The sequence below is a fragment of the Phoenix dactylifera genome, unplaced genomic scaffold, assembly GCF_009389715.1.
Source record: "Phoenix dactylifera cultivar Barhee BC4 unplaced genomic scaffold, palm_55x_up_171113_PBpolish2nd_filt_p 000092F, whole genome shotgun sequence".
Lineage (NCBI taxonomy): Eukaryota > Viridiplantae > Streptophyta > Magnoliopsida > Arecales > Arecaceae > Phoenix > Phoenix dactylifera.
In genome coordinates, this window is record NW_024067680.1 from 856,350 (window position 1) to 968,697 (window position 112,348).

Below are 112,348 nucleotides of genomic sequence, written 5' to 3' on the forward strand. Positions count from 1 at the left end.
CTAATCCCAAATCCGACGGAGCCACTCGCAGAGTCAGAAGATTAATTAATCAAAGAAGGAAAGGGGAGGCCAAGGGAACCGAATTTCTGAACTGTTGCTTAGAATAAAAGTAATAGTGATTATAAATATTTTCGCTTTTTTACTGCATGCTATATAGAAGAGAAAAGATAATGGTTATTATGTCATGTTATTTGATGTTTAATATTCTATTATAATACCAATAAAAGTTGCTTTACAGAAAAGATTGTAACAAGAAAATATTGCTCCATATTTTCTGCTGGGGGTTTTAGATCGATGGCTACAAAATTAAGGTTTAGACAATTAGAAAATTTTATGCTCCTGCAATTCCTAAGATATGCTAAGATTCAGAAGTGTTTAACCTTGGCAAGTTAGAGAGAATTTCAACTCTCTCAGAGTAATTGGAGAGTAATCAATGGAAAGAGTTTTTCCAATTATTTTTTATATAATAATTAGCTAAAATGATCTTGATGATAAATTTCCTTGTTAGAATTTTAGAAATGAATTTTCAGTACTTTGCTCTAATTGCTGAAAATATATAGAATATGGGCTAAGTAGTTCTAATAAATATTGGTTTCTCCTGGCTAAAAAAGCCAAATATAACTTCTAGTGAGGAATTTAATAAAAGTAACCATAATATAAATGCTTTTCACCATCAGTTTCAAATTGACAGCCCTCCACAGCAAGTAATATATCAGAACATGGAAAATGGGCAAAAAAGATCTTGGGCCATCCATAAAATTATAACGAACATGTTCCAACTCGAGAAGGTAGAGAAACCTTATTAGCTGAGGTGAGCTATGTCTATATCCTCTGGAAATTTGAACGTCTCTGCAGCGCCAAACTTCCTCCTCTCCCCTTCCCACTCATCTTCAGAGTCTTCGCAGCTATCTTCATCATCATGATGGCTGCTCGCTGATGAAGGTGTTGAAGGGTCATGGATACTTTTGGATCTGCAGTGGTTAGTTGCAAGCATTTTAACCTGACCAAGATGGGAGATCTCCACAACAACAGTGTCATCATCCATGGGAAGAGGCTGCTTCCAGGGCTCCCCATCAATTCTCATGTATGTGTGGTCTGCTGCGCCCTTGTGGAACTCGAAGCGAATTCGATGTGCCTACAAGCAGAAACAATGGACTCAAGTTGTGCATGAATTTTTTGTCGAGTAATGCATGAGTTTGACCAGAATATCCTCTAGTGGAAGTTCTCATTGTTCTGTAACAGCATTAAAAAAGATGCACAATTTATAAATTTCAATAACTAGTTGTCATGGATCATTATTTCTGATGGAATAGAGAGCAGATCATTACTGATACAGCAATTTGCTCGGATAAGAGTGGAAGGTGAATAATGATACAGATAACATGGTTAGTTGAAACAGGAGATTAACATACCTGTGCAAGACGAGTTCCATGTCCATTGGGAGCAAGCAAAACAAGCCCATGCCAAGCATCTCGAAAGCCAACAACCTCAAGAAGGCCATCATCGACATATGGTGCAGTCAGATCCCTCTATAGAAGACCACAATCAAAGTTTCAAGGGATGTATTTGATAAAATTTTGTCCCACAGAACCGTCTGATTATAATGAGGGAGGTGTAAGAATGGTAAAGCAAACTCACATCTCGTGTTTTCCTCTGATTTGGAGTTCCCCAAGGATTTAATCCTCCAGAAAAGCTTGGTAAGTTAAGACAAACTATCGATCTGATGCTGCAAAAAATTAAGCAGTTTACTTAGTTGGATGACCCTTTAATGTTGTGAAATAATCTGCGACCGAACATGATTACAAACAAGCAGTATATCTTGAGGAGTATATCAATGTGGTGCATAGAGTCTACAGCCGCTTTTCAATCATCCTCCCATCTCAAAACTACAGACATGGCTGGTCTTAAGAAACACCTAAAAGCCTAAAAGTCAACCAAATTAAGCCTGTATTAAAAGGAGGTCCTATTCTTTGGAAGTGCTTCCAGCAACAAGAATTTGGTAGTCTCACAAATTTTTTCAGGCAATCACATATCCATTAAAAAAAAAAAATCAACATAGCAGCACAAAACAAAATTAATATACAAGGAGGTTGTGTGAGAGTATGTTGTTAGGTGAAAGAAAGGGGAAAAAAATATACACATTAAAATCTAGCTATTATATAATTAAACCACTTGGAGTAGGGCATGCAAAACTGGCCACCAATAAGTATCCACAAGGTATATGCTTTTTATCTTCTTCTGGAGGATCCTGCTAAGAGAAAGAGGGGAGCGGCACTGATAGAGAGATAGAGAGAGACTCCCCCTTTCTCTGCATTCCCACTCTATCCACAAATTTATTAAATGATTATACCAGCTGAAGCATACATGGTTGTAACTTGGAAATGAATGAAGAAAAATGTTGCGCCATCAGTTTACCTGTGCGGAATATGGAGTTCTTCCCACTGGCCCGGTCTTTTCATGAGCTTCACCTTTGCAAGCTGAGCTATGTTCCTGCATAAACATTAAAATTAAAACTGAAAAGACCGATGCATGTTATCAGTGGTATTGGATTCTAGTAAAGTTTAGGCTGGAGATTTAAGCATGAAACAGCAGAACTGCCAAGTCCCTACTGTATGGGTAAGATTCTGTTAGTCCTTTCTCGTCATCCTCCATGCAAGGCCAGATGTTTATGTTGAGGACAGAAGTTTCATTCTAATAAATTAAGCATGCAAGGATAATAGAAGTATTTCAAATATTTTTTCACCAAAAAAAAAAATAAAGCCAGTATAAAGGTGAAGAAATTTGCTCAGATATAATATCTAAACCAGCATAAATCATGTGTTTAAAGAATTAGTTGTATAAAAATATGTTTCTTGAGTGTATGTTAAAGCTGGAAATAAAGCCAATAAGAAGACTGCGCTCATTCATGTTCAAGTGTAGCCCTGGATCCTTCAAAAAGGGAAACTTTAGCATGTTCTCAGTGGTAATTGAAATTGCTTATTATAGTTTAGATTGCAGGAATATAAACTTATAATTTCCTAACCATCATGAACTTCATTGGGCTGAGTTAACAATGTCAGAAAATGATGACTACTCTTTCAGTTAGTACACATTATATAAACCAGAAACAAATATTTTACCTTGAAGAAGGATGAAAGAGAGAAGCACAAAACCATCCTTGTGTACATCCAAGCTTCGCATAGGTACTCTGCACTATGATAATTATGTTTATTAACATTTCCTCAAAAAAGCTTGGCTTTGCATGATAGAACGCACATCATTTAAAATGCAGTTAATAATTTCACACTAATGCACTGGTACCACACAAATTTATCTGCATCAGTCAACAATGAAGTTTATTCAAAATATTGTAGAATTTTGACAAGTTTACCAAAAGCAATAAATGCATGAGTACCTATACTTAATGGTTATATGGCGGAAAGAAAAAAGAATAGCATTTTGTGGACCTCCACAAGAGCTTGCAGCAAGACAAATTCATTTTCATACTAGGCTAAATTAAAGAATGGGAAAACAATTTCTCCTTGGAAGAATATTCATCTTGTTGTATGTGTACTACAACAGCACATAACAACAAATAACAAGAGAGAATCTTCTTATTTCTGAACCAACATGAAGAAAATATGACCTGATTAACTAACTGGTTCTTGAACTTTTCCGGGTGCTGCTTCCTCTCAGAGTGAAATGCATATGATACTTGAGCATCCATTCCTGTAACAACAGGAAATTTATCATGCACATAACCATGTTGCTCAAAATTTTAGTTAAAATAATCATCAAACGACATACCTGACTGGCATATGTTTTGTCCCTACTCACAGATTTAGTAAAAGAGAAAATAAAACACTGCATAATATAAGAATAAGAAACATAACATCTCAGTTTATTGAACAATATACCATTTCTGTTTTCAAGTTCAATCATGCTAAGCTTGTATTTCAACAAGCAAGCATATTTTCCAGAGCAGCAATGCTTCAAACATTCTTCATATTGTGCTTATATTGCTAACAACTCTAGAGTTCTAAAGTGCTTACTGGCGGGTCACCAACTTGACCTTTACAACTTGCGGAGACAACTAGTTGTTGCACATCAAGGTGAATATATGATATCTACCCAAAATAGCCATTACCTAAAAGCTGCTTGCTACCACTTCATTCAGATTCGCCCTACAGTAAGCTTTTAAAATGAAGTGAACCAAAATGGTGACATTTTAAACTTAAAGGTGAAGATGAGGAAGCAAGAATACATGTTGTCCATTCTATAGAAGCATCGGCAGATAAGCTCAAAGCAAGATGGCTATATATACAAAAAGAATTAGTCACTAGACTCCTTTATGTGAAGAGATAATATGGGCACCATGAGACCTCACTCTGCCACATTTTGACATAGCACTAGGACATCGAGGGTGTTGATTTAGTATTTCTTCCCGTCAGTATTCTCTTTTATTATTTTTTTTCTTTCTTTTACATGCACATCTCTGAAATCATGACTAAGCAAGTTGACCTAGATCATCGAGAATCTCATAGACGAACAAGCAAAAATCCCAAAAGACAATTAAATAATGTGAATAAAAAATAAAACTAAAAAAAACTAGCATTAAAGGTAAACGAAAGTTGATAAAGATGATTGTTACAAATTATTTTAATAAGATAATATCAGGATTTGGAACTTGTGAATAAGGCTATTTAAATAAAATGTTCTGATATTCCCTTGCAATGAGACTATATTTCTTACCCATACTAAAGTAGTTCCAAAATCCCCCACGGAACGTGTCATAACCTTCCTGAGAAGAGGTAAACAAGAACAAAGAACTTAAATTATTTATTAAAAAGAAACAGAATAAGAACTGATGGTATTGGAACCAAAAGTTTAAAATTCAAAAAGGGAATTACATATCACCAAGTGTGAGATAGTATGAATAATCAATAGAAAGAGTAAAAAAGGTCAAAATCTATAGTTAACCATGTAAGCAAGCTGTCACCACTGCTTGTCCATCAGCATAATCCAATAATTATACAAGTCACATGGTAATTAGTGTTTTGGCTGATTAATACTTTTCAACACAATAAAGTAGTTTATAAAATTGTTCAGACAAGCATAAAAGCAGAAGAGATTTCCTTACCACATTAAGCGAGTCTGAGCTAGAGACACGGTGAAATGCATGCAGAGCATGTGGAAGCTCTAGAGGAGCAATTGGATCACAGGAACCATCCTTGGGAGCTCGCATCCTCATGATAATATGCCAGCTGAGGTCAAAAAACATAAGCAATTAAATCAAACATTGTGCTTCAGATATCTATATGGCATGCAGGAATATTCCTCCATTCTTGCAAACATTATTATCAGATTACGAAAAAGTCAACTGTAAAATGGAGAAAGCAATTATATCAAAAAAGGAAAAAAGAAAGTAACCAACTCATAATGAACAAAAAAGCTAAAATAGGTAGACTATGATAGAATTCCAATAGATATAGTAATTGACCAAATGTTTATCATGGTATGCTGCATCTAAGCAGTGGAAGCACCTTCCATCAAGGCACCAATAAACTAAATATTACCGTGGACATTTGACCATATATATTTCAGCTTTGGGTCAAGAATGGAATAGCATGTACACAGTGTTAGAAAAATGTCAACTATGTAGTATATTTTACATATAAATAATAGCATCATATGTTGCAAAATTACACAAACCATAAATACAGGAAAAATCCACCATGTTATAAGTAAAAAAATGGTTTCTTAAGAGCATTGGCATTAATATATCAGGTAAGATCTGATCTAGGTCCGTCATAAATAGTAACTCATACTTAAATGTTTGGATTTGAAATTGGAGTCAAGATCTGAAATGGCAGGATTTTTCATCATGCCAGGTCGGCTTAGGCATGGCTTCATGAAAACCTGGATGTGTATTGGAACTCTAAGGGGTTCTGGATTTTCATCCTGGCACTGAATCAACTGATGTAGTTTAAGGTTCGGGTAGAGGGTCTGTACCTTCATCGTGGATTTGCAGCAGACTGTTGTGTTTTTCCTCGATACAAAAAGATGCTATAACAACGGAGCTAGAAAAAAAATTGGAGAAGCTATGCACTCACAAAAATCTAAATTACGTGAATAGAATATCACCGATGACAGACAAGCAGATAATATAAGATAATTGACGAATCATGGATTGCAACTATAAGTGCTGAATTTTAGATCCCAGCAACATCACTAGTTTAACAAAGTCGATATAAGTCATATAAAAAGTAACATTAATACCTACAGAGGAATAAAGGTGAGACACTATTTCATTCAAAGCAAATAAAAGTCCTAAAACTAAGAATAATGCGATTAGAACATGCTACCTATCAATTTGCATTTCTCTTGCTTTCATCACTTGCTCAAGAAAATATTCTACAGATTGACGATCCGTACCAGGGTTCTTCTTTCCCTGCAGTGGTAGTTGAATGCATGACATAGAATAAATTGCTTGATATGAATCAAGGAATCATTGGTATCCTGAGATAAGTCGAGCAATATAACCTGGAGGCTCCAAATTAATATTTATATTGATTAAAAACTATCAAAATAAGCCTTACTGGTTTGCATACATACAGATACACAAACACATTCAATCACTAAAAATATGTTTGTGAAGCACTAAACATGAAGTAATTTAGTAAGATTTTTCATCTCTTACTGAATTTGTATTTCTCCAGATATTTCACTAATCTAAAGAATATAGTAAATGACAGAAAAATATTATATAGTCACTTTTGCTTGTATCCTGATGAAGGATCTTGGCTTTTGACATAGAAGCATGTGCATAAAAGTTGAATGTTGTCCTCTGAAGATTGAATCAGAAGAGGCAAATCTCTGATTCCAGGATCGCCCCAAGGCCCAAAATGCCAGTCTTCGTAAGCAGTGAGAAAATGTACTAATTACAGAATAATATTTGGATCCCCAAACAAGAAAGTTACGTGGCCTACCCAACCAAATGAAAAGGGAAGGTTGTTCCCTGTTCCCAAGGGCACTGTAGCAATAGGAGGTGGCTGAGCAAGTTTAAGGTCACAAACAACTCCAAGCAGCCAGCTTGCTGTGCCATCACCACCTGCAACCTAATGAAATAATTGCATGTCTAAGATAAAACATTGGAGTTCCTTCAAAAAAAAAAGGAAAAAAGAAGAAGAAAAACATGTAGTTGATAAAATCTGTAAACAATTGTATGCTCTACTAATTCTGGAAAATGAAGCTGTAAGGAGCACCAGCTAAAAAAGATCTCCTTAGCACCATTTCAGAGTCTTTCACTTACAATTAGTCTCAATCTCCTCTCAATGTCAGCGGCAAGAATATCTTCATTGGACTTAAGTTTTTCAAAGTTGCAGTAAAGTCTGTGAAGCACCTTATCGGGAGCCTCCTCTCCTAAATCAAAAACCTTAAATAAAAAATATAAATGATAAATTAATGCAGTGACCATAACAAATCATATTCACCATAACAGTTGGCGGATTATGATCATGAACAGCACATATCTGTGCAATCTCCTTTCTCTCAGGGATCAAGAAGTACCTGAAAACTATTGAGAAGCTCACGATACGTTTTAAGTAAATCACCTCCAAGCTGGCCACCACTTTTTGAGTTAATGAACACTATTACAGGACAAGTGGGAGTATAACTAACTTCCTCGCGCTCTGCATCAGGTACTAGTATGTAATCTGGGATATAGAAGTTCTTCAATGGCTGCTTCATCTCAGAAGAGCAGTCATCCATCCCTGAAATGAACCTACAGCAATTGCATTATAACATGGATGAGGAATTGTGATTTAATTCATGAATGTGTGGGAGCTGTCAGTGGCAGAGTTGCATGGATATGGATATAAGAATTGGATTTGGAAATGTATCCAAGTGTCTACTTGGCAAGAGGGAGAAAGAGAGATACAGGGATATGTGAGATAACATATGAATTTGACTAAATTATATATTTATATCTTTAAACATTACCTATTTTAACATTAAAGAAGTTCAAAGATATTGTTTATTAAGATCTTTCAAAATACATGTTTGCCATTCAAACTTTTCAATTAAATTAATGACTTTTAAAAAAATAATTTCGCAAAGTTGTTTCAATACCTGTATCCTTAGCAAACCTCAAAAAAAAAAAAAAAACTCATTCCTAATATCAAATTAGAGGATCAAACTCATTGTTGAAGGAGTTCGAATCAAACATTGTTGCAACAGTTCAACTCTCTTCCAATTTTTAAAAGTGGCTAACAAAGAACTTCATGTCATATATATCTGGTATCCAATACATATCAACTTGGATATGTATCCGACATAGATTTTAGAACTGAATGCATGTGTCCAGGTAACACTGATCAGTGGCATGCGATAAGTGCATAAGCAATGTATAAATTTAAGCTATGCAAATAATAAATGATATACTCAAAATCTAACAATAGCTTACAGAACCAAAGTACTTGTTAAAACAATGGATCTGTGAATAAGTAACCTTTTCCCAATTGTTAACGGGTTGACCAATCTGAAGGCAATGAGTTATGGTTATTGTAGAGTTTAGGAAACGATCTCATGTGTATTATAATCTTTTTTCATGGCTGATGAAAGGTATATTTAAGATTGTAATACACAATGCCCATAGTAGTTAAAGCCTAAGACCTGATGCAGAACTGCAGCAATAACACCTCTGAAGATAAATGAAAGAGTCCACCCACTAAACGTCCTCTTTGTCCTCACCAAGGAATATGCTAAATGTTGCAAAAGCTGTCAACACCCAACGCCATCTCCCCAATTTAGTTGGCCGAGCATAGAACAGGGTCAAGAGTATGTTATCAGATCTTTCTTTCTTTTACATACATTTCAATTCTTATTAAGAAAAGTATGCCAAGAGAGTTCAACACCAAAACCGAACAATTCTGAACCTAAGAGAGTAAATAATAATTCTTATATAATACCGATATGTTCGAGACGTTAGAGAAATTTCCCCATTCTCCAAAGATGGTAGCAGAATTCAGTTGAGAGAGAGAGAGAGAGAGAGAGAGCAGAGAAATGAAAATTGCATTCAATTCAGATACATATTTTGAATACCAGTAATCCAAATAAGACGCATCTTATCATCGAGATGTAATCAGATCACGTTAAGAGTTTTCAGAAGTCAAAAATTGAATGCCATATTGCATTACACAAGGCTTCAAACTCCATACAAACATAAAACTTTTTGAAACATGTCTATCAGCTCAAACACAAGTCATATTTTATAGAATAAGCAGGTTGTAGATGGAATCAATTAAGATAGATCGAGCATAGCTACCAACCACTCGAAAGCTACAAACTTTCAACTGAACGTGCATTCAGTAAATAAGTCATATTTGAGACGAATCACACTTCTCAAGGATCTAATGACGACGCGACGACCTGAAGATAGATCACCATTATAACCACAGGTCATCATACTCCACAATAGACTTTATCAACGACGCACATTCCCACTCTCTCTACTGTCCATTAATCAATTCAAATAACAAAAGAAATCAAAATGGCACCAGCAAACTCAGCTGGATTTCAAGTTCCAATGGAGATCTCACACCATCAAAAGAATCTAAAAAACAACATCTCATGCCTTCTAAAAAAAAATCAACTTTTTGGAAGAAAATTGAGCGGAATAACCCTAAGATTCTTGCATGGATTGAGAAATCAAAAAATAAATTCCATTGAATTCGGATCCGAGAGGCTCACCAGAGAAGCAATCCGCGGTGAATCGGACAGATCTGAGGAGAAGGTCGGGGTGCTTCTCCCGGTTTGAATCCAAGACCCGATCCGGAAGCCGAAGTGGGAGAAATTTTGACCGTTCGGGCATTTAATTGCTGGATTGGGGACAAAACAGGAATTGTGAATTTCTACGGAGGAGAAGAAGATTCAATGCTCGTTTCTCATCTTCCAGAAGCGCACGTATGCGTACGCGTTGAGTGCGCGGACAAGATGTATTTGACTGTAGATTTAAACGGTGGATATGACGTCCGCATAGCAATTATTATGATATTCCCCTTTTCTCGGCATTCAGGTATAACATCCTCCACGCGGGACTCGTTTTTACCATATAGAAAAATCAAAGTGCACAGCCAACGCGACTTAAAAAGGTGACCCTGATGGAATTATCCTACGTGGCATATCTTTTGGCCTTAGGGATTGAGTTTAGATGGTTGTCCCGGTTCGGATATCCATGAGCTTCCCGATGCGCTGAGGTCCGTGGGTCAAGCCTTCTCATTCGTTTTCAGATTATACCTTTCAGTGTGAATGGCCGTCTTCTTTCAACATGATTGCAACTCTCACTCATCCATCTATTCAGATCTTAAAGTTGCTATTTTCAATTCAATAGTTGACAAAAAAAAAAAAAAAAACACCATTTTGAAAAATACAACCCGAGCCCAATAGGCGCATGTCCCATTTGGTGCTTACACAATGAGCTCTCGATGAGCTAAAGTTTTTTTTTTTTTTTTTGGGGAGGGGGGGATACTAGAGCTAATTAGCAAAAAAATAATAATAATAATTTTTTGGATAAAATCATCAATCATCTATTAGTAATATCATCTTATTTTGGGGCTAACGCTACGTTGCACGTTAATGAGTAGTTCTTTTGCCACATGGAATAAGAGGATACGTGCAACATATGACGTTGGTCGTTATGGATAGAAAGTTTGTTGTTTTTTTCAATTGTCCGATTTGTTCATCTGGTTTTTTTGTGTGTGTGTGTGTCCGTGCAAGTCCACTTTTGCCACGGTCATGGACTTCTTTTGGCAGGATACATCGATGGTGGAGTTGGTTGTTGTGGACCTGTGGTGGATATTTATTGGTGGGTCCCATACGTTACGCTCCTCCCCCTCCCAAATTATCGAGACCAAAGTTGGGTAGGTAGAGAATGAATGTATAATTTTGAATATTTCTAAATGGTTTTACCAAGGTTTTCGTAAATGTATTGGGGTTGGGTATTAACTAGTATAATTATTTTATTACTCTGGACGGTATAAATTGATATAGGCCAAGATATCAACTGATAAAATATCACTGTACTGGTTGAGACTGTAAAATTTACTTTTAACTATTTAAATATTTTTTACTAGATTTTTTTATATATATATATTTGCTTAGTTTTCTTGGCAAATAATGAAGCCATCGAAAAACTAGCAAACCTAGCTAGATTTCAGGCTCCATTGGAGATCTTGATCAATCGTAAGAAATCGGAAATGATTGTCTTGTGGCCTAATTTCATAAAACTCTAAAATTTTAACTTTCTTTTTTCGAGAGAAAACTGAATGGAATTTTTGCACGCATTAGGTACTCTACAATATTATTCAGTTAAAATCGGATCAAGATCTTGCCAAAGAGCCAACCGGAAATTTTTGACCTAGCTCACCAATTTGAATTGCAATTGACTTGAGATAAGCAGGTTCAACTTTGGCAAATATTATTCATAAAACAAGTTATAAACTCAATCATGCATGCATAAATCATCCGTAGAACATAGTTCTTGGTGTTTAGTATAAACAAAATCATAAATCATTTATTATTGATTAAATCATTTTTCTCAGACTAAATTCTAAAGTCACTATTATACCTGTGATAGGGTTGTAATTGACAAACACTTATCCATTGGTAGGGTCGTATGCCAACTACTATTACCTGCTAGCAGGGTCATATGCCAATAACTATTATCCATTGGCAAGGTTATATGTCAACTACTATTATCCGCTGGCATGATCGTATGTCAACTATTATTACCCACTATTAGGGTCGTATGAAACTGGATGTCGATTAATCCCACTTTCAGGGGCGATACAAAGCTATTTGAGAGTTCTGTTGTCATAGACAATGAGACATTTTTTCTTAAGTTGTATTTTCTTGAATTATACATGATTAAAACACTAAATGGCTTTATAAAGTTCATAGCCCATAAATAAGTATTTAATAGTAGAATAACCATGAAATTATTCTTTTCAAAAACAAAAATACAATTTTATAAATATGGAACTCATTGTTCACAAATAGTGCTTAACGGTAAAACAATCATGGATCCATTAATTCACCATAAATCATGAGTTTCATAATATTGTATGCTTGATTTTTAATTTAAAAAAAATATGATATCATCAATATTTAACACTATTTTCATATTTTCATAATACGAGAAAATAAGTATAAATTTGAAAATTAAACATAAGGCATTAAACTTCACTAGGTGATTTAGTTAACTCTATTAAAAATATTAAAAGTGAGATTAATTTTTATTTGAATTAAAATAAATAAGAAATGAGATAGTTGGTCGGTGGCAGTATTCGGCAGTTTCGGATGGATCAGGTCTGAGTGATTCGATCTTTAAACCATAAGGCATGACTTGATCGGGGCCAAGTTTAATCAACATGGCTCATTAATGAAGGTTTCAGAGACATTCAACATATGCCATTGTTTCTTCGAAGGAATTCATAAAGCACGGCTTTCACTGTTCGTTTGTTAGGCGCATAATTTTGGTAGTGTCAGCTAAAAAGTTCTCGCCTCACTGCAAAAAAAAGAGGATATAGCAACAGCCACGACTGCTGGTGAAAGCACTGAAAACTGATGGAAAAACCCTTCTCAACGATTGCACTGGCTGCTACTGCGCTGCCGCCAAAAGTGCCATTGCTGTTTTTAATCCCGACAGATTATTATCATTTGTTCGTTGCATGGTGATCGGAAGGTTGGCTGGTTAATTAGTTGGGTCATCGGTTAGGTAGAAGGTTGCTATTTGGGCCTACGGGCCAATTAGTGGATGGCTTTCATTACTTATGATTGAGACCACCTCATCGTGCTAGAAGAAGGGGAGCACCAATCTAACGAACAACTTTGGAGTATAGAAGACTAGCTGCAGCACAAGGAGGATCGGATTGAATCGACTTGATCAAGTGGGGATCTGTCTAGCATTTTCGCATGGTCCATATCCTCTTACACAATTTTGTAGATACATTGTAATTTGATGTCATGAGCTTCTTTATGTCAGTTTTGCAGGGGCGTTTTCTATATGTCCTTCCATTAACGAGCCAACAAAGTTTAATAATGCTTTTCGATATTTTGGAACCCTAGGGTCGCATTTCAGGATGCTCTGTTAGGTATTATCAGGAAGGTGGACAGGAACAATCCAGTAGACCAATTTCCTTGCGGATTCTTGTGGTGTCCATTATTGCCTCCCCTATTTCACAAGTCATTTTGTAATTATAGTCTGAGTGATGGTTATATAGGCTTGTAATCATCTGGTTTCGTTAACAAAAACTTTATTTTTATAGTTCCATAACTTCTATTGTCTTGCCTTTGCCTTATATGCAATTCCAATTATGTCGCTGGCTCCTTGATGCAGGAGCAAGGCGCCCAATCCTTAGGGCGTGCGCATGAAGTTGGGTTTGATTTTTGGTTCGTTTTGTTAATTGAGTCCTTAATTAAGTTGTAGTTTGCTGAATTGAGTCTTTTAATTGAGTCCATATAATTGATTGCCAAGTGGCATCAAGGGGTCCACATCAAGTAGTGTGAAAAGAGGACTTGGTCCACTCCTACTTTAATTAGGAGTCTTACTTGGTCCCTTGGTCAAATCCTACTCTGGTTGGAAGTCCTTTAGCCCTTAGTATTTAAGTTTAGTTATAAGTCTTAATCTGAGTTTTGTCATAAATTAATTTTCTATTTTGTTCCAACGTCCCATCTATTTAAAGGATGGACGTTGAAGAATAAAAGCAGAACTAATTTGGTTTTCAATTGCTCTTGCGATCTAGAGGCGAAAGGCTTCTTTTTCCTCCTTTGGTAAGACTCCAAGATTCCTTTCTTCCTCAGCGAAATGCCGAAAAATTCTTGAGTTTAGAATAGAGGTCAGACTCTTTTATTCAGCCCATAGTTATTTTGTTCTTCACGCAATAGCCCTAATCTTTTGATGCCCTAATCATCACAAACTCCTTTAGGTTTCAGATCTAAATCGCAGGCCTAATCCCTTTCTTTCACGTCCTAGCCCATATTAACTTAGGATCCAAACAATTTCAGCCATCATCCACCAAAAATCCAACAACCTTCCCACCCCAACTGCGTCACTTCTTTGTACAAATGACATAGGAGCACCATGCTGGATTAACGTTGCGAAAGGTCAAACCCGTGACAAATAAATAAATATGTATCTATATATGCATATGTACATGTGTATATATATATATATATATATATATATATATAGAGAGAGAGAGAGAGAGAGAGAGAGAGAGAGAGAATATATATAAAAGTTATATATTTAATATATTTATATACATGAAATACTCAAACCATACAAGACTTGGACTGGCTGGCATCAGCCTCGCCTAATTCTGAGTTTATCAAATCGAAACCCAAACTCCATTTAAATAGTGGCCCCACCCATTTACAACACAGGCTGGTTCGAGTGGACCGTTAGCAGGCCTGGCCCAAAAATGCATCACTGTCGGTCCAGTGCTCTGCTCCGAATGCCTCTAATGCCCTTTCGAAGCTCATTCCCTTGAACGGGGGAGGGAGATACCCTTCCCCTCTCTCCTCTTCCAACGGCTACTTAACTGCCAATGGCGGCTCCTTCTTCCTCGCTGTCATGAGCCCCGACTTCCCCGCCCTCATCTCCCGATGCACCCACCCCAGGCAGCTCCACCAAATCCAAGCCCACCTCACCGCCGCCGGCCTCCTTGTCTCTAGCGTCTTCCTCCACAACACCCTTATCCGCGCCCACGCCCGCACCCCCTTCCCCCACTCCTCTCTCGCCCTTTACGCCCAGCTCCTCCGCTCAGGCCTCCTCCCCGACACCCACACCTTCCCCTTCCTCCTCAAAGCCTGCTCTCTCATCCCTGCCCGCCCCCAGGGCCTCTCCGCCCACGCCCACGCCCTCAAGCTCGGCCTTGACTCCCACCTCTTCGTCAACAATGCCCTCATCCACTTCTACTCTGTCGTTGGAGCCATCGCCGATGCCCGCCGCTTGTTGGATCATGCTCGAGACGTCGACGTGGTTTCTTACAATTCGATGATAAGTGGGTATGTGAGAACTGGTGATCTAGGACGCGCCAGAAGGCTGTTTGATGGAACACCTGCAAGAAATGTGGTGACTTGGAGTGCGATGATCTCCGGTTACGCCCAAGGTGGGTGTTCGAAGGAGGCGCTGGGGCTCTTTTCGCGGATGCAAGCTGAAGGGTTTAAGCCTGATGACACGACTCTGGTTAGCGTGCTCGCTGCTTGTGCCCATCTGGGGGCGTTGGAGCAGGGGAAGTGGGTCCATGGCTATTTGAGGAGCAACGGGATTAAGATTAGTGTGTTCCTGGGTACTTCTTTGATCGATATGTATGCAAAGTGTGGGAAGGTGGAGTTGGGTTTGGAGGTGTTCAATGGGATGCAGGAGAAGAATTTGTTGGCTTGGACTACAATTATCACAGGTCTTGCGATGCATGGTCGGGGTTTGAAGGCACTGAAACTCTTCTCAGAGATGGAGAAGTGTGGTGTTGTGCCTGATGACATTGCATTCATAGGTGCACTATGTGCTTGCATGCATGCAGGACTGGTTAATGAAGGCTGCAAGATCTTTGATTCGATGAGCAGGCACTACGGTATTAGGCCAAAGATTGAGCATTATGGGTGTATGGTGGACCTCTTGGCACGTAACGGGTTACTCCATGAAGCTAGACATTTCGTGGAGAGTATGCCCATGGAACCCGATGCTCTAATCTGGGGAGCTCTGATGGCAGGGTGTAGGTTTCATAGAAGTGTGGAACTGGCTGAACATGTTGTAAAGCACTTGATTCAATTAGAGCCAGATAGTAGTGGGGTTTATGTTCTCTTGGCGAACATTTATGCTGCTTCAGGGAGGCATGATGATGCTAGGAAGGTGAGGTTCTTGATGAAGAAGAAGGGAGTACAGAAAACCCCAGGGTGCAGTTTAATTGAGATTGGAGGAACAGTTCACCAGTTCTTGGTAGGTGATACAACTCATCCCCAGATTAAAGATATCTTGATGAAGTGGGAAGAGATTGAGAATCGGTTAAGACTGGAGGGATATGTCCCAGACAAGAAAGAAGTGCTGCTTGACATAGATGAAGAGGACAAGGAAGATGCACTTGCTCGTCATAGCGAGAAGTTGGCAATTGCTTTTGGTTTGATTAGCACAGTGGATGGGATGGCAATTCGTGTACTAAAGAACCTTAGAGTGTGTGGCGATTGCCATCATGTCATTAAACTTATATCTAAAGTTTATGATAGAGAAATAGTTGTCAGAGATCGAACTCGTTTCCATCTTTTCAAAGGGGGTAGTTGCTCTTGTAAAGATTATTGGTGAAGATAGTGTTTTCATTGGGAAAAGTATGGTCATTTATTCCTTCCAACTCTGTTTATTGAGATTGTCTGACTTTAGTTGAAGTGGTATCAAGAGAGATTCTGATTTTTTTCCCTTTATGATAATGGAATGTCAGATATAAGATGGGAAAAATAGTTCCAGTGCATCTCCTCATTTCCCGGAGAAGGAGCAGAAAGGGTGGGACTTCTGCTGAAAGAAAAGCAATTGAATATGACTCCAGTGTAAAGTTAAGATAATGAATATGAACATCGCTCAATTGGTAAATTATCAGATTCAGAGATAAAAGAAAGATGGGAGATGCTGAGTTGCTAGGAAGCTTGCGAGCATGTAACTCTACTAGAAAAGATCATGCTGCTTGGGATATATATGAACTTGCCTTTGGCAAGATTGTCATCAATGTGCTTGCAAACCTTGTATGGCAAATGAGCTTGCTCGAAAAGGTTGATGATTATAAAATTGTTGCAGCAATTAAATGGAAAAAAGAATTCCATATTTATCTCAATTTGTGGTCCAGTGGAGGTTTTTAGGATATGAATGCAACAGGCTTGGGCATATATCCAGTTGTTTTCAGTTAAGTATCCAACCACATAATGAATTATTGCTTGACATAGACAACTAGAAGCAAAATGTGGTTGGATATTGCTTTGAGAAGACAACTGCTTTTGGATTAGTTAGTACAAAGGTCAGGACAACCAAGGCTTTTGAAGTCTAAAGTGATCGCTATTATGACATTACTGTAAGATCTTATGACTGAGAAATCATTCGTAGATGTTGGATGTTTTCCTCATCTTTTATGGTGAGTAGCTCCTAACTCATGGATATTTGTTGGGAAGATGACTTCCTCAAGAATTTCTGAATTCAATGTGCGAAATATAATTATGAGCCACTCCTTATTGTTTTCGTGAATATTATATGACAAAATGCATTGGACCAAATCTCATTGACGGGAAAGCCAGGCAAGGTGCCTTGTCTCAGTGAAGATTTGATCAAGGGACTAAATAATCCCTGGTTCACAGCATAATATAAGAACAATGAACATTCACAAGTCTTTAAGAAGTCAGCATTTCATTCTCTGGTGCAACTGAATAATGAAATGGTACAGGTCATAAGAAGCTATTGTTCTTCCCAATTATGTAAAGAGCTGGCATTGCAAGAACTTGGCATCTGCTTTTCAATAGGCCAACTTGCATGTAGCCACAATAACTTGTGTTGCTAAAGTCTTGTACAAGGATCTATTGTTTCATCATTAACATCAGAAAGCTTGACATCAAGGTATCATTTGTAGAAATTGGATGCATTTCCATCATTTTCTTCAGAGAATTTGATCTGAAAATATATAGTATTAAATTGGTGTTGGCATAGCATTTTTAGCACATCATAGCATTACAAAAATTTTACTAATTCAAATTCCATAGTTTATGGAATACAGGCCCTTTCGGAGTGATTTGAAGTGTTGCAGATTTTCTATCAATAAAATGAAGCTTACCTATCAAAACGTGATTTTTATTCATATTGGTCAGACTGAGACAAGGATGGTATAATTTACCTGTAAAATTGGAATGAAAAATTATGATTCAAGAATGATTTCTCGGTCATAAAATCTTGGTCTGAACAAGCCATGATAGGACCTCGAACCACTTCGTCCAATCATTTACCTCGACAGTAATGACTGCTTGTAATAAGTCAGGGCAGCAGACAATATCTGAATGGAACTCTCGGTCTGTCCTCGAGGAATTTTTTTTTAATGACATGGTGGACATTTAAAATGAAATCTGGGAAGAATATTGACACAATCTTGGCTTACAAGCAAGAGCCTGAAATTTGATTCTCATAGACCTCTGCAGCGATGCAAACAATGTAGAGTTTAGAGAAGCAACTTCCCATCAAACTCATAGATCTGATTATTAATGCGAGCTTGGGGCACTCCAAGGCTCATCATTGATTTACTTGATTTTCTATTCCTCGTGAATTAGTAAGCTTGAGTCTTGCATCTAAACCGAGAGAGGTTCTTAAGAATCCTTGAGAGATCAAAGGGTAATCACTTTAAGAATGTAATAAATGATGCTATTTTCATTACATTCTCTTAGGAAAGCTAGATACATAACAAAAATGAAATCATACTACCTCTCATGATGGCGTTTCGGTGCGCTCACTGATCGATCCAAAATCGTAAAACCAGCTCCAATCCAAGAGAGGAGATTTCACGAACAAAATTAATCATTGCCTCTCAAAAGAAAGCTATTTATCTTTCTTTCTGATTGGGATATCAAAGACATGATTGAGTGCAGTGCTGGTGAATTCCTCAAACCTTTGGTGCGATGGATCGCCCAACAGGATGCAGAGTTTCATCAACGCTGCACTCAATGATGCTTTTGATCTCAAACTCCCATGCTTCATCCCCTTCCCATTCTTCCTATATATATTTGACAGCCTCATCTTGGAATCTTGACTCTTAGAGGCATGGGAAGTACTTTAACTTAAATCTTGCTTGTACCGCACATCGATAAACAGCCGTTCCCATTTGTACTGCTTGCTATTGCTTTCTTTAATGCAATTTGGAATGTACGACATAACAAACTCTGTTTAAATGTCTACATCCCATTTTTCTTTTAAGAGAGAGAGAGAGAGAATCCATATTACATGGTTTAGATTTCTGAAGATATTAAACGTTATTAATAGCTGGACTACTGTACCCGTCCAATGAATTGGGGTAGTACAAGAATGTACTGCACTAGTTACCATGTCAATTATTATAAAAAGGTTAGAACTTGGAATCATGATCCCGTAGAGTGAACTTGGACCATTTGATAGTGTTGCAGGTTTTCACCCGGCAACAGTCCGCACACCAGCCGAGCAGGAAAAGCGACTGCATCCTCACCGAGATATTGTCTGCTCTGGGGATCGGAGATCGTCGACTGCTCCTAGAGGTCCACCCTCTAGTGGCGCCCCGGGTGGAACCACCTTTTCCACCCCTCACAGTTTTGCCCCCAAAAGGCGCCTCGATGAGAAGAGATTATTGAGCCCCCCATTTAAGGCACAGACCTTTCCGCTGATTAGCCGATGTGGGACTAAAGTTCGGAACCCCATCCCACAACACAGCCCCCCCAAGCGGGAAGGTCTGTACGTGGCCGGGGCCCTTCCTCTAGCGCCATCTGTTGCGGTGTTTTCACCCGGCAACAGTCCGCACACCAGCCGAGCAGGGAAAGCGACTGCGTCCTCAACGAGGTATTGTCCGCTCCGGGGATCGGAGATCGTCGACCGCTCCCGGGGGTCCACCCTCTGGTGGCGCCCCGGGTGGAACCACCCTTTCCATCCCTCACGGTTTTGCCCCCAAAAGGCGCCTCGATGAGAAGAGGTTATTGAGCCCCCCATTTAAGGCGCAGACCTTTCCGCTGATTAGCCGATGTGGGACTAAAGTTCGGAACCCCATCCCACAACACAGCCCCCCCAAGCGGGAAGGTCTGTGCGTGGCCGGGGCCCTTCCTCTAGCGCCATCTGTTGCGGGGTTTTTACCCCAGCAACAGTCCGCACACCAGCCGAGCAGGGAAAGCGACTGCGTCCTCACCGAGGTATTGTCCGCTCTAGGGATCGGGGATCATCGACCGCTCCCGGGGGTCCACCCTCTGGTGGCGCCCCGGGTGGAACCACCCTTTCCACCCCTCACGGTTTTGCCCCCAAAAGGCGCCTCGATGAGAAGAGGTTATTGAGCCCCCCATTTAAGGCACAGACCTTTCCGCTGATTAGCCGATGTGGGACTAAAGTTCGGAACCCCATCCCACAACAGATAAATGTCCCCATTTCAGATCTAAAGCTAATTTCAGAGATAAAAAGCTGGTATGATTTTACGAAAACAAGGTTTTCAAATTTCATAGGCCATCTTAATAAATCAGGGTTTGTGAATCGGAGGCAAGATGTTTCAGGTGCCAAGGCTAATGCTGAATATGAATTGCATTAGTAAAGGTCATTACTCGCTTTAAAGATGTGTTTTAGGCTTCCCACAAAACTCATTGGGTTTCCAAGGCTTCTTTGCCGCCGATGAAGTCAGACAGAATCGTTCTACCCATCATTTTTCTCTTATTTCTAGCAAAGAAACAACCCCCGACTTTTTTCTAGTTCTTTTCTTCTATTGATATGCCTGAGATTCTGGGAGAGAGAGAATACCAAGACAGCATATGGATCGATACCAGTCCACTCAGTTTTCTGGTCCAAAACATAGAAAGCCGAATCCAACATGTAAACCTTTTATTTATGTGTGACAGTGGGAGCCCCCCACAACATCACAACAAGGAAGCCCTAAATTATTTTCGAGAACTGAATCGAGCAAGTTACAAAAAAAAAAAAAAAAAAAAAAGGGAAACATGATATAGGATGTAGTTGTCATAAAATGAACAGCAAAAGCTAAGTACAAAAGGCCTTCCAGAGATAGTTTGGATAAGGCTGGGGATGGCAATCAGGTCGGGTCGGATCAGATATGGTCATATTGGATGTGGGTCGGATCAAAATTTCATCAGTACAAACATGACCTATTTATTAAACATGTCAAAATTTCTAATCTGAATCCAAACTGTTTATTAAATGGGTAATCCGATCCGACCCACATGACATATTCATTAAATAGGTCAAGTCAGGTTAAACAAGTTAAACGAGTTAGACGGATTTTTAACAGATCAAATGGATTTAAACAGGCTAATCAGGCGGGTTAAACTAGTTAAAAACAAGTTAAGCAGGTTTCAAACAGGTTAAACAAGTTAAACGGATTGGGTTATGATCAAACCCAATTATTAAACGGGCCAAAGTAGGTTAAACGAGTTAAAGGTTTAAACCTGAATCCAACTTATTTAATAAATAGGTTTGGACAAATTGATCCGATCCAAATCTGTTTATGTCAAATCCAAATCTATTTAAAGCGGGTCGTTCGCCGGTCGGGTTGACAGTGAGTTATAAATTGTCATCTATAATAAAACATGAAGATAAACTATACAAATTCCATTTACAAAATCATATGGTCAGCATTGTTGTAAATAAAAAAGGAAAAAATGATGATACATGTACAATTTATAAACATGGTTTGATAAATTACCACCTATAATGACACATGAAGATAAACTATACAAATTCCATTTACAAAATGATATGGTCGGCATTGTTGTAAATGAAAATGGAAAAAATGATGATACATGTACAATTTATAAACATGGTTTGATCATATAGTTCCTGTACATCTCATAAATTTTGCTTTCTCCGAGTAATGATTTGACCCTCGGCATCCTGACGGAGGAACCGTAGTACTTCATCAGGAGGAACATCCCACCAAATTTGAGGTTTGTGCATTTTGTAACCCAATTTAGCAAGCCTGTGAGCAACCTTGTTCCCTTCCCTGTAGATATGAGAGGCCTTGAAATATTTCAGTTGGGGAATTAACACACTTATCTCTCTAAAATGCCTAAGATCTTCCTTGGATTTTGACCGCATCCTGTTTGTAATGAGATCCACTACTCCTTTTGCATCTCCTTCAATCCATATGTTGAACCAGCCATTCTTAATGGCCAATTCGAGGCCTCGTTTTGCTGCAACTAATTCAGCAACAGAACTTGTAGCCTTGCCTATGCGTTCAGCATAGCCAAATAAGAACACTCCTTCATGATTTCTATATACTCCTCCAATGCTTGCATCGCCAGTTCCATATTTCGAAGCACCATCAAAATTTAGCCTGATACAACCTGCATTGGGTTTTCCCCTTGTATATGGATCAGCATTATTGTGATGGCTTCTTAGGAACAACCCAATGGAGGACCCAAATAGATTCAAGCCCCTTGAACTCACCAAACAGTTGCGAATCATCTTTCAAGAAATCACTATAAAAAAAAATAGTTTAAAAATTCAAAATATTTTCAAACTATTCAACACTTTTAAAAAAAAAAAATCATAAAAATTCAACTACTTAGAAAGAAGTATGTAGATACATGTTTTCCAGCAAACTTATGTAACTAATCTATTAAACAGTGCAAAGAAAAGGCTAAATGCAAATATATACCAGAAAAGAAGAAAAGAAAATGTAACTTTTGATAAAGCTATTGCTTTAGGCTCCAATAGCGAGTGTGGTATGTATCATATGGTACTAAGAAAAGAAGAAAATGAGAAGAAGAGGAGGAAGGAGGAGGAGGAGGAGGAGAAATGGAAGGAGGAAAACTCCTTTTGACATGTTTGGAAGAAGGGGAAGAGGGAGGAGTCCCTCCAAACGAATTTAAAAGGTTGAAGGAGAGAAGGCTTGAGGGGTGCACCATACAACTGTAACAGATACCAACCTAGGCATTCCAAGAAAAGCATATATCCATAAACTGCCATCAAAAGTAACCGTTGCCATGATACGTAAAAATAACTACCTATGATACCTGAAAATAACTACCTCTCTAATGATAGGCTCTTAAGATATCTCTGGCACCAAAAGTGAGAGAGCCTCCACATCTAGTGTACTAAGAAGTAGGCCAACATGGCTGATTCCTCTCCAAATATCTTGAGCCTAAGCCAACTAAATGTAGCAAGAGCTTGGATTAAATGGTAGCTAAGTAGAAACACCCATCATTAAAACTAGCATCATTAATACTGGCATCTATATAGTGAATGAAGAATCTGCACAAGCTGAGTTTCTCTGCAGAAACTCTCATTATTGATACTAGCCTCTTGGGATGCACTAGATACTGTTTTTTCTCTTTTTTCTTGTTGTTCTTCAAATACAATATAATAACATAATCAATTACAGTAAATAGAAGATTTCAATAGGTAAATTTTTATTGTATATTAAGTACCAACAAACTTTGATGATGGTCAAGCAAAAACTTTCATTATTAATAATGTAATTAGTACTAGCATCCATATGGCAAACAAAGAACTCTGCATAAAAATCTTCTTATAAAAATACCTATCTTTGATACCAGTATCATTAATACCAGCCTCGTGCGATTCGTACGGTGCGATTTTTTCTCTCTTTTTTTAACTATTCTTAAATATAACATAACAAAATATAATAAATAAAAAAATTAATTTAAAATCTAATTTTTGTTAATGGATTTTAATGATGGCCAAGCACATTATTATCGATATCCACATAGTGAATGGAGAACTATTTTTGAAAAATAATATAATATAGCAACAAATTATAATAAATATTATCTTCAATAAAAGAATCTGTTCAATAAAAGCTCAAATATCGAAAAAAAAAGTCTGTAACAATCATGCACCATAGCTTGTCATATATAAATACAATCTTTTTTTATATTTTAAGAAATTAGTATATGAACTAGATAATTTGTTTATAATAGAATATAAAACTATCAGCATAAGAACCATAAGGAAAACATAATCATCGGGATCACGTAGCTTTAAGAGAATTGGGCGGAGGCAATCAGTAGACCCAAGCCCTTTAGTCCAAACTAGGAAACGGAACAGGAAAGCGAAGCGCCTAGTTCTAGAAGAGACGCGAACGACCATGCAAAATTCTTACCGGCCGGATCATAATTATTTTACGTCAAAAAAAGACACTCAAATATGTTGAATATTTAACTTATGGTTGGTGTTGTTTTTTTAAGCACCTACTCTACAACACCAAAAAAGTACATGACATAAAATATAGGCATCAAAAGGTTTATATAGATTAATTGTTACCCTAAGATATGATATATTTGTAATCAATCATAACATTCATTTTTCTTGGAAAGGAGGAAAATAAAGAAAGGAAGGAGGGTGTGGACACCGTTAGAGGGCCACAACATTATCAAAGGAGGGTTTGGAGGTGCCACCAATTATTTAAGATAAGAAAAACCAAAAAATCAATAATGAAAAGATGGATAAGGCTATCAATGAATTTGAGCCTAGAAATAGTCCAAGGATAATGTTAGACAATGTTTAAGAATTTAGACACCCTCTCTACATAGTATAGGCTAGGGTACACTAGCCATATGCCTATCAAATAAATGCAAGATGGCTAGGATCTAAGATTCCAAACAAAACCTAAGAAGGTATTGTATGGGGGCTTAAATGTTATTAAGATTCTTTAGAGGGTCCCCTAGATCCTAAAGTCTTATCTAGATACCCAAAATAAAAAATGAAATAAAGATCTACTAGCTAATTACCAAACATAAAGAGATAAAGCAAAAATAAGTAGAAAATAGTAGAGACAAAATAATTTTCCATCAAGGAGCCATAATTTTTTATTCTGTCAAAAGATATTACATAGAAGTATCCATGATTACAAGATGTAAGCAAGAAGTAGAGAGAGAATATGGGGAAAAAGATGCTTCTCCAGTGTGTTGACGCAACCGGCATGCAATTTGTCTTTTTGGAGGAGAGCTCTAAGAGAAACTCCCTTGACTTGAGCTCCTCTTAGCTTTTAGCTTTTAGGTTTCCCTCTTAGCTTTTAGGTTTTCTTAGATTTGAAGTAAGAAGTTGCTCCTTGGACTGGAGAGATCTAGATCTAAGAAAAGAGGGAAAAGAGGGGGGAGAGCTAAAAAAACCTAAGCTAAGAAGCTAAAGAGAGGAAATAGAATGAGAGAAAAAAGGGATCAAAGGGTTATAAGGGATCAAAAGAGTCAAAATGGGATCCAATTCTTTTCACTTGGGGCTATTTGTAGATGAAATATGGGAGAATCAATGGCTGAATTTTGAATTTTTGAAGTTAGAGAAGGTTTAAGATGATGCCATCTGGAATGATTTAATTGGCTTAAGGAGAATGTGGATCAAAGATTCAAACTTGGCTCTTTGGTGACTTAGGTGCTTTCTCCCATACTCGATGGCAAGAAATTCTTCCATCCTATTTATTTGAGAGGAAAAGTTAGTTAGAGCCCCAAAATATCATATGTATTTGATCTTCTCACTCTTTTTCTATAAATTATGAAATTTTTTAAAGTGTGATGCACAAGCTATGGATCCAATCAACTTGCATTTGTGAAAAATTGAGTATAGGTAAGTGCAAAAGGGCTCATGAATCCCTAATATATTGAGGTGGATAGAAGGCAAAATTGAAGGGTAATCTGAAAAGTTGGATTTTGGTTTCTAAATGGACTAGATTGGGTGGATCAGATTTGCCGGTTTGAGTAAAATTAATAATTGGAAGAAATATTGTTTAATTGAGCCAAAGTTGGTCAATTGGTGTTGGAGCTAGGTTAGAGAGGAAGCACGGCGTGAGATTGAGTGTTGCCCAATTTGAAGTTAAATTGCAATATGGAGGGAGGGTTAATATGATAAGAGTCCAATAAAACTAAGGAGCAAATTTAGATGCAAAATTGTTTAATCATTTTTGGCCAAAGAGCTTCAAAGGGGATGTTTAGAAATGTCTGTAAGATGAACATCAGAAGGCTTCTACAAAGCCTATGCCAAATCACATATGTTGTTTTTCTTTATCTTTAAGAGCCATGATTTAAGTAGCCAAACTAAAATCAAAGCCATGAGCACCAAGTGGGGCCACTATATGACCAATATCCAAGCTAGGGACTTTAGGAGAAAGTATCAATTATAAGGGAATTTTACTAAACATTTAGTATAATTATCGATGTAAATTATAAAAACCTTCCTGAGATTGGGAGTAAATTATACTTACACTCAATAGTATAAAAAAGCTTTGCTAACCTCACTGAGGTTTATTTTTATCCAATACTTCAACCCATAATTTAACAGATTGTTAATCAAATCGTTAACTTTTAATGGAACTCACATACCACGTCAAAAAAATTTAAAAATGATCAAAATAACCTTACAAAAACCTTTCTGAGGTTTATATTTATTACGCTTATACTCAATATTTTGTAAAAACCTACACTTATACCTATTTAAATTGATAGTGTTAGTAAAACTATTTATCTACTGTAAAAAGTCAAAATTACCTCTATAAGAAATAAGGCTCCTCTTTTACTTTTCCAACTCTTGGAACTCTTCGAAGTATTACATTTTCAAGAATTTTCTTCTCTTTGAGATTAAGCATCTAGAGGTTCTTTTCTACTTTGCCAACCCACCACGAGCGTCCCTTCACAATGAGCAACCAATAGCAAGCTTCCTTCACAACTGACATCCGACGACGAACATCCTTTCCGACCAGCATATGTTCTTTCTGATTAGATTTCGTACTCGCTTTTCTACCCACCACATTATAGAGATCGAAGATGCTAGTGTATTATTTATTGATTTTGACTTCTACTTGTCAAATATTATAGACATGATTTCTTAATAGCGTCACTATGAATGAGAATTTTTATATCTATATATGGAGCTATAATAGATTTAGCAGCCTATTGTCAAAAGGATTCAAATCAATATGTGCACGATAACTCTTTTTTTAGAGGGTGCATCAGTTGCAGTTCCATAGCATGACTTGAACCATGGACTGGCTGGCTCAAGCGATAAAATTTTTGATATTAGTTTTCTGTAGCAAAAAATTTTTGAGGCGTCTATTTACTTAAGATATCTAGATTATTTTTTCTTGGCATATGGCTCTTTTTTGATAATTTATCAAGATCAACCTCAGACCTATGGCACCTTACGACTGATCTCCTCCTCGAGTGGATGTTATATCACTTAACGCTAGTTTGGTCATGTTTTAAATTTTTTCTGACGTGGCATTTAGGTCCTATTTAAGTTAATGATTTGGCTAACATTCTGTTAAGTTATGGGATAAAGTGTTGGATAAAAACAAACTTCAAGGGATAAGCATTGATTTTTCAAACTATTGGATGTAAGTATAATTTATTCCTAATCTTAGAAGATTTTTTGTAATTTACTCGGAGCAATTTTGACTTTTTATATGATGTAAACGAATTCACTAACACTGTTAATTTAACCGAGTGTAAATGTAGGTTTTACAAACTAGTGGATATAAGTGTAATAAACATAAATCTCAAGGAGATTTTTGTAATTTACTTTAAAAAATATGTCCACTAGCTGCGACATATTTTAGGAATATACTGTAGTTTATATATATATAAACCTATTGTTGGCTAACAAATCCCACTAGGTTTGCCAAAATGACTTGTTGGTAGGGCTCTCTTTCCTGCGTGGAGACCAATGTGTGAGAAAACTTGCAACAAGTCTTTAGGCTTGGTGTAGATACACAAATGTGCTACTGACGTTGGATTTGTCGGAAATAGGATCACCAAAGAATGGTAATGAGAGTAATGTAGGTACAAATGCCTTAACCTTTGAGGACTTTCACTATTATCACACTGCCTATTTAGTAAAAGATGGATAGGATAGGATGTAGCTAGAACCATGATTAAAGTATGCTATTGCTACTCCTAAGGATAAATTAGAGTCATATTGGTAAACTAAGAGCAAAAAATTTAAAGATAAAGTATAGTCAAAAATAAATTAATTTCATGATAAGTCGAAAGATCCATCTTCAGTAATACAATATGATATCTATAAATGCCTTTGCTTACTTGGTAAGATAGGTGTTACTATTCATTTTAGATACTTGTCCTCACTATTATGTGCCACATAGTGATGGCGGACCACTGCAGGGAGAAGAGAGAAAGAGAAAGAAGAAGAAAAAGAAGAGGAAGAAGAGGTTATAGAGACGTAGGAAGAGCATAAGAGGAGGAGAAAGAAGAAGAAGAAGCAGAAAGGAGGCTAGGGTTTTTTATTCAATCATTTCATTCCTAATTTATGAGCGGGGTGGCCCTTATATAGTCCTTACATTATGAATTGACCAAGTCAAATAATTAACAACTAACCAAACTTGGACCCTTCAATTAATTGGCTAAGTCAATTAATTCATTACATAACAAATTAAACCTTACCAACATTAGACCATTAAACCAATTGATCACATCCAAAATTGGACCTTTATAATTAGGTCTTACATTGAACAATTGATCCAATTACTTGACTCAATTATACGACTTAACAGCTAACCCAATTGACTTGACTAAGACAAAAGCAACTAACCAAACTAACTCGATCAATAAAAAAAAGCAACGAACCAAATTGACTCGACCAATAATAAAAGCAACTAATTGACTGATCTGAATGAGGGGCTCTGATGTCCCTATTAACTCCTCTTGAGTGGAAAAAAAACTCGATCCCGTCGAGTGCAGGTCTGGCCGGAAAAATTTTTGCAGGCACATGGTCATGGAGAGGAAAGGAAATACTGTGGAAAAGGGGCCTGATGGGCCGGAGTGGAAGCGGGCCTTGGGCTAGGAGTGGGCGCATGGGCTAGGGATGGGAGTGGGCGGGTGGGCTTGGGCTGGGAGTGGTGAAATGGGTTTGGTCTTGGGAGTGTCGTAAGAAAGAGGGAACAGGGGTGGTGTGAAAGCGGGTTGGGAAGGGGCGGCCGGCGGTGAGGAAGGGTGCTTCACGGGTGGAACCGGCTCGGGTGGGATCAGCGTCGGCACGGGCGGAGCTCGGGCGACTGTGTCCGCCATCCTACGTCGGAGATGGAGGCTGAGAAGGGGAAGAGGCGCGAGCGGAGGCAATGGGGCTCGGCCGGGGGGCGTTGGTGGCGGAGATGGCGGGCAGCGTGGAGGAGGATAGCGCGGGCGGCGCTGGTGCTCGTCCTCGTCGTTGAGTGGCCGTAAGGATGGAGGGAAGTTCCGTGGGGGGAGGTGGCGGTTGTGGGGCAGCTCGCGGCGGAGATCCGGCGACGCTGCGGTCGGCCGCGGGGAAGGGACTCAGAGGGGCAGAACGCGGCGGGGTGGTGATGTCGGCCGGTGGGGCGGAAGGAAGAGGGGATCGGCGGCGCTCTGCGGACGGTGAAGCAGAGGAGGTGGCGACGCTCGGGCGGGGTGCTCGACGGTGGAGTTCGGCGATGGCAGCGGCACGGCGAGGAGGCAGGCGCAGCACAGGGGGCGGCGACGACGGAGGAAGACGAAGAGGTATTTTTCTTCTCTCCCTCTTTTTCATTTTTTTTGTTGTGGTGAAAACCGAGAGGAGGGAGGAACGAGGTGAGAGGGAATGCCTCAGTGGCGGTGGGGTGCTGGCACAGGAGGGAGGAAACGAGCAGGGCCTTCTCCTTTGGCAATAGAAAAGGGGCTTTTCCTCTTTTTTCCTTTGTGTGAGGGTCGAGATCGAGATCGAGAGAGAGAGAGAGAGAGAGATGAGAAAAAAAACCAGATCGTGACTTTCGCCGGAGTAAAGCCGACCTGCTCTTATAACAACCTGGTGGCGAATCACTGCAGAGAGAAGAAAGAAAGAGGAAGAAGAAGAAAAGGAGAAAGAAGATATTATAAAGATGCAGGAAGAAGAGGTTATAGGGATAAAAGAAGAAGAGAAGAAAAGGAGGAGAAAGAAGAAGAAGGAAGGAGGCTAGAATTTTTATTCAATTATTTCATTCCTAATTCATGAGTAGGGTGTCACTTATATAGGCCTTACGTCATGAATTGACCAAGTCAAATAATTAACAACTAATCAAACTTGAACCCTTTAATTAATTAACTAAGTCAATTAATTTATTACATACCAAATTAAACCTTACTAACATTAAACCATTAAACCAATTGATCACATCCAAAATTGGACCTTTATAATTAGGTCTTACATTGATCAATTGATCCAATCACTTGACTCAATTACACGACTTAACCAGCTAACCCAATTGATTTGACTAAAACAAAAACAACTAACCAAACTGACTCGACCAATAACAAAAGCAACGAACCAAATTAACTTGACCAATAATAAAAGCAACTAATTGACTCTATCATCTGAATAAGGAGCTCTGATGTCCCCATCACATAGTCTACTATTGCCATATATAATAGGTAATGCTACCCCATCTCTCATGTTATGATAGTGGAAAGATGGATACCACTACTTTGGATACTTGTCCTTACTTATTATATACTACATGGGCTACAAGTTCATCTGGATGTGGTGTAAACAATGCCTCCCACATTCCATTAGTTGATGATCAGAAGAGTGATGGGATATGTCTGGTACCATATCTATCAGTCTAATTTTGGAATTGGTCGTCATCCAACTTGGCTGATTTGAAAGAAACACCGATCGAGATCTTGTTGACCCATCATTTACTTCACCAAGGAGGTTGATAAGTTCATATCTTAAAAAAGATGAACTTAAGCAATGGGTACAAGTTATGAAGGATCTGGTGGAGGTGAGGCTCAAATGTGAGCAACATGTAGAAACCATGGAGAATCGAACCCACAACTTCCTCCAAATCAAACCAACTCACCAACCATCCAAGCCATGCTTCCATCTTAACCTATATATAGGTATATATATTTTAAGTATGAAAACTTTTAATCATTATTTAACCAAAAATCTAACATTTCCTACCTGATTAAAAGGTTTTCAAAACTTTATAAAATCAGAAAATAGTCAAATCGAGCTTGTTTATGTCACGACTTCAATAAAAGTAGCTTCTAGCTTTAAACCTTTACCTAGTGAAAATATATTTTCATCTGAAAGGTATAGTGGTAGCTAAAAAGCTTTGAACCAAATTCTTTGGTTCAGATTTCTATATACTTCACCCATGACAAATGCAAATACTGGGTTCATCATAGGTGGTGTTTTTTCCAGCCTCATGCACCAATACCTCAGTTTCATGAGCGCTCTAGGGGTTAAACCTTTATCCCCATAGACTGCGGCCACACAGTCACACTCACATAGGTGAGTCCTTTAAGGGCGCTCGCAGCACAGCACCTTGCTATAGACTCAGACTCATTCAGAGTTTTAAATTCTTCCATATACCTTTGCTGTGTTTAGCACTCACATCATAAGGAGAAACCAAATGACATAAAGTCATTTTATAATAGTGCTAACTAATCATTAAACAACTTGTTTTTTTCGTTGAACCTTTCGTCTTGGGATCTCCAGACAGAATAGGTTGGATTGCCATTGTCAATGATTCCTTATAGGTTTTAGTCCTATCCCCTTTGATGTTTCTATGACTTTGCTTCTAGCCAGTCCTTTAGTTAAAGGATCTGCTAGGTTATCTTTATATCTAACAAATTCCAAAGTCATGATACTATTTTTAATTAGGTATCTAATAGTCTTATGTCTCACACTAATGTGTTTTCTGTTTCTCTTGTTATACTCAGTATTTCTACAAGTATTAATTGCAGTTTCATTATCACATAACAAAGAGATAGCAGGCATAGGCTTTTCCATAATAGGTATTTCAGACATAAGATTCTTAAATCATTCTGCTTCTTGACTTGCAGAATCTAAGGCTACAATCTCAACCTCCATAGTGGATCTTATGATCACAGTTTATTTGGTTGATCTCCAAGCAACAGCTGCACCACCCAACATGAATATGTATCCACTAGTTCCTTTTCAGTTTACTGAATCAATGATCCAACTAGCATCACTGTATCCTTCAAGTATAGCGGAAAATCTTGAGTAATGTAAACCATAATACATGGCACCTCTTAAGTATCTAAGTACTCTGTCTAGTGCTTCCCAGTGACTAAGACTAGGGCAACTATTAAACCTACTGAGCTTTCCTATAGCATAAGAAATGTCAGGTCTACTTGTATTTGCAACATACATCAGTGTCCCAATAATTTGAGCATATTTCTCTTGGGCCACTGGATCACCTTTATTGCACTTCAAGTTTAAACCATGCTCATAAGGTGTACTCACTGGTTTACAGTTGTACTTATCAAAATTTTTCAATATTTTCTCAATATATTGTGATTGATCAAAAATTATACCATCAGGTATTTTGGTAATTCTGTTACCAAGAATTACCTCTGACTGACCTAAATCTTTCATATCAAAATTATTAGACAAAAAAATTTTGATATCAGTCACCATATTTATATCAGTACCAAAAATTAAGATATCATCAATATATAAATACAAGATACTACATGAATCATTTTCTAACTTAGAAATAAGCACTTATCAGATTCATTTGCTTTAAAGCCATAAGAAACAATTATTTTATTAAATTTCCTATGCCATTGCTTAGGAGCATATTTTAAACCATAGAGGAATTTGATTAACCTACAAACTTTTCTTTCCTGTCCTTAAGCCACATATCCCTCTGGCTGATCCATATAAATCTCTTCCTCTAAATCACCATGGAGGAAGGTAGTCTTGACATCCATCTGATGGATTATCAAATTATGGATTGAAGCCAATGCAATTAAGGTACGGATAGTGGTTATCCTAGTCACAGGAGAATACATATCAAAGTAGTCTATACCCTCTTTCTGAGAAAAGCCCTTAGCAACTAATCTTGCTTTATATTTTCTAATTAAACCATCAGGTCTTAATTTCTTCTTAAATTTCCATTTGCAACCTATAGCCTTACTACCAGGTGGTAAGTCAGTTAGAAACCATGTTTCATTAGTCATAAGTGAATTCATTTCGCTATTAATAGCTTCCTTTCAAAACATAGAATCTAATGAGTTCATAGCATCTTTATATGTTTTAGGATCATCTTCAATCATAAAGGTATAGAAATCAGATCCAAAATCTCTCTTTTTCTTAATTCTTTTCCCTTTACCAAGCTCATTAATATCATTAAATTCATTTTCATTTTCATTAGTAGGAATAATTAGAGAATTAGAGGGTGAACTACAAGATGCATCATTAGATCTATCTATTACATGCTTTTCTATTTTATCCTTAAATGGAAAAACGTCTTCAAAGAAAGAAGCATCTTTAGATTCAATTATAGTATTCTTATCTATACCATTAATATCAGAACTAATGACTAAGAATATATAAGTAACACTATTAAGAGAATAACCAAGAAACACAACATCAAAAGTATTAGGTCCTAATTTTCTTTTCTTAATTAAAGGAATATTAACCTTAGCCAAACAACCCCAAACTTTTAGAAAGTTTAGGTTAGATTTTCTTCCTTTCCAAAGTTCATAAGGAGATTCATTAGAATCTTTAAATGGAACCTATTAAGCAGAACATATGCAATAAGCACTGCTTCCCCCCACCAAACCTCAGGTAAACCTGAGTTGGAAAACAAAGATCTTACCATATCTTGTAGAGTCCTATTTTTCCTTTCAGCCACTCCATTAGACTGAGGTGAATAGGGAGGCGTTACTTCATGTAAAATTTTATTAACTCTACAGAATTCATTCAAGTCATTGGAGGTGTATTCTGCTTCTCTATCTGACCTAAGAATCTTTATTCTCTTGTCAAGTTGATTTTCTACTAAAGATTTATAAGTCTTAAACATCTCAAATACTTCATCTTTAGATTTCATTAAATAAACTTGACAATACTTAGAGTAATTATCTATGAAGGTAATAAAATACCTTCTACCCCCTTTAGTCAAAGTTCTATTTAAATCACATACATCTAAATGTATTAATTCTAATAAAGTTGAATTTTTATTTGCCATTTTAAATGGTTTTCTAGGTTGTTTAGATTGAACACAAATTTGGCACCTTTCCTTTTCATTTAATGAAACATTAGGCAATAAACCAGAGTTAATCATTCTTTTAATAGTATTATTATTCACATGTCCTAATCTAGCATGCCAAAGAGATGAAGAACATATTAAAAGCATAACTTTATTATTGCTATTAGAAGGAAAATCCAAAGATACATTATTTATTACATATAAGCCATCACACTCATAGCCTTTGCCTACAAATGTTACATTCTTTGTTATAATCACTTTCTTAGATTGAAATAACAAAGAATAACCACTTCTAATTAGAACAGATCCACTGATCAGATTTCTCCTTCCATCGGGCACATGGTACACATTAAATAGTGGAAGCACATTTCCAAACGTAAGCCTTATAAGTACTTTTCCAGTTCCAAGCACTCGTGCCAAGGTGGAGTTCCCCATAATTACTGTTAGGCCGCTCCGGACCTGATAAGTAGTAAAAAGGGTACAATCAGCACATATATGAACATTCGCACCTGTATCCGCTAACCAATCGGTAGAACAAATTGCCAAATTTAATTCTGAACTTAAAGTTACATACTGATCATCAGTATTAGTAGGACCAGTACTGGATAGCACCATGTTGGTTTGTGGATTTGCTGGTTGAGAAGGCGCATGTTCATAGTTCTGATACTTCTTCCTCTTCATCCAGTATACTCGAGCTATATGACCGAATTTTCCACAATTGTAGCAAATCGGCTTCCGATCATTCTTATTGATATGGTATTTTGGCTTCATAGGTTTTTCTTTGTTTCTAGGTCCACCCTTTTCAAATTTGGAGTTCTTGAACTTATGGGTCTTATTCTTACCTTCTACAAAGTTCACCTTGGTTAGAAGCTCAGAGTTCATGAGTTGTTCATTATCTTTCTCAAGGTGTTGTTCTTGGATCCTAATGGCAGACAATAGGGTTTTCATTGTCATATCCTCGGTTTTATGTTTCAGGGATAACCCAAAATCTTTCCAAGAAGGTGGGAGCTTGTCAATAGTACAAGCAACTTGAAAGCTCTTAGTTATACCCATTCTCCTTAAGCCTAATTCATGATAAATCACTGTTAACTCATGGGCTTGGTCAACTACAGGCTTGGTGTCAACCATCTTATAAGACAGAAATTGACTAGCAGTATACGTGTCCATTCCGGTATCTTGGATACCATATTTCTTATTAAGATCATCTCAAATCTTCTTGGAAGTTTTAAAAGTGCAGTAGACATCAAAAAGGGGATCAGAAAGATAGGATAGAATCCTTCCCCTACACAAGTAGTCTTTCTTCTTAAATTCCTCCAAATTACAAGTTCTAGTCGGTTCATTCTCTTCCTCATTTGGAGGAGAGTCAAAAATTATAGAAAATAATCATAGTGTGGTTAAGAAGATCTCCATCTTCTGTCTCCAATGCTTAAAGTTATTTCCATTAAACTTTTCAGGAGGAACCGGGTCACTTGTATTGGCCATTGGGATAACTCTAAGTATTAGCGTATTATATGTAGGATATCTACTTCAAGAATATTGGGATAAACTGTCCCCAAAAAAATAAAATCTAAAAACTATTCTATTTCAACAAATAATAAGCAGAAATAGGCTTAGAGAAAATAAATAGAAAAAGTGAAAAAATAGAACCCAAGATGCTGAGGCGTGGTATGTTGGTCACTTTCCTTGTAGTAGATTTCGCCGCCTTACAGTGCACTAGGTTTAGATGGCATTCTACTCCTGAGATACAACAGCCTCTCGCACTGTTCCTTCTGCCTCAATGATTTGCACGGATCAAAGAGACCTTTGAACCCAGAATCAGGATGCAGAAAGCCCGTTGATTAAAAGTAAAATAGTAGAAAGGGAGAATAGAAGTTCTCTGCTTTGCTTATCTCCTCTGTCTAACACTGGGAGTAGGGCCAGCAGATGCGAGGTCGGTCGCGAAGAGGTGCAAGCGAGAAAGCGACGTAGCTCCTCGCGCCTTGGGTGCGACGCATGGCCCACGCACCTGTGGTCCGACCTTGGCCTCGGCTCTTCTTGGCTCATTGCACCTATGGTCCGACCTCAGCCTCGGCTCCTCACATCTCTGGTGCGAGGTGTGACCTCGGCCTCAGCTCCCACCTGCTTGCGGGTCGGACGAGCACAGGAGTGAGCTCAGGCGAAAGGGGCCTCGGATGAGAGAATAAAAAGGAGGGAATGGAGAATCAAACCTGCAACCTCCTCCAAATCAAACTAACTCACCAACCATCCAAGCCATGCTCCCATCTTAACCTATATATAAATATAAATAAATATATATATATATTCAGTATGAAAACTTTTAATCATTATTTAACCAAAAATCTAACACTCTTTTCACTTTTTGGGTGGTGTGCGTATCCCTTCCATGTCACATGCAGTGGCATCTGCTGACTAACTACTATTTTTGGACTCCCCTCATTAACTATTTCACCTTAGGTCAATAACTCCCAACCTCCTTTCGTCTCTAAATTAATTACTTAGCTTGTATCCTTGGTGTATCACTCTACACCCTTGGTGTATTAGCCTTTACCTTTATTGTTTGGTATATTAAATTTGCACCATTAGTCAATTCTCACTTTTTAATAGATCACATCATCGTTCTAGGTGTAGTATAAATACTTATGCATAAAAAAATCCACCCAGCCAACTGAGCTTGATATTTTTAGAACTTCATTCTTTTAGATTTGGACCAAGATTTTCGGCTTGATGGGATGATCAGATTAAGAAGAAGGAAGAATTTCTTCAACTTGAATATCTCACAAAAAAATTAGAAGAAGATGGAAGAATTGCAAAAATAGTACTTAAGTCTTTTTTTCTTTCATTGATACTCTACACATACTTCATAAAGAGGTATAGAGCTCCTATTTATAATAATAGTGAGGTCCTTCCTTATACAATTCAAGTTGGTTCTTCTCCTAGTTCAAATAGAACCAGGTTTTCAAAAATAAATATGTCTAATAGAAATAATCATAAAAAATAAAATTCTACAGAGATAGATCTCAACTTCAACATCAACTATAGGAGGTAGATCTTTGACATCAACTTTAATCTTTGTTGCTCCATCTAATTTTTCTCAGATTGAAAGATATAATCCAATGAAAATCTTTCTTGAAAAGGAAAGTTTCAATTTGAGTGGCCCGTTTCAAGATCCAAATGACAGAATTTTGGCTTGTTTTAACCCTTCATGGGGTCGGCACTAAATTGTAGATCTTGAAAAGTCACATGATCTGAAAGATAAAATCATCTCAATTGACTACTGTGCGACAAAGTTATAGTCTCTAAAAATTTGGCATACGATTTGGCTTTTTGATATGATGGATTTTGCTCTAAATTCTATTCAGCCCTACTCGTAGTGGCCAAAGTGATCCATATCAAGTCTGATGACCCTTCTGGATATCTATAGTAGTTAAAGTGGTCCATATCGAGTTTGGTGATCATTTTGAGTACTTGTATTGGCTAAAGTGGTCCACATCAAATCCGATAATTCTTTTGGAACATGGGATAGGCTCAAGTTGCATGCTCAATTTAAAGTCAAGCCAACTTAGGCTTGTCAAAATTTAATCCGAGTTGGCATGACCTATCTTGACAAATATATAGTTATTTTTATATATTTATGATATATTAATGATTCTTTTTATAATTATTTATATCTTTATTTTCAATCATAAAGTAGTGGAGGATGGCATGTTAATTGCATGTGGCCTAGAAAACATGAATAATAGAATATAGTGGGAACACATGTATACATAGGTGAGTTTTGAGAGGAATTCAAAAATAGGCAACCTGATGCACAAGGCTTCTATCATTGCGGGATCTAGGGATCGTTAGATGTATGTAGTCTTACTCTTGCTTGTTGGGATGATCTCTGTGTTTCTCTTTTCACTTAAGATTTTCTATCATTTCGGGATATTAAGCCTTAGCATCATTGTGCTCTCCTCTTTCAGATAAACATGCCTTTGCAAGAAAAAGGTTGTTTTTGAACCCATGACCTCTAGATCACAATGGAGCAACTTCTTAATTACCATAGTGCTAATGCTAACCCTCCTTTGAGAGAAGTTTACTTATGAAACATATTCTACATATTCATATTAAAAAAGAATTGGAGCTATAGGTACGATATAGTTGGTTGGAATATGATTCTAACATATATAGAGGTGTTGTAGTTAAAAAAATATATGAAATGTTGCATTCCTCATAGGGCTAAAGTTGGTTTGGATATGGATCGGATACTTACATGTCCATATTTATATTTATTTTGTTTGACGAAAATAGATACAGATACGGATATTAGTCGGATGCAAAAATTCATATATATATATATATTTATTTTAAACGGATATAGATATAAATTGGATACTAAAAGTATGGATATAAATATGGATATAAATCGGATAATTAAACTTTATAATCACACCATCAAAGATATACTAAGTGGATGATAAATCAAGTTAATAGCATGTTAATGTAGTCATTTATTTTTCTTAAAAGTTTATGAGTGCTATATGGTTACAAATAGAATCGAATATTCGGATATGGATCGAATAGTTGTCTATTCATATCCATATCCATTTTTCTTTGATAGATATAGATACAGGTACGGATATTAGTCGGATCCTCAAATTTCTATGCATATTCAGATGGATATGAAAATGGATCCGGATGGATATTATCCGATCCACTTTCACCTCTAATTCCTTGAAAACTTAGAGACATTGACAAAGCAAGCTCCTCATATAAAAGGAATGCATATGTTATATATCAGATAGAATCGACAAAACAAATATCATACCATATTTGTAGTTTGAACTTTTGAAACAAAAAGAAAGTAGAAAGAATAGGATTTGGATATGAACCCTAATGCATGTCCTCATTCTCCTATTGCATCTAGCAAGTCCTGCCCTCTAGACCCCAACCACATGTTCCTTGTCTGACTACGACTAGTTTCGACCAGTGTTGCAGTTGCAAATACTCCCCACCTCTCTTCCACTTGCAGTAGGCCAACTTTTTAACTTTTTCACCTCCCTCTCATTTCCTCTCCCCTTGACCGGCCTCTTCTTCTTGACCTTCTTTTCTCATTCTTCCTCTCTCTATCTCACTCCCTCCCCATATCATGCCCCGCCTGGTCGGTCGTGTCATGCCTGAGGCTGCAAATGGGTCGGGTCGACTCATGACCCGATCCGACCCGACCCGAATTTTAAGGCCCGTGGGTAGTCGACTCGACCCGACCCAAAGAATGGGCAAAACAGAAGGAAACCCAGATGCCGAGCTCTTAAGCTTTTGATTTAACTCGGGGCAGGTATTCTTGTGCCAGAAGAAGACAGGAGCTCCACACAGCTGTGCTCTGCTTCAGAATCTCTTGGGCCCGAGAGAGAGAGAGAGAGAGAGAGAGAGAGGACTGCTGGTTTGAGTTGGAAAGAAGGTGGCTTGTCTAAGGACCAGAAATGATGCTAAATAGGTGGCTTTAACAGCACTGAGTTGGTGGTAATGGAAACAGAAAAAGAGAAACAAAATCAGGATAAAGGCTGCACAAAGCCACCTAAATTCCAGGTAAACCTCGGAGAAATGAGTTTGCTTCGTGATAACAAGCAAGAGAGTCTCTTCTTTTTTTTGTGTGTGGGTGGTGGTACTATTGGTCGTTTTTAAGTGAATTTATGGCGGGTTTTCAAGGCAGACAGGAAAGAGATATGGGTTTCTTAGGAGCTTGTTAGCTTGCTCCCATGGCTTTATTGTACACAGCCTGAACCAGAACTCGATCCTTGGATTTATGATCTGACACTATAGGCATGCTCACCATACTTTCCAGTGCGTGTGAGGAAGATTCTCTAAGGCCCTGTTTGGGGGAGCTGTTAGTAGTAGAGCTTTTGGAAGTAAAGTTGTTAGAAGTAAAGCTGTTTGAAGCAAAGCGTTTATAAAAAGCTGTTTGCTGTTTGGTAACATATTTCTAAAGTGCTGTGGCACTTTAACATGTGTTTGGTAAACAAACTGAGAAAGTACTTTTGTGTGACAAAATGACCATAAAGGACATTACCAGTATTATATAATAGAGCATAATAAAATATAATATGTATTATTGCATAAATATATGATATATTATAATATTAATGTAATGTAATATAATATTATTATAATATAGTACTATAATATTATGTATTATAGAATAATAATTTAATATAATATTAAATTATTTAAATAACATATCAATGTATTATGATATAATGTAATATAATATTTTATTTATAGTATAATATAATAATAAATATATAAAATATTGTAATTATTAGTGTAAATTAAATTTTCATCCTTCTAATGACCATTTATCACTCTAACAAATAGAGAGAAAGGAAGAAGAAGATTGAGAGGGAAAGGGAGAAAGGAAGAAGCGGGATAAGGGTTTTGGAAGAAAAAAGTGTGATTTAAATGAGGGTATTTTGGTCCAAAAAATAGCTTCCCGACAAAACTGAAAACAACATTTTCGGAAAGCTCCAAATTGGAGCTTCTTCCCAAAAGCTGTTTTCAGCTTTCCGCAAAAGCTGAAACAGCTTTCCGAAAATTTTACCAAACACTATTTTTTATCTAAAAGTACTTTTGGAGGGCCAGAAAGTGCTTTTTGGCCCTCCAAAAGCTCCCCCAAACAGGACCTAAGGGATGGGAAATGCCAGCAAATGAGGAGGAAAAGCCCTAAGGGGAGTAGGGTTCAAGTTTGGAAGGATAGCAGCAAGCATAGGTTCACAGAATCCAAAGGAACCTCGGCTCGTCAGGATTCTCTATTACACTGTTGATACCTCGGGTTCTCGGTAGCTGGCTTTTTTTTTTCCCTTTTGTTTTTTGGTTTTTGTTTCTTGTAACTTTTTTTTTTCTCTCTATTAACCCTACCTGTGTAGTAGCCTCCACTAAGCCCCCCTTCCAGCAAAAAATGTCCGATGCGGGTAGACAATATTTTATACCCTTTCTGACCCGTGGGGAGCTCCACCAACATGGCAACCCCTTCCACGTGTGAGTACGTCACTTCAGCACCACCTCAGTACCGACGGACAAGATAGCGACTCTACCGGATAAATCAGGTGGAGGGCATCCGGTCTCCGCATTTAATCGACGCCCGCACATTTCGAATCTGGGCTATTCTGATAGAATCTTAGCTTCATTCTAACCGTGCTACCATCTTGTTAGTCAATACTGAAGGGAGTAAGTGAGGGGAACACTGAACTACATATGGGTCATGTGCCAGTTTTCTGCAATGGAATTGGATTTTGGAAGTAGCTTTGGGATTTTTTTATCCTCCTAAGAGGGGAGAGGGGAGAGGGGAGAGGGGAGAGGGGAGACGGCAAGTTCCCTCCAATCAGTCATTTAGATAAAAAAATAGTGTGATATGAAATTTGGCTTGTAGACCAACTTAGTTTGTAAGTCATGGGTCACCTGTTCTGACCGGATGTCAATTGCAAGTCGTTCAAGTCATGGGTCACCTATCACCATATAATTATGATATGACCAAATTAAATTTGTCCAATTTTTTTTCCAAAAGCACAAAAAAATAGTGGCAACATGTGATTCGGATCCGACTCGATCTTCAACCAGATTGAGTCTCGATTCAAAATTAGAATCCGAACAAAAAATTGGATTAGATTATGATCACTTAGGACTCGATTCGATCCGATCCATTTGCACCCTTTGTCATACCCGTCCAGCTGGGCTTATCTTGGGCCAGGCTTCGGCTTGGCCTTTATAAAATTGGCCGGGTGAGGCCCGGATCGCCAAAGTCCGGGTATTGATGTTAGTTCGGCCCGGACTGGGGACGCTCGCGTTTATCTATGTAGGAAAAACACCAAACGCACTCCTCGTTCTCTCCTTGTCCATGTTCCCGTCCCATCGTGCGCGCTCGAGAAACCCTAGAACTCTTCGCAGCGATCGGAACCCCTATCAATCCCTGAGGTGCGTCGGTCTCTCTATCTGATCTTCTATGGTTTACCTCGGTTTCTTGATTGCTCTAGATTTTCGTAGAATGCTCCTTTTTGTTTTCTTTTCTTGATCGTACTGAGCTCACGCGATATAACCAGAAACAGTAAAATTCCTTGGTGACTTATGATGCGATGTCTTTTCCTTCATTTTTGAAGCTATAAGGATCCAAACTTGATTCTCCATTGGAGATTTATGACATGTTTCTTGCTTTTGCTTCGTAGGTTCTAGTATTTCCTGAGAGGATGGGATCGTCCCAGAAGAAGATCCCTTTCCACAGACACAGGGAAGCTGAAGAGGCCAGGAAGAAGGTAAGAAAATCTCGGTTCTTTTTGTTTTCTTGATTATGAACTCTGGGCGGAACAATTTGATTAATATGTATTTTTAAAAATTTCGAATGGTGGAACTTGAAGAGGGAGGAGGATGAAGCTGCTCGTGTGTATGCCGAGTTTGTAGAGTCTTTTAAGGCCGACGGCGCTCCTGGGTCGAAGGCTTTTGTCAGAGGAGGAGTTATGGATCCGAACGAGAAGCTGAAGGCCGATTCAGAAGGTTGGTGTTTTGCAGTGATGATCTCTTTTGTTGATTTACTTTGAGCTTTACCTTTTAGTTTCTCGCAATGGATGCATGAATGCTTTTTTTAATTACATGAGCACATTAATAAGAAGATGGGCTTTTTATTCATTCAACAATGACAGGTGGAAAGTCCAAAGATGGGGCATCTGTTCCAAAGAAGGGAAGTAGGTAAATAAATGTACTTGATTCTTAAAAGATGGAAACTTGGTGGTAGCCATATTCCATGCCTAGAGCAAAGAGCCCTGCCATTTGATTTCATCAGGCTATGATGCAATATTAACTTCTTGTCGCTTTCAAAATAGGAAGATAATACTTTGGAATGTAGCTTTTCTTATTTAATTCCAGTATCATATAAAATATACATCTTTGTGCATGCATGTAATCTTTTTTTAGAGATGAATACATTTTACTACATCAAAACTACATTATCCTCTTTCAGTGCAGACACTTCTTGACTTAACAAAATCTTGCTTCCCCTGCTGCACGAGATTAAAATATGTTGTTTTAAGATATGTCTCTGTGCTGGGTAATTTACAGTTTAGCTTTACTGCTGGTTCCTTGTTGGCCAAAATTACCATGGCATAGGGCTTGTCATTGTTTCCATAATTAGTTCTTTAAATGGTGATCTGGTCATTAAAAAATCATATGGAGCCATGAAGCAAATTCCATGTAGAAGAAATAAGGCTTGCTTGTTTCAGGTCAAAGTGTACATACATATGCATACACAGATAACATGGATACTGCTGCAGATGTTTATAAGAAGGAGTGGTACAAGAGCTTACATTGCTGATAGTAGATTGATGTCATGCTACATTTAGTTGAAAGGGGTAGACTTAATATATTTGGGGTGCAATATATCAGTCTGATGAGAATTTGTTTGCTTGATTATGCAAATATGCATTTTTAGATGTCACTTTTCCTTTTGCAGTTTAATTTTAACCTACAAGCAATTCATCAATGTAACTCCTGCATTTCCAAGTCCTTGATTTTCTCTAGTTCCTTGTAGTGATATTTATTTCTACCTTTTGATTCCATGTTTCTCAGATCTGTTTAGATGGCATCGTTATGTTTGTTTGAGTCTAGAATAGTGAATAGCCAGATGCTTGGCATTTGTAAGAGTGTAATTGAGCGTAGACTTTTTCTTCTCTTGGCACCCATAAATTCTTCAAAACTATTACTTGCTCTTAGCATGCAAAATTGTCTTATTTCCTGCTTCTTTCATGTTCGAACCAATTTGAAATGATATGTGCATAGGAGTGGGAAGATTCTGCTTTTGCATTTGATGATGATACTACTGTTCCTCAAATACCTCATACTGATATCATGTACTTTCTTTTTGTACGTCTAGAGTGGTTCATCATGAACTAATTGAACAAGTTGACTATGTAAATCCACTTGTAAGTTCATTCAGCACATGGTGAATTATTGTTTCGACATACTGCCTGCTTTTGAGCTATTAGAGTTAACAAGTAAGATCAGACCTTATCTAGCAGATCTCGAACCTTGATCATGTGGTCTCATGTGGCCATCCTATCTTGGATATCTAACTGATGACTTTTGCTGCCATGGATTTTAATATTCTCAAGCATTTTCTTGTCGTTTAACTTGCTTGACATTCTAGTATGCCACAAGAATTAGTGGCAAGCCTACTTATGCATGTTACTCTAACATGCATCAGTTTAACAAAGTATTTGTGGTGCAAAAAAGATTCAGATGATCATACTACCAGGAATAGAGATATGAAATTTAGTTTCAACGGCAAAATTTGTGGAAGTCTGGAACTAAATGCAAATTTTATGTAAAATCTGCACAAGGGAACAAGTCCTTCTTTCTAGGTGAATTTTATCCTTATTTATGTGGCGAACATTTAAGAGTCAATTAATGGGATATCAACATGGAAAAAAGAGAGGAAGAGAGGGTTAGAGAAGGGGAAACTAGAATATTGCTAGTTTTTCTTCAGTATTTTCTGGATTGGTTTTATCCTATATGTAAATTATAATGATGGGAACCCTGAGATATCTGCTCTTTGTTTGATCCTTTAATTTGTCTAAAAAGGTTGTGTAAACCAAACTTATGATTTAGGAAACATAAAGGGAGGAACATTTAAATCCCTAAATCTCTTCCTGGTACTTTCAGATCACAATAACTCTGTCAAGAGTTGCATGGTTTGCGATTTAACACATCCAAAAGATTCATCTAGTGAACCTACCTCACAATCATATATAACTGAAAGGAATGCTCAAATTTGAAGCTATTGTTTTTGAAGAACTATGCCATAATTAAATCAGAAAATGTTAAAAAACAAAATCATGTTTTAGAGTAGAGACTTATACAATTTTTGAGATGGAGACTTCTAAAGGGTCAGCATCATTATAAATGTGTGTCAAAAGCCACATCATTCAATTGGATTTGCATCCTATTTCGATACACGTAGCTAAGCTACGTGTATCTTGGGATGGCATGATATGTTTTGGAAGTGGGGTGTGGTGGAATAAAAACCATTTGCATATTTAACACTAAGAATAGTTGGAAATCATGGCTATCTCCTCTCAGCATAGTCATATATAGTATATTTTATGTTAATACATTGGCCATAGAGGCAAAAAAGAGTCCACGAGTACTCTGAGTGTTTATTCAAGTGGAGATGATGTTTTCCACAGGGAGCATTGGATATTTGTACGTACTCAAATCTTGTTCTCAGCTATGGGTGAGGTTGGATATCACACCTATAAGGTTGTAGACCCAGATAATGATGTGGAGTTTCCTCCATCACCGAGGTTAGACCTCACTAATACCTGGTGTACTATCATACTGAACAATCAATATGTGACAATCCACCTCACAAAGAATTGTCAGGAATAAATGTGTGAACTAGGTGCACGAGCTTGCAATAGTACCTTGCTGTTTTTCAGATATCAGTAAATTTGTAGCCAAGTCCGTTTATCAATCATGATATACTTGATTATATCCTTGATAGGAAGCATTATGGTTTACTGGATTTGGATGAGTGAGGTCAGGCTTTGCAACATGGAAACCATCATAATGGCATAACGTCCATATTAGAACAGAGATGTGGTCGGACATATTAGACCCAACCAAACATAATTTGAAAGATTTTAAAAATAATTGTTATCAAAATTATTATATTTAATAATTGATTAATTTAAAAAGGGATTCATGTGAATAATTGTCATAAAAGGATGTCAGACACAATCCGGAGTTCAGTGAGAGAAAACCTGAGTTGACCTACCCCAGTAATGCATCTAGCATGTGCCATCTATCTTCAGGTCAGTTGGGAAGAGATTTCAGTAGAATATTCTCTCACAAATTGGATTAAAAAAAATTAAAATATAATTGGAGAGGAGATTGTGCTAAAAAAGTAGTCTAGATACAGAGATTGAGCTAGATCTGGTCATATAAGCGGACCTAGGTCAATCCTAGGCTGATTGTATTGGATCCAAGTAGGGGCTTCTAACCAAGGAAGGTGGCTGCCACCCTTGCTACATATGGTGCCCTAAATGCTGTGCATCTAGTAGATGAGGGGCTGACCCTTAGGGTTGGTGCCCTTGCTTTTTAGGGCATTCACAAGGGGTTCAAGGCGTGCACCCTTCTAGAAGGAAAAGGGGGTTGGCTCCTTAGAGGCTGACATCTCGTATTTCTCTCCCAGTTGGAGTCCAAACAAGACTTTGGAGAATGGCAATCCAAGTAAGGATGTTGCCTCATCCTTATTCTCTCTTGAGGCGAGTCCCTTTGGGACTCTAAGGAGGCACCCCTCCTCTATAAATAGGGGGAGGTGGCCCCTTGAGTGAGGAGTCCAATTCCAATTCAAGCCTCCACACATACACGCTAAGAGGGAGAGAGAGAGATGCCCTCAGAGGCTAGGTTCTTCCTTCTCCTAGATATTGTGTGAGAGTAAGAGAGAAAGTTGGTGAGACAAGCTTATCTTGCAGAATGTCCTCTTGGTCTGTGGTACTAGAGATTCAGATCTAGGCAAAGCTTTAGATCAACATGTGGATAAAGTAGTAGGGATAGTAATTCTCAGAGGGTCATATGCTTTCACATCCTCAATGTCTCCTAGTAGATATACTTCTCTCATATTGTGCATGATATCTATGTTGTAATGGTGATTTATTAAAAAGAGTGATCTTGCTCCATGCTTTGCATTGTTTTATTCCGCTACATAACGACAAAGGGCCTACTGCATCCTTCGATTTGTACTATTCCAATTTATTCTACTTTTATTTGGAAGGTGACTCCAAAAATGTACTAAGTTGGTCTTCTACCAACTAGCACTTGGTCCTTGTTGGGATGAAGGCTTGGTGAATGTGCTTGTAGACTGGCTATGTTATTGGGGGATGAAGGATTAAACTCCACTTAAAATTGAAACTTGGTGGTCAAATTCAAGGAGGGCTAGGTTATTTTAGGACATTACCATGATAACTAGGCTTTTCCTTATTTCCTTATTCCGTTCCAAGCCGTGGTGAGGAACATCGAATTATGTGCAGTCATTTGTTGTGTTTGTTCTCCATCATTTCCTTTGCCTCCTGTGTCCTCATGACATAATCAAGTATTGCTGGGACATGATGCAGGACAATTCTTCTAGAAAAGTGCAGCACAGCTAGCACCTCTGTCTTGTTCAATTTCATTATGCTTAGGTGTGGTTGAATCTATGGTCAAAAAGAAATTGTGCACCTAAGTTTGCATTAAATAAAGAGTTTTTCTGCATGTATACCTTTCTAAATATATAAAATTGTACGAATACGCTCATAAAATTACTATTTGCATGTATATCCTTTTTTTTTTTGCATATGTACTTGTACCATCTAACGTCGTTAAAAAATAACGGCTTGAAACTAAATTGATTGAAATACCTTTATGGGTAGGTATGCAAAAAAAAGGTTATAAGGGCATACACGCAAATAGCAACTTTATGAGGTATTTATACAATTTTTCATATTTAGAAGAGTATACATTTAAAAAGTCATTAAACAAGGTTAAAACTCGGTTGGAACTTGCTAAATCTTTTTATGATTCAGCTGGATTAACAAGTCAAACAAAAATTAAGCCACTTTGTCATTTTTTTTAAAGATCATGACTCGGTCAACTTGGAATATTAGGTGATCATTTTGGTAATTCTATTCTCCATTTGATTTTGATATAATTATCATTATTGAATCTATGACATCTATATATTCTTTATTATTGTTTAAAAGATTAAAGCATATCAAATTTAAATTAATTATAGATGCTTAGATTAGTAAAATATTTTTTAGTGATTTGTAAATGTTGAGTTGTTTGTTTTTGAGGGTGAAAATTTCGTAAAAACAACATGATTCATTCTATAAGAGCTGATATTAACATGAGATCATGTGATATGATAATATTAATTCCTTTTTTGCTACCTCTTTTTAAGAACAATTGAATTATCTTTACTGAATTTTGATAATTTTTATTGAATTTTGTAAAGTGTATACCCTCCAAAATATGCGTAAATTGCATGAATATCCTTGAAAGTTGCTATTTGGCGTGGTGTATCCTTATAAAGTTTTCTTTTTGCACGTCTACCCGTAAGGGTATTTCAGTCATTTCAAATTTAAATCGTTTATTTTTTAACGGCGTTAGATGGTATGGGTACATATATAAAAAGAAAGAAAAGAAGGGTATATATGCAAAATAAGGTATTTTATGATGGTATACATGCAAATAGCAATTTTATGAGGGTATTCATACAATTTGTATATTTTGAAGGGTATACATGCAAAAACCCTTAAATTAAATTGGATTATCTCGAGAACATCCCTTGTGTATAATAGTTTCCCCCCTTCAGCTATCAAATGCTATGAAATACCACAAATAATCAAATTCCATGACTGCCATCGTGCATGAAAATCATTTGATAATAATTATGCAAGCCTATTGCCAGCAGCATGCAAATCATTTGGTCAAGCTAGTGCAAAGCATGATGTCAAATTTATGCTTGTGTTGCTTCTTTAGCACCCTTGCCTCGTTACTGTTTATGCAAACCAATACTGATTGTTGCCTTGGGTCAATTGCCATATTATTTTGAGACCATTTTTGATGGTTGAGTTGGATAGTATAGGACCGTTTCTGGCCCAATTCATGTTGTTTGGGAATAATTCAGTATCATTTAAAGCACCATGTTGAGAATTCTATAGCAATGTGATCTGCTATTTACTTGTTCCTCATGTTAAATACACGATTTATTGGGTTGCAAAATATAATGTATAAGTGGCAATGGTTGAGGTGAGCAAAATGTGGTAAATAGAATGCATGCTTGCTTATGCCCTCTCCACAAGATAGCACTGCCATTGGTTGTCTAAAGTCCCGTTGGCAGAGCTGTGGCAGTTAGAGCTTTTTGATGTAGAACTTTTATAAAAAGCTATTTCTGTTTGGTAATTACAGTTATAAAGTGTTGTGGAACTTTAATATGTATTGGTAAACAACTGAGAAAGTACTTTTAGTATGATAAAATGACCATAAAGGACATTGCATAGTATTATACAACAGAGCATAATCAAATATATATGTATTAATACATAAATATATGATATAGTATAATATTACTGTAATGTTATATAATAATTATTATAATAAATAATATAATATTGTATGCTATAGCATAATAATATAACATAATTTGATATTATATAATATAACATATCAATGTATTATATATAATGTAATATAATATATATTTATAGTATAGTACAATAATAAAGGTATAAATATATAATTTTTATCATTATAATATTAATATTTTAATTAATATAATATTTTTTAGGGAACTTATGTAGATTTCATGTAATATAAAGGGACATTTTCTGTAATTATATATTTATCATGGGTATTTTGCGTCCAAAAAGGAAAAAAATTATAAATCAAAATAGCTTTTTTGACGCATGCTAAAAGTGCTTTTCCTTGGAGCTTCTTCCAGAAGTTGTTTTAGCTTTCTAGCAAAGCTAAAATAGCTTCTCATTTTTTTTACCAAATACCCTTATTCTATCCAAAGTACTTTTGGAGGGTCAGAAAGTGCTTTCTGGCCCACCAAAAGCTCTGCCAAATAGGGCCTAAGAGTGTGTTGGACAATACTTTTCTACAAAAAGTGATACATATTCTATAACCCCGCTGCATGGTACATATTCTAGAAAACTGATATTTATCTGGATGATACTTTTCAATGCTTGCACATGGCACATGACAATATGTGCATGTGGATGAAATGCTTTGAATTGTCCTGGTGGCATCTACGAAAAGTGTCAACATTTGGTACTATTGTTCTATTTTGGAGTGTCATATATGGGACTCTAAGTCTTGTGTTTTGGAAAATTTAAGTGAAGTGTAATTATTGTTTAAGGTAATCACAGCCACTTATCAATTTGAGTTTTCTAAAAATACCGAAAGCAAGCTGAAATGAACCTAATGAATAACTGAAGCAACTTGCAAACTCGTGGTTATTCAATTAGTTAGTTTGTTTGCATATTCTCTCTCTCTCTCGTCTCTCTCTCTCTCTCGCGCGCGCGCCGCGCACGAGCGCTCGATCTCGCTCTCGCTCTTCCCCTCTATCTGCCCATGTCTCCCTCCTCTTTACTTTCTCCTTTTGGGAAAGCATCGCGATAATGAGTTATATAGCACGTGTGCATTCATGATGTGTTGATGTGCCTAGACTTTTAGAGGCTAATGTATCCAACACTTGAGGAAATTGAGACACTTGGGACATGTTGATGTAACAATAGACAGAGTGGCATGTCTATATCATGGCTTAGGAAGCGTATTTTACACAGATAATGATAGCTACCAGGACTTGAATTATTGAGTTGGTCTATAGCTAGAGCTTAAAAATTATATATAGCTATATATGGAGGAAGTCCATTAATTTCTCATTGAACTCAGTGTTCATTAATCCTATTCTTCCTTGAGCAGAATTTGCCGTTTAATCTTGTCTTCTTATGAAGTCGAACTAGGCTAGAGTTAGGGTTAAGTGCCATCTGTACTATTGGTATATATATATATAATACATACCATCATGTGTTTGTACTGTTGCACCATGTTGGCCAGTTTGTATTGATGCATGTTACTTTGGTGTGCCTTGATATTGGGTGTCATGTAGACAAATAGGCTTTATCATGTCCTCTTTGTAGGTAGGGTCTTAAAATGCTTAGAAGAGAGGAAACGGTCCAATTTAGGAGAGTTCAAAATCATCTAGAATAGACACAAAAGATTATTAAAATTCAACATACTATGCTATACCAAGGATTACAAATTAAGGTAACATATAGCATATGAGCTTCCTAACACTATGAACTTGTCAGCTTCCTATGGTACCAATAGTGTATGTATTACACAAATTTTACCAATATGTCAACATGGTTACATTATGATCCTATAGTTCTTTTATCATGAAATTTAAGCTTAGTTGCATTAATGATGTAAAATAGTTGCATAGAGGTAGTCTACATGTTAGATTAATTGAAACTATGTAAAACACATGTTAAACTATGAACATTGCTGCTGTCTATTATCACTTCTAATCGTTGTTTTCAATAAATTTGTTAAAAGCTCTGTTTATTTGTTTCAACCATATATTCACTGTATAACATAATTAATATTAGTCTATATTTTGAAAGTTGGATAAAGTAGTTTACATTAGCGTGGCAATTGAAAGCAGAGGGGATTGTATATCGTTGAATGTAATAGGACAAGAAATTCATGTGCTAGTATGATCAATTGCTTAAAGCTGTGCTAATTTTTATGAAAGCTGTGCTAATTTCATCGAGGTTAAAAAAATAATGATAACATGTTTAGTCTTATTTTACTCGATTTTTCATGTATGCATATTCGCACTAGATCAGCAAAGCCTATCGACATTCGGCTTGACATTGGGCTTGTGACAGAGATTGATGTACTATTATGTAATAAAAGCCCATGGTTTTAAAACTTAGGAGGCATGAGGGGGTGGCCAGTGGGCGCCCAATGCCATGTTGCCGGGTAGGTGCCTAAGCGCGCTCAATACAGTCCCTTGTTCACCTATTGTGAAGGCACCACGAGCAGTAGCCATTGTTGGCTGCTGCAGACAGCACTACCATCAGCCGAGCTAGCACCACCACCATTTGTAGTGGTGGCTTTACCACTAGCAGCAACAATTTCTATTGGTGGCGCTAAACATAGCAGTTGTTGGCGTAACCCCCATAGTTCCTCCTGCACCACCTTAGGAACAAAAGAGGGAAAAGAGGTTTAGAGATGAAGAGAAGAAAAAAAAGGGGAAAAGGAAGGAAAAAAACAAACCTCCAAGTGTTGATGCCTATTGCTATTCATCATCTGCTGCTCACCGATCACCATCACTAGCACGTATAGGGTTGATTGAAACTCAACCAATTTACAGTATTCTTACCCGCTCGCTTAGTGCCTAGGCATTCACCTAAAGCCATGCTTTAGGCACGGACCTTGCTTAGCACCCACCTTGTGGCATGCCACCTTTGCTGGCCCAGACAAGTTGCGTAGGGGCCTGACTTGCCTAAAGCAGGTTTCTCGAAGGTCACCTAGCCTGGTTTCAAACTTTGAAACCATGCAAAAGTCTAATCTAAATTAGAAAAAGAGACTTAGTATCAGCCTGGAGCAAGATCCGCCGAACCGGTACTGGGACCAGTACCGGTTCGGTACGGTACCGACACATGGCACGCTTGGGCGTGCCGTGTGGAACCAGCGCACCCATTTTTTGTAAGCTCAAAAAGCAACATGAAATGCCTTCAAATCAAGTAGTGAGATAAAAATATAAAATAGTACAATCAATTACATATATTTAAAGTATAATATACATATCGATATGTAAAATCTCATCGAGTGGCGATGTCTTTTGTAGATATCTGGATCATTAGCATAGTCAGGAGGCAGATCAGTCCACTTTCTAACGAAACGACGTTGTAGTCTTGTATGTTCATTCCATAAGGAATACGCTTTGGGTTATAAGCACTCTCGAACTCTTGCTGAAGCTTTGATTTTGAGAGGTGTCCTTTGGTTGATGAAACGGCTGTGAAGTGGCCCATCCGAATAAGCCGATAGAAAAATTAGACCTGTAGGATGTTCCGGGCTGCATAGGGTAGTCGCCGTCGGAAGATGCCTTAGACGCACCATATCCATATCTGTATCCATATGGGTTAGTTGCATGTGGTTGCGGAAATAGGATCCAATATAGGGCTTGAAACCTGATACATGTATGGATTCTACTCCATGCACGAGGTCATCTGCGACTGCATCGTGTCCTAAATGACCTTGAGGAGCCCATCTCTTTTATGCAATCATATCCGCGCGCTCCACCAGATCGTGCACCGTAGTTTATATCATGTGTAGCATGCGTAAATTAGGACTCACCGGTGAATCGAAGACCATCTTATAGCTGTCCTCATGAATGGTGGTCTCATATCCACTTTTTTTTGCCAGCAGATTTATGACCACCAGAATTGCTGCTCCTGTCTCTGAATCTGAGTGAACTGGTTCCATACTCTCAATGGGGCTTAGTTCCTTTTGTTTTTCTTTTTTGGTATGCTAGCAGTTGCTGCTTACCCTTTGTGCCATTCACTGCCTGCTTACCTTCGTGCAACTCACGCTCTTACCCTTCGTGCCACTCTCTGCTATTTACCCTCGCGCCCTCTCTGCTTGGCTAATTGGAGGATGTATGTTGCTCTTCCTGACCGAGTTGACGTGGCCTCATCTAAGCATCTTTCATCATATCTTTGAGAGGATGTTCGGACAAGGAGTCATTGTGACCGCTTCTCCTGTGGATTGGCTGATCAACTGAAGATGCGTGAATATGGTTGTGGCTGATCAACTGGACTGTTCGACCGAGTCGAATGAACCGCTTGGTTCGGTCTGGTTCCGGCCTTTTCATCCTCCGGTCAGTTCGTCTGGTTCCAGCCTTTCGGTCCGGTTTTGGTCGTTCGAACCCGTTCGGCTTTTATCGATTCTGGTCGTTCGGATCGGAACCAAATTTAATAGACGAACCGACTCGGTTCCTCATCGGTCGGCTCGGTACGGCCGAACGGGCGGTTGGTCCAGTTCAGTCTATCTGGGCCTTGAGAATCGCAAACCACTTTTGCTTTCATTAAGTGCTATCAGGCAAGTGCCTCTTTCCAGTTCAGCCTATCTGGCCTGGAGAATCGCAACACCCTGTTGCTTTCATTAAGTGCTATCAGGCAAGTGCCTCCAAATAGTCGATTAGTGTGGCATCTTTAAAGTAACCATTGGCTGCAAATAATTCTGTGCATTTAAAGTTATATAATTTAAATATGAGAGTTCTGTAGTAAAACTTATGCTAGAAGCATGAATATGGACATGGATACAGATACAACATATGGATTTGCCCTATACAGATTCTGAAAAAAATAGGATAACAAACAGCTTGATATGTCAAGGAATATACACGCATTCTTTACAAAGATACATGCATAAACATGCATACATATATATGCATGTATGTATCTAAACAAAAGATATAAATATAGTGGCTATCAAAATTATTATAACTATTTTTGAGACATGTATACTTACTCATCTCGCTGAAGTCAAAGATGGTTGACATTCCTTAATCTCTCCCTCTTGCATATGTTATGATTGGCTTGCTTATGCATATGGTCAAGTGCTCAAATGTAAACTTGCAAATCAAGGGTAGACTAGTACACTAAATACTAATAACAGTTATAAGGCACATATGCCTAATGATATGATTGGTTTAAAACCGAGTTAACTTGCTCAAAACACTAAAATAACATTACCTATAGAGATATTATTCGTTGTCTCACTTGCCAAAACACATCATTGCCTAGTTTTCTAAATGCATTTGATTTCTCATTTACTTCTTATTGTATTAAAGAAAACTAGGTTTGTTGAGGTATGGATATTCTGAAAAAACTGTCAACCCGGAACCCTGTAAGTAAATGGGTCAAAAACTCAACTTGGAGCTGACCTTCTTATTAATTAGTAACATGAGCTGACATGTGTAGCTTTTAATAAGCAAGCTAGAGTGTGGATTGACATTTGGAAAGTTTAAGAGAGGGAGAAAGAGAAATAATTCTAATCCAATCAAGAAAGACATTAAACCATCATTGCTACAACCCTAATCGAAGAATTAATCTATCAGACATTAAACCATCATTGCTACAACCCTAATTGAAGAATTAATCTATCTAAATATTCTTGATACAAAGACATCAAAACCTAGAAAATTAAACTCCTCTAAATTAATCAAATATTCATCCAACAAAAGATTTCTCAACGCTATAGTCTTAAAACCACATCAGACCCCAGTGATATCAGCAATTCAAGAAACTCAAAGTCAATGATCCTTTAAATATCCTATGCTGACTCATTGGATATCAAACATAATGATGATATTTGCATTTAGAATTGACGTAATGATTTTTTGCCAGCATAGGGAGCATCTTGGAGATGTGGTTGAGGTTCTTGCTTCTTGTTCATGAGGGTTGGTTGAAACTTTAAAAAGGCCTCAAAATCGTCAAAGTGGAGTCTGACTAGGTCACATGTTCAAAGACATGTTTGAGGATGACCTTCAGGAGTAATTGAAGCTCTGGGTTGAGCCTCGTCACCTCTACCTTCTTTAAGGGGCTTTTTGGGTGAGCGAGTCAATTTAGAGGGGTCACAAACATTGGTTGGTGGATGACTAGCGCCAAGTGGATAGCTCTAAGGTAGCAAAAAAATGCAAGGAAAGTAAAGGGTGGTGCTGGATTTTTTGAGGAAATGAAGTAGAGAATGAGGTGGGGTTAAGACGTGCGAGAGGTATTTTAAAAGTAGGTGTGGGTCTTAAATGGTCAACTCGGGTTAAATGGATCATGACTCTAGACCCAGATTTGACCCATTTCATAAGTAGGTTAGTCAGACAACTTGTTTATGACCAGACCGTTTATGCTAAACTATTTGATATATCTCATCATTATGAGTGGGGTAGCAGTTGGTCATGAATTGCTACCTTTAAATCATCTCTTGTTGTTTATATTATATTATTCGTATGTGGTTCATTATCTCAAGTGTTTTTTCCTTTTTTTCAATGATTCTGCCTTATCAAATTTCATTTTGGTCATGACATTATCCACCTTCCCTTTTCTTCCTCTCTCTCCCCCTCCCTCTCTCTCTTTCATACACGCTTACAAATATGCACAACACATGACACACTCGCGCACATACATATAGATTTTTTATACTATTGATTTTTTTCTTAATAATGTATTTTCTCCAGGTATGTCCCATCTTTTTTGCCCCCGGCATCTCAAGGAAGAATGCTAGAAAAAGTAAGCATGAGTTATCATCCTTGTTTCTGTTTGCAGCAAGCCAAGAAAGAATGCTTTTTTTTTTTTTGGTTCATTTGATTCTTACTTACTATATTGACCTCCCTTCTTGTTTAAACATTATATAATTTATAAATGAAGTGTGTTTCAATGCATATTTTCCTATCACTTTATTTCACTTCGTCAAATTCATCTTCATTGTCATGATTTTGAAGAGCATCAAAGTTATAATGGTCTGGAAAAATAAAACCTTTTGAGATATTTATTTGTAGCACATTGGCAGCTATTTGATTTGATATACATTCAAGGATTAGATAATATTATAAGCATCTTTACTCGTTTTAAGATTTATGGTTATATTTTGCATGTAAAGGGAAAGGATGGGCCAATAAGATCTTGTATGATCCGTTTAATGATCATCCCCTTCACTCTTTGTGGTTTTATTATATTTATTTGCCTTGCACTATAAAGGACTTCTAGCAAGGATCATCTGGATTGAAATGCCTGTGAAGAGTGTGATGGGCATGGTACATTGCTTGTTGCATGCTTGAGAATCAAGTATATCTGGAAATTAGTGGAGGGCTTATGTGCTGGTTCGTCTGGCTCGCTAGTTGTCTAAATTGGCAGAAATTGCTGCACTATTTAAATTCAAAAATGTTCCAACTTTGTGGATCCCTTTCTGTGGAAAAACATGGGAAATTATGTAATATTTAGTCTCTGCTGTAGATAAAGTAGTTACTTGTCCTTCGCTTCATGTTATATATTTTCTGTTTATTTTTAATATCTTTTTTCTTTATTTCTTCCAAAAATTCTGTAATGGCGAAATAAACTGACATGCTCTTTCTGAGATCTTAAATTTCCTCAAAATCTATTTAACTTTGGAATATCTTTCCTGTCAAATTTGCAAAAAATTCTAACTCAAGTTATTACTTTTTTTTTAAATTTTCCCCTGAAATATAGTCCAATAAATCACATGCCATTACTTCTTTAAAGTATTCTCTCTTACTTTAAAGGAGACTTTCACTTGTTAAACATGTAATTGTGAAATGTAAGGATTAGACTCTTATTACCTTAACCTTTTTTATTTCCATCTTTTTAAAGATTCAACCTAAATTAATATTGTCAAAGGCAAAAAGTATCCTTTGTTCCAGATGTTGATACTGCTGCATAGGAGCTATAAAATTTCCATTTGTCTAATAATATGACAAAAAGACTATACACCTCGGAGTATATAACAAATGAGCAACAAAGTGCTTGATATGCTAGATATTTTGTGATAATAATTATATGCTTGTTGGCTCTTCTCTCAACATGTATTCTTATTCTATTTCACACAATATGGTGTTAATTATTTACCATAGCTGTCACACAATAAGCATAGTTCTTGCATTTGTTGACTGGATATATCCACCATAGACATTTGCAGTCAAATCACACACTTATGTACTTAGAGACCAAAAAATCACGTTTTGAATTCCCACTATGCTATCAAGTGGAAAAAAGTTAGAGGTAGTAGATTCCTATTCAATAGCTTGGTCAACTCTGTACCAAACTGCTTTCTTCTTTTCACCTGATCAGATCCAACTTGAAATCCAGTTGACCAGATCCTACTTGGAATCTGGTTGATGAATCATAGTCCACCTCTATATGCATGCGTTTATTATTATGTATGTATGTAACTGTAGCAGCTTATGATCTTCTTTGTTTGTTTGGAAGTTTACAAAAATGTTTTTGGGACCTTGCACATTATTATCTCTGAAGCAATTCGTTTCATTTGCAGAAGGAGGAGGAGAAGCCAAGGGAGAAGAGAAAGAAAAACACGAGCCATTATAAATTTGGAGTTGAAGTTTGAACAAAATTGAGGGAGAAGCGTAATCAAGAACTGTGAACAGTGGCGAGAAGGGTCGTCACAATGATAATTCTGCTGTAAGTAGTTGCTATCATACTATTTTTGAACTGCAGAAGCAGGTCAATAAGAATTTTATGTATGATAAGAAGTAAAATTAGTGTATTACAACCAGCAGATGGAAATGTTAAGGGTTCAGTAAAAAGACAAAAAATTACAGGCTAAAAAAGAATTCCAAAGAGAGAAAATAATCCAAAAAACGTCTCTTGAGTAAAACTCATTTGAAACTTATTTTCTGACAAAACAACCAACACTCAGCTACCAAGATAACCGACTCCTACTCCTTGAACTCTCTTACCAAGAAGAAGGTAGTAACACAAGCACAGGAATTTCACATATTTTTGCAATTTGTTGCTTTTCCATATGCAAGTCACATGTTTTCTGGTGCAAAGTATGGTCCAAGCTGCCATCTCACCTTTCATTTTATGTTACCATGCATACTTCTTGGCCTATATCATTCTATACTAGTTTTAAGATGTAGCATTTGTTAATTGGCACAATTACAGTAAGATGTGGTGACATTGCATTTGCTGTTGTAAAATTTGGGTCAGCTTGACATCCACCAATGAGCAAAAACCAGCAATGACTTGGACCTGCCCAACCTGCTGATCGTTGGACAAGGACTAACTTGAACCTGCTAGATGATTGGCGACAATGACCAGATCCTACCCACCTACCCAAATCAAGGAAGAGATGGGGAGAGAGGGAGAGGAAAAAAAAAGAGTAGGCAAAGGTGATTGATGGAATGTTGTGGCTCATTAATGGCTGCTGGTGCAGCACTGGCTTGACATGACAGTTGGTACTTACTACTTAGCAATATTAGTAGGGGTGAAGTGCTGCAGTATTGTGAAGCGGAATTGTGTTGGCTAGCTGTAATGAAGGAGAGGAAGAGTGGAAGAAAAGGATAGGGGAAAGATGACCAGCAATGTGGTGGATGCACACTGAATGATTGTTGCAGGGCTGCTGTAGGCTTAACAGGGTGGGGGGTTTTAGTAGCTGGCTTGAGCCAAGGTGGAAGGTTATTGGCTGGAATGTATTAGCATGAAGATGAGGGAGAGGAGATGAAAGGGTAAAGTAGAAGTGATGAGCTGGCAGTGAAAGAGAGATGCGGAGGCCAAATATTGGATAGGGGTTATGGTTGATGGTTGGCTTTGATTCCATTTTTCTTAGACCTTCATTTATGCTTTTTATAAGTGCATTACCCTTTGTGTTGGTGCATCTCTCTTTTTATTATCCCTTAGAAGCAATAGAACCAAGAGTTCATATTTTATAATAGAAGCATTTAAAGTAGAATGACGATAAAGTTGTATCTCATAAATTTGAACCCAATCCAAACTTGCTAGCAGGTCAAGCTTGCCCAAACCATATCTGATCCGTGGACCTAAAACTGTTGGTTAGACTGGCTTGTTCTGTGCATAGTCATGTTGGATAAATGAGCTTGTATGTATTTTATTGGATCAATTCTAGGGTCTAATAGTTAGCGTTTAAAGGCCTGGGCCATTTCAACATAAACTGAAATGCTTAAATTGCTCTTCCAAGTTGACCATGCTAGCCATCTCAGTCTAGCTGTCTCTAGAGGATGCCTTTCAGGTATATGAATATGTAAGGTCCCACCTTAGTTATGATCCCCATGAATTGTGGAAATTTACAGAAGTAGTACCTGAACTGCCCTATTGGAAGTGATTGGATATGAGGAAGGTGACCAGGAAAAGGAGCGATTAGTAGCAGCAAGCATATGACATGGCAGCCTCCAAAAGTCTCAGCATGTGACATGACATATGTGCATACACATTTAGAGATTAACTTATACTATATACTAAATGTTAAATCTCTAGTAAAATATCTAGCGATTCAAAATAAGTGATGGACCCTCCAAATCGGAGATCCACACTACTAAAAATGCCTATAAATCATATGTTTGGATGGACTGTGACCTTTATTATTTGAGTCAAAAATGGACAGCTTCCACAACATGATATGATGTTCTGTTGTGATCTAAATATGGAATTATTTTGATTTGTGATCTATACATACTTTGAGATGTCTAGATCATGTCAATAAAGTGGATTCTCAATTGAATGTCCTATCATGTATTTTGTCATGCTAGCACAACAGGCACTACTCATTTTTTCATCTCGAGGTGCTTTAGAGATGTAGAATAAGATCAATGGTGTGAATCTTTGATGTAGATGGTCCATCATTGATTTTGGGAATTGTTAAATATTTTATGAAAGATTTAATGTCTAATGTGTACTCCAACTTATAAATGTTGTCTAACAACTAAAATAATAGGAAGCCATGAGCTTGCAGTTTCCCAAGTTGTTTGAGTTACTTGTTGGGTTCATTTAAGGTTACTCAGGATGTATTTTGATACTCAAATTGATGCCTAACTGTGATACTTCATGAAATAAACATGCTGGCATTTTGGTTAAGGTGTTTATTATTACTCTGTAAAGAATATGACACTAAAGTTAAAGTGTCCGGCACTTCAAATTAAGTCCCTTGCATGTCATTTCCGAAAAAAATGCAAGAGACGCAACTTTCAGCTGGTTTCAGCAAGACACGACAAAATAGAGCGTCCAGACATGTTGTGTCCTATCCTGTTGCATCCAGGTATGTTGAAAGTTGCAGCACTTCCAGAAATTTAAAAAAGGGGTGTGTCCAAGTGGCACAGATAATTATGACAATCTGATAGTGCTAAAGTGGTATTTCCTTTGATGAGGAAGAAAACAAGGAAAACAAGTTATAGAAACGAAGTTGCTTCCCCAAAATCGTACTTGAGAATAAAGATATATTGGGATGCTCCTTTCTGAGGCCCATTCCATCTCTCTTCATCCCTACCCCCACACCCACCCTCACACTCCCAATGTTCCCTTTCTAAAAAGTGGGTAAAAGACAATTGTTTTATTGACTATAATATATTAAAGCAAACAGACAGAGATGTGATGTTTATTGTCAGAATTAATGTAGCTTAATTTTGAACCAGGCAATCCATTCTTATGATGAGATTTGCAATATGTTGACTATCAAATGTCATCAAGACTTCAATAGGAACCACTTCAAATCTGTAAATATATTTCTTTTATAAAGAAAAGCTGTTACTTTTAAGTCTTCACTTGCACTCAACAGATCCGACAAATTACAGAGGCAACCTTAATATTAAAATCTGAACAGCTGATAATTTTCTTTTAAACTTTTTTATTTTTCTAAAATTAATGTTGCAGTTATATGTACAGACCTGTTAGCATATATATATTTTTAAATTTCTGAGAAGCTTGTTTTTAGAACTTTACAAAGTTCTGATATGTTTTTATTGGAAAATTTCTTTCTGCAGCCAGCTAGCCGTTTTGATGAGCTACCAGATGATTTTGATCCAAGTGGAAAGTTTCCAGGATCATTTGATGATGGGGATCCTCAAACCACAAACTTGTATGTTGGGAACCTCTCACCAAAGGTCTGATTATGCTCTCATCACTTTTTTATGTTACAAGTATTTTTTTTATTGGTTCAAGAATGTAAACAACTCACACCATTCTGAATAATGTTAGGTGGATGAAAATTTTCTTTTGAGAACATTTGGGAGGTTTGGACCCATTGCTAGTGTGAAGATAATGTGGCCTCGAACTGAAGAGGAACGGAGGAGGCAGAGAAATTGTGGCTTTGTTGCTTTCATGAACAGAGCTGATGGACAAGCTGCCAAGGATGAAATGCAAGGTTTGCTGATCTTTCTACCTATTGATGTTAATGCTACACTAAGCGGTAATGGGCTGCTAACAATTGGCATTTGATGGGGTTATGACTTAAATTATAAGATAGTTTCTTTCTAACTTCTCATTTCATAAGGCTTTGGTTGCATACAGGGATTGATTCTGATGTGGATTCCAGAAAGCTGATTTCATTACAAATCATTGTGAACAATAACTAGTGAAAAGTTTTATACTTATTTTTATAGTTATTTTATACTTATTTTATACTTATTTTTGTGAATTGGACATATATATATATATATATATATATATATATATATATATATATATATATATGTATATATATATATATCATCTGTCGGAACAGTCAATTATCCAAGTTGTACTCTGTGCTTCCTAGAAACATTACAAAAATCTTGAAAAAAGTTCTGCTTCTCTTGCACATGAGATGCCACAAATTTTATTTTCTAACTAGTGATATGAGACTTTAATATGAAGTGATTAACAAAAGGAATGAAGAAAAACCCATGTGATGAGGAAAAGTAAATGGATTTTTTTATAAGATAACAATAAAGTTAGTACTAACCAATCCTCTTGCTTGTAAAGATTGTTGTTAAATGTTGCCATCGTGCCAAGTGATCATCTAGGGAATGATATTGATTGTTTTTTTGAAGTTGGTGTGCCCTTGAGAAATACCATGATCAAATTCTCACTCTCTACTACATTTATATTTGATGCCTTTTCCACCATTCAATCTTGCCGGTCTTATATCCAATCTTCATTTGGCATCGAGACCATACTTCAAGTCCTCACAACAAGGTTTTAAATACATGTACTAGGGTTTGAACCAATTTTTGGCTAAAATGGCATGGAATCGATCAATCCCATACTCACACATGGTACTGGGGTATTGGTCGCCATATCAGGACACCCAAAAACCAATTTTTATTTGTTTTTATTTTTTAAGTTTTTTTTTATTATATGCATTATATGGGTATTGGGGTGATTTTGCTTTTTTTTTTTGTGTGTTTAAATTGTGTTTTCATTCGGTATCATGCTAGAGTATCAATAACAGTATCAACGCTCCCCGTCGAGATCCTCCACTCTCCTCTTGCTTCCCCTCTCCCTGCTTTCTCTTCACCCTCTCCCTCTCTTCCTCATGGCCTGGGAAAAAAGAAAGGGTTTAGCCTCTAACGAGATGCCTAAAGGCACCTTTGGATACCACACTAGCCCCCTTGTCCCTAGACAACATATCAAGGTACATCATACTGTACCGAACCTTACAGGTGTGCCATACTATACTGATATCAAACCGGTACGTGGTATGAGGGGCCGTACCGAATGCCGGTATGTCAAACCAGCTCGCGGACTGGGTGTACCAACATAACAATAGGGTGGTATCCATATGGGGCCTGGTATCGAGATGGCGTACCTTATAATTGGTCGGTGTCGAACAGTTTTGGCCAAATGCATAGTCCATGTATCATACTTGTTGAAGCAGGGTCTATATTGGTAGGTACTAGTACTAATCCTACTCGATACGGATGCTTTGATTTAACCTGTTTTGACGATGATGCCCTTTTTGGATGGGACAATATGTACTGCTTGAACTATCCTGTTCTCGTGGTATTTAAAATGATTGTTCGGAACATTGCTTGATTTTCTTCAATTGATTCCCACAATGATTTGTATTATGGTTGGACATGATGCATTACTTAATTTATGCACAAAGGAGTATGACTTACATGATTCCAATGCTCGTTTGAAGAGTGAATAGCTAACTATTAGAGTGATGCTTTTTTGAAACAATGATTAGGGTGATTAGTTAAATAAATGATTGCATGATTGATAGTCAATTTTTTAAAGTTGATTCAAATAATCTTCGAGATAAAGCAATCTTATATGAAATTCTTAAGAAAAAGAATGGGATAGTGGAACCTAATTGTGTTTTCACGGGTGTAGGCAATTATTTAAAGCAAGATTGACCATCTCGATACTGATTCCATCTTGGTATAGTGTTGGTACTTGGTACACTCGATAGGAGGGGTCGATTCACTCGGTATAGTGGGTCGGTTTGGCATCCTGACACTAATTATGCCCCTTGTACTGCTTATTGATTCGGTACTTATACGGTACAGATGTCTGGCATGCATTGGTATTGACCAGTATGTCGTACTTTAAATATATGATATAATAGTTTACAAAAGATTAATAATGAAAATCATGGTGCTTGATGACGTGCTCCAACTGCACTGCTGTAATGGTTAAGCAAGAGCTACTTCTGGATTTGAATCCTATCTACGCATTGAACACAAAACATACTGAAATTTTTTGATTGTTGTAACAAAATTTGTAATTATAAAGTGAGATGTTCTTTAAATTTTTAATATCATGGTCTGATTTTTGCCGCCTTTGGAATCACGAGCTTATTTTCAATAATGCCTTTACTGATAGTACACTTTCATGTCCCGAAATATCAAAATGAATGTTTTTAAAACCGAATCAAATAGCGAACTGGCAAGCTATCTGGTTCTCAGGTCGATCTGGCAAGTTGATCGGTTGGTCTGGCCGGTGATGCAAAAGTTATTGGAGGAGAGGAGCTCCAGGACAGTGGGGGGGGGGGGGGGAGGGGGAGGGTCGTCGAGAAAGGCAGTGAGGCTGTAGACGTCCAGGGCCTTCACCCTTGGAATGGAGATGCTATTATGGGTGAAGTTGATGAGCTCCCGCTGGGCCTTCGTGAAGCTGACGTAGGGCATTGTTGAAAGGGGCTTCGAGAGGGTGGCCACATGGCACTAGATGCAAATCACCTCATCGCTGATGTAGAGCCAAACATCGCTTTCCTTATCGACAATTAAGGGTTTGACAGCGGGAATGATGGAGGGGTGGTGGCCGGGGGAGGAGAGGGCGGTGCAGGGGCACTCGAGGGTGGGGCTGGTGCCGGAGAGCCAGGTGGAGAGGAAAGGGCAGTGGTGGTCATCGAGGGTGTGGAGGTGGGCGGAGTAAAGGGAACAACAGGGGAGCTTGGGGTTTGGCTCATGAGAATTGGATTGGATCGGTTAATCTAATCCGGTTCATCCAATTCTCCCACGTTTGACTGAGTTTGACCTATTTTAAGATATCCTTTGAGCCAAACCGAACAAAAGACATGTTCCCGGTTAAATCGGTTGAACCGGCCGATCTGGGCCGATTTTATAAACATTGAATGGAAGTATCATGCCATAAATATGACCATTTATTTACAATAGTTATGGGCTCCATCACCACTACTGGGTACCATAAAAGGTGTCTTTATATGTAAACTATGATTTTTAAAAACAATAATCTCTAAATAAGAAAATTTAGTTGGTCGATAGAAACAACAAAAAGGAGGTGTGATTCATTGCCTATAGCCACTTTTAGAACAAGGTCTTTAGAAGAGAACTCCTACTGAATGTCTGTGTTTGTAATGGACTAGTTCATGGGTTTTGTGAGGTGGAAAGCTAAACTCTTACTTGCTTTGTTAATCTTTAATTGAACTCTCTTTTTGATCTTCTTTTTTTTTTGAGGGTGAACCCTGGCACATTGGTAAAGTTTCTCCATTATGAGCTCACGGGTTTGAAACATGAAAATAGCCTCTCCATACATGGGTGGAGGCTATGTACATCTGACCTTTCTTAGACTGCAGGGGCCATATGCTCTGGGCTGCCCTATTTTTTCATCTGGATGTTTCAATTTTAGAATTCTCTTTATTTTTTTTAATCAGTTAAGCTCCCTTGGACATGATTATGAGAGGAGCTTATGAACAATACTAAATAATTTCCCCAGTAACTTTTTATACACCTTCAGTAGTTTACCTGTTTGGTGCTATAGCCTTCCTTTAACCATGCGAGCCATCTCATTTGCACTACTTGAATTTCTGGATGTTGTCTGCTTACTCCTACAATTGTGTACTTCTTTTTGATTTTTCCCCTGATGTCTTTCTTTGTATTCCTGTAAAGTTTGGTATATTTATTCTACATTTCTACTATATTACCAATATTACTAATTATCATATGCTGCATATGTAGTAATTTCTGGATTTGCAGTGGCTTCATATGTATTTAGAATTTGTAACATACCTAATCTTTACCTTTCTTAGCTCTACCTTCTCTGGTCCTTGGCATGTCATATCAATGTTTTTTAATTTGAAAATCTCGTAACAACTCTCTTTGTAGTTCCACATCTAATTTCGCCTTCAAATTTACTTCCCAGACCTCTGGTCACTCTTTTGTTGAATTGTTCTTTTAGGATTAACTTCAAGGTTTGTAGTCTTGGTATTGGACTGCATACCGGTGGGAGACTATATGTTATGGTACTGGTTCTATACGGTATTGACCTGTACCCAGTTTTGAGTTTGTTTTGATGTTTAAATGTAATATACTTTAATTTCTTACGTTACATAGCTAAAGAATAGTGTGACTAAGTAATACATGTTAAATTAAGTTTAAAATTGAAAATATAAAATACTTATATCAGAAGTTGGAAATGCAGCTTGCGTATATTCAATTCTAGGTTGAGCGTCAATGCCCCTTTTACACGTCAAGGTCACATTTATAGTCAAGCGTTGGGACTTGACTCCAACCTTGGTGTTGTGCCTATCTAGGATCTCGGTAGGCTGTCCATATCGGATGGCCATGTTGATATTGTTGCTTTGTTGGGTATGGTAGCAGAAATCTAAAAAGGACCGAGCAAGCTTTAATCCATAGTCTGACGAAGGTTGGGGAGGATGGCACTTATCCATAGGGGTCATAACTTGGCACAAGAGGCTGTGATCTGGCGTAGGATAATGGGCTTAAGTACTAGAGGATCCTAATGCGTCTAGGATTTCCACTCGATGCTTCACTCTATCAAGCAGATTGGTACCTATGCATCACCTCTGGGTCCTCTCCTCTTGTATACTATGGTGTCCTTCGTTGACTTATGCCCGTGGTCCTATCATGCATTCTATACTCAAATTGGGACTTAAAAATGAATAGAATAAGCAAAGGGAACTCCTTCCTTGTCCATTTTCTCTATCTTGACCATCGAATGCATCATCACTCAAAACATCATTGTCATTATTGCTTGTATCACGAGATGGCCTAGGCAATCCCTTATTGAAGGGCTTGATAGTCTTCGGAGTTGTTGTGTACTAACTCCTCTTCCACTCTCTCCAATTGTATCTGCTTTCTTCTTTTCTTTGCCTAAGTTACTTGGGGCATTGGCTTTTTACAGTTTCTCGATCGACATCCTTGATTCTCTTGTTAGCTCGAATAGGTAGATTACCTCGATTGGTTCTCTTGCCTTTACTGGCTCTGCTTCCTTGGCTGGCCGTAGGAATTACTTCAAAGTTGTGCTTTTATTCGAGAATTAATTGATGTACCAAAATTTTATCAAATTGTTGTCAAAAAAGATGAGATAGTATGCTAGACTTCTAGCTTTGTACCAATTTTTTGAATCTAACATCTCCTTTGCTTTTTATTTATTTTTTGTAAAAAATATATTTTAATAAATTCTAATAAATATTAAAAAAATCTAGAAAGTTATACCATTGTGTAGATGTGACTAAGATTTACGATATATCACAACCAAAATGCATAATTGTGGCATTCTTCATTTTTCATTTTTTGCCCATTCGTGGTTTTGAAAAAAGAAAATAGAAGAGGGAATCTAGGAAAATACCTTGAAGAGATGAGGATCTGTCCTGCCCTCTTTTCCTCCCTTTCTCCTTTCCTCTTGCTCTCCTCACTTGCTCACGAGTGAAGCGGAGGGAGAAAAGGGTGTGGTGACCTTTTTCCCCCAACTATTAAGGAGGGGTTAATCAGGCCCAAATCAGGCCCTTACTGAGCTGAGCCACTCGGAACTGCTCGGTTTTGAGTGCTTCGGCCCAATATGGTCTAGTTCATACCGATTTGGGCCCCACTTTGTACTGAGACCACAAACCGTCATGGTTCGTGGTTAGTATGGTATAATAGTGACCGGACTAGGCGGTTCGCTCTGGTATCTTATACCATGCTTTGCTTTTATAACATGTTTGCTCGTCAAGTATTCAACATGTAAGAATTTTTTGAGAAATAACATATTACAATAATCTCTTTTCTTTAACAAATTTATTTTGCCTTACTTTTTTGAACCCTATGAAGTGATCATTTTTAGTCCTTCACCATCTGAACTGTCTGTGCGCTCTCTGCACCTCGAGAATGACAGGAATTTGGGTAGAGAAAAGTGTGGCAAATAGGAAGGGAAACATTTATGCTAACATTTTAGCATCATATCCTGCTGAATGTGTACAACTGTAACTTTATTGCTTTTATTTCTCTCCAGCAGTACTTTAGTTGGTTTTTCAGTAATGTATACCTCTAACTCTTGTATGTTAACAAGCTAGTGGTTTGTACTTAAAATTGTTTTGCACCATGGCTCTTAGTCTTCTGAATTCCCCTTGATGTTACCGTTATATGCAATCATTATGACATGTTTTAGTGCTAGGTTAAGCTAATGATATGTGGCCGCAATGATGTATATTTGCATTACCTGGCATTGCTATTTGGCAGACAATGGATGGTTTTAATGCAGAAACCATGTTTTGGCTCTCTGGTACGCATGCCTAGCAACAAGTTGTTTTTCGACATTTCTTAATGTTCTTTCTCAATGTTGACATATCTAGAAGGAGCAGCTGTTGTTGCTGGTTACTGTTAAATGTTGTCCTTCATTTGTTGCACTGTGTTTTGCTGAAATCATTTAGGCAAGAAGGTGAAAACCTCCAATTTGAATATGAATCTCCATTTTCAAAGTCTCATTACTAAGAATTGTTTATTCAGGCGTAGTTGTTTATGAATATGAGTTGAAGATTGGGTGGGGTAAATCTGTGGCTCTTCCAGCACAGGCACTACCTGCTCCCCCACCTGGGCACATGGCCATCAGAAATAAGGAGGTTGGTTGACTTTCTTCTGTGCTAGTTATATGTACCTTGTTCTTCTTCTTCTGTTTTTTTTTGGTAAATGTACTTTGTTCTCCTTTGAAGAAAGGAGAAAAGAGAATTCCTATTTGTGTACTTGTTTTTGTTAGACTTGCATCTACTTTTTACAAGGGATTATTCTTTGAAGTATTTTGTTCTTTTAAATTTTTTCACTTCACTCAAGTGGCTTAGTTGTTATCTAATGACACAATATATTTTTCATTGTGGTAAATGGCAGGGTGGCACTGTGATTATATCTGGTCCTGATGGTGCACCAGTTAGTTCTGTTACCAATCAAAGCTCGGAGCTGGTAGGTTAATTGACTTATTGAGAAATACATTAATAAGCTTTTTCTTTTCATCATTGGATTGTAATTACTGCAAGACTTACAGTTGCTGTTATTGATTAATAGCCAATTCTATGAAATGAAACTACTTTTTCTACGCAAAAGAGAAATAATTTACAGCAATGTACTCTTTTAATTTTTGTTGAATATTCTTTAGGCAATAATTCATAGTTTGTTGAAACTAAGTTACATTGGCGTTTTAATCCAGTTATCTTTTCAGTGCAGTTCACATTTAAATCTGTTGCCTGCTTAAATATTTGAAGTTGTATGTAGTGAATTGGCCATGTGGACAGGTTTTTCTATTTAGATTAACGTGGAATACTGATCCATCCCAACACAGGCGTTTGCAGAAATCAAGATAATAGGATTTGGCATCATAAGATGACAAAAGGAGGAGGTAGAATTAAGCCTGTTTGTCCACAGGTGAACCAAGTGAATGTAAAATCTGGTTGAATTTTGAGCTGGATATATTCTGAAAATTGTGGCTGTAATTAAATCTGGACACTACAACACTTATATCTAACCTAATGTCCTTAATGAGCGTAGGACGTCAATGGACTGATGTGTATTAAATTTGATGTCTAGAAATTAAACGTAGTCTGTCCAATATATGTTAGTGAAGTCCTTACTTGACAAAGTCACTTGAGAGCATACAATTTTGAAGTTTTGAACCATCTAACTTGACAATGTGCCCATGAGGCTTGCCTTGGCTCATATGTACTGAATTCAGCACAAAATTTTCGCTAAAGTGGAAATTAAATCTGCTGTTATAATTACTAAACGTCTGATTTTGGACTTTCATCAATTTATTTCTGTGAAATTATCTCGTGACCTTTAAACTATTATATCCACTGGATTGTCAAACTTTAGAGCATCCGCAAGATCATGGAGAATGTTTTTGAACCTGTTGTTAATGTCTGTTTTGCTAAAATTTGCAGAAAATTTTAGTAGCCTGTAGATATGGTCAACCTGTTGTTGGTTGGAGATACTTGCAATGTTTTTCGTGTAGTGAAAACGAATGGTTAAGTTGTCAATTCATTGCTCCATATTATGTGAGAATTATAGTTGTACAACTGTTCACTTAATTGAGAACTAAGGTTTAGTGCCAGCTTGATGGTTATGTTCAGAAATAATGGAAGTGAATAACCATGATTGCATGGGATTGCTTAGCTGGCTGTCTGCTTGCTTGCTATTGCTTAGATCCTAAATCATAGTGCACAAGTCCTTGACAAAAGGATGCTACTGGCTCTTTGAGGACATTTAATCAATAACATATTTTTTTTTTGCATTCTATGCCTTTTATTCCTTATATTCTTGTGTGATGGAAATGTGCTTTGGTAGCAGCATTTTTTTTTTCTTGTGCTTCTTGTGGGCCACGAGGATATAATATGTTGATGTTTATGTTTCTGAAATCATTTTGTATGTACTTACAAGTTAAAAGGTAATGGTGGTTAGCTTAATTGATTAAGAGCATCTACTAAAATCACTCTAAGCAAAATTTGGGTTATTTTTAGTTGACTTTCTTTTCTGCTGTACTAGGATAAAGGTGATGTGCATAATTGCACCAATTATAATCAAGGTAATGCTTATTAGCTGCTGAATGGGGTAGTGGAACATAAAAATAACAATGTCCCCGAACCAATTCACTTTGATACCCAGGTAGGTATATCTTGATTTTTCGCCCTTGGAAGCTGTTGAAAAGACCAGTAGAGTAGACAGTGCTTTGCAGATCGTCCTATCAACTTGAAGCAAACTCTTGATTGAGTACTACAGGAGGTGGTTCTAAGATGTATGAATCAGCTTTCCTTGAGATGACTAATTTCACATAGTTGCTCTATACCTGAGGTTGGTCTGGCATGTCCCATAATGTGTTAGTTTTTGATAACTGAATATTTATTGAAATATGATCTAGTTGACTGGTAATTAATATTATTAAGAAAAGTTTGGCTAGATTAGTGTCTAAATATAAGCAAAAGTGGAGCAAGCACTTACAATTTTTAGTCAGATAAGTTTTAATAAAAAGAGCAACTTCAAAATGATGCAATACTAAAATAGGTCATATTCGTTACCATTATTAGTGACGAGAGATTAGTGAAGAAATCTCTCCCTTACAGGGCTGTTTTTAGGTGTTATAATGCCTGTTTCTTTTAAAGTTACATTAGTCGTTAACTTTGTAACAGGAAAATGAAGCGTATCATTTTATGTGGTCAATACATGCCTTCTGAGACTTTCACAAGCATTACTTAAGGCAGTTGTGAGGCTGATAATGCTAATGGGATATGCAAAAAACATGGACCAAATCTGCAGATGTTCTAATGCCTGTTTCTTTTAAAGCTTGATTTGTTGTTAACTTTCTAACAGGAAAATGAAGGGTGTCATTTTATGTGAGCAATACATTCCTTTTGAGACTTTCCCAAGCAGTACTTATGGTAGATTGTGGTTGATAATGCTCATGGTATATGCAAAAATCATGGGCTTGACAAAAACTGTGGTCCTTAATATGAAGAAGGTTCCTTTGATAACATAAAATAGTTGAGTTAATACTTGACAGCTTACATATTTCAGTGGTTAGTGCCACTGAAAACTAAAGTTCGGTCACATATACTTTGTCTGATTGGTGGTTGCCTGTAACTATAATTGGTTATCATGTTGTTACATTGTAGAAAGAAAACAAAGAATGCATTTCATTAACACTTTTAGTTTGTTTTCATTCTTTTATTGATAAAGCTGAAATAGCCATCATTCTGTAGACCTGTGTTTGTATATATTACTTTGGGTGCTGTCATCTTGCTTAACTATCTATGATTAATACTTTATTGATCATATCTACTAAAGGTTATTAAGAATACTGTGATGTAGAAGTTCTTGAGAAATAACAAAGTTTTATTTAATCAGGGAAAGAATGTTATTGTTTGCTTCCTTTTTCTCTGATTATATATAGTGGATTTCATAGGATTATGAAAAAAATATTTTCCTTTAGTATCAAATCCAGTCCCCATAACTAATTGATGTCCGTTCCAATCTCCATAATGTGACAGCTTCTTCATGAGCCCATGAAATTACAATGCTTTTGCAGACTGGTAGTTTTATTCATCTGCCAACGTAAACAAATTTCCATTAGTCGCATCCGTTTGAATGAACTCTTGTTTTACTTATATTTAGAATTATCTCCAACTGATTGCTGTGCCTCTGAGTTCAGTATACTGTTGTTCTCTGTCTCATAGTGTAGATGGTTTTTAAGGTTTTTTGCTATTTTGAGTTGATGGGCTGGAACTCAACTCACCTCATGAAGGTTTATTGAAATTGTGTCAGTGTTGGTGGTTTTACATGTTGTTTTAAACTTTCTATCTTATTCACATAATATCTGCTTGTTCTCACATAAATTATACATTTATGTATTTCTATTTTTTGCTTGTTTCTCTAGGTGCTTACTCCAAATGTCCCGGATATAGTAGTTGTACCTCCAGATGATGATCACCTACGACATGTGATTGACACAATGGCGTTGCATGTTCTTGATGGTGGATGTGCTTTTGAGCAAGCTGTAATGGAGAGGGGCCGTGGAAATTCACTTTTTAACTTCTTATTTGATCTTAGATCAAAAGAGCATACGTATTATGTCTGGAGGCTTTACTCCTTTGCTCAGGTTTATATTGCTTTTTCTTAGCTGTACATCTTGTTCTCACTATTTTGCCTCTACTTAGAATGTTCCTTCCACTGTTACTTTAGCATTATCCAGGTAATTTAAACACCAAAAGATCAATAGGCATAGAGTAGGTAAAACCCTTGCAGAAGAAGAGGTAGTGCATTTTTACTTGGTAGAGCTTCCTCGAAGTCATGCTTAGTTTGTCTAATAGTGACTTAAAATTTGTTTGACTTCCAAAATGTGAAGATTGAATAAAATTCTGTGCCAGAATCTTCTCTACTTAATTCACAATTTAGCCATGATCAAATCCTCTAGATCCCAAACAATATTGCAGCAATTTTTTCACTTGTAATAGCATCCATGTATGTCAGGAGTCAAAAGGAACATATCCTTTTGTGGACCTTTACAATGGTGTTGTAGTAAACCTTGGTTTCCTCATTAAACAACGTCAAAATTCAATGTATCCAAGAATTTTGTCAATCATTCTTCCACTTATTAAATTCATAGGATTTTGTGCCTGAATAACAACACCATGTGGGTTCTTTCTTTTTTTCTCTAGAAAACAGTAACGTGGTCTACAAAATTAAAGGGATGTAAATTCAGCTCAATTTCATAGTCCAGCAAAATGTTGTAACTCTGGTGTCCCACAAGAATGATGGAGTGTCAAGAATAAAGCCCATTCTCATGTGCTTAGCACCGTCCTATTGATGTTCTGATGCATTTTCCCATCATATTTACCCCACGATGATGGCTGGATGACAAGTTAAAATGTCTCCAATGGTTTGGCATTAAAAGCCTTGAATGCATCTTGAATGAAGTTTATGGATGTGAGCCATGAAAAGGCACAAGAGCAGTGGCAGTATATTGGGTTTGCAAGCCGAAACTACTTAATGCATCTAAAGCTGCCATCAAACAACCGGAAAGATTTTATGAAGGGACTTGTCTCCTCCATTTATGCCATTATGTTCTATATTGTGGTTTCTTTGGAATTTTCGTCATGGAAGGGATATTGCTGATCACCCTTTTGAGAAACTCAACTGTATTCTACGACATTGTAGGGTGATACCCTTCAGCGATGGCGAACAGAGCCCTTCATCATGATTACAGGCAGTGGAAGGTAAGCTACATTCTTAGGTTCTGTTTCTTATTGCTGTTATCTACATGACACAGGCTTCTGTTAGGATCAAAATTTTGCTGTATTGCGATGTGAAATCTGTAGGACATCATGACCGCTTTCTAATTCTGAGTTGGTTTTGATATGCTGTTATTTTTTTTTCTTTTCTAATGCAACCTCTGTTCTCAATTCTAGGTGGATTCCTCCTTCTCTGCCACCTAGTCGAAGTCCTGAGCATGAAAAAGAGTCTACTTTTGCAGCTGGTAGAAGCAGGGTGAGCTTTCACATCAGAACGGATTATAGCAATTGTTTTCTTCTGTCCGTGAGTTGCAGATAATGTAGTACATGATAAGATGGGCCATGCTTAATTTATCTCTCATTCACGTGGTGAGAATAATTCTTTCCCTAATTAATTTATTCATTTTCATGGTTCCAGCGTGTGGAATTGGAGCGAGCATTGACAGATGCACAGCGAGATGAATTTGAGGATATGCTGCGTGCCTTGACTTTGGAGAGGAGTCAGATAAAAGAAGCTATGGGGTTTGCCTTGGATAATGCTGATGCAGCTGGAGAGGTAAAGATAACCTTATATTATGGTTGATATTAAGTAGTTTATTTCTGATTGATATTTTTGACTAGTTTTCCTGTAGTTTTCCTGTAAGATCCAAATTTGATGTCATTCTCACTGTAACCTTTGCACAAACTAATAAGATCTTTGTGTTTCACGATCAATAAGCTTAGCTCCACAGCTATGCTACGCTTTTTGTCTTTTTCACTGTCCTTTTTGTTTCAGGGTCTGCAACTCTTTGTTGTGCTAACCCTTTGAGTTTTGCTTGAGGTACCACAGATAGTTGAGGTTCTTACCGAGTCTTTGACACTCAAAGAGACACCTATACCAACAAAGGTTGCAAGACTTATGCTGGTATCTGACATTCTGCATAACAGTAGTGCCCCAGTGAAGAATGCTTCTGCCTATCGTACAAAGTTTGAAGCAACCCTGCCTGACATAGTGGAGAGCTTCAATGATTTGTATCGCAGCATCACTGGACGGATCACTGCCGAAGCTCTGAAGGTAACTCAAGATCTTTGTCAAGCCATAAGCTTGTCGTTTCTGATGATGTTGAAGCATGTTGCATTTTGCTTGTGATGGCTGCAGGAAAGAGTTATGAAAGTTCTTCAAGTATGGGCAGACTGGTTTCTCTTTTCAGATGCATATTTGAATGGGCTGCGAGCAACTTTCCTTCGATCTAGCAATGCGGGTGTCATCCCCTTCCATTCGATATGTGGTGATGCACCGGAGATTCAAAATAAAACGAGCTATGAAGATGCTCCTTATGATGGAGGTAAGCTTAACCAAGATGGTGAATTGGCAATGGGAAGGGCAGCAGCCATGAAGGAGCTACTAGGTCTTCCTATTGCTGAACTAGAAAGGCGCTGCAGACACAATGGTCTGTCGCTGTGCGGTGGTAGAGAGATGATGGTTGCCAGATTGCTTTATCTGGAAGAAGCAGAACGGGAGCGAGGCTATGAACGAGATGATGATCTAAAGTATGGACAAAGCAATTTACGTAAATATCCAAGAGATGAGGGTGGCCGGAATGCCCGTAATGCTGGACGTAGAGAACCTAATCTTGAAGCAGAATCATTGGGCTCAGCCGGATCAAGTCAGTATGGTGGGGAAGTGATTAGAGTACATGGAAAAGGTTCTGTTTCACCTGAGCATGAGGCAGTTATGAACAAGAAAGGAAAATCCGATCCAGTTTTACCAGCATCTAAATGGAGCCGAGAGGATGATGGTAGTGATGATGAAGATAAGAAAAGTCCTCCAGGTTTGGGATTGAGTTATTCATCTGGGAGTGAAGATGCTGGTAATCTTGGAAAGGCTGATGAGTTAGATGCCACTACTGATGCCGGCATTCATACTCACCCTGACAATGTTATGAATGAAGAATATAGGTTGGAATATGCTTCTAGAAAATTAAAATACCTGGCTTGTTTAGTTTGTTTTGCTAAAATGATAATCTAGAGTCTTTAATTGGTTATGTTATTTCCCCTGCAGACAGAAATTAAGGCGTTTAGAAGTTGCTGTAATGGAATACCGTGAATCTCTTGAGGAACAGGGCTATCAAAGTAAAGATGAGATCGAAAAGAAGGTTGCGCTTCATCGAAGACGACTTCAATCGGAGTTTGGTTTGTCTGATTCTACTGATGATTCAGGGATCAACAAGCATCCATCTGGTGAGTGAGAAAAATGATTAACTATTTTCAGTTATATTCTGATATCCATCAATATATATTGAATATATTGAAGATGTTATATTGCAACTTCTAATCATTTGATGGAAAATTACATTAAATAGCAAAAAATAGTCAAATATTAATAGAAGTAGAAAATGTAGTAAAGTTTTATTTTGGAGTTTGTGCTCCTTGCTTTTAATTTGGACTGTTTAATTCTAAAGAAAGTGCTAATATATGTTAGTTTTTGCATTGGATTCCTTTTAATGGCGTTGCAGCAGCCATGTGCATTAGAATTCTTCTAATTTTTACCTCATAACTTCTGAAATTGCAGAAAGGACATCTATGGAGAGGAAGGAGAGACCTGATGCTGGTGACAGTGCAAGGAAGCGCCGTCGCAGTCATAGTCAGAGCTGCAGTCCACAGAGGATGTGGTCGGACAAGGATCGAGATAGGCACCGTGACAGGTCACACGAGAAGGAGAGTGGGAGAGAGAGGTCACGCGAGAAGAGTGGGAGTAGAGAGAAGGATGATCATCATGACAAGGATAGGACCAGAGAAAGGGACAAGGATAGGAGGAGAAAAGGAAAATAAACACTGCAATCTAGCGGGGTGTTGGGATGTTTGCCTCAAATTCCAGCTGAGAGTGCCTGAAACTGCAATCTTTCTGAAATCTGGCTTTGTTGATGATTTGGGCTTTAGAAAGTTGAAGGCCGCATCTATATCAACATGAAAGGCGAAGCACATAAACTGAGTTGGATATTGTAAAATCTTATTTAAATATGGGCTCTGTTTCAAACAAAATGAGTTTTCTCGGATGAGAAAGGAGTAGCGTCTTGAGGTCCTGTGAGATTGTAAGAAATCTCTGCTGCTTAAAGTTGGTGCAAATGAAAAGAAATCCCAATTATTTTAAAGCAAAACCATTGTGGAGGAACTGATGTCTTTTTCAGGAAGGTGAATCATTTTTCACTAATTGAACTTGATCGGAAAGCAGCCACCGTATGAGTTGTCAAAAGACTTTTTGAGTCTTCGATTGCAATCCTCTGAGTCTTTCAGCTGTAATAAAGATTTGGCTCTCAAAATTCCCTTAATTCGAACACTGGTGCTTATATATACATACATACCACAACTGGTTTCATTACATATGTATATATGTATGCACATAGATATCTAAATTTATATCTATATATGCATGTATGCGTATGTGCGTAGAGAGAGAGAGAGAGAGAGAGAGAGCTAGATTTGGTTATATTCAGTCAAATTTAGTGTGGATTTTCATTCAAATCTAGTTAGATGCATATTGGACCATTATCTTTAAATCAATGATCCAAGTCACTCGATGTGATTTACGACTTCTTAATTACTTACATATAAAAGATCATATGATTCGGAAACTTCTAACTTATGCATCAAAAAATTGGGCAAGTTAAATAATATTAAATTAGAGAATAAATTATAATTTTTTTAAAAAATTAGAAATAAATGATGCTTAGATCTAATAGTTTAAAAGATCTACGTTTATTTCTTTTGAAGTTTATTTTTATCTAATACTTTAACCCATAACTTAACAAAATGTCTGTCAAACTATTAATCTTAAATGAGACTCAATTGCTACATCAAAAATATTTTAAAAATGATCAAAATAACATTAAGTGAAATAATCATCTAAGGATATAAGAAAATATGGGTATGCTCCTCTCCAATTAAGAGCAATTTTGACTTTTTAGATAAGAAATAATTTTACTAACGTCGTTAAATATGCAAGTGTAGATTTTACAAACTATTGGATGTAAATGTAACAAGTGTAAACCTCAGAAGAGTTTTTGTGGTTAATTTAAATTATATATACGCATACTCTTTTTTTTGATCATTTGATACATAAGCTAGAGATATGTAAATTCTATGATTTTTGGTGTATAAGTAATTTAGAGGTAATAGATCGCATCCATTAACTTGGATCGTCGTTATGAGATTTCAATTGGTCAATGTAGATCTAATTGAATTTGAGTAGCGATCTACTTAACTGTAGCTAAGTCTTTCTCTCTCTCTCTCTATATATATATATATATCCAAAATATAAAACAAATTTTAGTTTTTAAGCAAAAGTGGTACAAATATTAGTTCAGCATATTGATACGATTTTCATCCAGCGGTTGAAATTTTATCTTCTTTATATTATTAAGCTTGCTAGGTCTCCCAGTAGTTGCAAAACGATGCAAAATCTTATTTACGTACTTCAGGAGTGCCCAAGCCTGAGGAACTTACAGCCTTCGCATGAAAGTTGTCAAAAAATTCTTTCAAAAAATGATATCCTTACCATTGGTGGATGGTAGTGGTTGAAGGGCCTCGACCGGATAGAGAATAGAGATGACAATGGGGCCGGTATAGGTTTGGATTGGTTATTACCTATACCAATCCTGTAATTGGGATTCATGTACCTATATAGACCCCATACTTGTCTAGGACTAGGGTAGGGCACATAGAGTTAGATAGGATGGATTGGAATAGGTCCCGATGGATAAAGTTGTAAAATTATTATTTTTTACATATAATTCAAATATATAAAAATAATATAAAAGTAAATCTCAGTACTTTAATATAATATTAAATAAAACAAGAATTGAGGATGGAGAACATAATAAACTAAATTTTCAACTAGAAATAATAAATAGAAATATCATTCCTCAAGAAGTCAAATATTCTTTAAACTAAGAAAATCAATCAACTAAAAAAAATAACTAAACATGTATCTTAAAAGTCTTTCTCATAATTAATCTTGCTTACCAATTGATTGCAATACTTTCTTCTTCTTCATCATCATATCATTAAGGATATTTTGAATTTTGCTATGTTGTTGTGATTTAGATGAACATAACAAAATACGAATAGAAGTAAATTTCATGAGTCAATAATATATAATATAATCACGATTTGAAATAAAGGATTGGGAGGGTCTGATTAGTGAAGGCTTATGTATAGTTGGGTCAGGTTTAGGGTGGGTATTGCTATTATCCGTACTCACCTCGGATCAGTTGTGGGTTTTAGAATGAAGACACATGCTTGCGGACGAATCTAAATAATTAGGTCAGGTTAGGTCGAATACTGAGGAGGCAGAGTAAATTGCCATCTCTATTACAAGATTCAGGTGCATCAAGAACATGGCTGTAGTACTAGAAAATTAGAGTATTGGTTGAGCTTTTAGTTACTGATCTTACCTATTTTGATGTCTTACTATCTTTCACTAGTAATCGGAACATTTATGAAAGGATATAATTTGATTAGCATTGAAGACAAAAGCACGTTTGGCAGTTAACACGGACAAATAAGGCCCTATTTGGAAAGCTATTGGCAATAAAGCTGTTGGAAGTGGAGCTTTATGAAGTAGAGCTTTTATAAAAAATTGTTTACTATTTAGTAACTATATTTTTAAAGTGCTGTGACACTTTAACACCCCTCATCGTCCTCTGGTTCGAATTCGGTTCAGTATGTCAACCTCTTCCCTTCCCTTTTCTTTTCATTTTCAGATCTCGGTCCCCATTGCCGCATTGCAGCTGCTGCCCCGACCGCGTCGCCCCGCTCCCCGAGCGCCTGTCAAATTTGTCAGTCTCTCACGGAAATTTATGCCATTAACAATTGCGTCCGCCAAAAAGGGTAGTGAGTGATTACGCCCTTTAATCCCCACTAAATCATATCGGAGCGTCTCCGTTTAGCATCCAACGATCAGAATTCAACCACCCCCAACGTCTAGTTCCTCCAACGGTCGAAAAACCTGGAAGACAAAACCCCCCGCCTCTCCTCACCTTCCCCTTCCCATTCCCATTCCTGTTCCCAAGAATCCCCAAGAAAAAGCTCGCTAAAATATCTCCCCTCTTCTTACTCTCTCCCCCTTCTCTTCTCCTCAGAGATCTCCTCCTCTCCCAATCCACAAGAAGATGAGTCTCCTCCATTTCCCAGATGCCGTCAACCCCAGAAACCTCCAGATTTGGAACAACGCCGCCTTTGACGACGCCGCCGGTGGCACCGTCGTGGCTGCAGAAAAGCTGCCATGGTCTGCTCTCCAACCCATCTCCGACAACCAATCGGAGTCGCTCGATCTCGATCCGTGCAAGGAGAATCGCAGCCCCAGTCCGGTCTACGAGAAAACCCCCGTCTCCAAGAAATCTTCGACAGCTCTCAAGCCAGCTATTTCTGGGAAGGCATCCAAAGTATCCTTCAAGGAGGATGCCCAGATCAACGATGAAAGCTTTGACGACGAGATCGAGGAGATCGAGAAGGAAATCAGGCGGCTGTCATCGAGGCTCGAAGCGCTCCGGATCAAGAAGGCAGAGAGGGATTCGAGGGTTGCGGCGGCCAGACGGCATGGGAGGATCGTGCCGGCTAAATTCATGGACCCGAAGCAGAACACGATGAAGATTCTTGAAACGCCTGCTTCGAAAAAGATCGCGCAATCTCCGTCGAGCGCAAAGCTTCGGCAGAGGTGTGGTAGTCTTGGACCGCTGGAAATCATTGCTAGCTCCCCAAAAGTTCTGGATTTGAAGCAGAGCTCGACAAAGAGTCTTGGGTCATCATCGGCTCTAAAGAAGATCGAACAATCTCCAGCAAGTGCAAGACTCCAACGGAGAGGAGTAAGCCTCGGGCCACTTGAAATCCATGAGAGCGTCAGGTCTCGGCAGTTGAAGGCACCTGAGGGCACTCCTCTGAGATCAGTGCAGATTCACAAGAAACAAGGCTTGTGGAAACTTGAAGGCATTCAAGAAGAGAACAGGGAAAGGAGGTCAAGTCCTAAGTCTCGGCCATCAAGTGCTGCTAAAGCCTCAGTACCAAGGAAGGGAGCTACGGCAACCATTGCAGCAAAGAAGGTTGCGGAGTCTCCAACAAATGCCAGGTTCCAGCGAAGGGGTGTCAGTCTTGGACCCTCAGAGATAGTCATGAGTGCTCGATCTTGTCAGACAAGGAAGATTCAAGAAGTCAAAGAGAAAAGGATGAAGGCAGAGAAGGGGGGACGAAGTTTGAGTGTTAGTCCTAAATCACAACGGTCGTCTGTTGCTGCTAAGGTCTCTGATCTAAGGAAAGGGATTGCGACTGTTGGAGCAAAGAAGCCAGTGAAAAAAGAGGAAGGATCACTGGCTAGCCTTAAACCTAAGGTTCTTTTCCATGAAGGAAAGATTACAGTCCCTGCAAAAAGGCCATCGAAGAATAGCAGAGCAAGAGTTGTGGCGAGCCGTTACAGTCTGGCCATTACAGGTGTCGCAGGAGATAAGGCAGGAAGCAGTCGGCGGAAATGGTCATTGCCGGAGTTAGGCATGGATGAGACCAATGGATCCCTTCAAGGATCACATGGAACTGCACATGAAAGCCAAGAGGAGTTGGATGTTCAAATGAAGAGAGGGGAGGAGATGTCAAGCAAGGTGGAGGGAAATGTAGATCACTTGTTATATGTTGATGAGAATTCTCCTCCATCAATCATGAAGATTGCTGAATTGCTTCCTAAGATCAAAAAGCTGCGATGTGTCACTGAGAGCCCCCGTGACTCTGGGCGTGCCAAGAGAGTTGCTGAATTAGTTGGAAAAAGGTCAGTTTTTGGTGAGGCAGATGATGAGGATGTCACTTCCCCTTGCCAGGCCCTGACATTTGAAGAGGAAGAATAGTGTAGCTTAGCATCGATCCAGTCATCTTCTTGTACCGGTATGGGCATATTTTTAAAATTGTTCATGTTTCAATTTTTTTAAGCTTCCTTTTGCTGCAATAGGCTTGACTTTTTGATGTTTTGCCTTGCAGTGGCAATAACTTGTAATTTTTAATCTGTTTGTTCCTGAAGGGGTGAGCTGTTCTTCAGCCTACAGTACAACATCTTTGGTTGCTGGTTTTTGAAACATGGAAAAGCTTTGTTGAAAAGCAGTGTACGGTACCTATTATATGAAATGCTGTGTAACAATTTGTAACTACTGCTTCTCTATGGAAAGAAATTAGTGATAATTTTCATATTGAAAATGCTACAGTAGTAGACAAACTTCATTCTTTCTTGATGTTGAATTTTGCATTGAAATGGGAACTGGGAAAATGTTTCAATTGGTGTAAGCTTTCTTTTAGTTCACTGAGGCTTGATTTTTGGATGTTTTGCCATGTAGTGGAACATAATTTGTAATGTTTCTTTTGTGTCTGCTTGTTCCTGAAGTGGTAAGCTATTGTTTTCCTTGCAGTATAATCTTTGATTCTTAGTTTTTTGAAAGAGGGGCAAGCTTTGTGCAACCCCTTTTCACATTCAATGATTGAAACAGGGTACTGTAGCCATAATGCAAGAAATGTCACATGTGACATTGCCTAACTACTGCTTCTGTATAAAAAGAAATAATTGATGATCGTTATACTGAATGCTAGAATAAATAGACATTTCTTGAAGTTGAATTTTTCATTGAAATGGGAACTGTGAAACTTGAAACGGAAATGTTTAATTTTGCACCAACATGATAACTGATCAACAATTTAGAACTGGGATTTTAAGAATAAATGAATAAAATTCCAGGCTAAACTAAATTTTTAAGTTCCTGAGAATTACGTATGCAGAAGGCTGAGATTCTAAAGCAGAAAATAGCAACACTGAAGTCCTACATTGAATCACAAATGGACAAGCCAGCAATTGCACCCCTCCATTTGGAGGAGGCTCTAAATGCAAACCTTGGGAGTTTTTCTCCAAGCTGTTTGACCTGGGTAATTCTCTCATGACATCTTTGAAATGATTGTTGATGCACCAACTGCTATTCTTTAAAAAGGAAATCCTTCATGACAGTTTGTTTCATTTAGCCTTTTGATCTTAAAGTCAACACTGTGCCAGTTGAGAAGAGCATATGATTAAGCATTAAAAGCATCGATGTTTTGGAACATCAGTTTTCTGAGAAATCTCAAAAGGAAGTTTGGTTGATCTGATGTCTCATACCTCCACACGGGGGTCAACACTACTAGAACTTCAGTCCTTTCGTTTCACCACATAATAATGTGAGAATCAAGTATATGAAAAATGAGTCTGCATGACATTGCAAGTAGTAGAAACATGATATTGAAAGTTTAAGTTGGATAGTCTTGAGTGTTTGACAGTATTGATCGAACAATCTAACATTGCAAGCCATAAGCAAACCACACTGGATACTTGAGATATGGTCGAAGGTAGTAACTGACGACTAGAACTAGTGGTCAGGAATCTCAATGCACCCAAATTTAGTGGACAGCAAGAAACTTCGAGACTTGGATTAGGTAAAGGAGGATAGAGTACTAGGTGATTAGTTATAATTTCATGCAATTGAAACCCAAAGCTGCAAGAAGTTTTATTTTTCTAGCACCAATATCAGATTCTTTTGGAACCCCAAAGGTCTGAAGGCCTTGCATGTGACTTCCCTATTCATATAGCAGAGGGATCATGGATTTTTATTTCACGTGAAGTGGATTAGAGTTTAAACTGATTTATGGTAACAGGAATATCATATAGTGGAAGAGTTAGATTCAATTACCAGTTTTGATGGAGAAGCTTTCTGATTGGATTTCTATGACAGCGAATGCCATATAGTATTGGGAACACAACATAGTGGAAATATGTATTTGACCAGTTTAGATGGAAGAGCTTTCTGATGACAGAAAAGAGAAATTGAAGGCTTACAATTTATTCAGTCTCTGGATTTAAAGTTTATATTGTGAAAGGTGGTGAACTTGGGAATTTACTGTAAGCTTTGAATCTGGAAGCTGATACATTTAACACAAACAGAGACCATGAAACAAGGATCAAAAACATTGGAAAGACAGTCCACCAGTATGTATAATTATATGATTAGAATGTTGTATTTAAATTAACATGATTGGAGACTTAGTTAAGGGATTGAGGGAATTGGTGTGAAAATACCGCAAGAGTTACAGTTGAACTCGGAAAAAAGTAGGAAAATTGCTAGAAAAAAGCATCATGCTGCTCTGACCGAAGATTGAAAGAATGTAGGTTCAGTGGCCTTGAATCCTACAGGTGGCATTAAATGAGTGAATTTATTTTTTGAACCTTCAAGTCTCCATATCGAAACTGGAAATCTGGGATGATAAAACAACAATTACATAAAATTGAATGTTAAGAGCAGCTGAAGTTCCTAATTAAAAAGTTATGCAAAAATTGACTGGCATAATTAAAACACAAAAAAATCTTCTTTCCCAAACAATGTTCTCATGTTTTTTTTGTGAGCATCTGACACCTCATAACTTGATCAAGAAAATAAATCAAATTCTCAACAACTCATAATTTTACTAAGCAGGTAGTCAGCATAACAAAAGAAAAGAAAAGAAAAAAAACCTAGCTTCCAGATTGATGTTATGGTGCAAATAAACCATGAAAATGAGTTCATCTGTAAAACTCGAACATAAAACTAGTGGCCAAGAAGCTTGTGAGCAGTGGCAAAATATATCCCTGGACCACACTTGTTCTCAGATATATTCCTTTCAAGGGATACTGTACACAGCCAGGGCACATGCCAGTGATGGTTTATGTATGTTAAAGTAGTACCAGTCTGGTTGATGGGGTCTACAAGAGGAAAGATGGTTTATTGGTTTGATGATGAAGAAAGGTTGAACAATAGGCATATACATGGTAAAGGCTGCTTGTACAAAATTCTGTTCATTTAAAGATTCACATGCTGCCCACTCCTTGAATGGATATAGCACACAAGTAGACTGCAGCCAGCATAGCTAGGAGCATATACTTGGGTTATCTCAATAAGCTCATGGACAAGCCTTGATGGGGCTGCTTTTGGAACATACTTGGCAACCATGCCCATACCTATCCCTCCATGACATAGACCTTCTGACAGTCTATGACTTTCTTAATTATTTGTAGGAAACCCACTTTCTGGCTCTTTTAAGCTGTTTTAGCTGACCAGATTCGACTATGTAGTAAAAACATATGCTCATTGAGCTGTCGAAGAATGCATCACTTGAGTTCTATAAAACTTATTGGACTCTCCATCACTCTTTTTCGGCTTTATGAGGAATCCTGAAGGAACCCAGAATTTTCAAATGCTGAAGGTAGGAGAACTGCCTCACTCAAAGACCGTTCTTGCGAGGAGAGAGCCATAACCTTATGGATGTGATGGATAATTTTATAGCTCTATTTTGTTCAGATAGGAAGGGTACTAATATTATTTGATGTGTAGCAGAGGCTTCCATGTGCAAGTTAATGTGTATGTGGCACATGGTATGACCCACATTGCCTCATCCCATTAGTAACGAGTGCTTTTGCTGCTATGAGACTGACACCAAGTTGGCAAGGAAATTTGAAGTTTTTGGATTAAAGATTCCCCATCAAGTGTTGATAGACCAGCAACAAGCATCTCTAATGTCATCATAGAGGAACATAAATACACTTTTTGGCATGTAATTTTTTTAACAACCACCAGCTTTACTTCGAGAATGTTGGAAACAATTTCTTACCATTGATATTTCAGTGATTGTTTCAGAGAAGAAATAAAAGTGCACAAAAAAGCGGCTTCATATCATAATTAAAAGGAAAGAAACTCGGGAGGGGAATAAAAGTAAGAAACTAAAGTCAAGACATATACACTAGACGATTTCAAAGTACTAATAATATAACTCACTTACTCCAGATTTTACTTAGGATGCTATGAAATCTGTTCCCAGAGAGCTTCTTAATGATTTTCTTTGCTTCCAAAACATCAGCTTTTGCTAGTTTCTCCAAGTGGTTCACATACCCAGATGCCAAAATCTTTCTCCTTCCATTGCTGCTATCTGCTAGCGAGATCAGGACTGAGAGCAGCAGCTTCTTTGTTACTGATTTCTCCTCATCTGGATTGAGCAACCTCATGATTTGGTTCACATTGTGGTCATCTTGAATGAATCTTCTGCGGTTTCGTTGAATTGGAACCATGCTGCAGAGTAACCCAGCTGCCAGTTCTCTGACTTCAAAAGATTTAGCTTCTAGCAACTTTACAAGCTCTGTCATAAATCCAGCATCACCCATCACCTTCTTGGTCTCCTCAGATGTCTCGCAAAGGTGAGAAACAACCTTGAGGCCAGATTCCTGAGTAGATATCTCACCATTCTTCAGAAGAAAGAGAACCTGATCGAGGAAACCACAACCCATCAAAGCTTTGATCAAACTTGTTGAGGTGAAACAGAACAACTCAATAGCCCGGACAGCAACCTCTCTTGCCTTCATTGAGTAGGGAGAGTTGGGATCCAATAACTTCGCGAGTGACTCAATGACCCCTTCTCCAACCACCATATGCCTAAGGCTGTCATCCTCCAAAACCATTGCATACAGCAATTCCATTACATGAATCTGGACTACTTCTTCCTTTGATTTCAGAAGCTTTGTGAACACTGAAACTGCTCCTTGTTCCACCATGAACTTTTTAATCTCCTCGACACTGCTAAGGTTCCTTAGTGTATTACAAGCCAAACCAATCAACTCGCTGCTGCTATCAGCATTATCACAGAGCTTGAGCAGCACTGTAACACCTCCATGAGCAGAGACTGACCACACGTTGTCAGAATTCTCCGTAAGTTTCCTCAGAGCTCGAGCAGCCCCCTCTTTTCCCGCTTCATTTCCCATCTCCAATGCCCGGATCAATGGCGCAATGACACCGCCTGTAACAAGAGCTCCTTTGTATGAGTCAAAGCTGGCAATTACTGAGACAGCCCTCGCAGCCTTCTCTTGAATACCCACATCACCAAATTCAAGAAAGTGCACCAGAAGACTAATACTGTCAGCTGTTTCAAGCACCGCTATCCTCACATATTTCTCATCCTGAGGAAGTATCTCGTTAAGGATGGCCAGGGCTTGAGCTCTCATATCCAAATCTCCAATCCTTAGTCTTGAGAAGAGATCCTTCATGTAGAATCTCATGTCCTCTCGGCTTGCACCAACGGCAGGCCTCGTTGGAACAATGGCTTGGGATTGTGAGAGAATTGCAGAAGCACATATTTGTGTGAGATGCTTGACGTGGAGCTCGAGTCTAGAGGAGACGGCATCAAGATTGCTCCGCATGTGGAGCTTTCCCCTGCTGTAACTTTCATCACTACATTGATCAGTAAGCATCTGAATGTCATTGAGGACTGTTACCATCGACTCCAAGAATGCAGTGAGTGCTGAATTGGCGCTCGAAAAGTTGCCATCAGCTACGGCTGTTAGGTTGGAGTTTAGCTGCTCAAGCTTATCTCTGATTAGTTGCCATTTGGCGGGGAAAGAGAGGATGGAGTAGGAGGAGGAGATCAAGGAATTAATGAGCTCCGATGTTCGCTGGAGACTGGTTTCCTCAGGAAGTTGATAGATGGGTGCTGCTTCTTTTCGATCTTCCCTCATTTCTGAGCTCATGAGGATGATGCCATCTTTTGGAGAGTAAGGCAACAGAATGCAGTGGTAGTGTCTAGGAATTCCAGTGGGTTATGCCGCAGCTTGGAGATGTGATGGGTGGCTTAAGTTGGCAGCAGGAAGAGGGGAGAGATCTGAGAGAAGAGGAGTATATTTCTTATTGTCTGATGCCTCTACATCCCTTCTGTTCATCCCTCTGTTATCTTTCTACCTTTATATGTGCCCATGGACATTAAAGAATCATATGTTGTGGTCACCGAATTCTGACAATAATAATGAAATTTACTGGATCAACCTCTGCCAGTGGGTAAAGAGTAGGGCCAATGCAATTGAGGGTGGGACATTTTTGTCTTTCAGAAGGTAGAGGATTTTTTGGTCAGTTTTTAGTAAAATTCTGGTGTGGCTGGACAACAATGATGAGAGGTTAGTTGGGAATATGAAGAGTCCATAGTTAATGGAAGGCTGGTGTTTGTTGTTGGTGTAGATGAACAAGGTTGATGAGAAGAAGAGGATTTTCTTTTGGCAATAAGGAGAAGGTAGTTAAATATGGTACAGATGTACCAATAATAATTTTGTATTACAGGATTAGGAGTTGGCATTGATGATAACACTTCAGGGCTAAAAGCCTATAGCATCACATTGATGTCGTTTGCTCTCAGTGTTCCAACTTTCGGTGCGTATTTACTTATTGGTACTCAATCCTATTACTTATTAATCCTTATGCTGCTGATTAATCCTAATATATCCACCACCTAGAAAATTAAAGCCCAATTACCATGTTTAAGTTACAATCTTATACCACCTTACAAAGGGGACTGTGAGAGTCTCATACCTCATTCTGATTGTCAATTTATAAGAGTTCGGTTTGATCTACCATGCACTCTAGAATTTAGCTTGAAGCATTGCCAGATAATTATACTACTTCCCTGATACGATGATGATCAGCAACGTTGTTTATAATTCAAGGCTGCAACGGTGTCTACGATTAAAATCTTAATCTGCTTTTGTAGACACATCAACAAACATGGCATTCATTTGCTCCTTACTTTCATGTGTGTGTGTGTGTATTTTTTTTTTTTTTTTCACTTACAATTAGTTGCATCCTGCTATCTCCCCATTGATGAGGACCTGAAAGAATTGCTTGTTAGGAGGATTGGCTGCACTCTGTGCATGTTCCCAAAATGCTATAAGACTGCTTCCTTAAGGCTGCTAGCCAACCATGGGAGGAAGAAGAGTAGTGACTGATGAGGCACACTTAATGCAGTAGGAGAACAATAGCTTTCAAGGACCAAGTAAGAGTATCAGCTAGGGGGTGTCATTGCCCCCCATGTGAGCCCTCAAGTTTGGTGGCCTTAACTTAGGCTTTTGGCCATCTTTGAGAAGTGGGGGCTGGAATTTCAGTGAGTGAGAAATGACTTCATCTATACTTCTAAGTGGTGGACACCACAAAAGCCACAAGGCTTCCATATCAAACAAAGATGAAAGGAAGAATACAAAGGAAAGGTTCATGCAACCAATAATAAGAGGAATGCTTTTGGAGCGAGCTGAAGAAGTTGGGGGTGAGGATGTGGAAGGCAATGAACATTACTTATTTGTATCTTCACACGACGGCTACAAAAATATGGCGAGTATATAAAAGAAACAGAATGGTCCTACAAATCTGTCGGTGCCATTTTCCTAAGATTATCCCGTTCGAATTGAACATACTGACTTCATTCTGCTTGAATGGTATTGCTTCAGCACTATTTACTTTGGAGGTAACGTAGATGAATAGTAACTGTGCTTGATGGATTGAAGAAAATTTCCTAGATGGAGGTCTTTTTCTGTCTGTCAGTGGCCAGAGAACTGTTCATTAGCTTTAGCTCTGGCTCTGATAAGGTAGACTCAATATTTCTCCATGAAGAAAAAAAATATGGTATACTCATAATTTTGTATAAATAAGGAGTGAGGGTATTCTAGTTCTCATATAATTTGGTCCACTTGGTCAGGTACGATCGAATGTAGAGAAGGTTAGGTAGCATGAAGGTCTTGGTATGATGGTGAAAGGTGTTGGTTGCTTGAGAAATTAGTGAGTGGGGAAGAAGGTATTTTCCAGGTGGAGGAAAAGTATTGCTTAGCTTAGAAGAAAGAAGGTAGAACACTAATTCTTTCATGTATACCAAGACCGAATCAAGAGCTTTTGGATTTTGAGGGGCCAACCTAGACTGAGTAATCCTTAAGCTGGTTATTTCTTTGTTGTGGACGGTGCGAGTTGTCTTGTTACTCTTGGTCTGATTCTCTGTCCAATTTCCTTTGTTCGGATTTTACATCTAACATTCATGGATGCTTTTGAAGTTTCTGAATTTTATGTATGATAATTAGTTGTTATCATGTCACAAGTTTGGCATCAAAACGAATTCATTTCTTGGTGAAGGCAATAATTTGTAAGAATTCAAATAATAAAAAATTGAAAAGCATTTCCCCAGGGAAAAAAAGAAAAAGAAAGTGAAGTAAACAACTATTTTAGAACTGATATATTTATGTAGTTATAGCCATGTATAAAAACAAGACTGGAGGAGACAATAGAATGGAATGATAGCAATGCGAGCACTAGCAAGTTAGCAACAGTAACAGAAGGATTCCAGCAATAACAAACAACCAAAGATAGCATCACTTTTTTTGTAAAACATGAAGAGTTCTTTTTTTTCTTTTACCTACAGCATAAAGAGTTCTTTTGGAAATATGAGATATTCATTTCGCCATGGGAAAATCATGAACAATTGACTAAATTTCGACTGGATTAATCATCAGAAAACAACTAGGAGATTATTTAGGCAATGAAAAAGATCTTGAATGAGCCTAGAATAACTTTCTTAAGACAATATTGTTGGTATCATTTTTTTCAATACTCACGTGTTCATGCAAAAGTAATCGTAAAAATTTGCACGTAAACATGCATCTCAAGATTCTTCTATTAATATACAACACGAAAGGTTTGGAGAGCGTCTTGTGAGAGCCCGAAGGTGCACAGGCTTTATTTCAATCGCATTTTGGTGTCTGAGAAAAAAATCAGGTGCCTTTGAAAAAAGCAGTTTCTGTTATGCCACAGTCATCGGGAGGATGGGGAATTAATTTCCGCAAAATTTTATGTGGGCCAAAGTCTGAAGACGTCGAGGCTTTGTTCCCTACGGGATCTTTGTATCAGTTTTCAGGGGAAAAAAAGGCATACTATTTGTTAGTTTTATATTAAAAAAAGTCAGAAAAGTCTTTTATCTTATAAAAAGCATTATCAATATATTTAAAATATAAAATATATTATATAGATATATATAAAAAGTGAGGTTGCATGTTTGGGTAAAAGAGAAAAAATATCATATATTCCAACATGTCTTGGCAAGAAAGAAAAAAATTCGCATATACCGCAGCCGATCGCTTGCTGGTACTCTCCCATACCTTGGTCAACTTCTATTTGGCACTCCTTTTGACAGAAAAAATGTGATTCTAGTTTCTCACGCATTTGGAACCTTCAGTCTCTTGCATTGCATCACATATGTTGGACCCTAGTCCATAAAATTTTGAGGTCCAACCTAGCTAGTCAGCGTGGACCCAACTCAAAGGTATTGGTCGTGCGAACCAAAAGCTCGATCCACCTAGCACAAACCTACCCTAGCTTTGCCCCTTATCTTCCCTCGCCCCCTCGAAAATTTCTCTTCTATTGTCTCTTATCTCTTTTCGTCTCTCATGTTTTTTTGCTACCTCTCTCTCTCTCTGCTAGATTTTGCCGCTAACTACCCTCACCAAGCCCCTTTACCCCATTTTAGGCCCCTTCTATTTGTCTTGCATAACCCTAGCTGTGTCGAGCCACCTCTGCCCAGATTCGGCTGGTCATGGTTATCGTGCCTTGTCACTTGGTTGGCCTGTGCCTTCTTCTTTCTCCTATGATATCCTCTCTACTATTCCCTTCTCGTGAAATAGCCCCTCACTGCCCCTCTATCCAAATGCATCGTCGTCTCGCCTTTGTCGGCCACCCTTGTTATGTTGTTTGCGACTCTTGCCCATAGTTTCACTCTCTATCCCCTCATAAAATCCTAGCTTCCCATCAACCATTCCCTTTCCTCTTCTTCCCCCAATTCCCTACTTTCTCTCTTTAAGCTGCCTCTCGATTTAGGATAATCTACTACTCTTAATCCCTAAGTAGAGCCCTCTCTAATTATTTTTATTATTTTTTCTCTAATTTCACTTAGCTTAATTTTGTGTAGGGGCATGACCATCCAGGAAAGAAAAAGGTCAGTGTAAGGTTTTACACTCTAATCCCTGTTCAATCCTTTAACTTAAGTAAATAGTATAGATTAGGGTTAGCAAATCCTAAGGGTGGGGTTGGTTTTGAAACCAAACATTTTGATATTAGAAAAATTAGATAAATTGGTAAATGATTAATAAAATTATTTATAATTGCTAGGTGAATAACTATATCAATCTTTAGGCAAGTTAGTCCTCCAATTTTCTGAGAATAATTAATATTTAATATTGATATTAAATATTACTATTAATTGAATTGGATATTTTAAGTGTACATTTGGAGTTATTGGCACCTTGATTGGGTATTGTGGCATGCTAGTGGTAAGAATCCCTATTGTTTGTTTTTGAAAATTATACAAACTTGTGATACGAATATATATTATAATATTGAATGACTTTGATTGTGAATGGCTTCCAAATTTGTCTTGAGTGTGATGTGTGCATGTATATTATGCAAACTTGTGATATGTCCATGTATATTATAATATTGAATGACCTTGATTTTGAATGGTTTTCGAATTGGTTTTGAGGTTCTGGATTATGGACATTTCAGAATGGTTTGATTGTGGATGCTTAAGATTTGGTCTTTGGCCATGAGTGCTTGTGAGTAGTAGTAAATTGAGGTGTTGCAGTGGAACGAAAATCTTCAATGTTGGAAATTATGTTTTGTAAATACTGAATCCAATTATGTTGTGCATAGAAAGTGGTGATGGTTTATCCTAATAATGTTGCGACTGATGAATTGTTTCTAATTAACATAAATGAAAATTGTAAATTATATCATTGAATGGGTAGGTGTGAGCTCTCGGGTAGCCATATTACTATTGATTGTTCTATCATAGGCTAGAAATGTATAATTTTCAATCGCCCTATCATAGCCTGAAAATATAGTATTATCGATCATCCTATCATAATTTGGAAATATGATACTATTGATTGCTCCTTCAAAGGTCAAAAACATGACTATGGACGGTTGGAAGTTAAAAATAACTTAATTTACTCATTATGTTGTCCATGATGAATGGGTGGATACTGACCATGTTACTATTAATTGATTCTCTATCAAAGACTAAAAATGTGGCATTATCAATTCTCTCTTTACTTGCTATAAATGTTGCACTATTGATTATCTCCTCATAGGTTGGAAAAGTGACCATGGATAGTCCAAAGACAAAAATAATTTAATTTACTTATTGTGTACCCTTGAGACTAAATAGGCGTGAGCTTTGGGCTAGCAATATTATTATTCATAGGTTAGAAATTTGGCATTACTGATTGCCATGTTGTAGGTTGGAAATGTAGCATTATCATTTACCCCATCATGGGCTAGAAGTGTGATGATATTGCCTTGCCCCATCATGGGTTAGAAATATGATTGTGGTCCATTGAAAGATGAAAATAATTTAATATAAATATTGGGTACTATTGGGATGTCTCCCAAATTTGACCACTGTCAGAAATGTTATAAAATGGCAATGAGCTGTTAATTTGAATCATTGTTAAATGGAGTTATTATTTTGATCGTGTAAAATGCATTGATATATCATGATCCGTAAAGTAGTGGATTTGAGAATTTAAGTGCTAGTTAACTGGAATACTTTCATGGTACTCTTTAAATTATGTCAATGTGTGTGCGTGAAGGGATTCTTACTAAGTTGTTTAGCTTACATAATTTCCTTTAGTTTTTTTTTTAAGCCACAGAATACTTAGTACTTTATTGTGGTCTTAGGTTACTAGGGAGAATTGGAATACTTAGAATGTGTCTGTCACCATTTTTGAATTTTGGAATCCTACAATTAATCAACTCATGCTCATCTATTAATTGTGGAATCTAGTTACATTATTTTGAAGCTATATTATACTTTATATCTTCTCTAGTATTTTTAAGATTTTGTATATGTTTCAAGGCCTTGCCCTGCGGAATGTATAATCATGTCACGTGCCTAGCTTGAGTGGTGTTTGAGGTGCGACAATAATTCTAGTATATTGCACATGCCAATGTATATAATCAGACATATGAGAAAAGGGAATGAAAACACTATAGAAAAAAAGAGTATATCCCGATTGTTAACTGCCGATGCTAGAAAAAGGCGTCGATAAGTTGTTTACCATGCCAAAATTTGCCAATGTAACTTATGAGCATCGAAAGATTACAATGCTTAAAAGCATCAGCAAGGAAGGACGGAAATTTTTCAACACTTTCTAGTACATGTCATTACGTTATGATGCTTAAAAGCATCACAGAAGCCAGTAACGAGACCACTTCTAAGCATCGTTATGTTTGGCAGTCTAAAATGAAAGAGATAAATAGATCTTATGCTCTTTATTCTTTTTCAAATTGTTACTTATATTCTGGTATTATGAAAATATTATTAAATATTGATGATATTATATTTTCTTATAATTAAGGATCAAGTATATGATATTATGAAACTCAAGACTTATTGTGAAATAATGGTTTCGTGAATATTTCAATATTAATAACTTCTTTATGAACTATGAACTTTATATTTATAAAAATTATATTTTTGTTATAAAAAGAATAATTTTATGATTATTCTACTATTATGTGTTTATTTATGGGCTACGAACTCTATAAAGCCACCTATAGTTTTATTCATATATGATTCAAAAAAATATAATTCAAGAAATATGACTTAAGAAAAATTATCTTAATGACTATAGTAAAAAGGCTCTCAGATAGTTATGTATGGTCCGTAAAAATAGGATAGATCAACATCCAGTTTCATACGACTCTGTCAATAGATAATAGTAGTTGGCGTACGACCTTACTGGCAGATAATAGTAGTTGGCATACAGCACTGCCAGCGGGTACTAGTAGCTAGCATACAACCCTACAAATGGATAATAGTAGTTGGTATTTGCTGATTACAACCCTGTCACGGGTATAATAGTGACCTTAGCATTTAGTCCGAGAGAAGTAATTTGATCAATAATATAGTTAGATGGTAAATAATTTATAATTTTATTTATGTTGTACACTTGGAACCATGATTGCAACATATTGCTGATTTATATTTGCATGATTGACTTTATGACTTACTTTATCATATGATACTATGATATGTTCTATTTTGCAATAATTATTATTTTCTTTATATAATGCATCGATTCATACAAAAACTTATGCTTGATTTGGTAAAGTAGTGAAAGCTTTACTTATTGAGCCGTGTCGTTCATAAATTTTTATTTTTATTTTTCTCTTCTTAGGCAAATAAAATCAGTAGGGACGAAGGTTAGTCCAAGCTTGGAGTTTGCGCTAGCAAGCTTAGCTATTTTGTAGAAAAATTTTAGTATTTTAATTAACTATAAATTTGTTGTTAATACTTTTCTGAATATTGAGGATTATGGGTTTGGTATTTATGTTTGGATTTAGAAGCTCTGAACCAATAATGGTTACATTTAATGGATAATAAAATTGGACTTCTATTTATTCTGTTATTTTTAAGATGGAATTGGAAGCTAAATGAAACGTTTGACTTCGTGTTATCGTGGGTTGTATCCTTCGGTAGCACGACCATGTCATGCATGTTCTAAATCTGGAGCGTGATGGTGTGTGTATGTGTGTGTGATGTCTTTATTTGTGCTAGCACCTAATTCAAATACTTTAGCCACGCAACAATCTTGCAAAAAAATATTTTATAGTTCACCTGAAGCTCTCCCATTGCCCAATTTGTCAGCGCTTGTGGTGCCAGAAGTCATAAGAGAGCAAGAATGAGCCACATTTATGCTACCGAACTTTATAGTGTGAAATCTTCTAGTACTATTCTTATTTGAGAACAAGTTCTATACAATTCTAAGTGGGGAAATTTTCGAAGGTCAAGCAAGGGACATGGCAGTTGGCACCTTATTATTGGTGCCGATACTCTAGCCCATATACTATTGTTTTTTTTGTAAGCAATATTTTAGTAATAAGAAATCTCACAAAACAAAGTTACATAAATAATTAAATATGCTATGCTAGTATGACAATATTAGCTAGAATGCAATAATTTGGCAGCCTATGCTACATCAATTAAATAAAGGGAGTAACTGTAGACACATCAACTATATAACTATTCATGCAAATTTTTTATGTTACACTAGTACCACCTTTTTTGTTTATAAGCATGAATAAAGTCGTATTTTAACCTTACATATATGAAAACACAATATCTAGATATATTATATATAACACAAGCATTCAACATTAAATGACGAAAGGAGAAAAACTAAATGTGCGACGTTTGGTTTCCAGACAATAAGGGGCTACTGTTTGAACTTTTTGAATGCAGTCCCTTCTTCACTAATTCACCCCTCTGCATGTGTGCTTCTCTCTCTCTCTCTCTGTGCGCGTGTGTGTGTGTGTGTGTGTGTGAGAGAGAGAGAGAGACCAGCATGCCATGCATATCATAATCAAAAAAAAAAAGGAATTATATGGAACAATTAAAAAAAAATCCTTTCTCTATTCTATGCAGCACTTCATGCAATTAGAATCAAGGGTTATAATTATCTTTGATCATTATATATATAATCTATGTGGATGGAAACTCGATAAAATTAACAAAAATGATTGTTGTACGTAGTAAGTTTTTCCTTTTATTAATAGAAATAATTGTTTAGATGGCATTAAATATGAGATAGGAAGCAAAATATTAGGAATGAAAACCAAATACAACAATTGAGGGGGAGAGCGAGATGCAAAATATTTATTATATTAAGAAAACCCTCAAACGTAAAAGAAATATGAAGACAGAAGAGTAGGTTTAGGGGGAAAAGTGAGAGATAGATAGAATCCTATTCTTTAATATAGCAGAGATCCAGCCATACATTTCATTGGTTGATGAGACTAGATCCATTTATCAAACACTCCTTTTCATCTTAATGATAAAAATAATTAGTACCATTACAAGCTCTAAGGATCACATCCCATGGAAAAAATTGCTGGTAAAATATTCAGGAGCCATTCTTTTCTATATGAGAGCAGAAACTCCCATAACGTTTCAGACCCATTCTAGATCCTATGTATCAGAACATTGACTTGACATCATACAAAGAATCTCTCTTCTTCTTCTTCTTCTTTTTTGTTAGGATGGGTAACTCATACCTGACGAGCACGAATGCACCCAATAAAATAAGAAAACAGAATATCTCGGAGCGCTCGGGGCAACTCCATATCCTCAGCCCACAAGGTATTACCTGCATGACTGGCCACGTACGCGGCCACCTAATTCGCAGCTCCATTGGCTCTAGGCTTGTTAACGAGCCGAGCTACTCGGGCTCGGCCCGTTAAAAGCTCGACTCGAGTTCGGCTTGTTAGTCAAACGAGCTCGAGCCCGAGCCTAAAATGAGGCTCGTTTAAATTCGAGCTCGAGCCCGAGCGGCTCACGAGCCCAAACGGGCTCGAGCCACAACAGTGAGACCAAAGAAATGGACCTCATTTTAATGACGTATGGGCCTTATTTTAATGACGTAAGGGCCTTATTTGTGGTATTTAATGTGGATTTTTGTTATGGGGCTCGAGCCCGAGCTCGAAACGAGCTTTACGAGCCCAAGCCCGAGCTTTTCTTTTACCAAACAAGCCCGAGCTCGAGCTCAATACAGAGCTCGGTACCGAGCCCGAGTTTTGTGAAACGAGCCGAGCCCGAGCCTCCCCAAGCTCGGGCTCAGCTCAGCTCGTTAACAGGCCTAATTGGCTCCATGAATTACATGCTTGGCCTAAAGGCCCCTCCATCCCTCGTCATTGCTCAGATGTCTCGAAGTAACGGATGGTTGCCGTCGGCATGTCTCGGACTCTTTTGGATCCAACTGATGACCATGACCGAGTCACCCTCCAGAATGATTGAGCTGGCTCGTAACTCAAGCCGGGCATGTCAAAGGCCTACCTAGGCAGCACTCAGCTCCGCACCCGGCACCAAGATGTTGAATAGCTGACAGCAGCCTACTGCTACCATCCTAGCGTCCGGGTCTCTGATAACAAAACGCGCGCCTCCTCTCATTCCACCATCAGAGACGGACTCATCAAAATTGATCTTGATAAAACTCAGAGGCGGGGACTCTTAGGTGAAGAACATTGTATGGGCACTGTAACCCCAAAATGGAAAGGAATCTCTTCCTTTCCCACGAAGTCCAAAGGCAAGGAAAAAGTGCCTCCCGCCTGCTGATAAAAGCCTTGAATCCGTAATAAAACAAGTCACCACTAAGCAAACAGGACAATCAACTTTTGCAAACAAATTTGGTCCTCCACAATGACAACATACTGTGTACAACTTTGGATTCATTATTAAAGTTTGAAAAATAATACTTACACCTCCCCGACTCTCACCTATCTGCACGCTGGTCCCCTCTTCTTCAAAAGTTTCAATTAATCTCCTTTAACTTTTGATTTGCATCACTGTAGCCCTTTCTATCCATCTCCATCAATCCGTTGGTAGTGTAAGTCAGCAGGTGACAGTCACTTGCCTATGTTCAAAGTATTTCTTCCAAAATTATCTTTGCTGGTGAGAGATAAGGAAAAAAAAAACATTCAATCAAAATGGTAGAAAAAAGAGAGTCTAAACTTTTTCAATAAAAAACAGCAAAAAAATGGAAAATCCAATCTTTTTTTAGTACAAAGAGGGGGAAATGAGCAAGAAAGATAAAAGAAATCAGAAGAGATTAGGCAATGAAATGCTTGGTACCTGTCACCCTACTCGCTATGCTCGGTGAAGTTGAGTTTCCACTAGGTGAAGCATTACATGACGGCATATCCACCACCAGTGAAGGCTCGAAGAAGGTTGAGCATTGCCACCACCTGGTAATAGACCCTGATCATCATCTTCTACAGGTCCAGTGTCCTTGACTTCTTGTTGAACACATCACCGTTGATGTTGTCTCCTTTGTAGCTATAGCTTCATCCTATTCTACTCCTCAAACGACTCTGACCTTGGCTTTGCAAATGTTTCACCATCCTACCCACCTTGTCCAAATCCACGTAATTAGCCCTAGATTTGAGAAGATCGAAAGGCTAGGTATAACAACCTAAGATCTTATCTAAAAAGACTAGTCAGAAGGTGTTATTTAAGTTTTTTTGGCTTTGTACTACCGAGTGAATAGCCAATGTGAGACTAAACACATGCCAGCATGAGTTCTCACATGCTCCTCGTTCAAACTTTAGAATTCTTACTAGGCCAAAAGTCCAAATCTATTTAAATCCATTCACAAATACCATAATCTAATCACAAATATTATAGTCATCTCATGATCAGTCCAAATCGGTCCATGCTATAGTGTCTCTTTATAAAAATTTAGAATATCATCCAAAAAGGCTAGCCGAAATGTATTATTTAGATTTCTTGGTCATGTATAGCTACATAAGATCTATCTGGTGCATAGCTAATTTAGAACTAAATACACGCTCACATATATCCTCACATACTCCTTCTATTTAAACTTGATATTCTTGACAGGCTAAATGTCCAAATCCATTTGGATCCTAATTAAGTACTACAAAGCCAATCACAAATACCACGATAAGCTCGTGGTTAGACCAAATAGGCCTATGTTGTAGTATTCCTTAGTTCATATAAGCCATCTGCCAAATTCGCTTTGGATAACAATCTAGGACCTCATCCAAAAAAACTAACCAGGAGATATTATTTGAATTCCTTGATCCTATATAAGTACTCAAGATTTACGTAGTATATAGTCGATATGGGACTAAATACATGATGAGAGCACAAAAGTGCGATCTACATATCACCTAAATTAGTGTTATTGCTAACTGATAATGATAAATTCACCGGTTTAATATTATATTTTCGTTTGGTACAGGTTATTACCAATTAAAGTTTAAATGCGCATTTGGTACAGATTGCGCAGGCCCAATCCTACCATGACTTGGTCGAGCACATTTGCCCCCGAGTGATTTTCTACATTGTGCTAGCCATCCCACAGTTCATCATCAGCATCACGTCTTCAACACGTTGCGATGTCCCAGCATCCGCGCCGTCCATCAGATCACCTTCCAAATCAGCCCCACATCCAAAGATCTGCAATCTCCCTGCATCGCACAGCCCTTTTCCAGACTAGCCTTCTTCCCGTCTCAGCCTGTGCGAAAATGAAGGAGGAGCAGCGGTCCCCACGAAGCATCCACATCTGCATCTTTCCTCCCCGGATCCACGCCTACCTCCCATCAGCCAATTCGCAGCCGGCGCTCCCATGGTCCAAAGAAGAAATCCATGAAGCATCGCGTCCATCAACCCGTGATCTTCTTCTTCCGCGCCCCAGCGATTCCGTGATCCAGCTTTCCGATTCACTCTAGCCGTGATCCAAGCAGCATCCCAGCCTCTTCTCCCGTCCGTATTCAACTTCCACGGATCAAGCTTCCGCGAGTAATGCATCCAAGGATTCCCGCTTCCAATCCGGCACCCAAAGAAGGAAACCCATCACCTCTTCTTCCGGTGGAACGCGTCCAGCCGCTCGTTGTCCTGATTCGGCGATCCATCCCAGCATCGCGTCCGAGCCACATCAAAATCCCAGTCTCCTTCCTCCCATAATCCAGCCATCCACGTGCTTGCTGGGGATCTATATAAGGGAGCCATCGGTAAGGGAGGAGGGAGGGCTCGGTTGGGTTTGGGGCCAAGAAACAGGGAAGAGGGGAGAGCTCTATTTTGGGGGAAAAGAAAGAGGAGGAGAAGACGAGCGAGTTCAGGAGAGGAGGAGTTCGTGCTCTCTTTTCAAACAGAGCACGTTATCTGTTTTTCTTTTTCTTTTTATTTTTAGTTTTATTTTAATTAAGAGCAATGTGTTGTTTTTAGTTTGAATTTTAATTGAAAACAATGTGTTTTGTTTTAAGTGTTAACTTTAGAGAGTTTTATTTTGGTGGAGAGTTTTAGTTTTAAGATTTTATTTATACTACAATTTTAATTTCTTTTATGCAATATATTAAATCTTCTTTTATGCAATTTATGTTTGCTTTAATCTTCTTAGTTTCATCCATTTTAAGTTATGCCAAAGCTCTTCTTTGATTAATTAAATATATAAATACTTTTCGAATCTAAGTACCTGTCTTGTAGTTAGTTTCAATTAGAAAACATTCTCTGGTAGACCAGAGAATCATTCAACATCCCCGACGTAATGTTTTTCTTTTGTTATTCAAAAATCGATTTTGAATCCGAGTGAATGTTTTGATTTTTATGCAACTCCAATCGCCTCCCTGTGGATCGACCTCTTACGACCACTATTCTTCGAGTAGAAAAGGTAAACAAGTATCGGACAACAATACATGTTCACATAGATCCTCACACTTCTAAAGCACTCGGACTATGGACCAGCTTTGCTCTGATACCATTTGTAGCAACCTAAGATCTCATTCAAAAAGACTAGTCAGAAGATGCTATTTGGATTTTTTGGCTCCTTACAATAGGGTCTCAAACCTAGGGTCCAATCTTAAGACAAGCATTTGGCCGCCAAACATGAGGATGAGCTCAAATGGAGGAGAATGCGGAAGATGCTGTAGATGTTGATCATGTTGAACTCCTTGAAGCTCTTGATGCAGTCGCCACCCTAGAGGAGTAAGGCCGCGTCGATGATAGCGTCAGCAAGCCTCTCCTTGATTTGTTGGGCCTCACCAACAAACAGGACGCTCTAGAGCATCTGTAGCACCAACTCCAACTCAAGCCGGTTTAAATATAATCTTTTCCAAAGTTTATTTCCGTAAACTTTCTGTTTATCACACAAAATCACAAACAGTATCAGTAAGGTTTTTTCTATGTCAGCTTTAAGAATTCATAAGGTAGAAGATTGAATTTGAACCATAAACAACCATGGCATCATCTTCTTCTTCTCTGTCAACAAGGACAAAGCGGGGAGCTTTCACAGAGCGCAGAGACAAAAACCAGAGGAAGGGAATACCAGCCCCAACTTTGTATGCTGCCATTGGCTGACATGTGGCTATAAGAGGACCAGATATGCAATGCCACCTGTCAAGGTACTTATAGGTCCCAGCATATCGATCTCCTTGCAACAGGCTGCCACCTGGCATGTATTTATATATATATATATATATATAAGGCAAGGCAAGAACATCCATTTTGAAATCAAAAGAAAGAATATATTCGTAGTGACCTATGTAGCGTATCATATTTGGCTATCCAGGAACACGTGGGCATTTGGCGAGAGCTGTATCCCTCCATGGATTGTCATTGAGCGAGCTTGGAGCCAGGCAGCTGAGGTTATTCAATCACATCGGTCGGATGGAACCTTGACAACTTGGGACACCTGAGGATCCTACTCTGCTCTTGGAGCGCGCCGCACGGTGTTTTTCACCTAGGAGCCCCCACCCTGAGTTTTCTCAAGGTTAATTGTGATGGATGTGTACTAGATGGCGGGAGTAGGGGAGGTGCGGGCTTCATCATTAGAGGTCCGGATTTCAGGATTATTGCGGCGGGTGGCTGCCAGATCTTTGATACATCAGTCCTGAGGGTAGAGTTGAGGGCAGCCTTGCTTGGCTTGAGACATTCCCGACGTTGCTTGCCGGCATGCGCTATAGTGCTGGAGGACGACTCGGCTACAGTTATCCGCTGGATTCAGCAGAGTGTGGATGGTGTGGACGAGAGCCACCCGTTACTCAGGAACATTAGGGCTATGGTGCGGGGGGGTTGGCCGTTCAAGCTAAGCATGTGTACCGAGAGACCAACGGGGTAGCCGACTGGGTAGCTTCATATATAGCTAACCATTCTGGTGAGACCCTATGACTAAGAGCGGAGGACCTACCCAGAGCACTCCGGGCCCTGTTATCTTTTGATTTTTTTGGATGTATTCGTACCCACCAGGTATGATGCACCCGCTCCAGTAAAAAAAAAAACAAAGAGAGAGAGAGAGAGAGAGAGAGAGAGAGAGAGAGAGAGAGAGATATTTTGTTACACCACAGAGAATTATTTTGTGCATCAGCTAGTGGCCATAAGTTTGATATCTAATCAACATGCCCCCACGTCCAGAACCAGCAGCTTCCACCTCCCTTTTAGTGATGATAAATCAGAACATCAATCTTCCTTCTACTCCCTCAAGGAACAAGTTTTAGCTACAGATCGAGTACAGTCTTCTACAATCTTTTGGTGTGCCAACTGCTAGCCATGATGGAGGGCAAGGCAGTCATAGGTGAGACTGACATGCTGCCGACGATGCAGCAAGATGCGCTCCGCCTCGCTGCGAAGGCCCTCGACCACTTCGATATCACAGACTCCACCGAGATAGCCCGCTTCATAAAGATGGTACGTACTTGACATAAGATCTGTACCAGTGCAGTAGAAATCTCAATTCCAAGGAAGACAATTACGTTCGACACTCTCAACCCCTTTTTCTTCCACTTATTTTGGAACCTTTTCTTGTCGCAGGAATTCGACTGTCTGTATGGCCCAGGTTGGCAGTGCATCGTAGGGACAGACTTTGGTTCCTTTGTGACGCACTGCTGTGGCTGTTTCATTTACTTCGGCATAGGCAGCCTTGCAATCTTGCTCTTCAGGGGTGGATCAGCACCTGAATACGACACGGACCGACTCATTGACATGAAGACAGTGAAGGCATGAACTCTTTGTGTCTTCTTTTTTATTTCTTTGCTCAAGAGTGGCTTGTGTAGAAGGTGTCAAACCGTGATGAAAAGAAACCTGGTTTGGCATTTCTCAGTTCCAGGTTTAACTTCGCCTGCCGGGATATCACCTTCTGCAAAACATGCCTGTAAGGCTGTTGTGAAAGAAAATGCCATTCCAATAAAGAAGATAGGGAAAGGTTAGATGGCAAAGGCAACCTGGGTACCATGCATTAGTTTATGCTATATAAGCTCTGAAACTGCTATGAAGATGAACAATTAACAGATTTGACTTGAATAAAGGGCAACGAAAATCTAAAAGATCTTTCAGACAATCATGGGAACTTGTAAATCCAGATTGGCGCAGCCAATTCCCAGCTCCTTTTACTAATAACCAGTGGCAAGAGATTGGATGTTTTCCAGCCAGTTTTGAAGCATGATCATATATGATGGTGGAACTTTTCACTATTCTGAGTTTTTCTCCATATAATAGGTGGCAAGGGGAAAATTGCTCTGGTGCAAATACTGAAGGGCATATAGAGTAGTTGCTGGACATGGTATGTGTAATTATTGGGCCCAGACGGGCCAACTTGGATCGTAGTCGGTGGCCCATCTGGAGGTCCAACAGTGGGAGCTTCGGGAAGGAAGCTGTTGAGGCGGTTATAACCACTCAACAGTGGCCGTTCTCCCTCCCCCTACCTTCCGATGAGGCTATAAATGCCATGGCTCCTCTGTGAGATTCCATCGACCATCCTTCACTGCCTCTGACCCTCTTTCTCCTGCTACAAGGAATTGGATTGAGAGCGGCGGCGCCGGAGGAGGAGGCACCCCAGCTCGACATCGTCGCTCACAGCCCCTTCCTGGAGCTAGGTGAATCTTCTGATCACTCTATCCTTTCCATCTCATATTCCGACCTGTCCGGATAAATGATTAGAACAAAAAGAAAATTAGAGAAATAAAAAAAAAGAAAAGAAAAAAAAACGGGCGTCGGCCGGGGCGGCCGCGAACAGCGTCGGCCACAGGTCACGGTGGCCGCAGACCGTCGGCCGCGAGCACTACTTGCAGCTGCGGGCGCGGCCGCAAGGGCGGCCGGTGCCACTGACCGGCCGGAGAGCGCCACCGGCTGTGGGTCGGGCCTCTTCGGGTCCGATCTCCCCTCCACGGGAGAAGAAAGAAGGGGAGGAAGAAAAAGAAGAAGAGAGGAAGAAGAAGAAAAATAAAATAAAATAGAAATACTTACCGGTGGTCGATCCGCGGGCGCTGACCTCCGCCGCGGGTCGTCGGCCGTGGGATGCGGGACGCCGATGCGGCCACGGGCACGACCGCAGGCACAACTGCGGGCGCGACCGTGGGCGCCGCAGGCCGGGCGCCGGAGGCCGTCGGCCGTTGCTCGTCCCTCCCGAGCCTCCTTGCCTCGTGGGAGGAGAGGACAAGAAGAGGGGGAGGAGATTGCGGTGGAAATGGAAGAAGAAAGGGAGAAGCTTCGGAAAGGAAGATTCGGGAAGAGTGGAGAAGAAAGAAAAGAAAAAGAAAAAAAAGGAAAAGAAAAGAAAAGAAAAAAAAAAGGCTGTGGGCCGAAATGGGCCTGATTCCAAAATGGGCCTGATTCCGGAGTGGGCTTCAAATAAACTTGGCTTTAGAAGCCTGAAGCCGGGCTGGGCCCTGATTCAAGCCTAGTGCTCTTAAAACTAAAACTAACTGGGCTTGAAGAGCTCAAATTTTAATATAGGGACTAAATTAAATATAGTTTGAGGCTAGGCTCCCTTTTAAATTAATTAGAACTGATAAGGATTAATTATAAATTAACTAATTGTGTTTCTGGGCCTGAATACAAATGGGCCCAGTAATTGAATCAGGCCACGGGCCTGATCCAGAAACCAATTAAACTTTGGGCCTGAATGCAAATGGGCCCTGACCTGAACCAGAGAGCAATTGGGTCAAACCCGAACCAGAAGGTGAACCAGACCTGAATCAGGAATTTAATCAAATCCGAACCAGGAAGTAGATTAGACCAGAACCAGAAATTGAATTGGGCCATGGGCCTGAACCAGAAATTAAATTGGGCTATGGACCCGAAAATGAAATTGAGTCCTATGGATGGGTTGTAAATGACTTTAATATTATAAATAAATAGAAATTAAATATGTCAGTGACATGTAATTTAATGATCTTGCTAGGTATTGAAGAATTGGCATTTGATGGGCAAATTAATGTAAGTAACATGTCTTAATCTTATTATGGATCATGTATCACGTTTTATATGATGAAAAAGTATTATTTATAGAATTGGAATTGTGTATATGAATTGTGGAAAATATAAGTAACCCGAATATAATCTTATGTTTTATCAAATACTTGTGACTATTTGATTATGAAATTGTATATGATTATTTATATTTTTCACAAAATTAGGATCCAACATGTGTTAGCAAATGATTGCATGATTTTGGATAAATAGCATCCATAATGATTATTATATTATTTACACATTACTATGATGAGGTAGAAAGATGCATGGAAAGAAAAATAAAGTTTTCAGCATGATCATGAATTTTATTCAGCATGATGCCATTACTCACTTTCCAATGTACCGATGAGAAAAGATTTATGAAAAGCATGATATGTTTTTTAAGAACTCTCAGATCGCTATGTACGGCCCTCGCCAGCGGGTTATAGTAGCTTGGTTTAGACCCTGCCAACGGGGAACAATAGTTGGCAAAGATTATGGCCCTCGCCAGCGGGTTACAGTAGCTCGGCATACGGCCCTCGCCAGCAGGTTACAGTAGCTCGACATACGGCCCTCGCCAGCGGGTTATAGTAGCTTGGTTTAGACCCTGCCAACGGGGAACAATAGTTGGCAAAGATTATGGCCCTCGCCAGCGGGTTACAGTAGCTCGGCATACGGCCCTCGCCAGCGGGTTATAGTAGCTTGGCTTAGACCCTGCCAACGGGGAATAATAGTTGGTAAAGATTATGGCCCTGTCACGGGTAATAATAGTGACCATAGCTGCACTATCATCTGAGAGCACGAATTTCAAAGTATGAATAATGATAAGTACGGATTTCAAAGCATGAATAATGATGAGCACGGATTCAAAGTATGAATAATGATGAGCACGGATTTCAAAGCATGAATAATGATGAGCACGGATTTCAAAGCATGAATAATGATGAGCACGGATTTCAAAGCATGGGATAATGACAAAAGTTTTATGATGCATAGCCATGTTTATGAAGTTGCATAAATGGACATGCATAGTTTATATGACTGGTTTGTTATATGAAATGCTTACTTTGTTACAACTGTTAGTTTCTTAAATTAATGCACTAGTATGAGAAAATATTATGATTGATCAGATAAAATTATGCATGGTTACTTACTGAGCTTTATAGCTCATACCCATTTATTTATGTTCTTACAGATGAATAGGAGATGCTAGGAACGAGGAGCGTGACATGCTTCAGGGTTATGGGGAAAAGAAAATGACACATTAAATGTTGCTATTTTTAGATGCTTTGTAATCAATCTTTTATTGATGAAACATTTGATAACATTCAAGAAAAAAATTGTTCATAATTGATTTAAAGTTTTAAAGTGGCTGCGTGTTATTGTGGGCAAGGGTTCGCAATAGCACGGCCGTGTCATGAACCAAATTCGGGGCGTGACAGTATGTCTGACATCTTGTTAACATGCTGAGAGTCTCTGGTGTTGAGGATTGCATGTGAGGTTTAGTCCCACATCAAACAGTTAGTGAGAGGTAGAGGGATTGATGTAATGACTCAGCCTAACATTTTACAGCTTGAGCTTTTATATTAAGTTGGCTTTTTATATGTATATCAAGGCCTACTTCCAGTTGAACTACTGGTAATTTTGCAGCCGTTCGGGCAGCTGCTAAATTCATGAGAACACATTAATTTCTGAAGAACGAGCAAATTTGTGTCCTGTAGACCCAAAAAAAAAAGTAAAAAAAAACTACTATTCTGCTAAATTCGTGAACATTGGAAGTTCAAAATGAATTCCCTGTGAGAAATGATAAAGGTACTTATACAGATAAGAGTTTAGTTCTCAGTGCATCATATTGCAAGTTTATCCTAGACCAAATTCAAATTTATTCCAAATTAAAGGATGCCTTAAGAATTAAATAATTTTAAAAAATTTGCTTTGCACAAAATATGGTATGAGTGATCTTTTTCTTTTTCTTCCACTTTTCTTTTCTTTTTTTTTCCTTCTGGTGTGCGATTTAGTAGGGGCTGTAAGCAGAAGTTTGTCAGCAAAGTGATCAGCAAGGGGTGTGGGTGTGCAAGAAGTCATACCAAATGAATCAATTCCATTCCATTATTTGTTTAATTACAACTAAGATGGAACTGGTGAAGGTAAACATGAAAGAGCATGTACGAGTTTTATATTGCACAGCAAGAAAAGGTTACTTAACCTATTTAATGGCCACTTATGCTAATAACTCTACGAGTAACTTGCCTTCAAACATCACGCTTGCATTACGACTCATTTCTGACAACCAAAGACGACCATCACAGAGACACCCAGGATTCTGAGGATGATGAAAAAGATATCCTTGCAGGGCAGCCATGCTCACATTAGCCAGCCTAGCTAAGAAAAAGGGTGGTCCATGGATATGGTTTATTTAGAAAATTATGATTTATAACTGAAAACCTGTGCAGCAAATTGAGAAAGAGCCAGTGTACATAAGTAATTACTGCATTTTCCAAATCAAAATCAATACTTTTTATAATCTTAGTGTATAGACCACCAAATGCACAAACTTATGGGTGCACTGCTAATTTGAAACCATCCCTTCTTAGGTGCTTCAACTCCAATGAAGGTATCATATCAGTTATAGACCTCAAAACTAATAATCAATCAAATTATCTACTAATGTAATGATTGGTGGGAGTAGGATAGGAACCAAGACTGGTTGTAATTAACTGAAAAGAAGAATCAAGAGAGAAGCAACACAGGCAAACAAAGCTCCACCAACAACCTACAATTAAACAGCAACAACCGGAAACATAACAATTGTCATAAACTTTTCAGTGCGGGTGCGCAAAGCCAGCAAAGAAGTGGGCAGTTTGGAAGAAGCCTGGTCACTTCTGCAACTCCCAGAGATGCATAGCATCAAAATTCAAGAAGTATCATATTTGAACAGGCAGAACATGCCGACTAGTACGAGAAAAACCTGAAAGTGCATGCAAATTCTAGCATTGTGGAACATTTTTTTTTCCAGCCCTCATCTGCCAAAAATAGATGAAAATGAATCAATTCCGAGTTTTTTCAGTTCAGGAGTCATCACAAAAAGCTTCCTCCACTGCACCAAAGCTACATTCTTATTCAGTCTAGGAAACTTCACAGATCTGTAACGAGATATGGGCCTCTGAAAGCCTCAAATTTATATTCTTAAATAATTTAACTTTCCATTTTTCCAGAAAAATGAAACTACCTGAAACCTATAATAATAGTTACAGTCAGTTATATTCTTAAGTATATGCATCATTATAGTAAGATATTTTCCATTTGGCTTCTGGATGACAGAGCCACAGGTTCAATCAAACCAATAAATGTATCCACTATATTAAAAAAAAAAATCGTGAACAATGTACAACAAGAGATTGCGCATGAAAACTGATCATGATCAGGTAGTTTCAGAATGAATAATGTAACTGAAAAAATGAAAGAGTACAAATCCTCTATAACAGTAGAACCAATTAGATATCGAAACATAGAATTAAAAAGGTAAACAAGAAAAGGATAAGAAATATAGATGAAAAGGGGATCTCATTTTTGTGTAGGCTGCTGAAACTTCAGTGGAAGTTCTGTTTTACAAGAATTTGGACATTCTTGCAAAATTATATGCTACTTGAGGCCGTCCCAAAAATGAAATTTTAAAAGAAACAACAGGAATAAGGACCAAACTATACTTGAGGCACGCTTTAGATCATAGTGATGAGGAAAGAAGAAAAGAAGAAAAAGAAGGTAAATTTCCATGCATGCATCAAAATTTCAAGTAAAATGGAAGTGAAATCAACAAATTGCTCAAACGTACCTCCCCTGCTTGTGCATTCATCACAGTACTACAGATAGCTGAACATTGACGTAATTGAGATATTGCTCCAAAATGACCGTCACATGAAAGAAATTTATCTCAAGGATAAAGCAGTTATTTCGGGCAAGTTGAATTTATTATTTTCAGATATAGTAATTAAAAGAAAGAAAAGTATAGACCTTGCATATAATACCAGAACCACTGGGTAATGTGGCCTATAAAGGTCCAAGCAGTTGTGCAGTTATTTGTTCTCCATTTAATGGGGCAAATCTCCCAAATGCTTATATCTCCAATCATAAAATAGATCGGAAGAATGTATCACATAGAAAAGAAACAAATGTAGGTAGCTTTATAGCACAATAAAGGAGAAATTGCAGCAGTTTTACATTGAAGAAAATAATAGCATCTTCCTTGGACAGGGTCCTACATATACATGCATACTATGATGGACTACATATGCATTGCATATGTGAGGACCTGGGCATATGTTTAGTCCTATATCGGCTATGCATTGGAGAGGATCTTGGGTATATATATAGAGCCAAGGAACCCAAAAATATCCCAGTTAGCCTTTTTGGATGAGATCTTGGGTTGTTACAAATGGTATCAGAGCGAACCTAACCCATGACCTATGGAATTAAAAAATATTGCAGCATAAGTTCATTGGGGCTGACTACAAGCCAATTGTGATGTTTGTAATTAGGTTTAAACGGATTTGGACCCTTAGGCTGATGAGGACGCCAGGGTTTAAATGGAAAAAGTATGTGAGGACTCGTACATGCATGTGTTTAGTCCCACATCAAATATGTGCTGAAATGATTTTGGGTACTTATGTAGAGCCAAAAAATCCAAATAATACCTTTCGACTATTCTTTTTGGATGAGATCTTGGGTCGTTGCAAATGATATTAGAGCGGATCCAGCCTATGACCTATGTGGATTAGGAGACAGTATAGCATAGGTCTATTTAGGTTAACCATGAGCTGATCATAATGTTTGTCATTGGATTTTAATGGATTTTAGACCTTTAGCCCTGTGAGAATGCCAAAGTTTAAACGAGAGGAGTATGTAAGGACCTGTGCAGGTGTATGTTTAGTCCCACACTGGTTACTCATTGGAGAGATTTTAGGTACTTATATAGGACTTGGGAACCCAAGCAATATCTTCTAGCTAGTTTTTATGTGTGAGATCTTAGGTTATTATAGCTGAAAGACATACAGTGTGACGGCTAAAATCTCACTTGATTGCTTGGGATTTTTTTGAGTTTGTATTGAATATATATAACATGTACAAGAGTATTATAGGAGAAAAATAAGGAGAATATTGCAGTAGGAATTCAAATTCAAATTTGAATAGAGAGAAAGTAGGAGAAAAATAATGAAAAAATTACAACAATAATTTGAATTCAAAAATTGAATTTGAATAGAGAGAATTTAAGGTATGCTATTATTTTCTCTCAAGCTGAGCATTCGATTGAATGTGAAGCTTAGATTGTAAAAACCAAATGTGGTTAGAGTGAAGACCTTTGGTGAAGATGTCAGCAGCTCAACCTATAGATGAGATGAATTGACATCCAAAAGCTTACAACCTACGTACCAATTCTCGAACATAGTGATAGTCGATCTTAAAATGTTTAATTCTTGTATAAAAAAAACTAGATTGAAGGTGAGAGAGATGGCAGAAATGTTGTCAAACCATATTAAAGGAACAGAGTAGAGAAGAATATATAATTCATGCATGAGAGAACATATGTACCGTAGTTCAGTAGTAGTTTTGGTAAGGCACTGATACTCCATTTCAGTAGATGATCGAGCAATTGTTGTTTGCTTTTTAGTGCTCCAAGAAATAGGGTAGGTCTAAGAAAAACACCAAAACCACTTGTAGAGTGTCTATCAATAGGGCTGCTAACCCAGTCTGCATCTGAGTAAGCCACGAAATTTAATGGGCCTGGTCATAGATGATGCCCAATAGTGATGGTGCCTTTAAGAAATCAAAGTTGTGTTTGACTGCTACCATATGGGCCTCCATTGAATGTTGTAAAAATTGACAGACCTTGTTGACTGAGAAAATAATGTCTGATCGTGTTAAGGTTACATATTGGAAGGCTCCGACAATACTCCGATAAAATGAAGGATCATCAAGAGGAGGGCTATCCATGTGACCCGGCTTTTCGATATAGCAAGGACTTAAACATGGTTTGCATCCAAGCATGTTGGTGCATTGTAACAAGTCTAAGATATATTTGGATTGATGTAGAAAAATTCCATCACTCGACCGATCCACTTGGATACAAAGAAAGTATGACAATAATCCCATATCCTTCATCTTAAATGAATTAGCAAGTTCAATAATGAGCTTGCGAAGAGCAATGTTATTATTGCTAGTGAGAATAATATCATCAACATAAAGAAGAAGATATAATATAATATTGCCCTGATGAGATATAAATAGCGAAGGATTTGATTGTAAAATAATGAACTCCAACTCCACAAATTTTGAGCCAAATTTTTCATACCAAGTACGACGAAATTGCTAGAGTCTGTAAATTGATTCGTGCATCTCACAAACATGAGTGGATTTTGATTGATTAATATACCCAGAAGGTTGAGACATAAATACTATTTCTTGAAAATCACCATATAGAAAGGCACACTCTACATCAAGTTGATAGAGTGGCTAATTGTGAGGCAAAGCTATTGTGAGAAATTCTGATGGAGTTTAGAAAGTGTGATGCATATGCTATCGGGATGGATCAACCCTACCCATGGCAGAGTCACTAATCCAATATAAACCAAAAGACAAATGTGCAAAAGATATTTAGAAATATGCAAAATGGAGCCTAAGGGTGCAATCGAGCTAAGCCGAGCCAAGTCGAGTAACTAGAAGCTCGAGCTTGACTCGATTTAAAATACTCGAGCTCGAAACTTGATTCGAAATCAATCAAGCTTTAATATTCAAGCTCGAGCTCTGACTCAATAATAATAAAAAAAAAGCAATACTCATCATCGACTTGACTCGGCTCGAAAATCAACCAAGCCTTACTCGAGCTCGAATTCAGATTTTGATCATAATTAAGAAAATATAGTTAAAACTAAATATTATATTATATTATATTATAAAATATTAAATTAATAATATATATTATAAATAAAATATGATATTGTTAAAATATAGATATCCGATTAAGCTCCGAGCTGCTCTGCTCATTTGCACCCCTAATAGAGCCTAAATTAGAAAAGTTTCAGTCTAATAATAGAATAGATATGAATTATAAAAATTAATAAACAAGAGGCAGGTAAACTATATCAGGTAAAGGCAATATACCAAATCCAGGCATGTATTGGGTTCACTTTCTTAATCAACAGACATTGGTTTATGAGACCATATGATAGGAGGAACCCATCAACATCTGATAACTAACTATCTCGCTTGTACGGCAATTCTTCTGTCGTAATACTTGCAGTGTTCTGATAGGTTTTTCCCTCATTTCAATCGAAATGTGTCGTACCTAGCTCAGGCTGGCATACTGAATTAAATGTAGTAATTTATACAGCAAATAGTATATATCATGAGCTGCATGAATGTTATATGGTTGGCTAGATCAACAAGATCCTTAACAATCCCATTAAAGGCCTGTTTGG

At 37.9% G+C, this 112,348-nt stretch overlaps 6 protein-coding genes, 1 long non-coding RNA gene and 1 pseudogene across 9 annotated transcripts; 4 read left to right on the forward strand and 4 right to left on the reverse strand.

Moving 5' to 3' along the window:
* Positions 1-611: 611 nt before the first annotated feature.
* On the reverse strand, positions 612-9,865 carry LOC103717315 (diacylglycerol kinase 5-like). 2 transcript variants are annotated; one of them, XM_008805640.3, is made up of 13 exons: positions 9,730-9,865; positions 7,549-7,751; positions 7,292-7,414; positions 6,969-7,097; positions 6,345-6,430; positions 5,120-5,243; positions 4,732-4,780; positions 3,626-3,708; positions 3,120-3,187; positions 2,416-2,490; positions 1,639-1,726; positions 1,413-1,529; positions 612-1,135 (listed from the first exon to the last, which is right to left on the reverse strand). In XM_008805640.3, the coding sequence occupies exons 1-13, from the start codon at positions 9,848-9,850 to the stop codon at positions 803-805; spliced, it is 1,599 nt and encodes a 532-aa protein (XP_008803862.2). In that variant the 5' UTR covers positions 9,851-9,865; the 3' UTR covers positions 612-802. The 2 variants fall into 2 exon arrangements, with proteins under 2 accessions (XP_008803862.2, XP_008803861.1); XM_008805639.3 differs by having other exon boundaries at positions 7,549-7,762; positions 9,730-9,857.
* A 4,420-nt stretch (positions 9,866-14,285) lies between these two features.
* On the forward strand, positions 14,286-17,141 carry LOC103717324 (pentatricopeptide repeat-containing protein At5g66520-like). The gene has a single exon (XM_008805652.4). The coding sequence runs from the start codon at positions 14,612-14,614 to the stop codon at positions 16,334-16,336; it is 1,725 nt and encodes a 574-aa protein (XP_008803874.1). The 5' UTR covers positions 14,286-14,611; the 3' UTR covers positions 16,337-17,141.
* Positions 17,142-17,402: 261 nt separating this feature from the next.
* On the reverse strand, positions 17,403-18,783 carry LOC103717314. The gene is made up of 2 exons (XR_605658.3): positions 18,479-18,783; positions 17,403-17,680 (listed from the first exon to the last, which is right to left on the reverse strand). It is a non-coding gene; the product is annotated as an uncharacterized LOC103717314 (long non-coding RNA).
* Positions 18,784-21,394: 2,611 nt separating this feature from the next.
* LOC103717323 (putative ribonuclease H protein At1g65750) lies at positions 21,395-22,551 on the reverse strand. The gene is made up of 2 exons (XM_008805651.3): positions 22,389-22,551; positions 21,395-22,209 (listed from the first exon to the last, which is right to left on the reverse strand). The coding sequence occupies exon 2, from the start codon at positions 22,193-22,195 to the stop codon at positions 21,578-21,580; it is 618 nt and encodes a 205-aa protein (XP_008803873.1). The 5' UTR covers positions 22,196-22,209; positions 22,389-22,551; the 3' UTR covers positions 21,395-21,577.
* Positions 22,552-41,526: 18,975 nt separating this feature from the next.
* LOC103717313 lies at positions 41,527-76,425 on the forward strand (annotated as a pseudogene).
* Positions 76,426-79,234: 2,809 nt separating this feature from the next.
* On the forward strand, positions 79,235-81,521 carry LOC103717311. Of its 2 annotated transcripts, none has more exons than XM_039116440.1 (2): positions 79,235-81,137; positions 81,271-81,521. In XM_039116440.1, the coding sequence occupies exon 1, from the start codon at positions 79,385-79,387 to the stop codon at positions 81,098-81,100; it is 1,716 nt and encodes a 571-aa protein (XP_038972368.1). In that variant the 5' UTR covers positions 79,235-79,384; the 3' UTR covers positions 81,101-81,137; positions 81,271-81,521. The 2 variants fall into 2 exon arrangements, with proteins under 2 accessions (XP_038972368.1, XP_008803859.2); XM_008805637.4 differs by having other exon boundaries at positions 79,237-81,137; positions 81,231-81,521.
* A 3,544-nt stretch (positions 81,522-85,065) lies between these two features.
* Positions 85,066-86,796, reverse strand: LOC103717310 (protein CELLULOSE SYNTHASE INTERACTIVE 3). The gene has a single exon (XM_026808513.2). The coding sequence runs from the start codon at positions 86,794-86,796 to the stop codon at positions 85,066-85,068; it is 1,731 nt and encodes a 576-aa protein (XP_026664314.2).
* Positions 86,797-102,027: 15,231 nt separating this feature from the next.
* On the forward strand, positions 102,028-102,951 carry LOC103717309 (dynein light chain 2, cytoplasmic). The gene is made up of 2 exons (XM_008805635.3): positions 102,028-102,335; positions 102,459-102,951. Exons 1-2 carry the CDS (start codon positions 102,198-102,200, stop codon positions 102,648-102,650), a joined length of 330 nt encoding a protein of 109 aa, XP_008803857.1. The 5' UTR covers positions 102,028-102,197; the 3' UTR covers positions 102,651-102,951.
* Positions 102,952-112,348: the final 9,397 nt, after the last annotated feature.

What these genes read in the sequence shown, in the direction of transcription:
- LOC103717323 (XM_008805651.3), bottom strand. Translation starts at nt 22,195, where the DNA reads ATGATTCGCAACTGTTTGGTGAGTTCAAGGGGCTTGAATCTATTTGGG.
- LOC103717309 (XM_008805635.3), top strand. Translation starts at nt 102,198, where the DNA reads ATGATGGAGGGCAAGGCAGTCATAGGTGAGACTGACATGCTGCCGACG. An exon ending in TAGCCCGCTTCATAAAGATG is followed by an intron (nt 102,336 to 102,458) that starts GTACGTACTTGA and finishes TTCTTGTCGCAG; the next exon opens with GAATTCGACTGTCTGTATGG.
- LOC103717311 (XM_039116440.1), top strand. Translation starts at nt 79,385, where the DNA reads ATGAGTCTCCTCCATTTCCCAGATGCCGTCAACCCCAGAAACCTCCAG.
- LOC103717315 (XM_008805640.3), bottom strand. Translation starts at nt 9,850, where the DNA reads ATGCCCGAACGGTCAAAATTTCTCCCACTTCGGCTTCCGGATCGGGTC. An exon ending in AGCTTCTCAATAGTTTTCAG is followed by an intron (nt 7,415 to 7,548) that starts GTACTTCTTGAT and finishes TTTTTATTTAAG; the next exon opens with GTTTTTGATTTAGGAGAGGA. An exon ending in TTCCCTTTTCATTTGGTTGG is followed by an intron (nt 6,431 to 6,968) that starts GTAGGCCACGTA and finishes CTACCACTGCAG; the next exon opens with GGAAAGAAGAACCCTGGTAC.
- LOC103717324 (XM_008805652.4), top strand. Translation starts at nt 14,612, where the DNA reads ATGAGCCCCGACTTCCCCGCCCTCATCTCCCGATGCACCCACCCCAGG.
- LOC103717310 (XM_026808513.2), bottom strand. Translation starts at nt 86,796, where the DNA reads ATGAGGGAAGATCGAAAAGAAGCAGCACCCATCTATCAACTTCCTGAG.